This window comes from Anolis sagrei, chromosome Y (assembly GCF_037176765.1).
Source record: "Anolis sagrei isolate rAnoSag1 chromosome Y, rAnoSag1.mat, whole genome shotgun sequence".
NCBI lineage: Eukaryota > Metazoa > Chordata > Lepidosauria > Squamata > Dactyloidae > Anolis > Anolis sagrei.
Genome location: NC_090035.1, coordinates 16,557,992 through 16,700,491, shown reverse-complemented (window position 1 = coordinate 16,700,491; position 142,500 = coordinate 16,557,992). Strand labels below are relative to the sequence as shown.

Sequence of the window (142,500 nt, the reverse complement as noted above, 5' to 3'; positions counted from 1 at the left end):
TCATGGCCGCTAAGCCCAGCAATATTTAGGGTGGGCGTGAAAGGCATGCATACCAAGTATTTTCCAGATCCATCTTTGGTGTGATTCATGTGGATGTGGGTGGACCATAACTCCCATTATCCTTGGTCGATCCCAACCCCCATCTGTATTTTAAATTAGTCATGACAGATCTACGTGCCAAGTTTAGTCTAGATCTATCATCGCTCGGATTTAAAGGGCTCTCAGAATGTGGGTAGACTACAACTCCCATCATCCTTTACCTTTGCTACTAAGCCCACCAATATTTAGAGTGGGGATGAAAGACATGCGTACCAAGTATTTTCCAGATCCATCTTTGATGGAATTCACTTGGGTGTGGGTGGACTATAACTCTCATCATCCTTTGTCAATTCCCCGCAAACCCCACCTGTATTTTAAATTGGTCATGACAGGTCTGCATGCCAAGTTTAGTCTAGATCTATCAGTGGGATTCACAAGGCTTTCTGGGTGTGGGTAGACTAGAACTTCCATCATCTTCTATCAATCTCCCCAAACCCTGCCAGCATTTTAAGTTAGTTGTGATAACAACAACAACAACAACAACAACAATTGTGTTTCTTACCCATTTCTCCCCAATGTTGGAGGCGGGTCTCATGGATGGAGGCGGGTCATGATGGATATGTGTGCCAAGTTTGGTCCAGATCTATCTTCAGTGGGATTTACACTGCTCTCTGGATGTGGGTGTATACTAAAACTCCCTTACAGTCAGTCTTGCCTTTGGGGTGATTTAAAAGCCACCCTACTCTGGATCCCCTTTAAAAGTTGACCACCTTCCCATTCCCCAAACAGCCTCCAAGAGGGACAATGTGGTCAGCGAATAAAGCCAGTGCTCCTACCTCTGGTTGCCTGGAGGGAGAACTAATTATCCAGATGAATTCCCATCGATGAAAAATTCATTCCAGGGTTTTTATTTTACTGGTGTTCACTTCTGCATTTCGTCTCTCCATTGCATTGTCCTAATTACTTCTTAAAAGCTGGTAAATATTTCATTAGCTCTTATTATATTGCTTTATGTTCCATGCCCCGTGCATGGAGAAGCCTGCCATAATAAATAGAAAACCATGAGCATGAAGCCATGGAACGCCATTGATATTCATGCATTTGTGCTCGTTGTGGCATGCAGTTGGTCCCAAAGTCATCATGGCTGGCACATCCGCTCTGGAATTTAGCCCAAATTTTAAAGAAGGCAATCTGGGAATGGCTAGAGTTTATCTTGCAAAATTCTCATGATTTCATAACACTGGGCTATGGCGGTTAAAGTGGTGTCAAACTGCATTAATTTGATAGTGTAGATGTGCACTTGTTTCTCCTTCCTTGCCACAAAGGTGGACCAAGACAAACCCTGGCAAAGCTTCCTTTCTGACCAGCTCCTTAGCAAAACCAAGGAGTCAATTGCAATGCAGAAGCAGCGGTTGCTGACACAAGCTTTGAAGTTTGTTCCTCGCATGAAATGCAATGATGAATGAAACCGAAGAGCTGGAACATTATTGGGAGGTGGGAGCACAGATAGTGAGATAGAAGAACGTGACAGACATATGGCCAGGGGAAGGTACCAAGGAAACAAACCAAAGGGGAGTAAGAAACCAGGATCTGGGTGGAGAAAAATCGTGAACAATCCAGAAGTAGTCCAGAGATGTTTCAACTTGCATTTGTAAACTTCTGCCTTCTAATGGAACCATGTGTGCCGAACAGGAGAGATGATGCTCCTTCAAAGGACATGAGACAATGGACTATTGCTTGAAGAACAAAAACCTAGAACTCTTGAGATGATCCTTTTACCTACCATATTAAAAGTGACCCTTTGTCCCACCTTGTATGGAATAATTCTCTGAAAGTGTCCTCTTAGGGTGCATCTACACTGTTGAATTTAATACACTTTGACACCACTTTGATTGCCATGGCTCAGTGCTATGGACTCCTGGGAGTTATAATGTCACAAGTTCTTTAGCCTTCTCTGCCTCATAGGATCTGATAGACTAACTCCAATATGACAAACACAACAGTATAGATCAGGCATGGGAAAACTTTGGCCCTCGCTTAAGCGGCTGAGGGGGGAAAGGAAGGGGCCTGAGGCTGTTAGGAATTGTGGGAGTTGAAGTCCAAAACACCTCAAGGGCCAACGTTTGCCCATGCCAAGATAGATGCACCCTTAAACATCAGCTATTTTAACCCAACTGTGTTTGAATCGAAGCCAGACTTAGATAATATCTACACCCTGGAAAGTTTCTTTATGCAGAAACATTGCTGGGGGGGGGGGGGGGCAGAAAATGCTGTTTTTTGAGTCATTCAACAATATGAGAATTTTATCCCAAATCATAGCATTTTCTGTGCAGAAAATGAATAATCTTTCAGGATAGAACCATTATTTTCAGCACAGAAAAAGCAGTTTCTTGTGCAGAATTTGTTTTTTGGTGCAAAGCAATTACATGTCAATTTGTGCCAAATAGTGTCCAATGTGAAGATTCTTGTCATTTTGGGAATCCCCTCATTAAAGTTTCACAGCACTTGGAAAACACATTTTGGATATTTTAAACAGACACCATCTACACTGCCATACAATGCAATTTTGGAATTGAATCATTTGGTCAGTGTAGAACAGTAGTTCCCAACCTGTGGTCCGTTGACCACCAATGGTCCCCAAGAATGAAAATATGGTATGAAACCTCACCATTACCGCACCATTGCCTCAAAACTACATGATGAGAGCAACTGGTCTCACAAAACCATCTTATAGTGCCAAGGCAACGGGGATGTCGGGATGGGAGAGGCTAACTATAAGCAAAGTAAATAAATAAATAAATAACCATGAAAGATTACTACTATCACATCAGCTCTAGATTAAATAAATAAATAAATAAATAACCATGAAAGATTACTACTATCACATCATCTCTAGATTATTAAATATAGTTTTCTGTGGGTGAACAGATGGCAACTACTGGATGGCATATGTTCTGTATCATAAACTAGAGCTGGTGTGGTCTGTCCAATGCAATTTTCTGAATCAGCACTCCAAAAGACCAAACCAAATCTAAAGTTGACCAAAAACTGATTCGTAACTCTTTTGGTACTAATGCTGGAGAATGGTCCCTGGTCAAGTGGTCCCTTGTCAAAGAAAGATTGGAAACCACTGGTGTAGACTCATATAATAGGGTACAATGCAGTTAAGGCTATGCTACATGAGTCTAAGTAAAGGTAAAGGTTTTCCTTGACATTAAGTCTAGTCATGTCCAACTCGGGGGGGGGGGGGGGTGTTCATCTCAGTTTCTAAGCAAAAGAGCCAGCGTTGTCTGTAGACACCTCCAAGGTCATGTAGCCAGCATGACTGCCTGGAGTGCCGTTATCTTCCTGCAGAAGCAGTACCTATTGATCTACTCACATGTGCATGTTTTCAAACTTCTAGGTTGGCAAAAGCTGGGGCTAACAGCAGGAGCTCACCCTGTTCCTTGGATTTGGACCACCAACCTTTCTGTCAGCAAGTTCGGCAGCTCAGTGGTTTAACCCCCTGTGCCACCAGGGGGGCCTTAGATGAGTCGCCAATGGCTATATAATGCAGTTCCAAAGTGCACTATATGGTAATATATGGAGCTTTAGATTTCTGCCTCTCTTCTAATTCCAAGGTGTCAAGTTCTTTTAGACTTTGTACAAGTTCATAAACCTCTTCCAAATATTAATGGCCATTCTTCCGTTTCTAAATCATGCACTCCCCACTGAAAAGACTATTTCTATCCAATGCATGTCTATTTCGCTCATCCCCATCATTTAGATGTACAGTATTTTTAATTCCTTGCTGCCGCTGTATGAATGAGAGTGCGGCTTTGTGGACACAGATCTCCGTTGTCAATTTTTGAATGAGAAACAGTGAGTTTGTTTCAAAGGACATCATGGTTTTATTAGCAAATACGCAGCCTCCATCCAAAAGATTTCCATAGCAAAGGGTCGTCACACTGGGCTTGATGGAATATGAGCCTAACAAAACCCGAGCTGAATTTGGATTGTCAGCTGGGGAATTTCTCTAAATCTGATTTTCTAAAGCACCATGCAGGTTTAAGAAAGGAGGGGATTGGAGCAAAGCATCTTCAAAAAGCATATGCCATTCACATCGAAATGGGGGCCAGGCAGGATGCTATTTTGGGTTCGAGCTCTTATCCTGATGTGCTCCCAAAATGTCAAACATTCTCATCATCCAGCTGAACGAGCCAGCAATGCCCAGAAACACACTGCCTTAGGTGGCATCTACACTGCAGAATTAATGCAGTTTGACTCCATTTGAATTGGCAGTCAGCCAGGCTACGGAATCCTGGAAGTTGTAGTCTGGCCTTCGGGGCCAGAAAGGTGAAAAACCTTGCAAAATTACAACTCCTAGGATTGGATCATGAGAGTTTACAAGGTCTTTAATGTTCTCTGCCAAAGAGTGCTGGTGCCTCACCAAATTATAACTTCTATGATTCCAAAGCACTGAGTCATGGCAATGAAAGTGGTGTCAAACTGCATCAATTCTATGGTGTAGATAGCAGACATAAGAGTAATTGCAACTCCCCATAACTTCTCATTCTTGCATTTCGAGGTTACTCAGATCCTCTCTTGACAACCATTATCCGCTGCTTCATCTTGAATTGATGGCCTGTAGAAACCCATTTCTGTAATGTTACTATTATTCTTGTGGCTATTTATTTTATTTCGGGCACTTCTACCCCGCCCTTCTCAACCCCCGAGGGGGGACTCAGGGCGGCTTACACCAGCACAATTCGATGCCAACAATTCAACAAATAAATTACATAACAGTAATAACCACAGTAGTTAAAACAATCAATAAAAACAATAACAATTAAACAATTAAAACCAGTGGGTTAAACCACTGAGCTGCTGAACTTGCTAACTGAAAGGTCACAGGTTTGAATCCGGAGAGTGGCATGAGCTCCCACTGTTAGCCTTAGCTTCTGTCAAGCTAGCAGTTCAAAAACATGCAAATGTGAGTAGGTCAATAGGTACCACTCTGGAAGGAAGGTAACAATGCTCCATGCACTCATGCCAGCCACATGATCTTGGAGGTGTCTACGGACAACGCAAGCTCTTCGACTTGGAAATGAAGATGAGCACCAACACCCAGAGTCAGACACGACTGGACTTAATGTCATGGGGAAAACTTTACCTTTAGCTTTACCTAACAGCCAAAATAGTACAACCATGTCTGTAACTGTGCTTCTACACCACAGCATTTATACAATTTGACCCCACTTTAACTGTCATGGTGCAAACCTATGGGATCATGGGAGTTATAGTTTTGCAAGGTCTTTAGCTATCTCTGCCAAAGAGTGCTGGCACCTCACTACCAGAATTCCTTGAGCCATAGCAATTAAAGTACTGTCAAACTGCATTGAATCTATAATATAGATGTGCCCCAGGAGAATGTACAGGTGTGTGAGAAAACGATAGCATTCTACTCCCATTGCATGTTTTGAAAACATTTTTTAAATATGCAGCTTTAACCATCCATCATATGGCTCGAGTTTCTTCTTTCTTTCCTTTTTTTTAGAATGCAGATCACAGATAAATATGGGATGGGACAGATTTATGAGTAAACAGTCCAAGAAGAGGCATGGGCAGGGAAAGGTGGCTTTCCTTCAGCCTCCCTGCATGGTGGGAAGTAAACACCTTTCATTGCATCTGGCTGCATTGAGTCCAAGTGTTGGGATGGGCCAGACGTTGGCGAAGCGATGGCATCTGCCTCGGATGCTGCGAAGGGCCCTCCCAGCTCAGCAGCAACAAGATGGTGTGTGTTTTGTGTTAAATTAGTTCCGTCGAGCGCCGCAGCTGGGATGTGCCCTCAAACCACAGGTGTTCCTAAATCAATGACTCCATGACAATTATAAATTGCTTTTCATAAGCAGTAAACAAACAGAACCACAATAAACCCTGGCAAAGGGAGACTGGGAGAGATGGGGGGGATGGCTTCACTGAAGCAATACTTCAGCACCACACTGTTCTGCTGCCCAAGCTCTTTCGAAAGTGCTTACTTTCTCATTTCAGGCAACGCCTCTTTTGTTTCCATTTGCCGCTGCTCTCTTGACTTGCTGATTCGGAGATTGCAGGAGGAAACTTTCCTCTCCAGGAGCTTCCTTACCATATCAAAAGCTCAACATTGTGCTGCAGAAATATGAAGGAACTGGGGGAAAAGCTAAAGTCTTTCTGGTGTGAATTTCATAGCACGCCTCCAGCAGAAATTGGGCCAAAATCTTCCTTTTTGGTCTTTCTCTTAACCTTTTCCAGCAGCTCTTTGCTCTTAATCTCATTGATGCTTTCCATATCATTATCGTTATGTGCTTTCAAGTCATTTCCAGCCTATGGCGACCCTAAGGTGAATTTATCACAGGGTTTTCTTAGCAAGATTTGTTCAGAAGAGGGTTGGCTTGGCCATCTTCCGAGGCTGAGAGAATGTGACTTGCCCAAGGTCCAGTGGATTTCCATAGTCCAACAAAGAATCAAACCCTGGCCTCCAGAGTCCAATGCTGAAACCAATAAATCACCACGGCTTTTCTATGTCATAGGAGGGAACTGGACATCTTAATTTTAAAGTACTGTCCAAGTTACTGAGTCTTATCCACTAGAGTTGTTCACGGAATTCATTTCTTCCATTTCCTCCATTTCTTTCGGTACCTTTGGTACTTCAGGAGCCCATAACAGTGAGGGCCCTCCCAGTGCGAAAACCCATCCGACAAAAAAGCAAGCAGGAGCTGATCTTGCCTCCACTGCTTTTTGGCATCACAGTTTAATCTTTTTTTATTAATCCACCAGCAAATAAAAAGAAAACTCTAATTCCATGAAAACTACTCTCCTCTTCCAGGAGGTCATTGCTCTTCCTTATCTGGAAGTGGAAAGCCTCTTTCAAATGCCTTGGAAAGAGTGTGTGTATGGCTGCTAGCATGATACAGCCTGGGAGAGGAAGCGCAGGTGCCTACTTGCAGCTGAGTGCCTCTCCTCTAGAGTAGAAACAAATAAGAAGACTTCTTAAAGCATGCACCTGCCTGCAGCTGAGCGCCTCTCCTCTAGAGTAGAAACAGATAAGAAGACTTCTTAAAGCATGTACCTGCCTGCAGCTGAGTGCCTCTCCTCTAGAGTAGAAACAGATAAGAAGACTTCTTAAAGCATGCACCTGCCTGCAGCTGAGCGCCTCTCCTCTAGAGTAGAAACAGATAAGAAGACTTCTTAAAGCATGTACCTGCCTGCAGCTGAGTGCCTCTCCTCTAGAGTAGAAACAGATAAGAAGACTTCTTAAAGCATGCACCTGCCTGCAGCTGAGCGCCTCTCCTCTAGAGTAGAAACAGATAAGAAGACTTCTTAAAGCATGTACCTGCCTGCAGCTGAGTGCCTCTCCTCTAGAGTAGAAACAGATAAGAAGACTTCTTAAAGCATGCACCTGCCTGCAGCTGAGCGCCTCTCCTCTAGAGTAGAAACAGATAAGAAGACTTCTTAAAGCATGTACCTGCCTGCAGCTGAGTGCCTCTCCTCTAGAGTAGAAACAGATAAGAAGACTTCTTAAAGCATGCACCTGCCTGCAGCTGAGCGCCTCTCCTCTAGAGTAGAAACAGATAAGAAGACTTCTTAAAGCATGTACCTGCCTGCAGCTGAGTGCCTCTCCTCTAGAGTAGAAACAGATAAGAAGACTTCTTAAAGCATGCACCTGCCTGCAGCTGAGCGCCTCTCCTCTAGAGTAGAAACAGATAAGAAGACTTCTTAAAGCATGCACCTGCCTGCAGCTGAGTGCCTCTCCTCTAGAGTAGAAACAGATAAGAAGACTTCTTAAAGCATGCACCTGCCTGCAGCTGAGCGCCTCTCCTCTAGAGTAGAAACAGATAAGATGCTTCCTTAAAGCATGCACCTGCCTGCAGCTGAGCACCTCTCCTCTAGAGTAGAAACAGATTAAATGACTAAAACGACAGGAAAGAGAACCTGGGAAGCCCCCTTCCCATAATGGATCATTTTGCACCCCAGAATGAAAACAGATATCTGCCCTCCCGATTTCGAGAGGCTCCCAAAAGTGATTGGGGCCCCCACCAAAAGCTGAGACATGAAACGGACTGCTCAAACCTATTATCCACAAAATAGATACAGCACTTTGGATACTTCCTTATGAACTCAACTCACTATGGCCAGACAGTAGCAAGTGGTTAGTGATAGCAAACTTCAGTAATAAGCTATAGGCTGAAGGGATGGTCCATAGAGAAAAGCAACATACATATCCATAATGCATCAGATGGCTGAGTGAGAGCAGTTTATGGCACAAACTTGCTAAAGAGATAGCTGGTTGATGTACTACCTGCAAAACTGGTGATAAATGCACCAATTTGTAGACGCCTTTTGGTTAATAAACAAAACTACCAGGGCGGTAATTGGTCCGAAGGGATTTCGCTCCAAGAAGCAATTAAAAGGGCTGAGTGAAAAACTTACCATGTGGTCGAGGGATGCCTGGGAGGGAGCAAAACTGCTCTGCACAAATATCAAGCAAATGCAAACAACTGGGGGCAGGAAAAGCCATTCCAGAGGGGTTTGAGCCCAGGGGCTCTTGCAATTAGCAGAAGTAACACAGAAGTGAAGAGTTAAATTTCCTGCTCAATAACATGCATCCAGGAAAGGAAGTTAGGATGAGGCCAATTCTGGTTGGGACTTCAAAATGATGACTCTCAGGGCTTCAATAATGTGGGAAGCATTAATTTGCATGAACAGTCCTGTCTCCACATTCACTGGGGTTAGGGACAAAGGATCCCCATAAAAGTGAAATATTGCTATTTTGCATCTGAAAGAATGTCTCTATAGCAATGTGTAGATCTTCTAGCATGGAAGCCGATCACAGAATTGCATTAGACGATGGAGAGATTCCTAGAGAGTTGCTCTCTCTGGAAATCTCTCGGTCACTCTGCAAGACCAGAAGAAAACTCACTGGAGGAGCTAACGCTTCCAAAAGAGAAAATCTTAATTAAATATATGTATAACCAAATCCGAAAAACTCAAGACTCCAAATATGGAAAGATGTCTGTATTATTAAAATCATCTCAATGTTGTTTTCCTTCCAAAATGGAGCATGTTTCCAAGATGGCTTGTGAATACACTATAGGATGAATACAGTTTGGCATAACTTTAACTGCCACCACTCAGTGCTGTGGAATCAAGGGAGGTGGGGTTTGGTGAGGCTGCATGATTAAAATCAATCTTTGGCCACAAAGATTGAAGAGCTTTCAAAACTACAGCTCTCCGGATTCCATAGTATAGAGCAGGTATGAGAAAACCCAAGCCTGGAGGCCGGATGCGGCCCCTTGGGCTCTTTTCTCAGGCCCTCCTCTCTCACACCATCCTATTCTTCCTTCTTTCTTTCCTTTCTTCTTCCTTCCTTCCCTTTTGTCTTTCCTTCCTTCTCCCCTCCTTCCATTCTCTTTCACCCTTCATTCTTTCCATCCTTCTCTTCCTACCTTTCTTCCTTTCCCTTTTTCCTTCCTCCTTTCCTCCTGAGGGATGTTTAACTGGGAGAAGAGAGGGTCAACAGGGAACATGAGAACCATGTTTCAAGATTTCAAAGGGTGTCCCATTAAAGGTGATTTTCTGCTGCTCTAGAGACCAGGGCACAAGGGAGCAATGGGTTCAAGTGGCAGGGAAAGAGATTTGACTGAAAAGATTAGGAAGAACTTCCTGGAGAGTGGCATAGACTGCCTTGTTGTGGAGTCCCCTTCTCTTGAGGCTTTTCTACAGAGGCTGTATCAGGAATGCTTTGATTGTGCCTTCTTGCATGGCAGGAGGTTGGAGTGGATGGCCCTTGGGGGTCTCTTCCAGCTCTAGGCTTCTAGGATTATACATCAGGTGTAGGCAATAGGGGGGCTAATGGATACACTTTTTCTCTCTCATCCATCATCTCATCCTGAGCAAGGCCAACCCTTTTGGGATCCAAAAGTTTCCCATCTTTCCTTTGCTTTCTGCCTCCAAAAGAGAAGAGGAAGGGTAGGAAAGGGAGATCTCCTCAGCTGCATCTTAGCTTTCTCCCCACCACCATCTCAAAGAGACCCCCTTCCCTTCCCATACACCCCTTTTTGTGCAAAGGATGAGCCTCCATGGGGAGGGGTGTGTGCGTATTGGTATGTTGCAGAGAGAAAGAAAGAGAGCGAAAGTGAGAGGTGGATGTGACAGGCAGGAAAAGCTCTCTTCCTCTCTGGGCAGCCAGTCCTCCTGCCTGGGAGGGGACTTGGGGCGAATCCCCTCTATCCCAGCCCGCCCACCCCGCTCCAGTCTGCCCACCCCGCTCCAGTCTGCCATGCGGCCCCCAAGTTAGAAAGTTTGCCCATGCCTGGTATAGAGCCATGGTGGAACCTGGATTCATTATACAGTGATGCTCCCTTCAACAAAAACTCTGTGGAACACCATTAACCATCATGCAGGTAGAGTACGATGATCAAGTCAATTTGATTTACCCATATGTTGCCCCACTATTCAATAATCTGTTCAATAAGTCTACTCTTTTGGGGACAAATCAACAGGAATTCAGGTTGCAACAAATATCTCTAGAAGAGAAAAAGTGATCTGGAAACTGGGCAGCCTGGAGAAAGAAATTCAAACATGAAGAATGTTGGAAAGAGCTGAGTATCTCTAACCTAAAGAAGGTCAAATTAAAAGAAGCCACCACAAAGCCTGGAAACAATTCATTTTTTAAAGAAAGATCATTTGTTACACCTGCCTAATTTATCGAAATGGTCCACAATGACTATAGAATCCATTATTTTAATTGTTAAATATCAGTGATATTATTGGTGAGTCGTGATCAATGGGTTCTCATTACTTCCCCTTGTTCCTGGCCCGCTTTCGTGGCTTAAATTATTATTTTCTTAATTCAGTGATTTCACAAATTAAACAATGAATGAATCAGCTAATTAATTTTGGGTTTTTTTTTTAAAAAAGTCCTGGTGGTTTAACATTTAACAAATTGGATTTATTTAACCATTTTAAAAACGCACAGGGAAGCGCTAATGCTCCAGAGTCTCCCAGCTCACTGGGACATAATTACATCTGCAAATATCTGAAAGACAGTAATTTGAAAAGCAAACTTCTCTGTGGGAGACAGGAGAAGAAATCTATCACAACAGATGGTAAATTCCAGGCCAGATGGGCAATGAATCCACTCCAGGTTTTCCTTTAAACTTTGAAAAAGCAATCCAAAAGGCATCACAACTATTGAGGGACTAGCGCCCCTTCCACACAGCCATATAAAATTCACACTGAACTGGATTATATGGCAGTATGGACTCAGATAACCCTGTTCAAAGCAGATATTGTGGATCATCTGCCTTGATACCTGTCCAAACGTATCTCCCTCTATGAACCAGTTTGTAGATTTAGATCTTCCGGGTAGGTCCTACTCTTGGCCCCACGGCCTCACAGGTGCAGCTGATGGGGACAAGGCACAGGGTCTTCTCGGTGGTGGCCCCATGGCTGTGGAACTCCTTCCTGAGTGAGATCAGTTCAGCCCCCTTCCTCCTGACCTTCAGGAGACAGCTAAAGACCTGGCTGTGGAACCAAGTGTTCGGCCAATCAATATTTAAATATTTAAAGTGAAAGTTGAAAGTGTAATGACCCAAGACTATTTATGGACAACAGCTATATCTTTATGTGATATGTGATGCTATTTATTTATTTATTTATTTATTCATTTATTAACAGTATTTATATTTTGCCCTTCTCACTCCACAGTGGACTCAGGGGAGATTACAATGTACATATACATGGCAAACATTCAATGCCATAGATACACAACATATATAGACAGACACACAGAGGCTATTTAACATTCCAGTTTCATGAGGGTATTCTGGTCACCAGCTATATCTTTATGTGATATGTGATGCTATTTATTTATTTATTTATTTATTTATTTATTTATAGTATTTACATTCTGCCCTTCTCACCCCACAGTGGACTCAGGACAGATTACAATGTACATATACATGGCAAACATTCAATGCCATAGATACACAACATATATAGACAGACACACAGAGGCTATTTAACATTCCAGCTTATTCATGAGGGTATTCTGGCCCCCAGGGGAGCTGTCACTTCACCATCCAGTAGTGACAATGATAGAGGACTTCCTCATTCTTTTGCACACTTGCTGGAAATATTATGGCATCGTAAATTAGTTAAATTAGCCTCCTCGCATAAGCGGTGCCTAAAATTCCTATTTGAAAGATGCAACTGTCTTTCAGGCTGCAAAGGTCGACATCTAGCTACACAAATGGTCGGAAGCTCACTCCTACCCGGGTTGGTTGTTTAATAATGTTTAATGTTCTATGAGGGGAAGATCAATTTTGATGTTTTATACTACTTTTATCAATGGCATTGAATTATTTCCAACACTTTGGATGGCCCTGAGTCCCCTTCGGGGTTGAGAAAAGCAATACTCAAATACTGCAAATAATAATAATAATAATAATAATAATAATAATAATAATAATAAGCTGGATAAACGTAGGTTTCAAACTGCATTAATCTGGCATCATGTAGATGCATCCCTGGAATGGAAAGGCCAGGATGGTCCCATTGCTGATCATCTTTCTGTGTCATCAGATGTTTACAGACTGATAATTGTTGGGCTTTTAAAGGGTTTCCAAAATTGCTTTAAAGTTATCCATAGTACATTTCCTCCATCCAATGGGGCTGCTGACTATGAAGGTGGACCTGGGAAGTCTTACAGTAATGTGGCACAATCTTTCTGCATATAGAGCAGTTGTAGATTCACAATTCTAGATTACAAGATTGTAACTTTAAGACATAATACCAGCCAATCACCATAATCATCAGCCAACCCACCTTCTTCTTTCCATCTCTAATATCCCAGCTACTTCCGCTAAGCCAGGCCCTTTCTACACTGCCATATAATCCAGATTATCAAAGCAGATCATCCACAATAACTACTTTGAACTTGATTATATGAGTCTAAATTGCCATACAATCCAGTTCAAAGGAGACAATTTAGAATTTATAGGGCAGTGCAGAAGGGGCCTCAGAAAAAAGGAAGTAATTTCTTCTGAGGATGTCACACTACAAAGAGAGTTAGACTAAGGCTTTGAATCTGTGTCAGATTGGGAAATAGCAAGGAGATATGATGCCAGGAATAAATCAGCCAGATGTTCTCTTCCATTTATTTTTATTCCCGCCACACGGGGAGCCATTAAAGTTGCCATAAATAATGGTTAGTAGCAATTGTGTTGAAGATGGGAAGAGCTTTGTCAAATTCATGGGCGCTTTTAGGGTTCTCCCCATCCACTGCTCACCCCAACACCTTCCTTTCTGAATTGGAAAAGATGTGAAGTTCGCACAATTTCTATTGCTTTCTTGCACAAGGAATGCAGTTGTGGGTTATCAATGTTCAGAAGTAGGTAAGATGCCTTGACTCCTCGGAGCCAATCCTACCCAAAGCAGATCAGTCAGTTAAATAGTTGAATCTTCAAAGAGGCAACTGAGTTTCTCTCCTTTAGTATAATGACACATAAAGAAATCCTGTAGAACTTTTGAAACAACTGTGAATGTGGATAAACTGAATTTTTTTAAAAAAAAAAACACCACTATTTGCTTTTATCTGGAATAAAACCTCTCTATGAATCTTTATGATTTCCAGGGTGACTCTATAGTCCGATTTCATGAGTTGACCATAGATTCATATGAAGGAATTAGAGATTTCTAGATAAGTGTTCTTCTAGTGGAAGATGGCCACGGAGTTGCCTTGGAAGACCTAGGGATTCCTGGGAAAATGTTCTTCTGGTGAAAGCTGACCATAAAATTGCCTTGGAGGAGGAGATTCTTAGAAAAATCTTCTGACAGAAGAATCATCTGGTGGAGGACCTAGAACATTCTAGAGAAGTTCTCTCCTGATGGAAGTTGACCATAGCATTGCCCTGGAGAACCTAGAGATTCCTAGAAATATATTTTTCTGACAGAGATTGACCATAGAGTCATGCTGAAGGATGTGGAAATTCCTAGAGAGTGTTCTTCTGATGGAAGTTGACCATAGGATTGCCCTGGAGAACCTGGGGATTCCTAGAAAAGTGTTCCTAGATCATAGAAGCTCCCTGGAAGACTTAAGATTCCTGGCAAAGTCTAATTGAAGTTGTCCTGGAGGAACTAGAGCATCCTAGAAAAGTCTTCTTCTGACAGAGATTGACAATAACATCAAAATGGAGGACCTGAAAATTCCTAGAGAAATGTTCTTTGGGTGTAAGTTGACCATAAGTTGCCTTGGATGATCTAGAGATTTTTCAAGAGCCACACTGAATAACCAAATTCGCAAGAGTTAGACCTGCAAATGTAGAGCCAACAATACATGTTCAAACACCAGGACATATTAAGAAAACGATTGTCCTCGAATCCTCCCAGGAATAAACAAAGTCTGCCTGCAATCTATCCTGTATGCACTTCCTTGGGATGGAGATCACTTCTAAGTAGATATTTCGGGGGAGAGCTCTGCAGTCATTGCAATAACACCACAATCGTAAAGATGACTCCTGAAAAGTGATGAATGCGTACGTCTAGCTCCCACATTCATAACTGCTCGACCGGATGCCAGCCAATATTATTATTTTTATTGGCTGGCATGCTGTTTCGTAGTTACAAGATCGTAAACTGGATTTATCATCCTGTTCAGCATTTAGAAAATTGTAAACTGGATTTATAACCTTGCAATTTTGAGGGTTTACATGTACAGTTGTTAATAGCTGAAAATGAACCCTCCAAAATTCCTACCTTTTCAGCTAGGACATACCCCCCAAAGAATGGGTTTCTGAGATGCTACAGTTCCCGGGGCCATAAAATGATTCATAGTGGGATGAGAAGAGACATTCAGAGAAACCTCTCAAGGTTCTCCTGATCTACTTGCCTTAAGGTGCCCCATTGCTTGGGAAAGTATGACACTCAACATATTCCAACCTATAGCCTCCATCATTTCTTAGCTACCATAGTGATGTTCTGCTGCTATAGTTACATCTGAAAATGTAGGAACTTGAGCATATTCCTTGTTTCATTGCATCTCATTTTCAACTGGTTGCGGCAATTAAAACAGGAAATCAAAAGCCATAACAAAAAAACATAGCAAAAATTACTGCTATAATGCAATTGCATATACAGTCAAATTTGCCCTAAAAGCACCAGGTTCTGTCTGGTTCCCTCTTGGAAGTTAGGTCAGCCCTTGGATGAGAGACTGCTAATGAATACGAGTCCTGTAGATAATATTTCAGAGGAAGAAACCAGTAAAACTACCCAAACACCATTTTTTTCTTACAGATCTAGAACCCACCACTACAGCTTTGCCTCCCCACCTCTGTTTTGATATAACTTTTCAAAAGAAATGAACCCTCCAAACACCCATCCCTATCAATGAGGTCGAGAATCCATTCCCCATTGAAAGAGCTCTCTAGAGTTCTGCATTTTCCCGCATTAGGGATACAGAGTTCAATACCCATTAAAGCAGTGTTTCTCAACCTTCCGAATGCCACAACCCCTTAATACAGTTGTGGTGACCCCCAACCATAACATTATGGTTGTGGTGACCCCCAACCATAACATTATTTCCGTTACTACTTCATCACTGTTGTTTTGCTACTGTCATGAATCGTAATGTAAATACCTGATATGCAGGATGTATTTTCATTCACTGTGCCACATTTGGCACAAATACCCTATATGGCCCAATTTGAAAACTTGTGGGGTTGTGGGGAGAGGTTGATGTGGTCATTTGGGAGTTGTAGTTGCTTAGATTTATAGTTTACAGACAGCAAAACCTAGAGATTTACAGACAGCAAAGCCTAGAGAAGACAATTATGCTGGGGAAAGTGGAAGGCAAAAGGAAGAGGGGCCGACCAAGGGCAAGATGGATGGATGGCATCCTTGAAGTGACTGGACTGACCTTGAAGGAGCTGGGGGTGGTGACGGCCGACAGGGAGCTCTGGCGTGGGCTGGTCCATGAGGTCCCGAAGAGTCGGAGACGACTGAACGAATGAACAACAACAACAACACAATCAAAGAGCATTCTGAACTCCACCAATGATGAAATTGAACCAAACTTGGCATACAGAATGCCCATGACCAACAGAAAATACTGGAAGGGTTTGGTGGGCATTGGCCTTGAATTTAGGAGTTGTAGTTCACCTATATCCAGAGAGCGCTGCGGACTCAAACAATGATAGATCTGGACCAAACTTGTTACGAATACTCAATATGCCCAAATGTGAACACTGGTGGTATTTGGAGAAAATAGACCTTGACATTTGGGAGTTGTAGTTGTTGGGATTTATAGTTTAACTACAATCAAAGAGAATTCTGAACCCCACCAATCATAGAATTGGACCAAACTTCCCATACAGAATCCCCATGTCTTGAGAGCCTCCCTCCAGTCTCGTACACTCTCCCTCGCCTGCACATGCGCACCATGATGCCATGCGCCAAGCACGCCTGATCTCCCCTCCCCACTTGGAGTCTCAGAAAGAGCCCTCCCCTTGGCTGAGAGGCCAGCTAATCACAGCAGCGGAGGAACTTTGGTGGGAGGATACGCGTTTGTTTCCAAAATGGAAGAGGACAGATGGAGAGATCTTCAGCCTTCTGTGCCAAAGAAGTTCCTAAGGCCATCATAAATATATGTTTTCTGATGGTTTTTGATGACCCATATGAAACCTTGTGACTCCCCAGGTTAAGAAATGCTGCTTTAAAAGCTGAATTTAGGAATGAAAGAAGATTCACAAACACTCTCCAAGCTTTGTGAAAAACATTTCCTACAAATCTATCTATACACATAATAAAAGTGAAAATGTGTATGTGTGGATGTGGTAGAAGTGTCCACTTACACCGACCGCCTCCCACCTCCACAAACAACTACAACTCCCAGTGCTGAGGAGCCACCATAAGCACTCCCTCCTATGACATTACAGATTATAGTGGGCTTCACATCCCAGTGTTCCTTTCTCTCTCCATTGGTGTGGAATGTGCATGACCCCCACCCACTGCCGCTCCCTCAGCCCCTTCCTACCCTATCCTATGGCACAGCAAACAGAGGAATAGTTCACCTGCATCCAGAGAAACTATGGCCCCCACCGACAATTGACTGGGACTAAACTTAACACAGAGAAGCCGCATGACCAACTGAACATATGGCAGGGTTTCTGGGAATTGACCTTGTTTTTGGGAGTTGTAGTTCACCTGCATCCAGAGAAACAGTGACCTTCACTAACAATGGACTGGGACCATACTTGGCATGGAGAAGCCCCATGACCAACATACTGCAGGGGTTTGGGGGAATGGACCTTGCTTTTGGGAGTTGTAGTTCACTGTTATCCAGAAAGCACTGAACACAGCCAACATTGGAGCTGGACCAAACTTGGCACACAGATTCAACATGGCCAACTGTGCATACGAACAGGGTTTGGGGGTGATTGCCCTTGGCATATGGGAGTTGTAATTTGCTCACATCAAGAGAGCACTGAATGCAGCCAATGCCAGATCTAGACCACACTTGACACACAGACCCAACATGGCCAACTTTGAATACTGATGGGATTTGGGGTTATTGGCTCACAGTTTTTGGGAATTGTAGCATAATCACATCTTTATGCATTTTCTAATGAGAGCATTCATAAAATAGAGTTACAAATGACCAAACTGATATTACATAACACCCAAAAACAAACAATGCCTTTTTCAAATAGCCCAGGCATCACCAGGTCCCCAAGCTAGTATAGAATAGGAGTCCTCCAGGACCAGAAGCTAAGCACCTCTTGGTTTTCTCTTCATTTTGATCGCTTACACTGTTTTTCCAAGAAACAACAATTGGCCCATCTCCAGAGGTTTGTTTTGTACAAGGGTCTGAATGGGAGATTTAAATTGGTGCAGTCCAGGGATTATCAGGTCACATCCTGAACAGGTTAACATGGGAAGAAAGAAAGAAAGAAAGAAAGAAAGAAAGAAAGAAAGAAAGAAAGAAAAGAGGCAGAGGGAGAAAGAGACTCCAATTTGCCGACCTCACATAAATGGTAATTTAAACCCAATATTTATCACCAGCTTTGCCCTAAAATCTCCAAACGAGTGATTTATTGAACATTAGCGCTAGCTCAGATTCAATAAATTTCACTTTTTACATCATTAGCATTAAAAGAAAGGGGCCATTTGTGCGAGTCAGCCAGAAATCTTCACTGGAAAGGGACTTTAAAGTCCAAACTCAGCTCAAGTATACTCAGAATCATGCTATTTGTATCCTAACCATGAGCAGTTTCATCCTGGCAGTTAAATTTAATTTATAAACAACCCTAAGTACTGGTTGTATCAGTCAAAAATGGGACATCAATATTTGTTGATCTTGTTGTTGTGTGCTTTCAAGTCTAATCTGACTCTATGGCAAACATAAGGTGACCCAACCATGGGGTTTTCTTGGCAAAGTTTGTTTAGAAGAGGTCCATCACTGACTTTCTTTGAGGCTGAAAGAACATGACATAGCCTTACCATAGAATCATAGAGCCAGAAGAGATCACAGGAGCCATTTAGTTCAACTCCTTTAATTTATCATTTATTATTATTTACAGTATTTATATCCCTCCGTTCTCACCCCAAAGAGAATGCATGTATCTCCCGCTATGACCCACCTCAGAGTTTCCAATCATCGGGGTAGGCTCTGCTCTCGATCCCGCCACCCTCACAATTGGTGGGGACAAGAGGCAGGGCCTTCTCGGTGGCGGCCCCCCGTCTGTTGAATGCACTCCCCTGTGAAATAAGGGTGATTTCTTCTCTTCTCTCCTTCAGGAAGAAATTCAAGTCTTGGCTTTGGGACCAAGCATTCAGGCAGCTGGCTGACCAACATCTGTAATGACTCATGAGAATTGTTAATTAAGAGACTTTGGACTGGAACTCTGAACTATGATTTAGATTTACAGACTCAGGCTTAGTTGTGTTAATATTTTAAGGGCCAATATTTTTAATGTTTTTCCCTTTTTAATGTATTTTTATAGCTGATTTGTTCATGTTAATTGTTGTGCTCTGTTTCTTTGTCGGCATCTAATGACTGCCAATTGTAAGCCATCCTGAGTTGAAAAGGCGTTCAAAAGGACAGGATACAAATGCTCTAAATAAATAAATAAATAAATAAATAAATAAATGCAGAGATGCTATACAGAACATACATACAGCAAACATTTGATGCTGATTATGCAATTAACAGGGACAGACAAACACAAACAGAGATAAAGACAGTTTTCCCATTTTTATTTCCAGCATCTTTTGTAGGCTGTGCTTGACTCAGGCCACGAGGGAGGGTGGTGCTGTCACTCCATCTTCCATGCCAAGAAGCTTTTTTCCTCCTATCAATGTCCTTTTAATGGTGCATTTTTTATTACCTCCCCACTTAAAGCGGTACCTATTTTATCTACCCGCATTTCTGCTTTCCATCCACTAGGTGGGCAGCTGAGCTGGGACTAACGGCAGGTGCTCACTCCACCCGGGCTTCAAACTGCTGACCTTCCAATCAGCAGGATTTTTCTACAACACAGCCATGAAGCAGGAAAAGCACAATCAAAGAACGTCCAACAGACTTCCATCCAGCCTTTGCTTAAAGCCTTCAAGGAAGAAGCTTCCACTAGGCTTTGAGGCAGAGAGTTCCACTCTTGAACGGCGCTTCTTATGGTCAGGAAGTTTTCCCTAATGTTCAGGTGAAATCCCCTTGCCTGTCACTTGAACCCATGGCTCCATTGAGTCCGAGTCTCCAGGGCCGCAGAAAACAAGCCTACTCTCTCTTCCTTAGGATACCCTTTCAGAAATTTAAACATGGCCATCATGTCTCCTCTCAACCTTCTCTTCTGCAGGCTAATAATTTCAGCAAGGGGTCTAATAGCTAAATGAGGAGTCACACCCTAGTCTCCGGAATCATAGGACAGCACTCAGACCACTACACCACTATGACTGACACCAGTATAGCCAACCTTAATTCATATTAGAAATCAAGTGTGTTCCTAACTTTCATGCTGCAGGCAAAGTGGAAGACAGTATTTATTTATCATATCAGAAGTGAACCAAGGGTACAGTTGTAATGTATTTAAAACAAACAAACAAAACCCACAAAGTTTGAAAACTTGGCATTATATTAAATGTCCTTTGACCAGTATCTGGCCACTTGGAGTGCCTCTGGTGTTGCTGCAAGAAGGTCCTCCATTGTGCATGTGGCAGGGCTCAGGCTGCATTGTAATAGGTGGTCTGTGGCTTGCATTTCTCCACACTCGCATGTTGTGGACTCCACTTTGTGGCCCCATTTCTTAAGGTTGGTTCTTTTTCTCATGGCTCCAGAGCGCAATCTGTTCAGTGCCTTCCAAATTGCCCCGCCGTCTGTGTACTCAGAAGGGAGTCTCTCATTTGGTATCAGCCATGGATTGAGGTTCCAGGTTTTAGCCTGCCACTTTTGGGTTCTCGCTTGCTGATGTGTTCCTGCGAGTGTCTCTATAGATCTTAGAAAACTATTTCTTGATTTAAGGCATTGGTGTGCTGGCTGATATCCGAACAGGAGATGGGCCAGAGATGTCTTTACACTGGTCCTTTCACTATTGGCTGATACTTCCTGACAGATGTCAGGTGGTGCAATACCAGCTAAGCAGTGTAGTTTCTCCAATGGTGTAGGGCGCAGGCACCCTGCGATAATGCAGCATGTCTCATTAAGAGTCGCATTCACTGTTTTAGCATAGTAAGATATGTTCCACACTGGGCATGCATATTCAGTAGCAGAGTAGCAAAGTGCAAGGACAGATGTACTCACTGCATTATTTATTTATTTATTTATTTATTTATTTATTTATTTATTTGGAACATTTATATCTCATCCTTCTCAACCTCCTAAGAGGGACTCAGGATGGCTAACAACATGCACTATTCAGTGCCAGCATAGAACTACATAGCATAAAATACAGTTAAAACAAAAATCAAGACAATTATAAAATACATTAAAACAGTTCACCAGTTCAAATCATCATCCTAAAACAGCCCATTGCCATCCGTTAAAAACACGGTCTTCCCAGCAAGCCCATCTATTCTGCAAATACTTGATCCCACATCCAGGATTTGTGTTTCTTCTGGAAGGTCAAGAGGGAGGGGGCAGATCTGATCTTGTTAGGGAGGGAGTTCCACAGCCAAGGGGCCACCAAGCGAAAGCCCTGTCTCTCATCCCCATCGAGCACAATTGTGATGGCAGTGGGATCGAGAGCAGGACCTCTCTTGAAGTCCTTGATGGTTCCTAGAGGGAGATACATAAACAGTATCTGGTTGTGCCAATCAGTTTTCGTATGATATTGTTTCTAGCACCCACTTTTTTCTTGGTATTCAAGCAGTGCTTCTTGTAGGCCAGAGAATGGTCCAGGGTAACTCCCAGGTATTTGGGTGTGCTGCAATGCACCAGTGGAATTCCTTCCCAAATAATCCTCAGAGCTCAAGATGCTTGTCTGTTCTTAAGATGAAAAGCACATGGAAGACAGTAGATAAATAAGAAGTCTGCATTCCAGATGGAAAGATTCAACTAAGGTTTCAATGGCTGTTGTGAGTTTGCAAAACCTGAACAGGGTTGTTGAAAAAATCAACAAGTCTCAGAGAGATTTGGAGGTCTCTCATTCATGGGGTCACCATAAGCTGAAGCCAAATTGATAGCAGATTAAAAAGCATTTGCCAAACAAAAAAAATCAACATAATGGTTCTTGTCTTGATGTTTACTGAACTATGTCTTAAAGCACAAAAGTACGCACATAAAAGCAAGAAATAAAGACAGGCTCTGTAAATTCACACAATTGCCTTTCTTCGGCTTTCGTGTTTATGGCACTGTGTTTGAATGCTTTGCAAATCGGGGACGGTAATTTTGCACAATGTGGCACAAGGACACCAGCTGGAAGTGATGCACTAACAACAAGCTGGCATCCTATCCTTCATATAGATGCATATATGAACTCTGTGGTATAAATAGTATGAACTCCACAGCACACGTTATCTAATCTTCCCATGAATGTAGCCTGATCAAGAGATCTGATCAGCTCAGCCCCTGAGGATTTTTAATCTCCAGGAAGAACCCAATTTAAACAAATATTTTTTAAAAAATCCACTCATGGGTGAAAATGTGATTGGAATGATAGCAGGGCCTGGGTTGAATCTGAAGGCTAAGCAGATACCCTTTTATCTCAGTGATACTGAGAAGATCAAAGTCTGACTCCTTATCATACCAACGGCTCGAGCTCCGCTGCGCATCTGAAGCACAAATTGGCTGAGTCAACTTCACATCCCCTGTGTTCATACAACCGCGAGGGAAGTATAAAATGCTTCAACCGTCCAGAAAACAGCTGCGGGAGGGAAGAGAAGGGGAGGGGTGACTTCCATCTTTGTAAACGGCCTCATGTGGAGCAAAAATGACCTGAGTAAGTTTTGCAATGTTCATATAGTTTGGGAAAGCTCTGCGCCCCAAATGTCCACTTAGAAGTGATCTCTATCACAAGTAAGTGCATACAGGATAGATTGTAGGCAGACCCAATCAATTCCATTTTGATAACAGCTGATAGAAGATATCCCAATGGTCTCTATAGTGTCATCAGCTCTATCACTAACGTTTGGCTAGAAAAGCTGTAATATTATGGGTCCAGGGTCAACAACTAAAAATTATGGCTACATATAGTGCCAGTCCCAGAGAAAATCCTCTTAAACAACAAACAAGCTCTGGGTACATTCTGTATTGGTGACATAGATCTCAGGCCGAATCGACACTGCCAAATAATGCAGTCTGAACTGGATTATATGATCAGTGTAGACTCACATAATGCAGTTCAGTGCAGTTAAGCTGCATTATACAACACTGACCATATAACGCAATTTCAAACTGTATTATTTGGCAGCGTAGATCCAGCTTCTGATATGTCTGCATTAGAGATTGATGGAGCCCCCAGTGGCGCAATTGTGCCAGCAGGACTGCTGACCGAAATGTCAGTGGTTCAAATGCAGGAAGCAGGGTGAGCTCCTGTCTGCCAGCTCCTGCTTCTCATTCAGGGACATGAGGGAAGCCTCCCACAAGAAGGTAAAATCCCATGGACAACATCCTTGCAGATGGCCAATTCTCTCACACCAGAAGTGACTTGCAGTTTCTCAAATCACTCCTAACATGAAAAAAAATAGATATTGATCATGTATTGTCTGAACAATGCATGATGATGGTGGAAATTGATAGCATTTATCTATTTCAACCAGTGATGTGAGCGGGTTAGATTTGAAAGCATTTCTTGGTGACCAAAGTTATTGCTAAAGTTCAGACTAAAACCCAGAGTGGATTCACCATCATACCATGCTGGCTTTGAGCTACTGTTTGGATACTCTGAAATCAACTAAGAGGGAAAACAATGAAGTCCCTTTGATTGTCCTCCATCTTGAACATCGTTTTTTTTAAAAAAAAAAATGAATGAGTTTGAAGATCTTTTGGAAACTCTTTCTCTGCCTGCTGAAGTAGGGAAAACAAAAGTGAAACAGAGAAAAATGTTTTTCATCCTCCCATTCAAAAGCCTTCTGGAGTTCCTAGGCGGAAGGAAATGATTGTTTAAAAAGAAGGCGAAGGGTGAAATTTGCGGCATCATCCTTTCCACCAAATGTATCCCCTTTAGTGTCTCTGACTCTAATTCATTATCCAAGGTCTTCACGGGTACAACAGTGCCTGAGCAATGTCCTTTGATGGCTAGGGAGCTCTTTTATTCATTATTCACACTCCTTTTTCTATCACCTACTGTGGCACCAGCTGGGGACAAACAAATACTACAGACGTGGCACTAGCAAAGAAAAATGCAAGCATGTATAATCAATCTTTCAAGAATTCTTTCATGATTTCCATATGGCTAAACCCCACCCCAGTTCTCTGCATGTGTGTGTTTTAACTTCTTGTTTTATACATTATTCTATCAAGTTGCCACCCATTTGCAGCTTCACGTCCTTTCCCCCTTCGTATGCTGCAGTGTGGAAACGGTTTCACTGGGTGCTCTTTGTTTTCTGGGCACAATTCAAAAGGCTGGTTTGCACCTTTAAAACCTTACAAGGCTTAGTTAGATACTCTAGATAAAGACCCATCATTTCCCCACTTCAGTGGTTCCCAACCTGTGGTCTGTGGACTACCAGTGGTCTGCAAAAACTAAAATATGGTCCATGGCCCCACCGTTACTACACCATTGCAATGAGAGCGACTGGTCTTGCGAAACCCTCATACAGTGCCGAGGCTTCTTAAATATGTTTTTCTGTGGGTGAACAGATGGTGACTACTGAATGGCAAATGTACTGTATTAGAAACTAGAGCTGATGTGGTCTAGCCAGTGCATTTTCTGAATCAGCACCCCAAATCACCAAATCTAAAGCTGACCAAAACCTGATTCATAAACCTTTTGGTACTTTTGGAGAGTGATCCCTGGTCAAAGTGGTCCCTGGTCAGTAGTCCCTGGAAAAGTGGTCACTGGTCAAAAAAAGGTTGGAAACCACTGCTCTATATGAACAATCTTGAAGGTTACAATCTACAGGGGAGGGATTTCTCTTGGTCCCATCAGATTCATTGTCACATTTATTGAGGTGTCAGAGGAAAGATCCATGGGCTTGGAAAAGCCTCCCAGGGCCATTCAGTCCTACCCCATTCTGCAAGGCAGCAAGACTCAATCTAATACAGGCATCCTCAAACTGTAGCCCTCCAGCTGTTTGGGCCTTCAACTCCCAGAATTCCTGACAATTGAACAAGCTCATTAGGGCTTCTGGGAGTTGGAGGCCCAAACAGGGAGGGCCGCAGTTTGAGGATGCCTGATCTAATAGGCACCATGGTGGCGCAAAGGATTAAACTGTTGAACTGTTGAATCTGCTGACCTAAAGGTTGGCAGTTTGAAGCCATGGTTCAGGGTGAGCTTCCACTGTTAGCCCTAGCTCCTGCCAACCTAGCAGTTCGAAAACAAGCAAATGTGAGATCAACAGGTACCACTTTGGTGGGAAGGTAATAAAGGTGCCCATGCTGCCATGCGGGCAACATGACCAGGAGGTATCTACAGACAACAGGCTCCTCAGCTTGGAAATGGAACAAGAGCACCTCCCCATAGCCAGAGTTGAGCACCGCCTTCAGAAAGCCAGAGATGAAAGAGAAAGCCTTTACCTTTGTTCTGTGTATTTATATGTCATTATCATTCCACTGTATTAAAGGCATTGAATGTTTATGCTGAAATCTGTTCTGAGTAGCCTTGGGGAGATAGAGCAGAATATAAATAGTGTTATTGTTATTATTATAAACCCTCCCAGCTGATGGCCACCTAGCCTCCGTTTAAAAACCTCCAGAGTGGGAGACTCCAGCCAACCAAGCTCTAAAAATGTTATAAATTGATAGTTATTATTAGAAGGCAAGGTCAAAATTTTCGAAAACACTGCTATGTGTCACTAGACCAATAGAAGACAAGCCAAGGTGCTTCTGAATATAACATACTTTCAGATATTCAGACATAGCTCTCATGTTCCCTCTTAACCTTCTCTTCTCTCAGTTAAACCTAGCTAGCTCTTTAAGGTGATCCTCATAGAGATTCATGGTTTCTAGACTTTTTCCCATTTTGGTTGCTCTTCTATAGACGCATTCCAGTATCTAGGCTGTGGAACTCCTTTCCACAGGAGATCCAATGGGCTTTCTCTCTACTCACTTTCTATAAGAAGTTTAAGATCTTTTTATTTGACTTTTAAATTATATAGCTGTACAGTAGTACGGGGATGCAGTGATGCAGTAGTTTAACTGCTAAGCTACAGAACTTGCTGACCAGAAGGTCGGAGGTTAGAATCCATGGGATGTGATAAGCTCCCATTGTTAGCCCCAGATTCTGCCAACCTAGCAGTTCGAAAACATGCAAATGTGAGTAGATCAATAGGTACCGCATCAGTGGGAAGGTAACAGCACTCCAAGCAGTCATGCTGGCCACATGACCTTGGAGGCAGCTACAGACAAAACCAGCTATTTGGCTTTAAAATGTAAATGGGCTCTAACCTCCAGAGTCGGACTTGACTAGACATAATGTCAAGGCAAAACCTTTACCTTTACCTACAGTAGTATGCCAGCATGGTGCCATGGTTTGAGCATTGGATGACTACTTTGGAAACCAGAGTTCAGATCTCTGCTCAGACCTGAAGCTCCTGCTTGAAAGATCTCCATGTCCCAAGTTCACCTTCCCATCTACTCTGAATTCATCAGGGCACACAATGAGCGCAGACATACTGCTCTTTCTCCTTCGAAGGAAAGGTGGCATAACAAAGAGCGACAGGTTAAATGCCTTGATCTATGCAAAAGGCAATGGGGACAGACAACGCCATCTCGATGCGGCATCGGAGTGATGGTCATGGGGAGCGACGAAGGTGGAAGGATGCCTCTCTCTCTGCCTCCCCGATGTCTTTCCAAAGGGGACAAAGGGGTGACCCTTTCATTAATGATTAACCACGAGGAAGGCTATTTTGAAACAGATCAATAATCTCTGAAAAGTGACACTTTTTGCCTCTGGTAAACCCAGGCCCCATCAAAGTTAAAGTTAAGGTTGCATTTATTTTCCTTCACCAAGGAAATTAAAAGGCTCCTTGGGTAAAACCTTGAAAGGAGAGAAAGAGAGAGGGAGCAGGGAGGGGAAAAATTAAATTTCTATTAACTACAATTACAACAGCCTGAGAATGACCATTTCCTGTTGGAAACTGGTCAATTTTAAACTATACATTTTAAATTGATATTTTGTAAGTTTGAATTGTCTTAATGTGTGCTTTAATCTTATGCGTATGTGTTTTAAAGGGTTATATGTTTTAATCAACTGTATTTTAATTATATTGTAACCCACTTCAAGTATTGGGATTTTTTTTCATGTCAGGATTGACTTGAGAAACTGCAAGTCGCTTCTGGTGTGAGAGAATTGGCCATCTGCAAGGACATTGCCCAGTGGATGCCCAGATTTTTGATGTTTTACCATCCTTGTGGGAGGCTTCTCTCATGTCCCCATATGGGGAGCTGGAGCTGACAGAGGGAGCTCATCCACGCTCTCCCCAGATTCAAACCTCCAACCTGTCAGTCTACAATCCTGCTGGCACAAGGGTTTAACCTATTGCACCATAGAGAACATTGGGATGATCAGAAATGTATATCAGTAAAAGTTTTGTTTCATTTTATTGTATAACTAGCTTATGTCCCCCTCATTGCCTATGTTCTTTAAAAAAGTCTTTTTTTATTTAAAAAAATGCAGAAGGTTGTGGGTGAACTACAACTCACATCATGCCAGATTAACCCCCTGAAACTCCATCAGTAGTTAAAGTTTGTCATATTGGGCAAGTTTGCTCTAGATAAAACATTGGTGGGCTTCAGTATGATCTGTGGCTGCAGGATAAACTACAGCTCCAACCATAGTGGGTCAGTCCCCTCAAATCTCTCCCACAGGTTTAGTTGGTAATAGGGGTTCTGTGTGCCAAGTTTGGTCCAGATCCATCATCAGTGATGGTCACAGTGTCTCTGGATGTAAGTGAACTACAACTTCCAGAAATGAAGGTCAGTTTTCCCCAGACTCCTCCAGTATTTTCAGTTGGTCATGCTGGTTCTGTGTGCCAAGTTAGGTCCAGGGCCATCATTGCTGGGGTGATTTTTTTGTTCTAAGGTTGCTATAAGTTGGAAAGAACTTGAAGGCACACAGCAACAACAACAATGGATGGGCACTTTCCCTTTTGTCAACAAATCCATCCCGAGCATTATGCGGTGAGCGTAGATCCTACTTCACATGGGTGCTTCATCTTCTTCTCCTAATCTGTTCCCACTGGCACAGAGATAGCGCGTTCTCGGTTTGGTCTGACAGTGATGAATAAACAGCCCAATTCCTGCCGGAAAAGGAGGCAGTGCTGACAGGCAATTGCACGCCATTCCAAAACATAGCACAGGGTCTCCTTTCGAGGTGCTGCTTTTCATGGATGAGGCAGAACTGTAGCTGCCCTCAGATCTTGAAAGTCATGGCCAAGATCCAGCAACATTTTTTCATACTATATTTACCATTGCCTTGAGTTTAAGAGACGATGGGGTGCATCTACACTATAGAATTAGTGCAGTTTGACAGCACTTCACCTACCATGGCGCAATGCTATGGAATCCTGGGAGTTGTGGTTTTACAAGGTTTTTAGATTTCCCTGCCAAAGAGTGTTGGTCCTTCACCAAACTACAACTTCTAAGATGCTGTAGCATTGAGCTGTGGTAGTAAAATGGGATCACACTGCATTCGTTCTATACTGTAGTTATGCTTTATAGCAGTGGTTCTCAACCTGTGGGTCCCCAGGTGTTTTGGCCTACAACTCCCTTTTTCCACAGTTGAACAAGAGATCAAACCTTGGTCTCGTTGGTCTCCATGCTACACCATGCTACAGGCATTACTGAAGATTATCCCCATACTTTGGCTCTACTTTTCCCAATTCTCCATTCTTTTTTGAACTCTTCATCCAACAGAACTCAATCAGCAACTGTTTTGCGGCAGCGACAATGGCTAGGGGTCCCCATGTCAGCAGGGCACAGAATCCACAGCGGATGCACATTCAGACTTATCAAAGATGGTGAATGCTATTCCTCAAGTGTCTCCAGCACCTTAGATAGCTCCTTTCCAGCCACTCAATGCCATAGTCTCTTCAGATCTTAGCCCAGTGGTGTCCAAAACATTTCCATCGAAAGCTACATCAGCTTTATGTTTGCCTTTAAAGGGCCACTGAATCCATGGATGGAGGATACATATATACAGAGAAAGTGCCAAATATATTTAAATATATATTTACATAATCATTGGTGCTTTTTAGTTTGTGTCCCCAGATGTTATTCAATGACAACTCCCATCGCTTCTGATTATCTACCATGTGGACTGGGGAGACTGGAAATTGCAATACCCTGAGATTGGGGAAAGGTTGAAGAACATATCCTATCCACAAGCCTTGTGTAGGAATTCAAATCCCACTCTCCTAAGGAAACACATGCAAACTGCAGCCTCCCAGATGTTATTGTATCACAGCTCCCATCAGCTCTAGTCATGATGTCCAATGATGAGGAATATAGGAGTTCTAGATCAGCAGCTGGAGGGTCACATAAAATGACATAAAAGACTGGATTTGGCCCATGGGCCTTGGGTTTGACACGTGTCCTAGCTAAACACTCAAACTATGACACCATGCTGAAAAAAGTCACTCTCTGCTTGACCTCTACCTTCTCTCTCCCCAAACTTGGTTGGATTCCCGACATGCTCGTTCTTTGCAGACTCTCTCCTCTTTCTCTCTGAAAACGTTAGGCTCGAGAGGAAATAAGGAAGCATTAAGCCCCTGTTCAACATCACTAATTCCATCAAAGATTTCTCATTATTCATTGTTGGCAGTTTAATTTTCTCCTCTCTCCTTGCCTAGAACAAGCCAGGCCCTTAATTATTGACCTTCCCATCTTCCAAATATGGTGGATCCTTCCCACTTTCCCCCAGGAGCCTCGCCTGGCATGCAAATGACAGAGTCAGCCAGCAAAGGAGGAGCTCGGCTGGTAGAGGACTGAGAATCCAGGCTGAAAGGCTTCAAGTCAAAACTACAGAAAATCACTAAAACAAAATCACTACCAATATCCTAAAATGTAACCATGATGAATGTGCCACCATACAAATTCAGTTGGACCCCAGCTCCCAACTCTCCCTGCCACTGCTAGGGTTGCAGTTCACCAGCCCAGCTCAAAGTATGGATACACGATTTGTTGTTTATTCGTTCAGTCATTTCTGACTTTTCATGACCCATGCCAGGGCTCCCTGTCATCCACTCCCAGCTCTTTCAAGGTAAGGCCAGTCACTTCAAGAATACTATCCATCCATCTTGCCCTTGATCAACCCCTCTTCCTTTTTCCTTCCATTTTCCCCAGCATCACTATCTTCTCTAAGCTATCCTGTCTTCTGATTATGTGGCCAAAATATTTCATCTTTGCCTTTAATATCCTTCCCTCCAGTGGGCAGTCAGGCTTTATTTCCTGGAGTATGGACTGGTTGGATCTTCTTGCAGTCCAGGGCACTCTCAGAATTTTCCTCCAGCATCACAGTTCAAAAGTGTCTATCTTCCTTCGCTCAGCCTTCCTTATGGCCCATCCATAGGTTACTAAAGGGCATACCATTGCTTTGACTATGCCGATCTTCATTGCCAGTCTGATGTCTCTGCTCTTAACTATTTATCAAAATTAGTCATTGCTCTTCTCCCAAGAAGTAAATGTCTTCTGATTTCCTGGTTGCAGCCTGCCTCTATTTGCCAGTTATCAATCAGTCTGGAAAAATTCACCTTGGTTTGGCGGAGTTGTAGGTCACCTACATCCAGAGAGTACTGTGAACCCAAACTCTGATGGATCTGGACCAACCTTGCACACATACCAGTTTACCCTACAGCCAGAGAGCACAGTGAACCACACCAATTATGCATCTAGAGCAAATTTGCCCAACATAACACACTTTAAGTACTAATGGAGTTTTTCAGAGTTAACTTGGTATGATGTTGTAGTTCACCCACAACTTTATGCATTTTGTACTACTGACTTTTTTCTTTTTAAAAAATAATTTTATTGTGGTTTTATACAGCATAAATTTAAAAAGAAAAAAAGGAAGAAAAGGGAAGAAAAAAATAGAAAGGAAAGGAAAAAGAGAGGGGGAGAGACAAAATGAAAACATTAAAAAATATTGTGTTGATCTTCGCAATCTTCATCTTTGTGGTTGTATTCTGTTCCTTCTATTTTAGTTTTTCTATTTGCTCCTTTTCTGCCTGATGTCTTGGAGTGGTCATTTTTTCCCTATTATTATTATTATTATTATTGCTATCTACCAGCAGATATTCTTTAAATCTTCAAATTAATTTTAATCTCTTTCATGTAATCCATTACTAATGTCCAATCCGTTGTTTTCAAGTATCTGCCTTGCGTTTTTGCTACTAAAAAGGTCAGTTTATCCATACTCATAATACTGAGTATCTTGGCTATCCATAAGTCTGTAGAGGGTATTTCCTTTTGTCTCCACATTTTCGCTACTGACTTTTTTTCAAATAACCTGGGCAACGCCGGGTACCCAATCTAGTTTTAAATAAAACTATTTAAAATAATACTGCCCGATATATTGAGGTCCCCTCCCATTTACGTTTGCCAGTGAGTCATTTATTTTCCTTCCCTCATTTGTTTTGTTCCCACTGTTCTGCAGAATAAGATCTTAAGAGATAACATTTATCATATCAACATGTGGATTACTTTCCTTCCATAAAAACTGGCGATAACAGGAACGTGGCATGAATCCTCTTATCTACATTGAGCTTTGCTCTGCTCAGTTCTAGATTAAAAAGTGCCAGAGAGTAGAAAAAGAGAGATTGGGCTAAAACACATCTTCTTTTCACTGCAAGACAAGCCAACATGAAGATGCAAACGGTCCTGGCTCTGAACTCCCTCCTTTTGACTACGATTGGAGGCCATCCATTGGCCCGCAATGAGAGGCAAGCCAAGGGCCGCAAATTGCTCTTGATCTCCTTCGATGGCTTCCGATGGGATTATGACCAAGACGTTGAGACGCCCAACTTGGACAACTTAGCCAAGGAAGGGGTGAAAGCAAAATATGTCACTCCTCCTTTTGTGACCATGACGTCACCGTCCCATTTTACAACCATCACAGGTAAGACCTTTCCATGTGCCCCGGTGATCCCTGTGTGCTCAGTGACAGACAGCTGTTGAGACTGTACTTGCATCATGTAAATTAACAGTCATCTTTCTACACAGTGTAAAATAAGAATGGAAGATTCGGCTGTGTTTCTGATCAGCTCCATCTTCACAATAGCCTGTATTGTTCACTGAGCACTGTCATTTGTGTTTTGCTATAAATGTCATAAATGAAGTACAGTTGAACCTCAGTTAAATGAAACTCAAGCAAAAAAAAATCAAAGAAAAATATTTTAAATTTTTTTAAAGTTGTTTTTATAATACAGTAAAACTCTGGGCCCATCTAAACTGCCATCCAATGCAGTTTCACCATATTGAATTGCATGGTATGCCAGTGTAGACATATAATGCAGTTCAAATGCATTATGAAACTGCATTATATGGCAATTTAGATGGGACCAGATTTACATTAAGTTTTTTGTTTTTAATTACTATATTTCAATATCAATAGCAAGTTAATATAGAATTTATGGTACGAAGTAATATGAAGTATTATTTTAGTTAAGATTATATTTATTAGTAACTCTCAAGCAACCAGAAACTACATTTATCTGGCATCTACAATTCCTGATGGGTGCCAGTTAACTGAAGCCCCTTCCAGTCAACTGAATAAAATCCCACGTTTTCTGCTTTGAACTGGAATATATGGCAGTGTGAACTCAGATAACCCAGTACAAAGCAGATATTGTGGGATTATCTGCCTTGATATTCTGGATTATATGGCTGTGTGGAAGGGCCCTGAGAGTCATAGAATCATAGAGTTGGAAGAGACCTCATGGGCCATCCAGTCCAACCCCTTGCCAAGAAGGAGGAAAATCGCATTCAAAGCACCCCCAACAGATGGTCATCCAGCCTCTGTTTAAAAGCCTTCAAGGAATGAGCCCCCGCTACACTCTGGAGCAGGAAGCTGAACAGCTCTCACAGTTCGGAAGTTCTTTCTAATGTTCAGGTGGAATTTCCTTTTTTGAGTTTGAAGTCATTTTTCTGCATCCTAGTCTCCAGGGAAGCAGAAAACAAGCCTGCTCCCTCCTCCCTATGACTTCCCCTCACATATTTATACACAGCCATCATGCACCCTCTCAGCCTCTTCTGCAGGCTAAACATGGCCAGCTCTTTAAGTCGCTCCACATAGGGCTTGCATAGACTCTGTTACATTATGTGCCCAGGGCCACCAAACTGATGTTATGATTCTGAGAGCTTCCTCTTAAATAACTAACAAGCTCCTGGATACACTCTGTTTGTTGTTGTTGTTGTTGTTGTTATTAATAATAATATCCCGCCACCATCTCCCCAAGGGGACTCAGGGCAGCTTACATGAGGCCAAGCCCAACAGTACAACAGGGCAAATATACAACATAAAATACAAACGGCAAAATATAATGAAAATAAAAATAAATACAGAAAACAATACAAATGAACACATCAAACAATATAAGGTCACAGTAATTGAATCACACAAAAAAATCACAGCTGCAGTGTGTAGGGCCAGTTGCAAAGATTAAAAGTTTAAAAACATGGGTGAGCAGGACATGTAATGTATCTAGACAGAGGATCAGAGGAGGGGAAATGAGGTTTTATTGCACTAGAAGATAGGATAAAGTGCTTCCGGGGGCATTTTATGCAGGGTTTGGTCAAGGTCGGGGATTACTGTTTATGTTCAGTATTAGTCACAAAGGTTTCAGATAAATATTGTCATGCATGCATTAGATATTGCCAACGCACACTTAGGGCCCTTCCACACAGCCATATAACCCAGAATGTCAAGGCAGATAATCCACAATATCTTCTTTGAACTGGATTATCTGAGTCCACACTGACATGTAATCCAGTTCAATGTGGATTTTATACAACAAAGGAAGGGGCCTTTGTTGTTTGTTTAACTCTGTAGTTCTATAAATAGTGGTCTTGGAATAAACGTTGTCCTTTGGCCAAAATTGTTGACTATGTGTTTAACTTCCTGCTCAGTTTCAGGGCTCATTCCAGCTCTGTATTTTATTTGGAAAATATATTACAGCTGATAAATTAGAGAAAATATGTTAGGGCTAATACCCAACAGTGGTTGTTCTAATTTACCCTTTGCTAAACCATCACCCTCCCAATGTGCCTACAGATTGCAATGGAAAACACACGGTGTGTATTTCTGTAAATCCACTGAATCCAGTAGTACATTGAAGGTACTGGTGAACAGTTATGTGCCATTCAAGGAAGTGCAACCACACAACAGGATGCCTATTGATTGAGTCCAACTAACGTAGAAGGAAATTGAGCAATGTTTCAACCCATTGGTAAATCCAGCTGGTTCAATAGCTCAGCACAGTTGAGACTAACAATAGGGGCCACCAGATTGGGGCATACTTCGCTTTGGAGATTCTATACAAGTTTGGATTTAGCCCTGAACCCATTACCCCATTGTATTAGGCCCATTAGCCTTCCTGGGGAGAAAATATATTTAGTGCTAAAGGCCTTGCATCAGTCTTTATGTTTGTCAAGGATAGGATTATCCGCACTTAGACAGCTGTAACGCTGGTTCAACAGGGACATCTGGAATATGTATATATTGATAAAGCGATCTTGGGAGATACTGCAATCTGCAACCTTATCGCAAAGTGAAAGATAAATTTTATAGAGTCCATGATCAAATCTTATCTTTAGGTTCAGAGGCCACAGAAGTGGCAAAGATCCTTTCTTTGTGGTTTGCAAAAAAAAAATCAAAGTTATAGACAAGGGAGACCTCTTATGAAATGAAAAAATCCCATTCCTAATAATAATAATAATAATAATAATAATCCCAGGTGACAGCAGGATTGAAGAAAAATAACTGGAAAGGCTGACAGGATATGAGGATTTAAAGATCGAACTGTAAATACTGAACAGGGGCACAGACAACAAAATAAACACCACAAGGGTGTTAACTCTTCCCTACGCTAAAATAATAATAATAATAATAATAATAATAATAATAATAATATGATTTAAAGATTGAACTGCAAAATCTCTGGCACAAGCCAATCAAGGTGGTCCCAGTGGTGATCGGCACACTGGGTACAGTGCCTAAGGACCTTTGCCTGCACTTAAACACAAAATTATCATCTGCCAGCTGCAGAGGGCCACCTTACTGGGATCTGCATGCATTATTTGCCAATACATTACACAGTCCTAGACACTTGGGAAGTGTCCAAAGTGTGATCCAATGCAACAACCAGCAGAGTGTCTGCTGTGGACTCATCTTGTTGTGTTTCTAATAATGATAATGATAATGATAATGATAATGATAATAATAATAATAATAGACTCTGGCACAAGTCAGTCAAAGTGGTCCCAGTGGTGATCAGCACACTGGGTGCAGTGCCTAAAGACTTTGGCCTGCACTTAAACACAATCAGCACTGGCAAAATTACCATCTGTCAGCTGCAAAAGGCCACCCTACTGGCATCTGCACACATTATTCACTGATACATTACACAGTCCTAGACACTTGGGAAGTGTCCGACATGTGATCCAATACAACAGCCAGCATTATGATCTTGTTTGCTGTGTACTAATCTTGTTGTGTTTCATATAATACTAATTTATTGTGTGAGTTTGATAAGAGTTTGTCTGATATCACGGTTTACTGAGTCCTGGGATTTGTAGTATTTGGCAGAGTAGTCTAAAGGCTTTACAAAACTACCTCTTAAGGATTCCATAGCATTGGACTTCAGCAGTTAAAGTGGTGTCAGAGTGCATTAATTCTACGGTGCAGTTGCATCCTTTGCCACTATCACCGCCTATAGTGCATTCACACAATACATTTAGAAACTTTGGATTATAATACAAAGCTATTTCCTTAAGTTTCCCTTTGAGTTTTCAAACTGAAAAACAGTTCTTTTTTTTCATAAAAGGCTGACTAAGTTCAACACTCGTCTAAGGGGGGGGGGATCTGCAATGCAATTACATGTTTATATGCCCTCATTATTTACTAGGAATTAATTAAAGCAGACAGGCAGATATGCTTATATGCTTACAAGCCACCCAACAGGTTTTAATTAATATTCCCCCATTAAGAGGAACTTCCCATAAAGCAAATATATTACTCAGATAATGATTTAATTAGTATCTGAATGTGATTGGTTAAAAAGCATTATCTTTGCTACAAAATTAATTCTCAAATGCAATATACAGTGTGCTAGTAGAGTGGAAAGGTGAAGTCTTGGAGGGCATCTATACTGTACAAATAGTGAGGTTTGGCACCACTTTAACTGCATAGGATCATGGGAGTTGTAGTTTGACAGTTTGAAGTGGTTTATAACTTCAGAGAGTAGTGAAACTTGGGGGAAGGTGTTCCATACTGCCATATAATGCAGATTGAAACTCAAATAATGCAACTTAACTGCATTTAACTGCATTATATGAGTCTCTACTTATCACATAATGTAGTTTCCGTGTAGATCGAACTAGGGTTGCTACTGCCTTGAAAGCAGGATTGTCAAAAGGAAGTAGGGTTATTATTTCCAACTTCCATGTGATACAAAACATACTCTCCTCAAAACCCATGACAAATCTTGAAGCAGCCTCATGAGCCAGCACAGGAACCATGTGATATTCCTCCTCCACTATTTAATAGTGAAGTCAATACGGACTTTAGGAGGGTCTCCCCAGTAAGAGAGACCCCTAAGACCGCACCAAAGAGGGCCCGTAACCTTGGTGAGGACAGAGAAGACGAATTCCGGCGAAAAAAATAATAAGAATAATAATTGTCTCACCAAAGCGGAAGAAGATGGCGACCAAGGCTTTTTATTGAGCGATTCAGCTGAGTCAGATGCAATGCGGGGATAGCTCACCCACAAGCATGCCGTTACAAAGTTTGCAAGCATTTTTATAGACAAAACATGTACAGAGATTTCAAATCTCCTGCCCTCTCTTCCCCGCCCGGCTCGATGGTGATTGGCTGGTGGCTTGAACAGCTGGGAGGAGACTTGGTGGCCCGCCCCTAGCCTGGGCCAATCACAAGGCTTCCCCACTTCTGGGGAGCCTATCAGGATGCTTTCCCGGCTTCTGGGGATCGACGAATCAGGGAATAGAAGGCGGGACGATCAGGGACAATGGAGAGTAATAGGATTATGACATTCCTGAAACTATGTGTCCCTGCGTCCGGGGGGAATCGGCCAGCTGGGGCATTGAGTTATTGTCTTGCTGATGAAAAAGTTGATTGACTTAAGAAGACTTTTCCTGTCCCCGATCTGATAAGAGATGTTTGCTTTGTGTGCTGGGTAAAGGAAGACGGAACTGGGCAGAAGACCCCCCCCCCCCCCCCCCCGGTGGGCAGTCTGGCCTGCATTGGTTATAATAATCAAAACTTGGCCGTAGGAAGCGTCTATCAATCAGACCAACTCAGAAAATCAATAGAAACTTCCTTTGCTATTGTCCGTGGAATGTTTGTTTTGTAGGGGCAACAGCCCCCTCGGGCACTGGTTGTTTTCTTGGTCGTCTTTCTCTAAGGTTGGGCAAGGCGCCAAGGGCAAGGCAAAGGGCAAAAATAATTCATAGAAAGATACATACATTCAAATCATAAACATTTCATAGCAACAAACCCCATCTTTGTCCCACATCCCAAGTATATTTAATAAAAGAATTAATTTTATTTGGAGGCTTTGAGTCCAGTGTTTCTGAAGAAAGTTCATGGGGAAATGGTGTTTTCTGAAGTTCCAAACAGGCAACAGAAAGTCCTTGATCTTTGCAGAGGGTGGGTGGTGGAACTCCGGCCATGCTGAAATAGATTCACACTTTGGTCCTTGGAAAACTAGAATCTCTTCCCAAGGTCCGGGGCCCCTTGGCCAGGCTCCTCTCCGAAGTCCCATGGGGGAACCGCATCAAGTCCCCGGGTCCGGAGCTTGGCAGAGGCGAGCGGCAGCAAGGAGCAATGAAACAGCAGCCATGGAACCAGCATTTTGACAATCAGCTGTTCCTAATAAAATATATTCTCAAAACTCGAGAGGTTATTTCCCGGGTGTAGGGATCCAAAATAAGAAAAGCGAGATAGCAGATAGGTTTAGAATTTAGTACAGAAAAATAAGACATTAAAATGGAGCCGATCCGCCATTTTGTGATTTTGCGGATACCAAGATCTGAAAGGAGAGACTCCGTATCTGCGGTTTCAAATAACGCAGATCCAGCGTCCCCGGAACGCCAGGGAGGCATTCCGGGCAGGCTCACAGTTCCCCGAAGCCTGGAAAAGGTTACTTTCATGCAAATTGATAGTTCAGAGAGACACAAAGTATCAAGCGAGAAAGTTAAAAAGTTGAAATTTCAAGTATCTGTTCCTTGAGATGCCAGATCTGGCTATGGCATACCTTGGTTACTTCCACCCTGAGCTACTGCAACACTCTCTACGTGGGTCTGCCGTTGAAGATAGTTTGGTAGGTGTAATTATTTCAGAGACTGACAGCCAGTTTACTAACTGGAGCATCATACGGGGAGAGAGCCACTCCCATTTTATGGCAGCTCCACTGGCTGCCAGTCTGCTTCCAGGCTAAATACAAAGTGCTGGCTATTACCTATAAAGCCCTAAATGGTTCAGGTCCAGACCATTTGAAAAACCGCACCTCCACTTACAAACCAGTGCGAGCATTGCGGTCAGCGGAGGAGGCCCTGTTCTCAGTCCCACCCCCTCAGGCACAGTTGGTGGGAACGAGAGCGGAGGCCTTCTCTGTGGCTGCTCCCCACCTCTGGAACTCTTTCCCTAAAGAACTAACAATGGCCCCTTCTCACCTCTCCTTTAAAACCTTTTTAAAGACCTACCTGTGCAATCTAATTTGTGAAGAGGAGGAGGATTAGTATTCTTTATACACATTCTCACCTAGACATCTCAGCCTGCTGTTGTGATATAATTTATTAGACTTTGAATGTATTAATATGTTTTGTTTTAACTGGTATTTAGCTTATCCTTGGTGTAAGTTCTGTTGTTTATAAGTTATATTTAGTTTAGTTTATTTCATGTTTTGTTATGACTGCTGTTTATTTGCTCTTGGCATTGAATCTTTGCTATTTTCGTTATACTTTGGAAACTGCCCTGAGTCCCTCTGGGGAGAGAGGACAGGGTATAAATATATTTATTATTATTATTATTATTATTATTATGTAAAGTTCCTTCTTTTTAAAATCTAGGCCGTTGGATGGAAGACCACGGAGTCATCCATAATATGATGTTTAACACCGAGACGCTGAGGAAATACAGCTACAAAGAGACACAAAACAAGACAGAATGGTGGGACAATGGAGTTCTACCCCTGTGGATCACAGCTCAAAATCAGGTATTGAACCAGGACGGTGGGTGCATCTACACTGAAGAATGAATGCAGATTGACACCACTTTGACTACCATGGCACAGTGATTTGGAGTTCGGTGAAGCACCAGCACCCTTTGGCAGAGAAGGATCTTGTCAAAACCCAGGATTCCATAGAGTTGTGTCACAGCAGTTGAATAATAATAATAATAATAATAATAATAATAATAATAATACATTTTTTTATATTCCACTCTCTCTCCCCGAGGGGACTCAGAGTGCAATACAACATACACAGACAGGCAAGCATTCATTGCCTTCAATACAATGGAATAACAATGACATACAAATACACAGGACAAAGATAAGGGCTTCCCCTTTCATCTCCGGCTTTCTGGAGGAGGTGCTCAACTCTGACCATGGGGAGGTGCTCTTGTTCCATTTCCAAGCTGAGGAGCCTGTTGTCCGCAGACACCCCTGGTCATGGCTGCATGGGCACCTTTATTACCTTCCCACCAAAGCAGTACCTATTGATCTACTCACATTTGCATGTTTTCGAACTGCTAGGTTGGCCGGAACTAGGTTGGCAGGAGCTCGCCCCGACCCACTGCTTTGAACTGCCAACCTTTGGACCAGCAGATTCAACAGTTCAATGGTTTAACCCGTTGCGCCACCGCAGCCCCATTGAAGTTCTACCAAACTGCAATAATTCTGTAGTGTAGGTGCTAGGTTGGCAGGAGCTAGGGCTAACAGCAGGAGCTCCCCCTGACCCACTGCTTGGAACTGCCAACCTTTAGCCGACCCACTGCTTGGAACTGCCAACCTTTAGCCCAGCAAATTCAACAGTTCAATGGTTTAACCTGTTGCACCACTGCAGCCCTGTTGAAGTGCTACCAAACTGCAATAATTTTGTAGTGTAGATGCAGCCTGAATCTCTTTCACTCTGTTTGCTGCACAGCTTGCAAAGTTTGAATCTGCATTATATGATCAGTGTAGATCTATATAATGCAGTCTAACTGCGTTGAACAACATTGTATGGGCCTCCACTGGCCATATAATGTAGATTCAAATGGCATCAAAGGAATCCAATGTCACCAAGGGAATTCAAGTCTCGATCTCATCCAGAAAACCTTCTTCTTAGACCATCTCCTGTTCCTCTTGACAAGAGAAGCTCTATGCACATTGAGTCCAATCCTGGCTGGGGAATTCCTCCCGTTTTTAATTCCAAAGCAAACAATTTAATAAAACTCTATAAAAATATAATTATGTAGAAACAAGAGGGTATTTACTGTTCTTGCCTCCCCACTTTATTAACATAATCAACTTTACTAGCAGCCGTAAAATCCCGATATTACCAGCTTTACTGGGGACATTATTTTTGGTTGTTACATCTCTTTCCCTTTTATTGCAACATTCAGAACAATTCTCCGTATTCCTGAGAAGTACAGAGATAGCTGGGAGTTTTGTCTCTATGGGGACTTTTTTGTCTCCCCCAATGCCCCAAATCATATCCTTGTGCTTTCGCAGACTTAAATCCTTTGTAACCAGTGCTTGCCTTTCAGTCTAAGGACTGTTTGACAGAAGCACGGTTTAACCTCTAGCCGCGTGAACTTTTTAAAACTCCTTTCCCTTGTGTCTTTCACATAAGCTTCACTCTTTAACCCCTGTGTGATAACTTTGGATGCATTCCCTCTTGCTAAGAGAAATAAGGAAAGGAGGAGGAAGTGAAGAGGGAAGAGGAAGGAGGAGAAGAAGTGTTATTGTTAAGTTGTAAGGGCAGATTGTTAACTAAGGGTGCATCTACACTGTGGAATAAATGTAGTTTCATATTGCTTTAACTGCCAGGGCTCAATGTTATGGACTCCTAGGAGTTGTAGTTTTATTTATTTTTTTAATTATTTGCAGTATTTTTATTCTGTCCTTCTCACCCACATGAGGGCTCCCAGTGGTGCAGTGGGTTACACCCTTGTGCCGGCAGGACTGAAGATCAACAGGTTGCAGGTTCGAATCCTGGGAAAGCATGAATGAGCTCCCTCTGTCAGCTCCAGCTCCCCATGCGGGTCATGAGAGAAGCCTCCCACACAGATGGTAAAACATCAAAACACCCAGGCGTCCCCTGGGCAAAGTCCTTGCAGACGGCCAATTCTCTCACACCAGAAGCAACTTGCAGATTGTCAAGTCGCTCCTGACATGGAAAAAAAGCCCAAAGATTACAGAACACATATACAGCAAATATTCATTTCTGTTATACACTGACAAGATAGACAACTGTACATAGATAGAGGTATATAGGCTTTCCCATCTTTTGGCATCTTGGAGACTTATGCTGTATTCCGGCCACAGGAAGGCAATGTCACTCCATTTTCCTTGCTGAAGAGCTTTCTTTGTCAACTTCCCTCTTGATCAAATCACCACATTTTTCTGGCATTTTCTTGAGGGTGCTTTAAATACCTCTCTGATTTAAAGCAGTACCTATTTATCTACTCACATTTGCTTTTGAACTGCTAAGTAGGCAGAAGCTGGGCTAAAGGCCAGGAGCTCATCCTGAACTGTCAACCTTTGGATTGGCAAGATTTACTGCAGCTAGCGGTTAACCTGCTGTGTTAAGTCCAGCCCCAGTTTTACAAGAGTTTTAGCCTGACAAAGAGTACTGGGGCCTCACCAAACTACAAATCCTAGGATTCTATAACATAGATACACAGCAATTACCCTGATATCTGCTGGAAGCCTAAGGATGCATCTACACCAGTGTTTCTCAACCTGGATGTCAGGACCATTGGAGGAGTCATGAGAGGGGGTCAGAGGGGTCACCAAAGACCATCAGAAAACACAGTATTTTCTTCTGGTCATGGGGGTTCTGTGTGGGAAGTTTGGCCCAATTCTATCATGGCAAAGTTCAGAATGATTGTAGGTGAACTATAAATCCCAGCAACTACAACTCCCAAATGTCAAGGTCTATTTTCCCCAAACCCCACCAGTGTTCACATTTGGGCATATTGAGTATTCGTGCCAAGTTTTGTCCTGATCCATCATTGTTTGAGTTCACGGTGCTCTCTGGATGTAGGTGAACTACAACTCCAAAACACAAGGTCAACGCCCACCAAACCATTCCAGTATTTCCTGTTGGTCGTGGGAGTTTTGTGTGCCAAGTTTGGTTCAATTCCATTGTTGGTGGAGTTCAGAATGCTCTTTGTTTGTAGGTGAACTATAAATCCCAGAAACTACAACTCCCAAATGACAAAATCAACCCCCTCCCACCCCACCAGCATTCAAATGAGGGCGTATTGGGTATTTGTGCCAAATTTGGTCCAGTGAAGGAAAATGCATCCTGCATATCAGATATTTACATTACAATTCATAACAATACAAAATTACAGTTTTGAAGTAGTAACAAAAATAATTTTATGGTTGGGGGTCACCACAACATGAGGCACTGTATTAAGGGGTTCCGGCATGAGGAAGGTAGAGAAACACTGATCTACACAGTAGAGTTAACACAGTTTGACACCATTTTGACTGCCATGGCTCAATGCTATGGAATCCTGCGATATTTCAGTTGGTGAGATATATAGCCTAAGCCATCATTCTTCAACTGGGCTCCTTATTATATATGCAGAACCTCACAATGGTGCAAACGGACCTTGTCCTTCCTATAATCCTACCAACTTGGAGGGCTCTTTTCATTTTGTCCTCTTTGGAAAGTTGGATTTTATATCAACATTGACCTTTTCCCAATCCTGAAATGGCACATCAAATGTCAGTCAGAGCATTACGACTTCACAGCCTTGGGTTAATGGTCTGTCATTAAATATACTTATACTATTATTGCTAATCATCATAAGGTCTGCTGTGCTGTTGTGAAATTCACTTAAGTGGGCACACAATAAATTATTGTAGAAAGCAATGGTTCCCATTTTAATAGGGTGTTTCAATACAAAATCAAGGAATGGTCTACAGCAGGCATGGGCAAACTTTGGCCCTCCAGGTGTTTTCGGACTTCAACTCCCACAATTCCTAACAGTCTCAGGCCCCTTCCTTTTCCCCCTCAGCTGCTTAAGTGGCTGAGGGGGGAAAGGAAAGGGCCTGAGGCTGTTAGGAATTTTGGGAGTTGAAGTCCAAAACACCTGGAGGTCCAATGTTTGCCCATGCCTGGGTTATCTCTTGGAGTCAAACCAGGGGACCATGTTTTCACACATCAAAAAGTAATTTCACCATCTGGGGATCATATGGCTGGACACCTTGTTGTTGCCTCTGTCGAAGCGACGTTACCAGTAAGGCTATGCTAAAGAGTTCAGGGGCCTGCCCAAACTACACATCTCAGGATTCCATAGCATTGAGCCATGCCAGTGCAAGTGGGATTATAGTATCATAGATTTAGAAGAGACCTCCAAAGTCCGTCCAGTCCAACCCTCTGCTAGGTAGGAAAAGCACCATTAAAGCACCCCCATCCAGCCTCCGCTTAAAAGCCTCCAAAGGAGGAGCCTTCACTGGACTCCAAGGCAGAGAGTTCCATTGCTGAACAGCTCTTACTGTCTTTCGGGCTGCATAGGTCGTCAACAAACTAGACTATTAATGGTTGGGAGCTCACTCCGGCCCCTGGCTGGCTTTGAACTCATGACCTCTTGGTCAGTAGTAATTTACTGCAGCTGGCTACTAACTAGCTGTGCCACAGCAATCACTCATTTACCAGGTGCTAGCTGGCCGTTGGCGTCTTTTACCCAACTTTCTAACCATAACTTCTCTATTGCCAACCATAACTGTTCAGTTGCTGTTCTCTGCTCAGTCACATACCCACTCCCATATATGGTCAATCATACTTATTCTTCCCTAGTGCCCTCTCAGTTTCAAACTGCATTATCTGGTAGTGTAGATGGGAACTCGGTCTATTTAAATAACTGTTTAGAATGATTGTAAAATATTTACAAAATGCCACACTGAGTTCCTGGGACATGCAGCAGGGTGTAAGTATATTAATGGTTTTTTTTAACCCACTAAGTTTATTGCTTTTTAACTACTTTCTGTTCCGGTCAGGGGAAAAAAACAGCATCGTTCCACTATCCGGGAGGAGGAGGCAATTTCAGTGGCCAGACGCTGACCCGGAGCCTGGTTGAAGCCTTTGGTCACCCTGATGACAACGAGACCGAATGGCGAGAGAACATTGACATTGTCATGAACTGGTTCACCCAAGAGAACTTTGATTTTGTCACACTTTATTATGGGGAACCTGACAACGTTGGGCACAAATATGGTCCAGAGACAGAAGAAAGGAGGAAAATCATCCAGCAAATTGACCGAACCGTCGGCTACCTACTAGGCGCCATTGAAAAGCACAACTTGAAAGACACCCTCAATGTCATCATTACCTCTGATCATGGCATGACCACAGTCCAAAAGAATCCTCAAGTTGAAGAAATCATGTTGGCCAACTATATCAAATTTGCGGACTTGAAGTTTGACATTGTAGACTATGGGGGCTTTGGGATGATTCTCCCCAAACCGGGGAAAGAAGAGGAAATCTACCAGGCCTTGAAAAATGCCCACCCTCACCTGAAGGTCTACAAAAAGGAAGAGTTTCCTGACTATTTCCATTATGCGAAACACGAACGGGTCTTGCCCATCCTGCTTTATGGAGACCTTGGTTACAGTGTCAATGGGGTAAGTGCCACACCGAGATCAAGTCTCTGCACTCGCCTCTTGGTGAGGGTTCTTGAATTCTTAGGTTTTTCAGCAAATAATAATAATAACACTTTATTTGTATTCCACCCTATCTGCGCAAGGAGACCCAGGGCAGATTCCAGCATATACAGACATATACAGACACAAGGCAAACATTCAACGCCTCAAAATATTATTTTTTTCGTGTCAGGAGCGAGTTGAGAAACTGCAAGTCACTTCTGGTATGAGAGAATTGACAGTCTGCAAGGATGTTGCCCAGGGGTTGCTTCTCTCATATCCCTGCATGAGAATCTGGAGCTGACAGATGGGAGCTCACCCCACTCCCTGGGTTCAAACCACTGACCTTATGGTTAACAGACCTGCTGGCACAGGGGTCTGTTACCAGGGACTCCTACCTCAAAACAATGAAACACAGATACACAGATAAAAGTAAAGGCTTCCGCTTCATCTCCAGATCTGGGGGTTGTGCTCCTCTCCAAAGAACCTACGTTGTCCACAGACATCTCCTAGTTCATGTGACCAGCATGACTGTATGGCGCACTGTTTACCTTCCTGTCAAGGTGGTACCTATTGATCTACTCACATTGGCATGTTTGTGAAGTGCTAGGATGGCAGGAGCTGGGGCTAACAGTGGGAGCTCACCCAGTCCCATGGTTAGCAAGTTCAGCAGCTCAATGGTTTAACCTGCTGCACCTGCTGCGCCCCTGATGGGCTTGTGCACATTAAACATACAGAGGTAGATCAGAAGGCATTTGCTATTGCTTTCCCTTCAAGGCTCAAATTGTGACTTGCCAAAAGTCACCAGTGCTGAGCTGGGATTTGAGCAGCTGCAGTCTTACCACAAACCACTATGACACACTGCCACTTGAAAAATGTCTCTGTCTTTCTTTTTTAACATTCTGGAGAGAATCCCTAGTAAAGTCCAGAGCTTCACCAGACTACAAAGCTCAGTTTTCAGTTGGATGTAACCATGGTAGTTAAAGTGGAATTGTAGTGCTATAATTTTCTTGTGCGAACAAGCCCCAGGAAACTGATCAAAAACAAATCTAAGTTTATTGCAGGAAAGTAGCCACTTTATCCAATTGTGTTTTCTCATTGCAATCTTTCCGTCCCAATGTGCCCCCATGTGGCAAGCCGTCATACAGACTGGAGATATCCAATGTGAAAGCAGAAATCCGCAAAACACAAAATGCAGACTTCCTCTTAGGACAGCACAAGGATCCTATGGAAATACTCCCTCTGCAAAAAACAAAACAAAACATGTAGATGATTCATGTTGCATCCAATTGTATCAGAGTTAGTTTGTGAATAAGATTGTTAAAAATATACTAACCTGGATATTCAGTTTTGTTAATACTGTAGTGATATTGACTGTGAAACCTAGGCAAGCTTTGAGAGCAGGCTGTTTGGATGACTGCCTGCACTTAGGATGCATCTACAGAGTAGAATTAATGCAATTTGATACCACTTTAACTGCTATGGTTCAATTTATGCAATCTTGGAAGTTGTTGTGTGGTAAGACACCAGAATTCTTTTGCAGAGAATGCTGTAGTATAAAGGTAAAAGTTTCCCCTTGACATTAAGTCTAGCTGTGTCCGACTCTGTGGGGTGGTGCTCATTTCCGTTGTCCGTAGAGGCCTCCAAGGTCATGTGGTCTGCATGATTGCATGGAGCACCATTATCATCCCACCAAAGCAATACCTATTGATCTACTCACATTTGCATGTTTTCAAACTGCTAGGTTGGCAGAAGCTGGGGCTAACAGTGGGAGCTCACCCCACTTCCCGGATTTGAACCGCCGACCTTTGAACTGGACAGCAAGTTCAGTGGCTCAGCAGTTTAACCCGCTGCACCACTGGGGGCTCCACAGATATTGCTAAGGAGTTTTTAAAACAACAACTTCTGGGAATCCATAGCACTGAATCATGGCAGTGAAAGTGCATTAATCCTACACTGTAGATGCACCCTAAGAGATCTGTTATCTACAAAGTAGGATAAAGGGCCACTTTTAACAGGGTAGGTAAAACAGCTATCCCAAGAATACGAGGTCCAAATAAAGCTAAGGAACTTTTAAAATGACAACTCCCAGGTTTCCATACTATTGATCCACGGAAGTTGAAATGATGTCAAACTACATTAATTATAAACTCTAGATCAGGGGTCCTCAAACTTTTTAAACAGAGGGCCAGGTCACAGTCCCTCAAACTATTGGAGGGCCTGATTATAATTTGAAAAAAACATGAATGAATTCCTATGAACACCACACATATCCTATTTGTAGTGCAAAATACACTTAAAAACAATACAATCATAAAAATAAAATACAGTTTTAACAAATATAAGCTTATTAGTATTTTAATACGAAGTGTGGGCCTGCTTTTGGCTGATGAGATAGGGTTGTTGTTGTTGTTGTTGTGGTTGTTGTGTGCTTTCAAGTCTTTTCAGACTTAGTTTGACCCTGAGCAAGGGCCGGGTAAATGACCTTGGAGGGCCATATCTGCCCCCTGGGCCTTAGTTTGAGGACCCCTGCTCTAGATGCACCCTAGATAAATTTCTGTATCCTGAAATAGAAGGAATTGCTTGCTGGGCTTTTGTCTTTAGTTGCCAACATAACATGGCTGGCTCAGTGCTTCAATGCATGGAAAAACACTTGGATAGGAGGAAGAGATCACCAAGCAAACAGTGCCTTGTGTCTATCCAGCATCATACTAAATAATAAAAGTAGTATTGTTTCAAACTTACCTTTGTTTCTAAAAACTGCTTTCAGGAATTGTCATGTGCAGATTCTATGTACATCCGTCTTTTTCTTTTTCCTTTTTTGGTGGTTGCACCAAAACGAAGATCTGAGAAGGGCATTAAACAGAATGTGGGGTGGGATTTTTTTAAAGTGCAGATACTACTTGGGGAGTGCAGAGCTGGCTTTGCCGATTTCTGGTGGAGCAACAGTGACATATAGTGGACAGATCAAAACAGAAGGTTCTTGCATTTGGCAGACTGAACTGCAAAGGGAGATAAAGTTTTGTTGTCTAAGAGCTGTATTCTAAATCAGTTCTGCATCCTGCCTGTTTTCACCCAGGGCCCTTCCACACAGCCCTATATCCCAGAATATCAAGGCAGAAAATCCCACAATATCTGTTTTGAACTGGGTTGTCTGTGTCCACACTCAGATAATGTGGGATTTTTCTGCCTTGATATTCTGAGATATTGGGCTGTGTGGAAGGGCCCCCAGTCCCTTTGTTTCCATCCAAAAAAAGGTCAATTTCAAGTCAGGTGAAACTGCTAAAACAGTCTTTGTTGATTTGGACTTGTCCTAATATTACTAACTAGGGTCCCCTGTTAGGACTGCCCCAGGCCCCGAGTATTAAAGGCCAAGGCCTGAGATATAGGTATGTCACAGAAGGTGGCCCTTGGGTTACAAGGGTGATGTCATAGGTCCCATTCCACAGAATAAATTAGGAATCAACCACAGCTGCACAGAACATGCCATTCAAATAGAAAACCACAAGTGAAATTATATATGGGTATATAGATATATATCAGTGGTTCTCACCCTGGGGTCCCCAGATGTTTTTGGCCTTCAACTCCCAGAAATCCTAATAACTGCTAAACTGGCTGGGATTTCTGGGAGTTGTAGGCCAAAAACATCTGGGGACCCCAGGCTGAGAACCACTGATATATATCATTGCATACTTTCAATGCAGTGCTCTTGCTCAGAGATTCCTCCTTTTCATTCTGCTGACTGGGGAAGAGAACTGCAACACCTATTGATATCCATGGTCACATTTGGCAGTAGCCCATTCCATAATTTAATTATGTGTTAATGGACCCTACGGTGGTTCAGTGGGTTAAACCACTTGAGCTGCTAAGCTTGTTGACCGAAGGGTCACTAGTTCGAATTCAGGGAGTGGCATAAGCTTCCCCTGTCAGCCCCAGCTTCTGCCAACCCAGCAGTTCGAAAACATGCAAATGTGAGTAGATCAATAGGTACCGCTCCAGCAGGAAGATAACAGTGCTCCATGCAGTCATGCTAGCCACATGACCTTGGAGGTGTCTACAAACAACGCTGGCTCTTCGGCTTAGAAATGTAGATGAGCACCACACCCCAGTGTCGTACACGACTGGACTTAATGTCAAAGGACAACCTTGACCTTTACCTACTTAATTTTGCACTGAGCTTTATTTATTTATTTATGGCATTTCTACCCCACCTTTCTCACCCCAGAGGGGACTCAAAGTGGCTTTACGTACAGGTAACGATCCAATGCCTTAAAACACAATGTACACTTAAATAAATATTAAAATAGAATTTAAAAGTGCATTAAAAACAGTTGAAACATTTTAAAAAACAATACATTCAGAGTTAAACACGTAATCCACGAGCATTATCCGGGACGTTCCAATGGTTATTACACATTGTTCCAAGTCGATCTATTGCACAAGTTCTCTAAAGACTTGGTCACAAAGACATATTTTCACTCTCCTGCGGATGGTCAGGAGGGAGGGGGTTGATCTAACACCACTGGGGAGGGAGTTCCACAGCCAAGGGGCCACCACTGAGAAGGCCCTGTCTCTTGTCTCTGCCAATCGCACCTGTGAGGGAGGTGGGACTGAGAGCAGGGCCTCCCCAGATGATCTCAAACTCCACAGTGGAGTTTATAGAGGGAGATACGTTTGGACAGATAAAAAAGTAGGCTGTAGATGGAACCTAAGAAAGCCTCTCAGTGCAAGAAACCATGGATACGCCCATTCCTTTTCCTGTCTTCCCCTTTCTTCTTTTCTCTTTCAGAGGTTTATCATCTATGTTTACAAAGGAGACCACGGATTCGACAACCAACACATGGACATGAAGATCTTCTTCAGAGCTTTTGGTCCAGATTTCAAGAAAGGCTACATAGCAGAACCTTTTGATAGCATCCACATCTACTCCTTAATGTGTGAGCTTCTACGAGTTCAACCAGAACCCAGCAACAGCTCTCTGGCATTCACACAAAACATGCTCCAGGTTCCAAGGAACTACCTCATTCCCATCATTGTAAGCAGCGTAATGGGTGGCCTGCTTCTTCTGATCCCCATTGCAATCATAACACACAACTGCATTCAGAAGAAGAAGAGGTAAGACGTTTATCCTTCTTTGTTTGGTTCCTTGAGGGCACATGGGCATGAGCCCATTTCATTGGACGTTGGGATTGCACTATTCTGGCTTCTAGAGGCCAAGGACTTGTCTGAATGGGATATAAAGCCATCACTGAGTGAGAAGTCACTCCTGGATGTCTACATGACATCCAGGGACTTCTAGTCCATAATGCAGAGTAAACCAGGCAAAAGCCTAAGGAAAGTTGGGGGATACTCTGGAGTTTGGGTGAGAAAGATCTAGGAGTCCTCATAGACAAGTTAAACATGAGCCAACAATGTCATGCGGCAGCTTAAATAGCCAATGGGATTTTGGCCTGCATAAATAGAAGTGTTGTGTCTAGATCCAGGGAAGTCATGCTACCCCTTTATTCCGCCTTGGTCTGGACACTGCAACTGAAGGGCGATGTTGACAAGCTGGAATGTGTCCAAAGGAGTGAGCCTAAAAGGATCAAGGGTCTGGAGAACACACCATATGATGAGCAGCTTAAAGAGCTGGGCATGTTTACCCTGCAAAAGAGAAAGCTGAGAGTAGACATGATGAAGGCCTTATATAACTATGTGAGGGGAAGTCATAGGGAGGAGGGAGCAACTTGTTTTCTGCTGCCCTGGAGACTAGGACACGGAACAATGCCTTCAAACTATAGGAAAGGAGATTCTACTAGAACATTAGGAAGAACTTTCTAGCTGTGGGAGCTGTTCAGCAGTGGAACTCTCTGCCCCGGACTGTGGTGGAGCCTCCTTCTTTGGAGGCTTTTAAACAGAGGCTGGATGGCTATCTGTCGGGAGTGCTTGGAATGCCAAGAATTTTCCTGCTTCTTGAGGGGGTAGAACTGAATGGCCCACAAGGTCTCTTCCAACTCTATGATTCTATGCACTCCGGAGCAGATCCCCATGTTGAGCATAGTGTGAACATGATATATGATCAGTATCCATAAGGAACTGACCACCTAGTTGTGCTGGAAGACCTAAAGAGTCTAGATATGTGTCCTCTCAATTAAAAAAATAATAATGTTAATTTGCATTTTTCCACTTTCAGGGAAATCCTTTGCTTCCTAAACCTCTGCAAAAGTAGAGGGCCTGCTGCAGCTTGTAGCATTCTGGTGTCTCTTTTAAATAACTGTTTTGATTACTTTTAAGTAAACAGAAAAATACAGAATCACTTTTTAAAGCTCTAGCTAAAACCATCATAAATTACCTTCAGAGTCTTGGAATAATTGGGGATTTTTTTAAAAGTATATTTCCAAGTTCTGGGTCAGTGAACAGCATTTTGTTCATTTTGCAAATCCAAGTTTCTTCATTTTCTGTGAAAATATCTGCATCTTCACAAATCACAACCTCCCTCCAAAATGTCAATAAAACACCGGAATGCTCATTTCCTGGTCATAATTCAGTTGTGATTCATTCACACATTGATTATTCAAGAAAGAAATATCAATGCAAATGTTATGAAGCTGTTAGGCAAAATGTCCTAGTATAAGCAACATGTATCTGTACAAAACGTTCCCATGGATTCAATCACTCAACAGCTATGAGGGCCAGGATTTAACAAAATTATTTTTTTCTAGAAGATTTCATGCAATTTTCCTTGGCGTTGAATATGATGGAATGGCAAAACCATGTCTTAAATTTGTCACACTGCAAAATGCACAATCCATGCCATGGGAGCACAATAAAAGCCCCAACTTAAGTTCCCCTTTAACAACAACAACAACAACAATACAGTTTACTAATATTCTGCCCTGTTTCCCTGAGAGGACTTAAGAGTAGATTACAACATACACAGATAGGCAAATATTCAATGCCTTTGTATAACAAAGACATACAAATACACAGAACAAAGGTAAAGGCTTCCCCTTTCATCTCCGGCTTTCTGGAAGTGGTGCTCAACTCTGGCCATGGGGAGGTGCCCTTGTTCCATTTCCAAGCTGAGGAGCCTGTTGTCCGTAGACACCTCCTGGTCATCTTGCCGGCATGGCTGCATGGGTACCTTTATTACCTTCCCATCGAAGCGATACCTATGATCTCTTCACTTTTGCATGTTTTCAAACTGCTAGGTTGGCAGGAGCTAAGGCTGACAGTGGGAGCTCACCCCAACCTGCAGCTTTGAACTGCCAACCTTTAGATCAGCAGATTCAACAGTTCAACTGTTTAACCCATTGTGCCACTGTGACCCCTTTTCTCCCCTTTGTGGACCATTTGCCTCCAAGCACTCCGATTACTTGTTGTATTTATTTATGAATATTTGCATAAATATTTCAACTCCAGAATTGTTCACAAAACTAAAAACATTCAAGACTGAGAGCCATCTGAGGTCTGAGTATTCAATTGTAGGTTCTTCCAGCTTTCAGTCTCTATAGAAAAAAATGAAATCCTAATTAAAGATAGAGTAGCAGATGTTTTAATAAGCAAATCATCTATCTTTAGTTTTGGGGTAAAAAAAACCTAGAAACAAATCAAACAATCTGTTAGCAAGCCACATCGAAATGCACTAACAGTGATGAGATGCAGCCGTTCAGAACATGTTTTCAAAGTTTGCACATATGTTTGTTCAGTTTTGTAGCTTTTTCCTTGTTTGTTTCCATTGTTTTGTGGGCTGTGAAATAGGAAAGCAGGCAGGCCTTTCGTAAACAACCTGAGCAGAACGAGTTCTATAAAATCTCCTTTTAAAAAAAAAGTGATTTTCGTTGTTTGTGCTACTTTTGGCCTATATAAATGCAGTTAGCAAAGTGATCTGTTAGAGATATCAGATCACAAAAAGATGGGTCCCTAAGCTTGAGATGGGCTGTATCCATAACCATATAGGCTTGATGGAAGTACTTCAACTACATGGAGACATAGGGTATATCTACACCAGGCTTAAGGGGCTGAGAGGAAAAAGAAGGGGGGCTGAAGCTGTTAGGAATTGTGGGAGCTGGAGTCCAAAACTCCTGGAGGGCCAAATTTTGCCCATGCCTGATCTACACTATATAATGGATGCAGTTATACATCACTGTGGAGTGCTGCAGAATCATGGGAAACGTATATTGATGAAGCACCTACTCTATGACAAAGAATACTAAAAATGTTGCAAAAATACAACTCTCACGCTGGCCACGGAGCCAAGCTGCATTAAGTCTACAATCTAAATGCACCCATAACATTTTGATATGGAAGTCTTGCCACAAGCAAGATTTAAATGCCGTCACCTCCATCTCCCAAATGTAATGTTAAAGTTGAGTTTGAATACAAAATGTGTTGTCGAAGGCTTTCATGGCCAGAATCACTGGGTTGCTGTGAGTTTTACGGGCTGTATGGGCATATTCCAGAAGCATTCTCTCCTCACAGCCTCTGAGGATGCCTGCCATAGATGTGGGTGAAACGTCAGGAGGGAATGCTTCTGGAGTATGGTCATACAGCCTGGAAAACTCACAGCAGCCAATTGAATACAAAATGCTAATTCAATTGTGTTTGATGTTGGAATCCTTCTGTTCCATGCAGACGAAAGAATGAGCCGCCTGAAGAAGTGAAAAACACGGAGCTGCCATCTGTTAGTTTGTGATGCCACATCTCCATGTCCAAAGGAGACAACTTGAACTTGGAAGAAAGTCCTCAAAAGCTTTGGGAGGTTAAGAGTCCTCTGCAGTGGCTGAATGGGATGTCCCTTCAGGCTATTGAGAGAGAGATGGGAGTCCTTTTGTGAATTTTTGAAAGACCGTCCCTTGTACAGCTAACAATTCCAACCAAATCCCAGCTCCTGTGTCACTTTCTAGGAATGCTTGCTAAGGCGACCATCACAATAGATGGATGTGTGGACCACTTTCTAATTTGAGTGTTGGACATTGGGGGGGGGGGGGGTGTTCAAATAAACAGTAAATAGCAAACAATTTTGTCTGCATGTAATGATTGACTCAGTGTTTACAAGGTACAACACAAACTCAACAAAACGTTTTCTGACCCACCTCCCATGGTCTCCTGCTCTGAAGTTGGGAGAACATAAACAGGTTTGGGGTGCTGTGAGTTTTCCACATTCCAAAAGCATTCTCTCCTGACATTTCACCCATATCTATGGCAGGCATCCTCAGAGCTTGTGAGATCTGTTGGAAACTAGGCAAGTGGTGTTTATTAGCTGTGGAATAATGTCCAGAGTGGGAGAAAGATCTCTTGTCTGTGGGAGACAAGTGTGAATGTTGCAATTGGCCACCTTGATTATTTATTTATTTACATCATTTTTATCCCGCCCATAACAGCCTGAAGGCGACTCAGGGTGGCATACAAGTCAGCAACAATTAGATGCCATATGTAAAAATGCATACATTGATAAAAAGCCAAAAAAAAAAGCCATCACAATACATTTAAAAACCATAAAAGCAATAAATAATAAAAATTATAAAAACTATGTCTTCTTGTTCAAATCCTCAACCATTTCATCGTCTTAGCCATTCCTAGTTCATTTTCCGATTTGAGTTTTTCTGGTCATGCTAGGTTTTCACTCTTTTTCGGAAGGTAAGGAGGGAGGGGGCTGATTTAATATCCCTAGGCAGGGGAGTTTCATAGCTGAGGGGCCACCACAGAGAAGGCCTTGTCTCTCATCCCTGCCAGACGTGCTTGTGAAGCAGGGGGATCGAGAGCAGGGCCTCCTCAGAAGACCTCAAGTTCCTGGAAAATTCATAGAGAGAGATGTGTTCAAATAGATAAACTAGGCCGGAACTGTTTAGGGCTTTATAGGCTAAAGCCAGCACTTTGAATTGTGCCCGGTAGCAAATTGGCAGCCAGTGGAGCTGACACAACAGCGGAGTTGTATGCATTGAATGGCCTTTCACCTCCCAACAAAGGATTCCCCCAGGCAGGAAGCAGCCAGGCTTTGAAGCTGCAAGTCCAGAGTTGGATGAAGTACTTTGGCCACATCATGAGAAGAAAGGAGAGCTTAGAGAAGACAATTATGCTGGGGAAAATGGAAGGAAAAAGGAAGAGGGGCCGACCAAGGGCAAAATGGATGGATGGCATCCTTGAAGTGACTGGCTTGACCTTGACGGAGCTGGGGGTGGTGACGGCTGACAGGGAGCTCTGGCATGGGCTAGTCCATGAGGTCACGAAGAGTCTGAAACAACTGAACAACAAAGAGCTAGATCAAATTCATTAGGAAGGTTGAGAAACACTGATATAATGACTAGGTTCTTGTGGGTTTTTTCGGGCTATAGGGCCATGTTCTAGAGGCATTTCTCCTGACGTTTCGCCTGCATCTATGGCAAGCATCCTCAGAGGTAGTGAGGTCTGTTGGAATTAGGACAATGGGTTTATATATCTGTGGAATGGCTGGGGTGGGGCAAAGAGCTCTTCTCTGCTGGAGCTAGGTGTGAATGTTTCAACTGACCACCTTCATTAGCATTTGAAGGCCTGGCTGAGCCTGGGAAAATCTTTTGTTGAGAGGTGTTAAGATGTGCCTAGTTGTTTCCTCTCTGCTGTTTTGCTGTTGTAATTTTAGAGTTTTTTAAATACTGGTAGCCAGATTTTGTTCATTTTCATGGTCTCTTCCTTTCTGTTGAAATTGTCCACATGCTTGTGGATTTCAATGGCTTCTCTGTGTAGTCTGACATGGTGGTTGTTGGTGTGGTCCAGCATTTTTGTGTTCTCAAATAATATGCTGTGTCCAGGCTGGTTCATCAGGTGCTCTGCTATGGCTGACTTCTCTGGTTGAAGTAGGCTGCTGTGTCTTCCATGTTCCTTGATTGGTGTTTGGGCAATGCTGCTGCGTTTGGTGGTCCCTATGTAGACTTGTCCACAGCTGCATGGTATACGGTAGACTCCTGCAGAGGTGAGAGGATCCCTCTTGTCCTTTGTTGAACGTAGCATTTGTTGGATTTTCTTGGTGGGTTTGTAGATTGTTTGTATGTTGTGTTTCCTCATCAGCTTCCCTATGCGGTCAGTGGTTCCCTTGATGTATGGCAGGAACACTTTTCCTCTGGGTGGATCTTCATCTTGACTCTCGTGGCTTGTTCTCGGTTTTGCAGCTCTTCTGATGTCTGAGGTGGAGTATCCTAATTCCAGCAGACCTCACTACCCCTGAGGATGCTTGCCATAGATGCAGGCGAAACGTCAGGAGAAATGCCTCTAGAACATGCCCATATAGCCCGAAAAAACCCACAAGAACCTAGTGATTCCAGCCATGAAAGCCTTCAACAATACACTGATATAATGCATTTTGCAAGGGCATAATATGGCACTGTAGATCCACCCTTAGCCCCATCTGCCCTGCCATTATAATGCAGATTGAACTGCATTATATGGTCAGTAGAGACTCACCTAATGCCTGTTGAACTCCATGGATTTGGATTATCCATGGCTACGGATTTGAACGGTAGAGGGAGCAGGAGCTCAGCTTTCGCTTTGGTGCCAAAACTGCATCCCTTTCTCTATGGTGGAATGATACACCCACATGGTGAAGAGAAGCCCCCTTCCCATTGGCTTGGCTTTTTTGCCCGGGTCAAAGGAAAACCCCAGGGCGCTCTGCACATGCCCCGAAGCCCCTTGGACTGGGTGCCAAAAGGGGCAGGAGCCCTTGCGTTTGGCCACGCCGCTTGGTGGCAACGTAATCGTTGGGCTGGGCAATGCAAGGAGGCGGTGCGAGGCAGGAAGCACCTCGGATGGAGGAGCAGCCCATGGGGCCCGAGCCACACGAGGAAGAGGAAGAGGAAGCTGGGATCGGGAAGCTGGCGCTCCGTTTCCAGCGGGGCTTCCTCGCCGCCCAGCGCCTTCCCCACTTCCCTTGGGCAGTGAGTGCGCCACAGCCATGCGCTTTTACGCACAGAGGGGGAGTGGGATGGGGACACTGGGGAGGGCGTGGCTTGGGGGCTTGGGGGCGTGGCTTGGGAAAAGGCATGACTGGGGAGGGGGGGGGGTCTTAGGGTTTGTCCTCATCATCCCTTTCCAGCTACAGAAGCCAGTCAAGCCTCCCAATCCTGTCCTAGGCGCATTTCCCAAAAGAGTGCCAATCTTGTGTTGTCCAGTGTCCAAGGTTTTCATGGCCGGAATTGCTGTGAGTTTTCAGTGCCCTATGATCATGTTCCAAACAAAGAATGCCCCCAGGCAACAACAGCCAGGCTTTGCAGATGCCAGGCTACTCAATGCTAATCAGACTTGCTAATTGCAAGATTCACACTTGCTTCAAACAGACAAGAGTTCAATGTATTGTCGAAGGCTTTCACAGCCGGCATCACTGGGTCGTTGTAGGTTTTTCGGGCTATATGGCCATGCTCTAGAAGCATTCTCTCTTGACGTTTCGCCTGCATCTATGGCAGGCATCCTCAGAGGTTTTGAGGTCACAACATCAGGAGAGAATGCTGCGGGAACATGGCCATATAGCCCGAAAAACCTACAACGACCCAAACAAGAGTTCTTTCTCCCACGCTGGACATTATTCCACAGATAGATACACACACACTCACACACCCCACTTACCTCATTTCCAACAGACCTCTGAACTATGGATGCCAGCCACAGGTGCAGGTGAAACGTCAGGAGAGAATGCTGTGGGAACATGGCCATATTCCAAAAAACCTACAACGACCCCAACAAGAGTTCTTTCTCCCACCCTGGACATTATTCCACAGATACACACACGCACCCCACTTACCTCATTTCCAACAGACCTCTGATAAACCTCTAAAGATGTGGAGACCAAAATCCACTGATTGTGGTAATGTGAAAATAATTAGATTAACTCAATGAATATATTACAAATACACATACATAAAAAAAACCAGGACTGCCACATTCACATTAAGTAGAAACAACTGGTTCTTCTCTTGAAGTATAAAACTGGTCTCCACAGTTTTAGGGGAACCCATTTTTATTTTTGGTAAACCTCTAAAGATGCCAGCCACAGATGCAGGTGAAACATCAGGAGAGAATGCTGCAGGGACATGGCCATACAGCCCGAAATACTCACAACAATCCAGGACCAATCTTCCAAGGATGTATACTAGACCTCCTCTTTTCTAGCTATCCAAAATGTGACAGCTTCAATGTAGTGATATCGCAGGCATGGGCAAACTTTGGCCCTCCAGATGTTTTGGACTCCAACTCCCAGGAAAAGTTCTGGGTTGTGGTAATTGAAGTCCAAAACATCTGGAGGGCCAAAGTTTGTTCATACCTGGCATAACCACATATGTGTTCTTAGCGGTTGCAGGGAACTTACTGTACCTAACAAACACATGGAAATGTTTCCTGCTGCCAGTTTAGCATCTATGAGCCAGTTCAAAACAGTTGTGCATTTTTTGCATGCAAATTGGTTCCAGCTCCTCTGCCCTGGTTCAAGCCCAGGTTCATTGCGCCCATGGGTAGACGGCCTAATGATGGATTAAGGATAGTGTTTCCATATTAAGCCTTTACTCCAGAAAAAGGGATTATCTGGTGTATCTTGCAGACAGTGTTAGCTCTGGGAGAGGTGCCAGGAAAGGTCGTGGACGATTTGCCCTCAGAGATGACTGGGATATTAAAAAGTTCTGGGTTGCAGTATATCAGAATTGGTAAAATATAGAGGCTATCCCAGGCATGGGCCAACTTGGGCCCTTCAGGTGTTTTGGACTCCAACTTCCACCATTCCTAACAGCCTCAGGCCCCCCTTTTTTCCCCCTCAGCCACTTAAGTGGCTGAGGGGGGAAATGAAAGGGCCTGAGGCTGTTAGGAATGGTGGGAGTTGAAATCCAAAACACTTAAAGAGCCCAAGTTGGCCCATGCCTGGGCTTTCTCTTGAAGGCAAGCCATGGCCCTTTGTGACACAAGGGTGCCCAATTTCATGGAGTCTAATTAAAGTCCCATTCCAGTGGGGCTGAAAATCCACTCCAGGAATTGGATTCCCTTAAAGCAACTATCTGGGTGCTGAAATTGTTTGAAGAGTATTGTTCAGATCATTGTGTGTCTTGTCTTCTAGGATCTGGAAAAGACGCTGAAGACTTCAAAGGATTCCTCGTCGCTGCTGACTATATTGCAGGAGGCAAGTTATTTCTTGCATTATTTCATTCTCAGTCTGCAACAATCCACAAAAAATATTTGGAGGGGATTAAGATTTTTGACCGAAGTATCTCATTGCATAAGAAAGCCCAATTTGCCAGTGAAATTTGCACATTTTAGTCCTGTCGTGCACGCTGGTAGTGGCTGATGGGACCAATGAAATCTAGAGGACCACATGGTCCTCTCTCAGGCCTAGAGCTTAATTGGATTTGATGTTCTCCTTGGCGATCTCATTCTGCAATATTAATTTCTTGTCCCAACGTCTTTAATAATTTCAGACTGTTCTTCACCCTCTCTGCTTGAAGTACCCTCCGTCGGTCAAGTACAGAAGATGCTTCTTATCAGAGCTCATTAAAAAGGTAGGATTGTGCTTAGCTCTGCCCTTTGTAGTCCAACCATCTCCAGAATAGACTACTGCAATGTGTTCTTCTAGGGCTCTCCCTTGAAAACAATACAGGATCTACCCTTCATTCAGAATGCAGTTACTTGATCACAGAATAGCTCCACCCCATGAAATCCCAAGTTTTGTAGTTTTGAGAGGTACTTAGAAAAATTCAATTGTGCTCTTATGCGCTATTTCAAGGCAGTAGACTAGAATTCTTCAGCCGTGGATTCTTAGCAATTTGCTGGACAACAACCCCTCAGATTCCATTGCAATAATACTTTTATTTATTTATTTATTTACTTATTTGACCAGTCATATGACCATTTCAAAATACAACATGAATAAAAGACACTTATAAAAGACAAGGCAAAAAGGAGAGGACAGCAGCTGACCTTCTATTGACAGTCAGAATCTTATTTTCCTGGTTCTTCTTTCAAGAAATGTGCTCTTTTCTTGATAGCTTTCAGAATAAAAAGGCTTACTCTGATTATAGTGGATCTTTCCTGTCCTTGCAATTACAATTCCATTACAATTAAAGTGACATAAAATTGTTGTAATTGTACAGCATGGATTTATTTGTTTATTTATTTAACCTTTCAGAAGCAAATTGAGAATACAGTTATAATGTATTTACAAACCGCAAACAAAGTTAAAAACTTGACATTATACTAAATTTCCTTTGACCAGAAGCTGGCCACTTGGAGTGCCTCTGGTGTCGTTGTAAGGAGGTCCTCCCTTGTGCATGTGGCAGGGCTCAGGCTTCATTGTAGTCAGTGGTCTATGATTTGCTCTTCTCCACACTCGCATGTCATGGACTCCACTTTGTAGCCCCATTTCTTAAGATTGGCTCTGTATCTCATGGTGTCAGAGCAAAGTCTGTTCATTATCTTCCAAGTCGCCTAGTTTTCCGTGTTCCCAGGAAGGAGTCTTTCATCTGGTATCAGCCACTGATTGAGGTTCTGGGTTTCAGCCTGCCACTTTTGGACTCCCACTTGCTGAGGCGTTCCTGCGAGTATATATGTAGATATTAGGAAGCTATTTCTTGATTTAAGGCATTGGCTTGATCGCTGAAATCTGAACAGAGGATGGGCTGGTGATGTCAATGCCTTGGTCCTTTCATTACTGGCTGCTACTTCCCGATGGATGTCAGGTGGTGCAATACTGGCTAAACAGTATAATTTTTCCAGTGATGTTGGGCATAAACACCCTGTGATAATGAGACATGTCTCATAAGATCCAATACATGGTAAGATGTATTGTACACTGGGCATTCATGTTCTGCAGCAGAGTAGCAAAACACAAGGGCAGATGTCTTCACTGTGTCTGGCTGTGATCCCCAGGTTGTGTCAGTCAGCTTTTGTATGATATTATTTCTAGCACCCATTTTTTGCTTGATAGTCAAGCAGTGCTTTTTGTAAATCAGAGCATGGTCCAGAGTAACTCCCGCAATTATCATCATCATCATCATCATCATCATCATCATCATTTATATCTCCCCGAAGGGACTCAGGATGGATTCCAATCACAAAAAGGCAAACATTCAATGCCTGACCATAACAACTAATAGACACGTAATAACAAAAATTAAAGTCCACAGCATATAAAAACAAATTATAACTTAGCAAATTAGAATAAAAATGCTCCAGTGGGACTCCTTCCCAGGTAATCCTCAGAGCTCGAGATGCTTGTCTGTTCTTAAGATGAAAAGTACACATCTGTGTTTTAGATGGATTAGGAATCAGCTGATTTTCAATGTAATAGGCAGTAAGAGCACCTAAAGCTTCAGAGAACTTCGGTTCAACCATTTCAAAGCTCCCTGCTTGAGCAGTGATGGCACAATCGTCAGCATAGTCAGCATACAGTGTGGATACATAGGCCACAAATTAACTCTGCCTCTTTTCCTTAGCATGAAGCTACAGGGGCTGAACCACTGGATCAAATCTACGAATCCCTTGGTGATGTCTTAAATGCCGAAGAAACTGCCCAGTTCTATAAAAGCTACTTACTGGTAAGGCCTTCTATATAATTTTTAATCTAGTGGGGACACATCCTCTATGTGTCTTTTCATACCATTTTCTTCTGCCATCCACAAAATCATAATAAAGATGCAAGTATAGATGTTGGGAGACGTCTGTATCTTGCACTGTTACGTCTGCACTGCTACACTTCTTAATGCAGGCCCCCTACCCTCCTCCAAAGAAAAAAAACTACTCGAGTTTCATTCCCCCAAAATAACTATTTCCAAATTGAAGGATTCCATAAAGAATCACAGTTATTTTTCTTTTACTGGATACTCTGTGAAATGTCTGGATTTACTTGGGACATCCTAACATGTAACCTCCTTACAGCACATCCAGCTAAAGGAAAATATCAGCAATCATCCTGCCAATCTTTCATGGGGAAGTTGACAAAGGACTGTAGAGATTTCTCAAAGAATGTTTGAATCAAATCTGTGACTAATTAAACCCACAAACATTGCTTCTGAAAATGTGGAGACTGGATAGCCATCTGTTGGGGGTATTTTGGTGGTCATTCAGGATGGTTGCAGGTTGGACCTTAATCTGCCCATGTTTCTTGTAGCCCTCAGGAGAAGCCATTACACTGGGTGAGAGCGTGGCCATTATTTCTCAGGGAACCACCGGCCTCGTGACGTGGGATGCTGGCCTTTACCTGGCGGAGTGGGCACTGGAGAATCCTGCCGTTTTCACTAACAGGTGCATGCTGCATTCTGCCCAAAACTTGGAAATACAGGATCAATGGGCAAGCCAATCTCATGCATTTGTTCATGTTCTTTCTCTTTCCTTTTTATTATTTTTTATTTTAACTTATTTTTAGGAGTATTTTGGAGCTAGGAAGTGGGATAGGACTGACGGGGCTCGCCATTTGCAAAGCTTGCCACCCAAGCAAGTACACGTTTAGCGATCACCACCCCTGTGTTCTTCAGCAGCTTTTGGAAAATATCAATTTGAATGGTTTTGCCCCAGATGTTTGTGGCTGCAGTCCGGCAAAATGGGATACTCAAAAGGCAGAGCTGGCAGGATTCAAGGGACCCAAAGTCTCTGTAACAGAACTTGACTGGAGCCTGGTTACGAAAGAAGAGCTTGCGGGGCTGTCGTCCGATGTCGTCATTGCCGCTGGTAATAATAATAATAATAATAATAATAATAATAATAATAATAATAACAACAACAACAACAACACTTTATTTATATTCCGCCCTTCTCAACCCGAAGGAGACTCAGGGCGGATCACAGCACACATACACGGCAAACATTCAATGCCGCTTTTGTATAGACAATACACAGAAAGACAGAACTTAGTGTCCAGTTGAGTTTGTGTGTGTGTGTATGCGCGCGCGCCAAGGAAGGTGAGTCCAGCCACAGGGAGTGCTGTTGCTCCATTCTCTATGACGGAGCCTTCAGGACTTCCTCCTTCTTTTTTGGTCACTCAGCATTTTCTGATCTTTTTTTCTTTATGGCATCATAAAGCACATCCCTTGCTTTTAGCGGTACCTAATTTCTCTAATTACAGCTGAAGCTGCTTTCTAACTGCTTAGGTAAACAGTGAGCAGGGCTGACAGTCGACTGCTCATGCCAACCCGGGGCTTTGAACTTGCAAACTTCAGTTGACAGATCTTCTAGTTGCTGGTGATTTATCAGCGGTGCTAAACCTCCAGCCCCCTTTGGTGGTAAAATGCTTCTTACATTTCACAGTTGAAAACAGGAGCATCTCTGGCCAGACAATGTCAAATGCTTGATCAGAAATACTAAAATGTGTTAATGAAGTAGTAAGCACAAGTTGGGGAATGGTTGTGAGAGTCACATGCATTCACCCATGTCTGTAAACATGACCCCATAGCATAAAGTCAGCTTACAACATTGTAGCTTTTGGGGGGAAATGGCAATCATAATATTTTTGAAAAGGAAAAATAATGTTATATCCTTTTGGCAAATGTGAACATCTGGAGACCACCTTTTGAAAACAACTACTCATGAAAAAAACATGACCTTGTTAGAAGCCAACCCTTTGAACAAGAGATATTCACAAGCATTCATGTAATGGCACACAGGTAACTCAGCTGTCAAACTGATAAACCATGTCTTTGAACTGCCAGAGACAGAGGCATGCCACTGCACAAAAAATATATACTTGGCTAGCAGTTTTGAAAATATTTATTTGAAGTTGAAATTGCAGTGGCAGTTGCCCAAAACATATACTCTCCCTTGAAAATATGTATTTAATCATTTTATATGGTTTTTATAATATTAGGTTGAATGTTTTTAACTGTACTTTTATGAATGCATGGCATCAAATTCTGCTAATTCTGTAAGCCGCCTTGAGTCGCCATAAGGCTGAGAAACGCGGGCTACAAATGCCATAAATAAATAAATAAATAAATAAATAAACATCTTAGTTTAAAATATGCCCTCAGAGTTTTAAAAAAACCAAAATCTTCCTTGAAAAATTACATATCTTGTTTGCTTCTAAACATCCTGTATTAATTCAGCATACAGGCACGTCTCTTATCAATGTTCAGTTACAGATAGGATGTAGTCTCTGTTTTAAGAACAAAGGGTATCTTTCTTAATCAGTAGTCCATAGTCCAAAGTTTTTAAGTATACATCTTATGAAAGTCCAAACTGTATAATTATACTTACTCATTCTCAAAGCAAACATACAGTAAACTGTTCTTGCGTAAGTCCAAATGACATCTGCTTCCATTGCAGTCCAAAAACATACTTATTCCACTGAAGTCCAAAACATATCTGTTAACAAAATGTAATCTTGAGTCTGAACATGCTCAGTACAATCACATCTCTGTAGCCCCTCCCTCACCAAAGAGGTCAATCAAACTGGCAAATCAACATATACATACAGTACAGGGTAGCAAATATATACATTAACAAACAAATAGTGAAAGCTTGGAAGGTTGCTATTTCCAACAGTAGCTGTTGGATAGGTTAGCAACTTATGTCTCAAATTGTTTTGGGCTTTGCTTCTTATTGTTGCATGCTTTCATGTCGTTTCTAACTTAAAGCAACCCTAAAATGAGTCGTGGGTTTTCTGGGGCTGAAAGAGTATGACTCACCCAATGTTACCCAATGGGTTTCCATATCAAAAAGGAGAATTAAAGCATTCCCTCCCTCAAGTCCAGTGCTCAGACCACTGCACATGCTCTCTTCCCAAAAGTAAAGGGTTTTCCTTGGGATGTTGCAGCCTTTAAAGAATCACAACTGGAAGCATATATCTTACCTTTGCTTTGCACGTGCATTTTGTATGTCTGTTGCCAGTACAAGCAATAATAGCAGTTGAGGTCTACCTGTCAGGATCGCTGCATCAGCCTGGGACTGGCTGCTTTGGTTCTCTGCCATAAAGAAGGGAAGAGGGGGGAGGGAGGCTGGATACAGTTGGGAAAGGTAGTGTGGATAAGACATCTGTTTTGAGAGGAAATTGAAACTGCAGTTAACAGACTGTGGGCACAGTGTTTGGCCACTAGGGGGCGGATGGGAGTTGGGGCTGGTATGTAGAAGAGGTTTGAGCAGGGAAACTTTAGAACTGTCTTTTTAGAATTGTGAAAAGAAGGACTAAATCACTTATCTCCAGTGTTTTATTGTTGTGAACTTGATTTTAACTCCAAGATCTTCCAGAGTCTGACATTACGAAAGTTGCCCAGGGTTCCTTGTCTTTTTAATTCTGTTATTTCTCCAATTCTTCCCTCTTGAACATCCCAAATAGATGTGGTCTATGATCCAGAGCTCATGCACGCCCTTATCAGAGTTCTGCAGAAACTTCCCAGTGGTCCTGATGGCAAAAAGGCCCCAGAAGTCTACATCGCTTTTACAATCCGAAATCCAGATACTTACCATTGCTTCCAAACCGAACTCGGTAAGTGGCATTGCAAGTCAGTTCAATATTGTTTCATTGTTCTGTGGCCATCATCAAGAATTGAGCTTTAAAGCCATTGCCCACCCCCCATTACAAATCTGCCCCCTCCCATGGTATTTTCCTAAAGTCCTATGACTAAAGCATCTATTGTACCATTGAGAAGTTGGGATAAATAGCATTGTGGAAATATTCCCTGAATATAACAATTTTCTTTCCTCCCTCTCCTTGCAGATAAAGTTGGAATCAGATGGCAAGCTGTTCCTTGCTCACAGAAGAACATTTTCCCTTATGACCCTCATGCCAAGATAACTCTCTTGAGGTTATTTATTTGAAATTCATGTTTCACTCTGAATCATTTCAGCAAGATAAGCAGCTGCTGTAATTCATATCTGTTATCATTACAATATGTATTCCATCAGCATTGTGTACATCTGTTGAAACTAAAGGGAACAACTTTACAACATTGTTAACTCATGCTGCCTCCTCCATTGCAAAACAGCCTGAAAAGGAAGAATGATCCATGGCAGGGGTTTCCTTGGCATGACAACCTGCAGGAGGAGATCCCTGTGGTAGGAAGGACAACGGCTGGTGGTTGGACAGTTTAAAGAGCGAATCTGTTGCAGAGACACCCCTTGGGAGGGCACAGTCTAGGAGGAAATGCTGACATGGATATGCTGATGTGTCCCGGATTAACTTAAGTGTCCAATTCAGTGTGAAACAAAAGGGTGCAAGACCCAAAAGACAAAGGTGAATATGCCAAACAATCAAGGGCTTGGCTGCCTGTATAGAGAATTAATGAATTCATATTTGCTGAGCCTCCTCTTTCCACAGGAGTGGCACACTCTCAGCCTCCAGTTGAATGAACAGACATCCTGTGTTTATCCTGGTGACAAAGAGGATATCTATCTGCACATACACACACACACACAAAAGTTTTGATATTTATTTGGCTTGGGAAACAGCTGGAAGAGTCCTTGCTGTGATTTCCCTTCCCAAGGGATTGTACAAACTGAGGGCATGGGAAGGCAGCTGCCCTCTATATACATTTTGATACATTCACTTGATACAGTTTAAACATGTTATACTTTTAGGAATTGACACAGTACATAAAAGATACAAGTTACACAAAAATCATTGTTGATACATTTTATTAAAAGGTTGGATATGATAAGAGTGTTTAGGGTACATCTGCTAGGTCAATTTTGGAACATCTAGTCGTCTGGACACTTCACAATTTTGGAGCCGTGGAAAATGTTTTTAAAATAAAGGAAAAATCATATATATTGTGTAGAGTCGTTTAATGATCTATACATCTTTGTGTGTGAGGTGCCATAGCTTGACAACAATGGCACATAACCACCACAGTCTCAACAGGTGTTTCAATTTGAAGTAAAGTCAGTGTCAGTATGCTGCAGTGTGGAGTCAGACTGTATTGAAACAATGTTCAGTAATGTATTAGATGGAAGAGAGTGTTAGTCTGCATGCAACAGAGAAAAAACTGAAACAATGCTTTAGAGAACTTACTGTTTAAACTCTCAACCAATAAGAAATGTACTTGTATGCTAAATACATGAAGTTTGGAAGTAAATCAACTATGTTACTTTTAATGAAGATTACCTATTTTTGGTCTCGTGAGGGCATTATTTAAAAGCAATATATTTTATGGGAGAGTAGATATATTTTGGCAACTGAAATAATACTTTTAATGATCTACTATTGGTATGTCTTTGTGCCTAACAGTTCAGAAAGATAACTAGGTATATCAGTCTAACAACGGAGAAGCCTAATTTGCCTTACATGAATGCTAGTAGATATTTATCACTAGGAAGAAGATTCACTCAAATGAATCATAGAATCAAAGAGTTGGAAGAGACCTCATGGGCCATCCAGTCCAACCCCATTCTGCCAAGAAGCAGGAATATTGCATTCAAATCACCCCTGACAGATGGCTATCCAGCCTCTGTTTAAAAGCTTCCAAAGAAGGAGCCTCCACCACACTCCGGGGCAGAGAGTTCCACTACTGAATGGCTCTCACAGTCAGGAAGTTCTTCCTCATGTTCAGATGGAATCTCCTTTCTTGTAGTTTGAAGCCATTGTTCCGCGTCCTAGTCTCCAGGGAAGCAGAAAAAAAGCTTGCTCCCTTCTCCCTGTGGCTTCCTCTCACATATTTATACATGGCTATCACATTCAGCCTTCTCTTCTTCAGGCTAAACATGCCCAGCTCCTTAAGCCACTCCTCATAGGGCTTGTTCTCCAGACCCTTGATCATTTTAGTTGCCCAGAACTGGACACAATATTCCAGGTGTGGTCTAACCAAAGCGGAATAGAGGGGTAGCATTACTTCCCTGGACCTAGACACTATGCTCCTATTGATGCAGGCCAAAATCCCATTGGCTTTTTTTGCCGCCACGTCACATTGTTGGCTCATGTTTAACTTGTTGTCCATGAGGACTCCCAAGATCATTTTCACACGTACTGCTCTCGAGCCAGGCATTGAAGTCCCATAGCCTCCCATCAGGGCCATATCCAGAAAAAAAGAGTTAAATGTTCACTCTTTTCATAAAGATCATACTTTACAAAAGGGTTGTGGTGATTCCAAATAGTGTGAATGCCAATTAATCCCCAAAAGGATCATGCTTCCAAAAGGCTATGGAGATGTCTGGTTTCCCAAAAGGTTAGGGTCTCTAAAAGGTCATGCCATTCCAAAATGTATGACTGGAGGGAACTGGGTGGCTTTGCTGGTCTCTTCGGACTCTGTGTTTCTATGATTCTGGGTTGAACCAGGCACAACCCCATTTTAAGGGAAGCTGTATCGTTTAGTTTGGGGATCCATGGAAACAAGGGGCTGCCTCTTGCCCTTAGGAATCCATTCTGCAGTCCTAATGAAAGGAGTCCCAAGGTGGCATGCTGATTCGGACACAGGGAAGAATGAGTGTCTTGCCTTGCCTTGCCTTGCCTGGCATTATGAGATCAAAGTCCTGGCAGTTCCAGAGGACTCTTGCTGGGTGTTCTTGCCTGCCTTTTGTGCAAACAAGGCAAGATGGAGTACCAGGTTGTCCCTTCTCTTTTCCCTTTGGGGACAAAGGAGGCCTGTGTGAAGCCCAAAGGGGAATGAAAGCTACCTTGGCACAGAGGGGTAAAAGTGTCCTGTGCCATCAAGAGAAAACAGACTTTTCTGTCCTTTCTCCCCCAAGCCATTCTCCCTAGCAGAGAAGTCTCATAGTCTCCCATCAGGCCCATATCCAGGAAAAAAATCTGGGAGGAGTTGAAACTTTTTCCCCCTGAGATGACTTTTCAGGTCTGTGTCTCCTGATGTGTCATCTCAACAAGACCTAGAAATTACCATAATTGTGCAAAGGTTCTTCTTAAGTAATAGGTCCTGAATCAGTGTGTTGTTGAAGACTTTCATGGCTGGAATCACTGAGTTTCAGTAAGTTTTTCAGGCTATATGGCTATGTTCCAGAAGCATTCTCTCCTGACATTTCGCCCACATCTGTGGCAGGCATCCTCAGGCGTTGTGAGGTCTGTTGGAAACTAGGAAAATTGGGTTTATAGATCTGTGGAATATCCTAGCTGGGAGAAATAATTCTTGTCTGTTTGAAGTAGGTGTGAATGTTTCAACTGACCACTTTGATTAGCCAGACCTTTAAACTGCTAGGCCATTAAATGCTAATCAAGGTGGCCAAATGAAATGTTCACACCTAACTCCAACAGACAAGAGTTCTTTCTCCCACCCTGGACAGTCTACAAATATATAAACCCTATTTTCCTAGTTTCCAACAGACCTCACAACTTCTCAGGATGTCTGTCATAGATGTGGGCAAAACATCAGGAGAGAATGCTTCTAGAACAGAGCCATACAGCCTGAAAAACTTACAGCGACCTCCTGAATCATTGTTCCCTTTTTAAGTCAGGTTTTTTTTCTGGCCACAAAGGACAATAGTTTCCAAAATTGGCAAAGTTTCTTTCTGTTTTCTTCTGCTTTATTTTTATGTCCCTTATCATGATGATAGGTTACATCTAAACATTTTCCACTGTGATGTCCATTGAAGACGTATTTTGCATTTTCCCATTGCACAAATGATTTAGCAAGCAATGCTCCAACATGCTGATGTGCACCTTAACCCCGAACTTCTCCAAACACCACACCGTACTTACTGAGCGCACCTTGTACATGAAATGAGTAGGCTAACTAAGGAAATCTGCTGAACCATTTGGGATGAAATCTTAGTTGCCTCTTCTTAGTTAATATCCCTTAGGTGGTATAAAGTTTAGCAAGATTCAATTTGACAAGACGCCATAATAATGTATATCAGTTTTAAATGCTTATTTATGTTTATGTTTTAGTCATTGCTTATTATGTTCTGGAGTTCCTGGTGGCACACCGGATTAAAGTGCAGAGCTGCTGAACTTGCTGACTGCAAAGTTGGTGGTTCGAATTCAGGGAGTGGGGTGAGCTCCCGCTGTTAGCCCCAGCTTTAGCCAACCTAGCAGGTTGAAAACTTTGAAAAATGTGATTAGATCAATAGGTACTACTCCAGTGGGAAGGTAATGGCACTCCATACAGCCATGCCGGCCACATGACCTTGGAGGTGTCTACGGACAACACCAGCTCTTTGGCTTAGAAATAGAGATGAGTACCACCCCCAGAGTTGGACACAACTAGACTTAATGTCAAGGGGAAACATTTACCTTTACCTTTATTATGTTCTATATTTGTGGTCTGATTCTGCTCATTTTGTATTGTATTTTTAGCATGCTAGAAGCCACTTTGGGTCTCTCTGTGAGAGAAAAGCAGGATATAAATAACAATTTAGTATTATTAATATTATATTATTATCCACAGGAAACACTTAAGCGGCTGAAGGGGGAAATGAAAGGGCCCAAGGCTGGTTAGGAATTGTGGGAGTTGGAGTCCAAAACATCTGGAGGGCCCAACTTTGCCCATGCCTGTCTTAGGCTTTACCTCACAGTTGTGGACAGGCCAACTTGGTCACTTCCAGTATGTCAGCTATTGCTGCCATTGCAATGTAAATTGGTAGAAAGGAAGGTAATGATAGTGTGAATCATTGCAATTTGGTTGTAATTGTGCTTTCAGTTCTGGAGGGTCTCTAAAATTTGCTTCTCATAGAGCCCCCAATGGTGCAGTGGGTTAAACCACTGAGCTGCTGAACTTGTGGATTGAAAGGTTGGCAGTTCAAATCCGGGGAGCAGGGTGAACTCCCGCTGTTAGTCCCAACTTAGCAGTTCGAAAACATGCAAATGTGAGTAGATCAATAGGTATAATCTGCTGAAGCATTTGAGTGCCAGAAATGTATTCATTGCTTAGTTGTTTGTAGGATGCATCAATAAAAGTCTAGTGAACAGATCAGGAGTTCCCAGTGGCACCACGGGTTAAACCGCTGAGCTGCTGAAATTGCTGACCGAAAGGTTGGCAGTTCGAATCTGGGGAGCAGGGTGAACTCCCACTGTTAGTCCCAACTTCTGCCAACCTAGCAGTTCAAATGAATGCAAATGTGAGTAGATCAATAGGTACCGCTCTGGCGGGAAGGGAACGGCGCTCCATGTAGTCATGCCAGTCACATGACCTTGGATGTGTCTATGGACAACGCTAGCTCTTTGGCTTAGAAATGGAGATGAGTACCAACCCCAGAGTCGGACATGACTGGACTTAATGTCAGGGGACAATCTTTACCTTACCTTTACCTTTAGACTTGACAGGAGGATTTGGTTAACCAGTTATGAGTAAACCAGGATTATTCTTGACCTGAATATTTTGTTGTGGTTTGAACCCCTAAACTGCCCCCTTGGCTACAGGCTTGTCTTCCATGCAGCTTTTGCCCTTCACCTGAAATGACCCCTGGCCATGAACGAAGGGAGGAGCTAAAGGCACCAAGGGGGGGGGGGGGCAGAAAGCACTTTGCAATAGCTTTTGGGGGAGTCCATTGGCCACTCTCTGGCATCTCCCCCTCCCAGCCACCTTTTGCATTTGTCTTCAGGCGCCTGAACTGGAAGAGGTCCAAAGGGGCGGCAGCTGGCAACTTTCCTCTAACTCAGGCGGGAGGGCATTGGATCCTCTCTCTCCCTTTCCTGGTTTTTCTGACGCTCCTTGGGATACTTGCCCCTGAAGCCAAGAAAGACAAGAGATCCCGCCTCGACTGCTGAAAAGAGACTCCAATTTAGATATTAGAAAGAACTTCCTGACGGTAAGACCCTGTCATATGCTGCCTCGAGGTTTGGTGGAGGTTTGGAAGGAGAGTCTGGATGGTCATCTGTCGGGCGGGGGGGGGGGGGGGGGGGCTTGGATTGTGCCATCTTGCCTGGCAGAATTGGACTGGGTGGCCTTTGGGGTCTCTTCCAGCTCCCTGATTGGATAGCTGGATCTCCACTATACATGCAGTTTGAGAATGCAGATTGAACTGGAGTATCTGAGTCTACACCAAACTTGGGCCCTCCGGGGGTTTTGGACTTCAACTCCCACAATCCCTAACAGCCGGTAGGCTGTTAGGAATTGTGGGCGTTGAAGTCCAAAACCCCCGGAGGGCCCAAGTTTGCCAATGCCTGGTCTACACACTGTTATATAATCCAACTCAGTGCAGCTAATCAGTAGTCTAAAACTGTATTTATATAGCAGTGGAGATTCAGCCTATGACTCTAAGCTGTAGGATCAACAGGAGACCAAAAACATGCAGGTCAGTGTCAAGTTGTGGCCCTTTCCAGTTATTGGGGAACTATATATCCCCTTTCCAACCCCAAAGTGGGAGCCAGAGGACTAGCAGCAGTAGCAGAGTCAATTCTGTTCTCTGTGCTGGAAATGTCAGCCCAAGCAAATGTTTACTGTACTCATAATGCTGTTTCCTGCACAGGAAATGGCTAGTTATTAGTTAAGGTGCCTCTGTACACTGGAGAGAGAAAGCAGTTTGACACTTTAGCTGCCAACACTCAACTATAGGGCTGGAGTTTGTTTGAGGCAGTAGCACTTTTGGGCATAGAAGGCTAAAAATCCTTAGGAAGGGAGCATTATTAAGTCATGCCAGTTAAGTCCAGGGAGGTCATCCAGGGAAGTTATGCTACCCCTCTATTCTGCCTTGGTCAGACCACATCTGGGATCATACTGTGTCCAGTTTTGGGCACCGCAATTGAAGGGAGATGTTGACTCTAAGCAGAGGAGGGTGACTAAAAATGATCAAGGGTCTGGAGAACAAGCCCTATGAGGAGCGGCTTAACGAACTGTTTAGCCTGCAGAAGAGAAGGCTGAGAGGAGACATGATGAAAGCCATGTATCAAGATGTCAGAGGAAGTCATAGGGAGGAAGGAGCAACCTTGTTTTCTCCTGCCCTGGAGACTAGGATGCAATTGAACGATGGCTTCAAACAACAGGAAAGGGGTTTCCACTTGAACATAAGGAAGAACTTCCTAACTGTGAGAGCTGTTCAGCAGTGGAACTCTCTGCCCCAGAGTGTGGTGGAGGCTCTTTCTTTGGATGCTTCTAAACAGAGGCTGGATGGCCATCTGTCGGGGGTGCTTTGAATGCAATTTTCCTGCTTCTTGGCAGGGGGTTGGATGAGGTCTCTTCCAGCTCTGATTCTATGATTCTATGAACGTGGTGCCAAATAGTATTCATTCAACAGTGTATATCAGGCATGGGCAAACTTCGGACCTCCATGTGTTTTGGACTTCAACTCCCACCATTCCTAACAGTCTTGGGCCTCTTTCTGGTGTAGATGTAGCTTTAGTTTCTGCCCTCAAACACTTCTTTTCTACATTTCATGTATTTTTAATATGGTAACCTCAGTGAAGACTCCCATCCATCTCTCCCAGGCTTTTCAACACTCATTTTTATAATTATAATAATAATAATAATAATTTTCCAAGTTTGTCAGCTGATAAAAGAGTTGCAAGCAATCTTCAGATATGTGTTGTCAAAGGCTTTCATGGCTGGAATCACTGAGATACTGTGAGTTTTCCAGGCTGTATGTCCATGTTCCAGAAGCATTCCCTCCTGATATTTTGCCCTCATCTATGAGGGTTGTTTCTCCCACCCTGGAAATTATTACACAGATATATAAACCTCACTTGCCTAGTTTCCAACAGACCTCACAACCTTTAAGGATGGCTGCCATAGATGTGGGCAAAATGTCATGAGAGAATGCTTCTGGAATATGACCATACAAGCAGAAAACTCACAGCAACTCAGATCTTCAAACAGTTTGCTCAACAGTGGCATAAATCCTGGTTGTGCAAGTCCTATAAGGCATAAATGCTGAAACTGTAAATAAATCAGTAGTTCCTTGTCTAAATGTGTGGACATTCACACTCTTACCAGTGGACATTACCCTTCTTCTTCTGAATTCTCAAAAGAATAGCTCAGCACAATCCACGGCCCCTGGAACTGTATTTCAAGCTCAGTGTTGGCAAGCAGGGGTTATTCATGTTGCCTGCTTGCAGGGAAGAAGGTCCCTTTACCCCATGCATTATCATCCAGCCATTCAAAGTGAAACCTACTTCCAAGCACAGTGTGTTCTTAGATATCTCCTCCATGTTTCTCCCAGAGCAACATTTATTAGTTCTGATACAACAGATTTAATATTTCTTGGTGCTTAATCATTTAGTATACAGTGTTTGTGATTGAAAACGCAAGGAATCTCAACTAAATTGGAGTCTCCCGGGTTCCGTTTTGCTAGATCTCATTTCAGAGGACATTAAGTTCTCTTAGATCAGAGTTATCCAAACCGTGTGTCATGGCACATTAGTGTGTCGCCTGTAGTCCATGGGTGTGCTGTGTGAAAAATGCTCCCCCACCCTTACAAACAAAGGCTGATACTCTTCAAGTGTAGGTACTGTTATAATTTTTGTTTGCATGATTTGTTGATTGTGTTGCCGTAATTGCTACTAAAATGGATAGGTTTCTAATTCAGAAAAGAAAATCTGTTGACAACCATGTTAGTGATGAACCACATGGAGTGACTATGGAGGAGACTTCCCAAGAATCAAGTGTAGTACATTAGTGGAAAGGAAAACATTCCAAACCTAATTTATACAGTAAAGATTATATTAAACTTTAATGATGATGATGATGATGATGATGAATATATTACCCATTATTTAAAAAAGTCAATTTTAATTGTACAAAATGCATAAGATTGTGGGTGAACTACAACTCACATCATTCCAGGTTAATCTTGAAAAACTCCATCAGTACTTAAAGTTTGTTATATTGGGCACATTTGCTTTAGATGAAATACATATTTATCAGTGGGGTTTCAGTGTGCTTTCTAGCTGTAGGGTAAACTACAACTCCCAATATGGTGAGTGAGTCCCCTCAAGCCCCTCCAGTAGGTTAAGTTAGTCATAGGGGTTCTGTGTGCTAAGTTTGGCCCAGGCCCAACATCAGTGGAGGTCATGGTTCCTCTGGTTTTGGGTGAACTACAACTCCCAGAAATGAAGGTCAGTTCTCCCTAAACCTCTCCAGTAATCAAATTTCAGCATATCAGGTCTGTGTGCCAAGTTTGGTCCAGATTCATCGGTGTTTGTGTTCACAGTGCTCTCTGGATGTAGGCGAACTACAACTCCCACAAATCAAGCTTAATTTTCCTCAAAAAACCTCCAGTATGTCTTCTTAAACTGAGCATCTTAACCTTTGCTCAATGTTGGGATCCCAAAAAATGTGGCAAGAGCAAAAGGTTTCTCAATGCCAACCATTTGCCCAAATCTCCGCAGGCAGGGTTTACGGTAGTCTCTGCAGAAAATGCTTCATAAAAAGGAAAGTCAGCCTGTTTCATAAACCTTGCAGATTCAGTAAATGATGGATGATTATACCTATTTTATATTCCTATATTCCCTGAGGTCATGTAAACATTTCTTAGGCAGAAAAGGGATCACAAGTGGGAGAAGTTTAAGAAGCCCTGGTTCGGACTACCAGTCTTCCCACCACAGATGTCTTGACAGTCCAGCTGTGCTGAACCTGGTTCACCTGGTTGCCAGCCTTACCATCCTGCAAGAATTCTTGTTGTCATAGTGGCCAGTAGTCATTATGTGGCTAGTGTCAGTCAGTCATTTGTCACCTGGAGTGCCATTGGCCAGGGTACCAGAGTGACAGATGAAGAACCTCCTCCTCTTCTCACCCTGTCTCCAATTGCCTTGTTGCTTCAGTTAGCATCACTCCAGGAGATGGGCAACCAATACTAGCCACGTCGTGCCCACTGAATGCCACAATTATGAGAAAAGGCAGCAAACGATGTGTCCCTGGGAAACATGGGTAAACAGTTGGGGCCAGTTCCATCTCAGAAGAAACCCAATTACTTAAATGGTTGCAAAGTTGAGGTTTGCTCCTTTTTCTTGAGGGTAATTTGGAACAGCATGCACTTTGTGCTAACACAGTTCAAGGCTTTGCTAAATGACCTTGAAAGAGATTTGAATCCAGGGAGAGTGTAGATGAGCTCCCTCTGTCAGTTTCAGCTCCCCATGCAGGGACATGAGAGAAGCCTCCCACATGGATGGTAAAACATCAAAACATCCAGGTGTCCTCTGGGCAACATCCTTACAGACAGCCAATTCTCTCACACCAGAAGCAACTTGCAGTTTCTCAAGTTGCTCCTGACACACACACAAAATGACCTTGACCTGTGTTAATCCAAATCAGCCCTGTATGTCACTTGGGGCCCTTCCACATAGACATATAACACAAATCAAGGCAGGAAATCCTACAATATCTGCTTTGAACTGGAATATATGGCAGTGTTGACTGAGATAACCCAGTTCAAAACAGATATTGTGGGATTTCCTGCCTTGATATCCTGGGTTATGTGTGTGGAAGGACCCTTAGACTGGATCTACACTTCCCTATATCCCAATATCTAATCCCATATTATCTGCTCTGAACTGGATTATATGAGACTACATTACCAAATAATCTGGGATAACCAGACAATCTGGAACCAGATCCTGGGATATAGGACAGTGTAGATCCAGTCTTAGATGCCATGCATTCATCTCCTTTCAAGATAACAGGTTAGTGTATTTATTCTTTCAGGTGCACTGGAAGATATTGCCTCAGCACCAGTGCAAAATTCACATCCAATCTCTAGCCCAGTTTAGGTATTAAATGGTGAGGGAGAGGGATGCCATCCTTCCTTCATATTAGGCAGCAAAATGTCTTGGGCCAGCCCTGGTCTTGTAGTCCTCAAGGATTTCAAAGATTCTAATGTTCTCCTTTGGAAATAATGTTATTGCAGAGAAACAGAGCAGAGCGATACATTCTCAGGTTACCCCACAACCAAGTGCAATGAAGACCTTGTTGAAATGTTTCTGGAGCCTCCACTTTCCTCGCACATTCCTTCACCATTCCAGGAGATCTCTGGCCTCTCTAGTTATCCCAGACTTCGAAGATATAAGTCGGGGCAAACAGGAAGTGCCGGAGTATTTCAATTTTGCAAGTGATGTTCTGGACCAGTGGATGCAAGTGGAAAAGGTACAGTTCCCATTTCTTTGGTCGCAGGGCTGTGGCGGAGTGGAAAACAGGACACTGGTGTATTAGATAGGATGTTGTGATTCGCTTGGGACTTTGCAGCGTCTTTGGCTTGACTCAGTTATGAACCCCACAAACTCAGAGGCTGCATGAGGACTGGGAATGCCTCTCTCTCTCTTGTCATCTGACATCTGCAAGCAAAGTAATTTCATCCCATGATGTAAGCTTCCTATCTTTAACTATCCTTAGTTCCCCTTTGTGCCCCTTTATAACATTATGCCTCCTAGAAAGCAATAATTGCCATGAAAAACTTTGCACTGTAGAAAGTGCTGGGACACCTAACAGACAGGAATTTGGTTCCAAGGTCATCTGTGGATATTGAAATCCATACATGCTCAGGTCCCATTAGGTACCACAATTATAGTGATATATCAAATGGCAAATCTGTAGTTTGCTTTTTGGATTTGGAGAGGGGAATATTTTCAAGTTGTGGGTGGTTGAATCCGTTACTCAACATTTTATATGGTTTTAATCTGCTGTGCTATGTTACTATTAATGAAGACTACTTGTTTTTGGTCTCTTGAGAGCATGATTTAAAAACCAATACATTTTATAGGAGTAGATGTTTTGGGGCAGCTAAAATAGCACTTCTGGAGATCTGCTATATATTTTATGCATTGGTTTTCTCTCTGACTAACAGTTCAGAGACATAACCAGGTATATCAACAACTGAGAAGCCTAATTTGCCTTGCATGAATCTAAGTGGATATTTACCATCAAGGAGAAGATTCACTCCAATGTGTATTTAACTCTTCTCAGGAAGACCATACTTTAAAACGGTTATGGTGATTCCAAATAGTGTGAATGCCAATTCATCTCTAAAAGGTCACACTTTCAAAAAGGTTATGGAGATTCTGGTTTTTCCCAAAGGTTATAATCTCTAAAAGTCATGTCTTTCCAAAACAAGGAGGATCACAATAACATTGAACAACCCAATAAATGTAAAAACAGCAATTCAAAACTTAAAAACAATTCAATATTGTGTCATAGATATAAACTGAAACATAGTTAAGGTAACTAAAAATACTTGTGCAATTAAAATTGCATTTCAAACTATCCTCCCCGACTCCTTCCAAAACCTCTCTAGCAGTGTGCCTCCCATCCTTCCATAATGACCTGCTGGCACAGAAAGGTCTTGACCTGCTTGGCTTTGAGCTCTTCAAGGGAGGGCTGCCTCTTGGGTCCCTTCTACACTGCCATATCATCCACATTATCAAAGCAGATAATCTACATTATCTACTTTGAACTGGATTATATGAGTCTACACTGTCATATAATCCAGTTCAGAACAGATAATATGAATTATTTGGCAGTGTAGAAGGAGGCCTAATAATAACTTAGCAGACTGTTGGGGAAAAGGCATTTAACAGGGAGATGGTGCATTTTTCACAAATCAAATATGATGTGTTGTTACATTGCTTACCTTGTTTTAAATACCATATTAATGGTCGGGTTTGAGGCTTGTGGTGTGAGAAATCATTCCCAGCCTACCCTATAAAGTACCCACTTGGATGAGAACTATGCCTGCGTGAATTGTACTTGGATGCAGGAAGCAGGCAGGCTTTGAAGCTGCAAGGCCATCCAATGCTAATTAAGATGGCCAATTGCAACATCTACACTTGTCTGAAACAGACAAGAGTTCTGTCTCCCAACCTGAACATTTCATAGACATGTAAACCTCACTTGCCTAGTTTCCAACAGGCCTCAAAACCTCTGAGGATGTCTGCCATAGAGAGAATGCTTCTGGAACATGGCCAGACAGCCCAGAAAACTCACAGCAATCCAGCTATTGTTTTACTTCCAAATGAACTACTTGCATGAGAAGATATACTAGATACCTCCTATTGCAAAAACAAAGGCTCTGATTTGCACCAGCATAGAGTTGCAGACAACATTGTTTTAGCTCGATAGCTGTAACAATATAGGAGACTGCTACTAAGACACTTCTGTGCACCAAATATTTATCCAATGTACATGTAAATAGGTCACTGTGTCAACGTGTTTTCCTCTCTTCCTTCTTGTTTCCTAACTCCTTGGTTTATCTGTTAGGCTGGCAAGAGGCCTCCAAACCCAGCTTTCTGGTGGGTGAGTGACCAGAAGGAAGAGGCAAAGTGGAGTTTTGAGGAACTGGGACTCCTGACCCGAAAGGCAGCCAATGTCCTTACAGGACCGTGTGGCTTGCAAAGAGGTGACAAAATCATGGCAGTTCTGCCACGGATCCCAGAGTGGTGGTTACTGAATGTGGCCTGTATGCGAGCAGGTCAGTAAATATGCAGATACTGAAGGGGCAACAGTGAATAAAGTCACCACATTCTCGTGTTATCCATCTCATCCCTTGTATCTAGGTATCATGTCCCTGAATTAAAATTCATTTGCTGTTATATTTCCAAACAAAATAAATTATATTTGTGGAAACTCCCAGTAGAATTGCCAGTTGAAATTGGGAACTGGGCTGCTCTCCCTTGAATGGGAGAATGACAATCAATGAGGGCTAACCTTCTCTCTTCTCCACCATCATTAAAGGAGAAGAGTCTTCACTCTCAGCCCCCTTCTACACTGACATATAATCCAGATTATCAAAGCAGATAATCCACAATATCTGCTTTGAACTGGATTATATGTGTCTACACTGCCATATAATCCAGTTCAAAGCAGATCATTTGGATAATTTGGATTTTATATGGCAGTGTAGAAGGGGCCTCAGTAATGCGGCTTAACGAGCTGGGCATGTTTAGCCTGAAGAAGAGAAGGCTGAGAGGGGATATGATAGCCATGTATAACTATGTGAGAGGAAGCCACAGGGAGGAGGGAGCAAGCTTGTTTTCTGCTTCCCTGGAGACTAGGATGCGGAACAATGGCTTCAAACTACAAGAGAGGAGATTCCATCTGAACATGAGGAAGAACTTCCTGACTGTGAGAGCCATTCAGCAGTGGAACTCTCTGCCCCGGAGTGTGGTGGAGGCTCCTTCTTTGGAAGCTTTTAAACAGAGGCTGGATGGCCATCTGTCAGGGGTGATTTGAATGCAATATTCCTGCTTCTTGGCAGGGGGTTGGACTGGATGGCCCATGAGGTCTCTTCCAACTCTTTGATTCTATGATTCTATGATTCTATGAATGTGGTCCAAGCAAAGCACTGTCTCTTCTCTTTCTTTCTTGCCTTTCTGGTGAAGGGGAAACACACTCCACCAATGTCACAAATGTCAGGCAATTGTCAAACACATTTCTGTGATGTAATGTAAAATAAACCATGTGTAGTTCATGTTTGATCAGCCCACACACTGCCTTGCCAGAGAAAGAAAAATATGCAGGTGAACAGTAAAGAACAAGTAGTTTACTCTTCGTAGTTTGGAGCAACATATGTACAATGTGATCACTTGCATCAACTCACATAATGTCCTTTTATGAGAGATTTAAAATGATCTTTCTCTGTCCATGTGGATAAACACCTTCACCAACTCATGAAGTGAGAGTACACTCCAAACCCTGCCTCTCTCTGCTTCTCTCTGTCAGCAACTGCTTAGCTGAAGCATGAACAAAAATGGAACAGTATCCAAAAGTCCCAGGTTTAGCCTGCTCCCCAGGCATTGCCTGAACAATCAGCTTCATGCATCTTATTTTTACAGTTGACACACACACACACTAACTGATTTCTTACATGCTCCAACAATCTCTGTGTATAACTGTGCAGAACTATTTTGAGCAGAATTCATCTGTGTGCTTTAGTGTATCCACATTGCACAGTTATTGCTATTTGATACCACTTTAACTACCATGGTTCTATTCTGTGGTGTCCTAGGTTTAGTAGTTTCACAAGGCTCTCTGGGTACTTTACAGAAGATGCTGTTCTTCAAGGTATGTATTGGTGAGTTGCAATGTAACTCGCCAGGAGCATCTCTGTCCTGTCTAAATTAAGTTTCAATTTGTTTGCCCTTCTCCAATCCCAATACTTATTGGGTCTCCTAGGCCACAATCCATTATTTTACCCTTGCACTACATTAGAGAGAAATTACGGAATGAACTTTGCTAATGGTGCTCTCATCTCGTTCCCATCTTCTTTTCTAGGTGTTGTTTTCATTCCGGGAACATCCCAACTAACAGCAAAGGACATTTCCTATAGACTCCAGGCCTCCAAAGCCAAATGCATTGCGGTCGATGATACATTGGCCCCTGCTGTGGATTCCGTTGCGTCTGATTGCAAGTTTCTGAAAACCAAACTCATTGTCTCTGAACGTGGCAGGGATGGATGGCTGAACTTCAAGGACCTGTTCCAGTAGGTGTTCCAGGAGATATTCCATTGAATGAGCAAGAAATAATTGTGATGAATCCACCCACCACACTGTCTCTTTCATTCTGGCTTCAACTGTGTGCCATGCGCACTCTGTTCAGGGAATGTCACAACAGAAACATAGTGTTTTATACTGTTAAAAAAACTCTGTTTGTCTTTGTTCCTTTTTTAAAAAGAGAGAAAAATATTTCTGATGCTTAACACAAGTTGCTGGAAACATGGCATGGTTTCATGCATGTAATGTGCAAGCCTCATAAAGGTGCTGTGTCTTGCATGCTGATATCATAAGTCCTCCTTGTTTTTAAGAACAGCGCCTGACAAGCACGACTGTGTGAAGACAAAGAATCGGGACCCATCCCTCATCTATTTCACAAGCGGAAGCACAGGGTCACCCAAAATGGTGGAACAGTCCCACTGCTTTGGGATTGGATTTGCATCCAGTGGCAGGTAATGTGCGTTGAACACATTTCTTTGTTGTCTTATTTTGATCATGTCTTTAGGAACCTCCAGTGGCACAATGGGTTAAACCCTTCTGCTAGCAGGGCTGCTGACCCAAAGGTCAGTGGTTAGAATATGAGGAGTGGAGTGAGCTCTCGTCTGTAAGCTCCAGCTTCCCATGCAGGGACATGAGAGAAGCCTCCCACAGAATGGTAATACTTCCAGGCATCCCCTGGGTAACATCCTTGCAGACAGCCTATTCTCTCACACCAGAAGCGACTTGTAATTTCTTAAGTTGCTCCTGATACAAAAAAAATCATATATTTCCCCCAATGAATTCAAGGGTGGTGGACGTGGTTCCCTTCCACTTTATCCTCACACCAAGCTTTTGAGGTAGATCAGATTGAGGCCCCATCTACACTTCCATAAAATCCAGGTGATCTGCTTTAAACTATTATATATCACGCTGGATTTACACTGCCATATAATCCAGATGATAGAAGCATATATTCCACACCATCTGTGTTGAACTCGATTATATGAATCTACACTGCCATATAATCCAGTTCAAAGCATTTAATGTAGAATTTATATGGCAGTGTAAATCCAGCCTCAGTGTAAACTCATATAATCAAGTTGAAAGCAGATAATCTGGGATCAGGTTAAACCCTTGTGCCAGCTGAACCGTTGTCCTGAAGACCTGAAGTTCAGCGGTTCAAATTTGCGAGACGGAGTGAGCTCCCATTTGTCAGCCCCAGTTTCCCATGTAGGGACATTAGGGAAGTCTCCCACTGGATGTTAACAATCTGGGCATCCCCTAGGCAACGTCTCTGTAGACTGTTATGATAATTTGGTTATAGTTAATTCCTATTGTTTTAACTCTGTATGTATTTACGGTTTTATACTGTGTTATTGATTTGTGGCATCAAATTGCTGCCTTTGTTAGCCACTCTGAGTCCCCCCCCCCCACCGGGGGGGGGGGGGGGTTGAGAAGGGCGGGGTAAAAATGCTGTAAATAAATAAATAACTGCAACTTGCAGTATATTCTCAATTTGCTTCTGACACAATAAGATACTGAATTATATGACAGTGTAGATCCAGTCAGAGAAGGAGACCACCCAGTGAATTCTGTGATTCTCTCTGACTCCCTTTCCTATAAGAATGTTGGGATATAAAACAAATACTGTAGCTATTGGGATCTGACTTCCCCACATGGACTCTACACTCCTCCTTCAGCTTTCACTGAGATTTCTAAGGTCAATGTGCAAAGCTTTTGCTGAATCATCCTGTAATCTGCTTTCCAGAAGCTGGGTGCCGTTAGTCAACATTTTAGCTTCAAATCCATTATTCTCTCCTCAACAGGCACTGGATGAATCTGGGTACTTCCGATGTATTTTGGAATACATCAGACACCGGGTGGGTGAAGTCAGCCTGGAGCAGCCTTTTTTCTCCGTGGCTCAATGGATCGTGTGTGTTTGTACATCACCTGCCACGGTTTGAGCCTGCTGTCATAGCAAATGTAAGGAAAAATAATGCGCAGGTGAAATATGTATTTATTTACATGTTTGTATTTATTTGGGGCATATCTATTTCCACCATTCAACAAAAAAAACCTTTCATCTTACAAGTCCTTAACAATTTGAACATTTCCTGCTTTCCAGTTTACAATCTAAATAAAGCATAGCACATAAAGAAAAAGTAAATGGCAAAGGGAGAGGTGCAGGAGATGCAAGCTGCTCCTGTCTCCTTCTGAGCCCAGTTAGAACTTGGATGGGGGACTTCTCACCAGCCATTGGGCCAAGACATAATGAAGCTGTTCAATAATGATAACAACAACAACAACTGTTCAATAATGATAACAACAACAACAAGCCTGCTTTTCTCTGCAAAGGAAAGTGCAGTTCCCTTTTCAAGAACGGTTCTTTGCATGCAAATTACCCCAGGTTCAAATCCTTGGCATCTCTAGGCTGGGAAAGACTCAAGTCTGGAAATATTGTTCTAGGATCCCAGATGGTCTAATATTCTGCTTTAAGGCTGTCCATTACACTGGCCAACACACATTTTGGTGCCGCAAATGTTAGACCTGTTTCTGGGTATATTTGGCTGACTGATTCCAAACGTGACATCAGCTTTTCCCTATCAGCTCATGTTTTTGAGATACAGAACATATGCCATATTTTCATCTACTCATCCATAAAAAAGCATGGTAACCATATGATAAAGAGCTTATGTGGTTAACCCAATGCCTAAAAGCCAAGACAACATCCTGGCTCACAAACTGAGTTTAAGAAGCCAATGGATTGTCAAATCCACCATGAGTGGCAGACTGGACCAGGTGTCCAATTGCCCAATGGCAAGTGGGCCCCTTAAGCATTAGGCAATATCTTTGCCTAATGACCTTTTAGTAGCTTGAACATATAATAGAAGTTCCAAACTTATGTTACATTGATATTGTAACAAATCATTTTTCAAAGATACTTTATATTTAAGGATATAAGCAATAACTCTGAAAAATAATTCTGATTCAAGTCATGTGAGCCTGACACCTAATAATAATAATAATAATAATAATAATAATAATAATAATATTTATTTAGTTATTTATTTATTTATATCCTGCCCTTCTCCCCATGGAGACTCAGAATGGATCAGAGTGTAAACAAGTACTGGCAAACATTCAATGCCTTGTTACAATACAATGAGACACAGAAACACAAACAAAGGCAAAGGCTTCTCCTTTCATTTCTGGCTTTGGAGGCAGTGCTCATCTCTGACTCCGGGGGGGGGGGGGGGGGGGGGAGAGAGGTGCTGTTCATTTCCAAGCCAAGGAGCCTGCATTGTCACCTTCTGGTGTGTGACCAGCATGACTGCTTGGAGTGTCTTATGCCTTACCCGCTAAAGCATTACCTATTTATATACTCACATTTGCATGTTTTTGGACTGCTAGATTGGCAGGAGCTAGGGATAACAGCAGAAGCTCACCCTGTCCCACAGATTTGAACTGTCAACCTTCAGGTCAGCAGCACAAAGATTTAACCCATTGTGCCACTGTGGTCACCTACATTATATAGGCTCGGATCTTTACTATCTATATAAATAAAAATATAATGTTCGTTTGTGGGATTAACATAACTCAAAAACCACTGGACGAATTGACACAATACACCTATCAGGCCAATAAGTGACCATCACTCATAAAACACTTAAAAACATAGCAGAAGAGACTTTAAAAGCCAAAAAATAAAAAATACATTACAATGCATGTGCAAAACCACATATATACCGGGATTGTGGCGCAGCTGGCAGAGTGTCAGCTGCATTAAGATCACTCTGACCAAAGGTCATGAGTTCGAAACCAGCCTGGGTTGGAGTGGGTTTCCAACCAATTGTGTAGCCTGTTGTCGGCCTTTGCAATCCGAAAGACAGTTGCATCTGTCAAGTAGGAAAATTAGGTACCACCTTAAAGTGTGGGGAGGCTAAATTAACTAATTTATGAGGCCATAAAAAAAGACTCCAGCAAAGCACTTCAGCAAAAAAGCATGCGGGGAATGCGGAAGTACTTCATCAGTGTTGCAGATGGATGATGAAAGCGACAGCTCCCCTGGTGGCCAGAAAAAGTTAAATAGCCTCTGTGTATGTCTGTATATGTTGTATGTTAAAACTGGCATTGAATGTTTGCCATATATGTGTACACTGTAATCCACCCTGAGTTCCCTGCGGGGTGAGAAGGGCGGAATATAAATGCTGCAAATAAATAAATAAATAAATGCAAACACACATATATACACACACACAAAGAACATACATACATATATACAGACTGGGCCACAGCAACACGTGCAAGGGACGGCTAGTTTCTTATAAAAATTATATAATAGCCTTATAGTTGTGCATGGGCCCCCTTGAGTTTGTTTCAAAATAAAAAAAGCTATGAGAAAAGCCAAAGGGGAAGTATAATTACTGCAAAGACTCCAAAATACATTTTGCAATGAGGAAAATCATAGAGAAAAAACAAACAGCAATGCTGACCTTCAAATGATTCTGAATCACCCTGTTTTCTGTTACCATTGCCTGGGGAAATTGATATTTTGCATAACTGTGTATGATGGATGCTATATATCCATCATGTTCACAAATAATCTTGTATGTCATTCATCCCGTGAATATATATTCTATGCTTTATTGTTGGCAAATGCTGTGTTACAACTAAGGCAGCATTTTGCAGTTCAAGTAATGATTGTACCTCCCTTTCTCTATCTAGACACTCGCCAAATACCCAGTCACTACTTTCTGCACGGCTCCCACTGCATACCGGATGTTGGTTCAACATGATCTCAGCAGGTACTGTGGCTTCCTCAGATTCTTGAGCTTAAAGATTCAGCTCTACTAGCACAATTGCTAAATCTCCCAAAATTTTGATCACTGAGGGAAATGTGTACATCTTGCCTGTAGTGCACATACACACACGCTATAATCCTACACAAATCAGGCAGTTTCCATTTGGCGAGGCAGTAAATAACTCAGACCAGAACAGTTCACCTGAGGAAAGTGGTTATGGAGCAGGACCTGGTTATGCAAGAGATTATACAAGCACAATGCACACAAACAAATCCAAAGGTCATCCTCCTAGAACTGGGAAATCACTAATTGCAGTCATTTCTTATCTAGGTATAAATTCATGAGCCTGAAGCACTGCGTGACTGGAGGGGAACCCCTCATCCCTGAAGTGTTTGAGAAGTGGAGAAAACAAACAGGGCTGGATATCTATGAAGGATACGGACAAACGGAAACAGTAATGCTCCCATTTATTTATTATTTATTTATTAAGAGCATTTCTATTCTCGCCTCTGAAGAAGCACTCAGGATGGCTATCAGCAGGCACAATTTGGTGCCAAACAATATACAACATAAAATACATTTAACCTACATTAAAACTTTTTATTTGGCATAGCAGAGTCTCATCCCACTTGGAAATCAATTGTTTGGATCCAGTATTTAAAGACGAATGCTTAAGAATGGGATAGAATAGGAAATGCAAACAGGTGTAGATGCAAATCATCTTTGTACAATCAGCGAGTGAAAATTGGACAAAGGTGAGATGCAGGAATAGGAGTTGTTTCAGTGGGGCAGGGAATCCACTCCGGATATTTATTCCAGATTTCAAAGGAGGTGTCCACGTTGTAAACTCTATGCCCAAAATAGGTTCAGCACTTTTAAGACTTGGATTTATTCAGCATTTCAGATGGCTCCTTGTATTGGTTTCCTTCTGCCAAATTTTATGCTGCAGGTTTTGCAGTTCAGGTCCTGCTGATTATGGGAGGAAAGGAGCTGGTGATTTCCATGCCAAAAGGAAAGCAGCTCAAAGTATGAACTTTGTATGAACTTCAAAGGAGCTGTCTAGGATGTTGAAGCCTTGTCCCTAAATGAATCTTGGACAGTGTTTTCTTATCACTATTGCATGGCCTGAATGTGCCGTAATGAAAATAATGCCTAGTTTTACCAGTCCATACACTATCTTGCCAGAGAAAGAAAATATGCCATACAGATTATCAGTAAAGAACAAGATGTTTACTCTTTGCAATGCAGAGCAACATATATGCAGTCATGTGAACAGTTGCATTGACTCACACAATGTCCTTTGAGAGAGATCCAAATGGTCTTTCTGTGTCCATGTGGAAGATCTTCTTCCAGCAGCTCATTTAGAAGGACCGAATCTCTCTATGCAAGCTCCTGCACAGCTCAAGATTAAACATGTAACTGTTGCCAAAACTCCCAGGCTCAGCTAGCTCCCCAGGCATGGCCCAACCAATCAGCTTTGTGCTTTGCATTTTCAGTTAACACACTCACCAGTTGATTTCTTGGAGCCCCTGGTGGTGCAATGGGTTAAACCCTTGTGCCGGCAAGACTGAAGATCGACAGGTCACAGGTTTGAATCCAGGGAGAGCACATATGAGCTCCCTCTATCAGCTCCAGCTCCCCATGCGGGGACATGAGAGAAGACTCCCACAAGGATGGTAAACATGAAAACACCCAGGCGTCCTCTGAGCAACGTCCTTGCAGACAGCCAATTCTCTCACACCTGAAGCAACTTTCAGATTCTCAAGTTGCTCCTGACACACAAAAAAAATCTAATTTCTTACATGCCCTAACACTGCAGTTATTCTTTATCTTTGTGGAGTCATCACTGTCTCTGCCCAATAGGGCAAGGCACAAACAACACTTGCTATTATTTCTCACTCCTCTCTCTTTGCTCATTCCTTCGGTGTGAGGAGGGCAGGTCAAATGGATGGTAAAAGCAGAGAGAAGAACCTGTGTTGGGAACCTTCAGGAAATGGCCTGGGGCGCCCTAGTGAGATATGAATACCATCAGCTGTTAACAATGCCACCACTAGATGTTGGTCTTACTCCATGCCATCTTACCATTGTCCAAACCCCCTTTTTAGTGCTCTATTTTGTGAATGTTCTATATCAAAAAGTTCCATAATTCAACTCCCAGAAAAGCAAGACATCCTGCATGTATCCTAGATCTGATACAAATTTGCAACATGCCCTTCAATATATTTACTCTTTCCTAGTTCATGTCTGGCAACCACTTGAATTGCTGAGCTTTCTGGAAATTCAGCAATGAAAGAATCCAGACCCTTAAGGGTCATCCAACTGTATTGATGTTTCCTTCTCTTGCAGGTTGTCATATGTGCTAATGTAAAAGGAATGAAAATTAAAGTGGGATCAATGGGAAAAGGATCTCCACCATATGATGTCCAGGTACAAAGACAAATATAAAATGATCACATTAACACCAGTCCAAAAAGTCGGGCAAAAATATTATGATACTTCCTGGATGTTTTGTTAGTAACAAAATGCCTTTTCTATGGTGAGCAGAGTGTGTCCACTTGCCACTTCCCTGCTGTGTCCAAGTCAAGCAGACAAGAACAACAATAGCTCTCTGGTAGAGGACCTATTAAGCATGCAGAAGGTCAGAGTGAATTCTTAATATCTTCAGGTGCCGTTCGAAAGAAACCATGGTTAGTTGAGACCAGTCGTGTTAGACTTGGGGAGGAAAATCTTGAGCCATCCAAAAATGGCAAGAAGCATACCCAATGGAAAGTGTTGGGCAAGTTGTAGTCAGAAGGCCAATATTTTCCCACCTGTAATGCAGACATTGGTGATCCCACCTCTATGGATGATTGCTGTTCTCACCATTGACTGTCTTCTACAGAACATTCGTAAGAAGCATTGGATACTTAACTAACCCTTCCTGTATGGTCCCTTTTCTCCACATGAACCATCTTTAGACATTCCATTTCAGGTTGCCCAAAAACACAAGGAAAGAGAATACTAGTCCCATGACTCCGTCACCTTTACCATTGGCCTGTGTGCCGGAGGAACTCCTTCCTCCCTAGAGAGCTCCATGCAGTTCAAATCTTGGTTAGTCAGCATTTGAAAATCATATGGAAAGTCCCCCTACATGTGGCAGGCATGATGGAAATGATGTCGGATGAAGCGGTGCTGGTATACTCCCCCTCTTTACACAAAAAATAGACTGCCTAAAGTGAGCCATACTCAATATGGTTTCCATTTTTTTTAGTATGGTGAAAACCTCATGGGCCTTATTAAATGACATGTTGGGCCAAATTCGGTCCACAGACCTCACTATTGACATGTGTGCTATGAATGTGATTTTCCTGCTTCTTGCCAGGGGTTGGACTTGATGGCCCATAAGGTCTCTTCCAACTCTTTGATTCTATGTGTGGACTATGCAGTTTATGGATGATGGAAATTGTTATTCAACTTACCTGAGAGACCATGTTTGTACACCACTAGAGTAATGAGACCTTTGGAACAAACCAATCCGTTTCTCCCTCTACTTTAAGAGCTTGGCAATAGACACTGAGAGTCAAGTCATTCTCTGTATCCACAATCCCTTTATCCACAGAACCAGTATCTAGTTTAATGTATCCCTGTTCAACAAAATATCACTTCTGTAGACATTTTTGGATGCTCCAAACTAGTTGCAAATGTCCTTCATTTCAATGGGGTTCCCTACTATCCGAAGTTTCACATATCAACATGAAGTTCACATGTCAATGTAACCCTTGTGGATATCGGGGTTGTACATGATTTGCATGATATAGGTAAAACTCATCAGCTGCATTGTAGGTGAAATTTGCCATGTTTTAATTTTCTTTCTTCCTAAAGGTTGTGGATGACCAAGGTAATATTCAGCCTCCAGGAAAAGAAGGGGAAGTCGCCATTAAAATTAAACCGGAGCGCCCCTTTTGTATTTTCTCACAGTACTTGGTAAGCTTTATTTTAAAGTATCACAATTAGAGATCCATATACTCCTGATTTTCACTCTGTTGTTGTTTGAAGCTGATAATTTAATATGATGGCATTCACTATGTAGAAATGTTTTGTCTCAGAAATGTGCAGGCTCCAACCATTTATAGTTTGAGCTGCATGCTGAAAATGAGCCTGTTTCTGAGGTTTACTGCATTGTTTACTACAGACAGATTGCTGCGGTATGACACTCAAAGCCTGTGTTTCCCCAGCCCACCATCCTACCAATGCCAATGCTGATAAAATATTTGCAGCTAGACAGAGAATAAGAAGAAAAGGGAGTTGTGTAGCCATACAAAGACTGTCTAAAAAGGGAGCGTGTTTATCATAGGCTTTGTTAATTAAGGCATGCATGTGGTATGCTTGCAAAATTAAGATCACAGCACTCTGTAAACATTTTGTATATTTATTTTATAAATAGTCATGGTATACATACATATATATATATATATATATATATATATATAAACACGGCTGTTATGTTATGTTATCAGCTGCTTCGGTTTGCAGTATGACTGGGAACAACAGTTGGATTTTGCTCATCGTTTGGACTTCCGATGAATTGCTTCTAAAAATCTCCCAAATCAGATTCCTTCTGTGAAAGGAATTCTTTCATAGGAATTCAGAAGAGGGCCATTGTCAGAATTGCACTCGGTCAAGCTCCACACCCTAAAAGGGGCCCATTGCCAACTCCATGAGTCTCCTCCCTTTGCTCCTTTCGCTATCTTACACAGCACCAGGCTTCATTTGTTTTTGGCCTCTCCCTTGAATGGGAGGTCTAGGCAGACTGGTCAAAATAACAGCGTTTGTACATTGTACAGCGTCTACACTGCTCTGCTTCTGGATCCAGATTATCTGTTTTGAACTAGAGTATATGGCAGTGTAGACTCATATAATCCATTTCAAAGCACATAAGCCATACAACCCAACAAATTGGGTTGTATGGCAGTGTAGATCCAGCCTTAGGATTGTTGTTATTATGTGCCTTCAAGTCCTTTCAGACTGAGAGAGACCAAGTCTAAAGCAATGGTTCCCAACCTGTGGTCTGTGGACGACCAGTGGTCCCCAAGAACTAAAATATGGTCTGCAGACTCACCGTTACTACACCATTGCAATGAGAGTGACTGGTCTCGCAAAGGCCTCTTATAGTGCTGAGGCAACAGGGATATTGGGAAGGAAAATGCTGACTGCCCATGAAAGGCACAACAACAAGCCTCCTGACTGCTCCTTCTCCTCCTCCTCCCTCCCCCTGAGTGGAGCCGTTCCATGTGGAATCTAGAAGCGGGGGCACCTTGGTGTCTTTGTTTTTAGGTCTGTTCCTGGGGTTATTTGGGGTGCTGATTCAGAAAATTGCATTGGATAGACCACATCAACTCTAGATTATTAAATATGATTTTTTGTGGGTGAGCAGATGGCGACTAATGGATGGCATATGTTCTGTAACAGAAACTAGAGCTGACGTGGTCTATCCAATGCAATTTTCTGAATCAGCACCCCAAATAACCCCAGGAACAGACCTAAAAACGAAGACACCAAGATCTAAAGTTGACCAGAAACAGATTCATAATCCTTTTGGTACTAAGATTGGAGAGTAGTCCCTGGTCAAAGTGGTCCCTGATCAAAAAAAGGTTGGGAACCACTGCTCTAAAGTTTAGGGTGTGGGAATGGCCGGCCACATCTTGCCCACGGGCCTTGGTTTGGGGATCCCTGCTGTATACCAACAACAAATCACCTTCTTCTGAAGATGCAGGGGAAACATCAGGATAAAATGTTCCTAAAACACAGCCATACAGCCTAGAAACCACACAACATCCCAATAACCTTCATCCTGGGTCTTGAGGCTCAATGGCCCAAATAGATACCTCACTAGGCATCAAGTTGAACACTGTGGAAATCATATTTGGTTGTTTCCAGGATAACCCTGAGAAAACTGCAGCCACTGAGCGCGGGGATTTTTATACCACTGGAGACAGAGCGATTAAAGATGAAGAGGGCTATTTTTGGTTTGTCGGGCGGTCGGATGATGTCATTAACTCCGCCGGGTAGGTTCACTTGAGCTGGCTTGTTGACTTGCTGGTAGTTTGCTTGCAGGCCTCTTTGCTGTGTTTTCCCCCAAAATAATGATTGCATTCTCTTTTAGGTACCGCATTGGCCCCTTTGAGATAGAAAGCGCTTTGACCGAACACCCAGCAGTGGCTGAATCGGCTGTCGTCAGCAGCCCAGATCCCACTCGAGGGGAGGTAATCATGGCGATCCAATAATTCTGCAAATTCAGTGTAGACACAGCTTGGGGATCTCTTGCATGCAGCATGCCATTTTAATTTCGGTAGCTAATTTCATATCACTTGGGGGAAAGCATAACAAAAGGTCTGGGGATGTGCATAACATTTGCATATTCTAATTTATAAGTACAGCAAGTCCCTGAGTTACAAACATCCAACTTTAAAAAAACTCATAGATAAAAATAGAGACTAGACCACAGGAAGTGAGAAAATCTACCCCTTGGAAGGGAAATTCACTCCTGGAAGAGTTATGCTCATGGTGAAAATGTGTATCCACTGAGGCTTTATCACCAATCTCTGTTTCCGTAACAAGCCACATTTCCCAAAATCCAATTGTCAAGGGATAGAAAGTGAGGCAAAATCTTTTGGACAGGAACACAGACAGTAAAATAAACACCACAGGGATGCTAACCCTTCCCTGTGCCATCCAAAGCACGTTCTCTCCCTCTCCCTCTCCCTCTCCCTCCCCCCCCTCTCTCTATATATATGTATATATATGACTTGAATTGCATTTTAAAAAGTGCCTGTTCCAACTTACAGACAAATTCAGCTTAAAAACAAATCGACAAAACCTTTTTTATTCCCAACTTGGGGACTGCCTGTATAGATTAACATTTGCACAGGTTGGATATCCTCTATTCAAAATGTTTGAGATCAAATGTGCTTTTTTTTCAAACTTTATATTTTTGTCATACTTCAACTTATATTTGCTTATATTGTGTGTACATAACGAGGGGCCTCCACACTATGATATTTTGTTGCAGGTTTTCCTAGTCACCACTAACAATAACTATTACACCAATGCTATAAGAACCAAACTTTTTCAAAGCCTGTTTTGTCTTAATGAGTACGGTTTGCTTCTTGCAGGTGGTGAAAGCGTTTGTCATCTTGTCGCCAGCTTTTTTGTCCCATGATCCAGAAAAATTAACCAAGGAACTCCAAGATCATGTCAAAAAGGTTACTGCTCCCTACAAATATCCCAGGAAGGCAAGTAACCGTAATCTCCCTCAAGTTAAAGCAGCAAAATTGTAGCATCTGGGATAAAAATGGAAGTGCCTATTGAAATATGAGGAGACAGGTGTTTCACTACCCCCCATTTACACTGCCATTATAATGCAAATTGAACTAGGTTAAATGGCAGTGTAGACACATATAATTGAATTCAATCTGCATTATATGAGTCTACAGCAGGCATGGGCAAACTTGGGCCCTCTGGGTGTTTTGGACTTCAATTCCTACAATTCTTAACAGCCTACCAGCTGTTAGGAATTATGGGAGTTGAAGTTCAAAGCACCTGGAGGGCCCAATTTGCCCATGCCTGCTCCATAATAATAATTAATAATATTTTATTTCTTACCTGCTTAAGCGGCTGAGGGGGAAAAGGAAGGGGCTTGAGGCTTTAGGAATTATGGGAGTTGAAGTCCAAAACACCTGGAGGGCCCAACTTGCCCATGCCTGCTCCATAATTATTATTATTAACAATAATTTTTATTATTATTATTATTATTATTATTATTATTTCTTACCTGCTTAAGCGGCTGAGGGAGAAAAGGAAGGGGCCTGAGGCTGTCAGGAATTGTGGGAGTTGAAGTCCAAAACACCTGGCAGGCCCAAGCTTGCCCATACTTTGTCTACAGTGACCATATCATGCTGTTCAAACTGCATTATAAAGCATTGTAGATGGGGCACTGTTGTAGGAGACAGAACCACAGTCATAGAATTAGTTCAACTCCCTACTGGTACAGGAATGCACAGCTAAGGCATTCCTGGAAGGTGGGCATCCAAACTTCCTTTAAAGACCATGGTGGTGGGATCGAGAGCAGAGCCTCTCCAGCTGATCTTAAACTTCATGATGGTTCGTAACAGGAGATACGTTCAGACAGGTAATCTGGGTTGGAATCGTTTAGGGCTTTAAAGGTTAAGACCAGCACTTTGAATTGTACTTGGTAGCAGATCGGCAGCCAGTGGAGCTCAGATAGCAGAGGGGTTGTATGTTCTCTGTATGCTGCTCTGGTGAGCAACCTGGTTGCCAACTGTTGGACTAGTTGGAGCTTCTGGGCAGTCTTTAAAGGCAACCCCACATAGAGTGCATTGCAGTAGTTTATTCAGGATGTAACAAGAGTGTGGACCACCATGGCCAAATCAGACTTCCCAAGGTACGGGCGCAACTGGCGCACACATTTTAGTTGTGCAAAAGCTCCCCTGGCCACTGCCGAGATCTGGAGTTCCAGGCTCAGTGATGAGTCTAGGATCACTCCCAAGCTGCGCATCTATGTCTTCAGGGGGAGTGTAACCCCGTCCAGCACAGGCTGTAACGTTATACCCTGTTTGGCCTTGCGACTGACCAAGAGGACCTCTGTCTTGTCTGGATTCAGTTTCAATTTGTTCGCCCTCATCCAGACCATAAAAAACATTATTTATGTTTTGTTGGGTCTTAAAGAACTTGGAAGGTGTCAAAATGGGGGCTTAGAGCTGCACCCAAGTTGTGGGGTTGCCTTTTGCCCACTTCGGAGATTCACATTCAATTCTTCAGTGTGTTGTTGTAGGCTTTTGGGGTCATATTGCCATGTTCTAGAAGCATTATCTCCTGACGTTTTACCTGCATTCTCTCCTGACGTTTTACCATTCGGATGCTTGCCATAGATGCAGGCGAAATATCAGGAGATAATGCTTCTAGAACATGGCCATATAGCCCGAAAAATCTACAACAACCCAGTGATTCCAGCCATTAAAGCCTTCGACAATACAATTATTCAGTGAGTTATGAACTTCATTGGTGATCTTGGCTAAATCTTTCTCAGCCTGAACTATATCACAAAAATTGTTGTGAGAGAATGTCATATTCCGCTTATAGGAGTAAGGGCAGAATATGCACATGTGTGTGTATGTGTAGTAAAGATGTTATGCTAATGTGACTGAGGCCCTGTCTACACTGCTACTATAATGCAAATTAGGACTCATATAATCCAGTTTAACTGCATATAATGCAGTTCAATATGCAGTGCAGATGAAGCCTGAATTGGCCTTGTGCCTAAAATATTTTTTTGCTTTCCCAACGCAGGTTGAGTTTGTGCAAGAGCTGCCAAAAACTGCTGCTGGAAAAATTCAAAGGAGTGTATTAAGAAAACGAGAATGGGGTCAAGTTTAGTTTGAACAAACATTTGCCACGGAATGACTTTCTAACAATGGACATTTAATTTGAACGCACCACACAAAAGTTCAAATGGTCAAGCAAATAGAAACTAACCACAGCTGAATTCCTCTCTGGATTTTGGAAACGGGAGCCTCTGAAATACTCCACTGATCTATTTTTAACATTTCTAAGTACTTTGGGGGTGTGCGTACAGCTTGTCACAACTTGCATGTCTTTATTTCTTTCATGGTTTCCACCTCTTCTTAAACAACCATAGTGTCAGATGCAGAATCCTTTTTCTGTCTCCAAAATAAGCTCACATGAAGCAGAAAAAGCTTTATTAAAGACTAATGGATTACTAGCTACCACCTCACTGTTATTGTCAGAACTAGGGAGATTTGAACACCAAATAAATGAAGGGGGAGGTTGTTGTTGGCGTTTTGGGGGAAGTTGTTATGCCTTTTAGTGTTCTATCAAAACCTAGCCTCTCATAGTTCGCTCCTGCCCTCTTCACATGGTGTCTTGGAACTCCTTTGGAGACCTCTCCAATATAGATAGATGCAGGTGCATGGATACACTTGCAACAAAGGTTCGTGCCATTGCATGAAGATTCCTGATATGTGCCATTTTGCTACACAGAAATAAAGCTGAGCAGAGATGGGCAACTACGCTTCTCCAGGTACGTGTCCAGGCCATGACTCTCAAATACAGAAGGAATTTCCAAACTCCAGGAGGAATATGTACCAGGAATTTCCAAACTCCAGCTGTTTGTTGCCTCCAAATCCCAGAATTCATGACAATGGAACAAACTGGCTAGGACTTCTCGGAGTTAGAGGCCCAAACAGCTTGAGGGCTGGTGTTTGATGATGCTTCATGTATACATACAGTCCCAGATCTAGCCAAATGGTCCAGCAAGATGCCAAAGACTCAAAGGAATATGCAAGAGGGAAATCCAACTGTCCGTTCCAAGGTAATAAGGTAAAGGTAAAGGTTTCCCCTGGACATTAAGTCTAGTTGAGTTCGACTCTGGGGGGTGGTGCTCATCTCCATTTCTAAGCCAAAGTACATGTCTTCTAGGTCATGTGGACTGTGTGGAGCGCCATTACCTTCCCGCCGGAACGGTACCTATTGATCTACTTACATTTGCATGCTTTCAAACTGCTAGATTGGCACAAGCTGGGGGTAACGATGGGAGCTCACCCCACTCTGCAGATTTAAACCACCAACCTTCCAGTCAGCAATTTCCACAGCTCAGTGGTTTAACCTGCTGCGTCACCATGGCTCCTCCGTTCTAGGGCCAAGAGCCAATTACCATTAATATTCAAGATGCAAGGTCGAGTCCACAACTCCAAATTCAATGTCCAAAGATAGTCCAGGTTCTAGAGAGAACTCAAGATCAAGGGTCCATGGTCTTGGCTGACGTTGCCACCAGCAATAATGTATCAAACTCCTGTCGCTTCAATCCTACTTTCACAGGTGTTACCTGTTGCTGGCTCTCTTCTCAACTAGCCTTAGTGACTTGCACACTTTCCTTAACTCAGCAAATGCAGAAACATTTAACTCTTCCGCAGCCTGCTTAGCCGCAGTCTCTAGTATTCGGTCAGTAGGCTCAGTAGTCAGAGAATCATAGTCAGTGCTTCAATGGATGTTCCTTCATATCATGGCGGAGGGAGTTGCTGTTCATTACTATCAAGCCTTCTTCCAGCAATCCCTCATCCATGCTCTCCATGCTGCCCATGTCAGGATGGGTGGATTATAACTCCCAACAGCCATAGCAATAAAATCAATCATAATTGTCAATGGGTTAAACCCTTGTGCTGTTCAGCAGTTCGAACTGCAGGTCAGCAGTTCGAATCCAGGGAGAGCAGGTTGAGCTCCCTTTGTCAGCTCCAGCTCCCCATGCAGGGACATGAGAGGGACATCCTCCCACAAGGATGGGAAAACATCAAAACATCCAAGCGTCCCCTGAGCAACATCCTTGTGGACAGCCAATTCTCTCACACCAGAAGCGACTTGCAGTTTATCAAGTCACTCCTGACATGGAAAAAGAAGGTATATCAACATTTGTGAAAAAATCCAAAATTTGATCCCATTTTGAATAAGTGACAGTCAACCTGTGGCACATGCCTTTAAGTCACTTGTCACTTGTGGAGACCCCACAAACTGCAAGTAATGTTTAGGCAAGAACTACTCCGAAACCCCATCTACACTGCCATCTAAAATCCACATTATTTGCATTGAACTGGATTATATTGCAGTGTAGACTCATATGATCCAGTTCAAGACAGATAACCTGGGATCAGATCCTGGGATATAGGGCTGTGTAGATCCAGACTAAATGCTTCTGGCCGTTTCTTCCTTGAAAGAGCAGGCACCTGGTATTTGTTGATATTTGCCCATCCAAGTACTATGTTAAGTTGATCTTACTTAGCTTCTAAGACCAGACCAGTTACAACTGAGGTACTACTTCTATTCTTCTCTTTCTGGAAAATTGTGATTCAAGGGCCCCCTCTACACTGACTGTTTAATGTAGCTTCAAATGGTACTGATGAAAGTGGTGATATTGTGCAACTGACTCCTGAGATTCAATATGATAACACAAACAATGGAGCACTGATGTGCATCAAGGGCTTCCTTTCGCCCATGTCCATGGGAGTTTGTTGCCTGGCCACCAGCTTTGAATTGCATTAAAAGGTCAGTGAAGATGGGACCAAAAGGGGAAGTCATAGGGAGGAAGGAGCAGGCTTGTCTTCTGCTGCCCTGGAGACTAGGAAGCAATGGAACCATTGCTTCAAACGACAGGAAAGGATATTCCACCTGAACATTAGGAAGAACTTCCTACCTGTGAGAGCTGTTCAGCAGGGGAATCACTGCCTGGAAGTGTGGTGGAGGCTTTTAAACAGAGGCTGCTGGATAGCCATCTGTCGGGGGTGCTTTGAATACAATTTTCCTGCTTCTTGACAGAAAGGGGTTGAACTGGGTAGCCCGCGAGGTCTCTTACAACTCTATGATACTATGAATGTGTCCAGAGGAGAGTGACTCAAAGGATCAAGGGTTTGGAGAACAAGACCTATGAGGAGCGGCTTAAAAAGCTAGGCATGTTTAGCCTACAGAAGAGAAGACTGAGAGTGTCTAGATCCAGGGATGTCATGCTATTTATTTATTTATTTACTTCGCTTATATACCGCAATTCTCAGCCCAAGGGCGACTCATTCTACCCCTCTATTCTGCCTTGGTTAGACCACACCTGGAATACTATGTCCAATTCTGGGCACCACAATTGAAGAGAGATATTGACAAGCTGGAATGTGTCCAGAGGAGGGCGACTAAAACGATCAAGTGTCTGGAGAACAAGCCCAATGAGGAGCAGCTTAAAGAGCAGGGCATGTTTAGCCTACAGAAGAGAAGGCTGAGAGGAGACATGATGAGGGCCATGTCGGGGGTGCTTTGAATGCAATATTCCTGCTTCTTGATAGGGAGCTGGACTGGATGGCCCATGAGATCTCTTCCAACTCTATGATTCTATGATTGGACTGCTGACAGGCATTCAATGACCACCTGAGAGTGGTGGGTGAGTCCCTTCCCTCTCAAGTCCACCTTCATGGCCCTTTCCCTTGGGCTCCAAGAATCCCGTGGGCACTGATTCTGGGGGAGATGCAAGTACGTGCTTTGCCTCTTGCCAATGCTTTGAGAGAAGGACTTTGTTTCTGGCTCTAGCGACGTTGTCTCCCTCCCTTCCTCCCTCCCTCCCTCCCTCGCGAGGAAGTGGGCAGGGACTTCGAGTGGGGAGGGAAGAGAACGAAAAGAAGGGAAGGAGCAGAGGAAGGCTGCAGAGGACTTAAACTCCCTTCGTTGCTTCTCAACAACAGGACAGCTCCACGCGCCCACTCCAGAACCCACTCCAGAACCCGAGCAGGTAACCCGCGCTACTCAAAGCAGTTGGTGGCCTTCCAGATGTGTTGCTAGCCCCCTCCCGCGATTCCCAAGCAGGCGTCCAGCTGTTTCCTGAACTTCACATTCCAGGAAAGGAGAAGCCACCTGAGCATTAATTAAGAAGAACTTCCTGAGCATAGGAGCTTATTTATTTCTCGTGTCAGGGTAGCCAGTCAATTATACTGTATTAATTTTCTAACAGAACAAAGCAAACAAACAAACAGAGAAAATACAAAATGTGTGAGTTTGGTAGTTGATTAAATGTCCTTTGACCAGTATCTGGCCACTTGGAGTGCCTCTGGTGTTGCTGCAAGGAGGTCCTCCACTGTGCATGTGGCTGGGCTCAGGTTGCATTGCAGCAGGTGGTCAGTGGTTTGTTCCTCTCCACACTCGCATGTCAAGGATTCCACTTTGTAGCCCCATTTCTTAAGGTTGGCTCTGCATCTTGTGGTGCCAGAGAGCAGTCTGTTCAGCACCTTCCAAGTCTCCCAGTCCTCTGTGTGCCCAGGAGGGAGTCTCTCATTTGGTATCAGCCATTGGTTGAGGTTCTGGGTTTGAGCCTGCCACTTTTGGACTCTCGCTTGCTGAGGTGTTCCAGCGAGTGTCTCTGTAGATCTTAGAAAGCTATGTCTGGATTTAAGTCGTTGACGTGCTGGCTGATACCCAAACAGGGGATGAGCTGGAGATGTCTCTGCCTTGGTCCTTTCACTATTGGCTGCTACTTCCTGGCGGATGTCAGGTGGTGCGATACCCGCTAAGCAGTGTAATTTCTCCAGTGGTGTAGGGCACAGACACCCCGTGATAATGCAGCATGTCTCATTAAGAGCCACATCCACTGTTTTAGTGTGGTGAGATGTGTTCCACACTGGGCATGCATACTCAGCAGCAGAGTAGCACAGCGCAAGGGCAGATGTCTTCACTGTATCTGGTTGTGATCCCCAGGTTGTGCCAGTCAGCTTTCGTATGATATTGTTTCTAGCACCCACTTTTTGCTTGATGTTCAGGCAATGCTTCTTGTAGGTAAGAGCACAGTCCAGAGTGACTCCCAGGTATTTGGGTGTGCTGCAATGCTCCAGTGGGATTCCTTCCCAGGTGATCTTCAGAGCCCGGGATGCTTCTCTGTTCTTGAGATGAAAGGCACATGTCTGTGTTTTGGATGGGTTGGGGATCAGCTGGTTTTCCCTGTAATAGACAGTAAGAGCACTTAGAGCTTCGGAAAGCTTCTGTTCTACCATCTTAAAGCTCCCTGCTTGAGCAGTAATGGCATGATCATCAGCATAGATGAAACTCTCTGTCCCTTCTGGCAGTGGCTGGTCATTTGTGTAGATGTTGAACATGGATGGAGCAAGCACGCTCCCCTGAGGTAGGCCGTTCTTCTGTTTCCGCCATCTGCTTCTCTGGCATAGGAGCTGTTCAACAGTGAAACTCTCTGCCTGAAGTCCAGTGAAAGCTCCTTCTTTGGAGGCTTTGGAACAGAGGGTGGATGGTCATTTGTCAGGGGTGTTTTGATTGTCAGAATTGGTAGGATGGGGTTAGACTGGATGGCCCTTGGAGTCTCTTCCAGTGCTGTGATCTTGGAGAATCCTTGGTTATATTGCAGCTGAAATCCAGAATGGATAGAGGACTGGAGCTTGGGAATGGAATTCAGGCATCTGGGCTTCACTTCAAACTGAATTGGCTCCCTAAAAGGCATGGGCAAACTTGTGCCCTCCAGGTGTTTTGGACTTCAACTCCCACAATTCCTAACAACCTACCAGCTGTTAGGAATTGTGGGAGTTTAAGTCCAAAACACCTGGAGGGCACAAGTTTGCCCATGCATTCTCAATCCCCTGGAAAGCTTTGGGTGTTGTAGTTTGTCGGCATCTGTTGCCCATCTTCAGGCAGAATGATTCCTTCCAAGGTTTTTTCCCCCAAAATGTTAAATTTAAAAATAGACACAAATAAAAAGACATCAAGAATACTGAGAGACATATCTAACAACATGCCTAACAACAGAGACATACCTAACAACAAACATATCAAACTGCACAACGTACCATAAATCTCAGTGGCGCAATAGGTTAAACACTTGTGCTGGCAGGACAGCTGACTAAAAGGTCAGTGGTTCAAATCCAGGGAGTGGGGTGAGCTCCCATCTGTCAGCTCCAGCTTCTCATGCGGAAAAATGGGGGAAGCCTCCCAACAATGGTAAAACATCTGGTGTCCCCTGGGCAACGACCTTGCAGACGACCAATTCTCTTACACCAGAAGCAACTTGCAGTTTCTCAAATCGCTCCTGACACACATAAAAAGTACATCTCTATGTCATTGGACTAATTCTAAGAATGGATATATATATACATACTAGCCATCCCCTGCCACGTGTTGCTGTGGCCTAGTCTATGTATATGTGGTTTTTTGTGTATATGTATGAATATGTGTGTATATATTTGTGTATATGTGTATATGTGTGTGTTTGTGTGTGTGTGTGTGTATAGGGGTGTTTACACGTGCGTTGTAATGTTATTTTTGGTTTTTGGCTTTTTACATCCCTTCCACTGTGTTTTTCAGTGTTTTTATGAGTGATGGTCATTTTTTGGCCTGATAGGTGTATTGTGTCCACATTTGATGTCAACTCATCCAGTGGTTTTTGAATTCTGTTAATCCCAGAAACGAACATTACATTTTTATTTATATAGGAAAGACTTTATGTGTAGGTTTGGAAACAGAAACCGCTGATATATGGGTTCACATTAAAAGATGCAGAAGTAAACTATTTTTGTGGACATACGGCGGAAGAAAGAAATTATCAAGAAACCGAAAAAAAGGGGAAGCAAGAAATCCACGTTCAAAACCAGTGTATGCATATATGTTTGTAGTTTAGACTTCCTCGGTCTCTCAATGGAAATATTTGTGAGGCTTCCAGGGGTTAAGCGACAGAGGGGCGAAGCAATGGCACTGCGCTCCCATCTCCGGTTTCCTACAGGCCTCAGATTCCTAGCCCTGCCTTAAAGGGAGAGAAATGCCGTGTATTTTTCATCCAGATAGGAAAAAGGGACAGAGCTATGCTGGGAATGGAAGCAGTCCAGGAGGGAAAGATTTGCAGCCTTTCACTTTGCAATGCGAGCAATTTGCGGGGTGGGGTGGATTCTCATTTGGAAAAACAATTATTCCAGAGCCGGAATGGAGTGTTTTCCCCTGAGGAATTCAAGCTAGAACAAGCATGGGCAAACTTGGGCCCTCCAGGTGTTTTGGACTTCAACTCCCACAGGAATTGTGGGAGTTGAAGTCCAAAACACCTGGAGGGCCCAAGTTTGCCCATGACTGAGTTAGAAGGACACTCCAGTAGTTTACAAAAAGAGGGCAGGGCTCTCTCTCTCTTAAAAGTCCATGAATGGGACAGAGTAAATTGCATCATCAACACTTCAGAGCAAAACTTGGAGCATTTCTAGCTGGGGAAAATTCTAGCTGCTCAATGCTCATTGTTGTTGTTGTTGTTGTTCATTCGTTCAGTCGTCTCCGACTCTTCGTGACCTCATGGACCAGCCCACGCCAGAGCTCCCTGTCGGCCGTTACCACCCCCAGCTCCCTCAAGGTCAGTCCAGTCACTTCAAGGATGCCATCCATCCATCTTGCCCTTGGTCGGCCCCTCTTCCTTTTGCCTTCCACTTTCCCCAGCATAATTGTCTTCTCTAGGCTTTCCTGTCTCCTCATGATGTGGCCAAAGTACTTCAACTTTGTCTCTAGTATCTTTCCCTCCAGTGAGCAGTCGGGCTTTATTTCCTGGAGGATGGACTAGTTGGATCTTCTCGCAGTCCAAGGCACTCTCAGCACTTTCCTCCAACACCACAGCTCAAAAGCATCCATCTTCCTTCGCTCAGCCTTCCCTAAGGTCCAGCTCTCACATCCGTAGGTGACTACAGGGAATACCATGGCTTTGACTAGGCGGATCTTTGTTGCCAGTCTGATGTCTCTACTCTTCACTATTTTATCGAGACTGGACATTGCTCTCCTCCCAAGAAGTAAGCATCTTCTGATTTCCTGGCTACAGTCTGCATCTGCAGTAATCTTTGCACCTAGAAATACAAAGTCTGTCACGGCCTCCACGGTTTCTCCCTCTATTTTCCAGTTGTCAATCATTCTTGTTGCCATAATCTTGGTTTTTTTGACGTTTAGCTGCAACCCGGCTTTTGCGCTTTCTTCTTTCACCTTGATTAGAAGGCTCCTCAGCTCCTCCTCGCTTTCGGCCATCAGAGTGGTGTCATCTGCATATCTGAGGTTGTTGATGTTTCTTCCAGCAATTTTCACCCCAGCTTTGCATTCATCAAGCCCTGCACATCGCATGATGTGTTCTGCATACAAGTTGAAAAGGTTGGGTGAGAGTATGCAGCCTTGCCGTACGCCTTTCCCAATCTGGAACCAGTCTGTTGTTCCGTGGTCAGTTCTGACTGTTGCTACTTGGTCCTTGTACAGATTCCTCAGGAGAGAGACAAGGTGGCTTGGTATGCCCATCCCACCAAGAACTTGCCACAATTTATTATGATCCACACAGTCAAAGGCTTTAGAATAGTCAATGAAGCAGAAATAGATGTTTTTCTGAAACTCCCTGCCTTTCTCCATTATCCAGCGGATATTGGCAATCTGGTCTCTCGTTCCTCTGCCTTTTCTAAACCCAGCTTGAACATCTGGCAACTCTCGCTCCATGTATTGCTGGAGTCTTCCTTGCAGGATCTTGAGCATTACCTTACTGGCATGAGAAATAAGGGCCACTGTACGGAAGTTTGAGCAGTCTTTCGCATTTCCCTTTTTTGGTATGGGGATATAAGTTGATTTTTTCCAGTCTGATGGCCATTCTTGTGTTTTCCATATTTGCTGGCAAATGGCATGCATCATCTTGACAGCATCATCTTTTAAGATTTTAAACAGTTCAGCTGGGATCCCATCGTCTCCTGCTGCCTTGTTGTTAGCAATGCTTCTTAAGGCCCATTCAACCTCACTCCTCAGGATGTCTGGTTCTAATTCATTCACCACATCGTCAAAGCTATCCTCGATATTGTTATCCTTCCTATACAGATCTTCTGTATAGTCTCGCCACCTTCTCTTGATCTCTTCAGCTTCTGTTAGGTCCCTGCAATCTTTGTTTCTTATCATACCAATTTTTGCCTGAAATTTACCTCCAATGTTTCCAATGCTCATGCTGTGCCAAAACTAGGCAGTTTCAATTTCCCTTTCCACCCTTGGGGATGTTCTGCAGAGAACCAAGAACCAATTGCAGGGGAAAGCAAGAGAGACTTCTGCGTGGGAACAACCGCTTTCCTTAAACTCAGCTCCCTGCAGCTGTTGGACTACAAATCCCGTTCTCCCCATCTGCAAGACCCTGGGCCAAGTTGGAAGAGGACTATCATAAATAAGTTGGAGGAAAACTAGTATCTATCTTACTTAGGAAATCCCTCGTAGCTTGAGGATGATGTAGTGTCTTGGCAGTGGGTCCATAGGTGACTGTCGAGGATGATGGTCTTCCAGATCTAGTGTCTTAGCAGTGGGTCCATAGGTGACTGTCGAGGATGATGGTCTTCCAGATGTAGTGTCTTAGCAGTGGGTCCATAGGTGACTGTCGAGGATGATGGTCTTCCAGATGTAGTGTCTTGGCAGTGGGTCCATAGGTGACTGTTGAGGATGATGGTCTTCCAGATGTAGTGTCTTAGCAGTGGGTCCATAGGTGATTGTGGAGCGCTATTCTTGATCCACATCTTCTCCCGCAGTGAGGACATTGGTTTCCAGACAAGCATGACTACCTTCCCACAGAAGTAGTACCTATTGATCTTCTCACCTTTGCATGTTTTTGAACTGGTAGGTTGGCAGAAGCTGGAGCTAACAGCAGGAGCTCACCCCACTCCCCGGATTCAAACTGCCAACCTTTTGGTCAGCAAGTTCAGCAATTCAGTGGTTTAACCTGCTGCGCCACCAGGGGGTTAAATACAAAACCATAATTTTGACTCCCAAACCTGTCCTTGATTTATACATCATTCATTCAGCGAGTCTATTCGGAACTAGCAAATGCATTTGGGATACCGTTTATGTGCCAACATAGCTTGGTCCAAAGTGCCATCTTAAATGTCCCATTTTCAATAGGTTGTGACAAGCTTCCTTGCAACAAGCCATTGTATATGCGATGGCCAATGTTTACCTATGTATTTTCTTTGAAGAGATACAAGAAAAACAGCAAAAATAGGTGTTTGTGGGGAGAGGACTCTAACTTACTTACTTACTTACTTAGATACTTACGCGATCCCTCATATCTCGAGGAAGATGGTCCTCCAGATGTGGTATCTTGGTGGTGAGTCCGTAGGTGGCTGTGGAGCCCTATTCTTGATCCGCATGCTCTCCAGCAGTAAGGACATTGGTTTCCAGATGGAAGGTGGTCCCGGTCAGGGTTGGCTTGATGCGCCTTCCTCTTGGCACGTTTCTCCTTTTCACCCTCCATTCGTGCCTCTTCGAATTCCACAACACTGCTGGTCACAGCTGACCTCCAGTTAGAGTACTCAAGGGCCAGGGCTTCCCAGTTCTCGGTGTCTATGTCACAGTTTTTAAAGTTGGCTTTAAGTCCATCTTTTAATCTCTTTCCTGTCCGCCAACATTACATTTTCTGTCCTTCAGTTTGGAGTAGAGTAAATGCTTTGGGAGACAGGGATCAGGCATTCGGACAATGTGGCAGTCCAGCGGAGTTGAAGCAAAGACCACCAGCGTTGAAGCGATGCTCTTCTGCCATCTATCTATCTATCCACATAATAAAAGTGAAAAAACGTATGTGTATGTGGCTGGGGTATCCACTTACACAGACAAGTTCCACAAATGGCCACCACTCAGGAGACACCAAAGGACCTCCCTCAAATGACATTGCAGTTTATAGCGAGTGCCATGAACATGTCCAAGAGCCCTGCCAATGTCAACCACAAATGCCATACTGCCCACCACCCAAGTGAAGTATTTTATATGGGGACAATTTCATCCTAGATTTTATTTCTTTCCTCCACCACAGACATCCCAGTGTTTCTTACTCTCTCCATTGGTGTGGAATTTGCATGACCCTGCCAACTGCTTCTCCCATAACCCTTTCCTATTTTTTCTATGGAACACAGCAAACAAAGGAATTGATCAGCAACTGAACATATTACAGAGGTTTGGAGAGAATTCACCATGATTTATAGGAGTTGTAGGCACTAGGGTGTATCATTCTCCTGCAATCTAAGAGCATTCAGAACGCCACCAATGAAGAAGAAGACTATCATAAATAATCCGGATGAACTATCATTTATAAGTTGGAAGAACTATTATAAATGATTTGGAGAAAGAATATCATAAATAAATTGGAGGAAGGCTATCATAAATAATCTGGATGAACTGTCATTTATAAGTTGAAGGAACAATTAAAATAAGTTGTAGGAAGACTTATCAAAAATAGCTCCACTCACAGTGGACGGGTTGAACTACAGATCCTACCATCCCCATCTGCAAGGCCAGGTTGGAGAAAGACTATCATAAATAAATTGGAGGAAATGATCTGGATGATCTATTATACATTGGAGGACTATTATAAATAAGTTGGAGGGGAAAGATCATAAATAAGTTGAAGGAAGACTATCATAATGAATATGGATGAACTATGACTTATAACTTGGAGGAACTATTATAAATAAGTTGGAGGAAGACTATCATAAATAGCTCTGCTCACTGCAGATGGGTTGGACTACAGATCCTATCATCCCCTTCTGTGAGGCCAGATTGGAGGAAAACTGTCACAAAATAGCTCAGCTCCTTACGGATGGGTTGGACTACAAATCCCACCATACCCATCTCCAAGGCCAGGTTGGAGGAAAACAACTATATGTTGGAGGAGGGCTACCACAAATAGCTCAGCTCCCTGCAGCTGGGTTGGACTACAAAGCAATCTGCAAGGAAGACTGTCATAAATAGCATCATCCGTGAGAACCAGACAGTGAGAACCAGACAGAGAAATAAAATAAAATAAAATAAAAATAGAGATAAAATCCTAAAATCAAAAGGTGCTACACATCAGAATGATAAGGGTAAAAGTGCTCCGTTTACTCCATTGTGGTGACATAGGAACTCTTGGGGAACCAATTGTTTTCTATAAATAGAATTGAGTGGAATAGAACAATAGTGTAGCAAAAGTTTGTTCTGAAAACTGCTATCAGTGCCCTCTAACTAGTTATTCCCTGCCCTCTGCTCAGTAGGGCACAATCTCAGGGAAGGGGGAAATAACATTCAAACTTTAGCCATTGGACTTTACTTTGGGCGATATTCTCCCAGATAAATATATTACAACCTTTGCCCTGTAAATGCAAACGGTTCCTCTGTTGATTTGCCCTAGGAAAGGTTCCAGTTAGAAAACTACAAAGCCATAGAATGGGAGAGAAAAAAGAAACTTGGCTTTTACTTTTATTGTTGTTGTTATCATTATTACACTGGCCAACAAACATTTTGATGCCTCCAATGTTGTCCCTGTTTCTAGGCATATTTGATCTGCTGATTCCAAAAGCGACACCAGTTTTCTCCTTTTGGCTCTAGTTTTTGAGATACAGAATATATGCCGTCTACTAGTCACCCATAGAAAACCATAATAAGCATATCTAAGAAACGAGAGCTGATGTGGTCTATCCAAAGCAATTTTCTGCTTCGGTGCCTCAAATAACCCCAGAAACAGTCGTAAACACCAAGAATCTTTTATTGTTGAGCTGTGTTGTCTACTTATATGGGGTTTTTAAATGTGTATAATCTGATTTGGTACTCTAACGTATTTGGATGGGACATAACCAGTGAATACCAGGAGCTGTAGGCTGTGTTTCAGGAAAATATTCAGAGGTAGCAAGACCATGTCTGAGTATTCCTGGCCTAAGGAAATTCTATGAAATTAATGGGATTTTCATAAGTCAACAGAGGATTTGAAGGCACATGTTGATAATTTTTTTAAGATGAGCTGTCTTTTTCTGAAAGCTTCAAAGAGAGGTATTCCACCCCTTTTTGCTAGAAAAGGGTATACAAGGGGGTTTGGAGTGGCTGCGGGTCAAAGAAACAATCTGGAGAGCCACATAGGAGCCCAAGGATTGTTGCGGTCTTGCCTTTGTATGTGCCGCAGGGTTCTTTCAAGAGCAGATAAGAAGCTTTAAGGCGGGCGGGGGAGTCTTTTAGGCCAGGTGGAAGACAATAGGTAGTCTTTTGAATCTGTCTTTATTTTGGTAGATTGCCCTTAACAAATGATTTGCTCTGATGCCTGATGCTACCTCTGAAGAAATTAGGTCAAAGGTTCCCAAAGTTTGGTGTGTCTGAATTGATAACCAGTTCCTGGCTTTTAGATAGACAGTGAGGACACATGGGCACATCCAGTTGTTGGCAAAGGGCATCATTCCCGTCCTGTTTTAAATTCCTTCTTCAGTTTACTATAAACCAAAAATGAGCTGCGGTGGCTTAAACCCTTGGGCTGCTGAACTGCTAATCTGAAGGCTTGCAGTTCGATCTGCGAGATGGGGTGAGCTCCCGTCTGTCAGCTCCAGTTCCTGCCAACCTAGCAGTTTGAAAACATGCAAATGTGAGTAGATAAATAGGTACCACTTTAGTGTGAAAAGACAAAGAGATACTCCAAATCTTGATGCCACATAATCAGGAGATGACAGTGCAGGCACCTTCCCAGAGCCAGAGATGAACACTGCCTCCAGAATCCGGAAATGAAAGGAGAAGCCTCTGCTTATGGTTGTGTTTGCATGTCTCATTGTATATGATTGTAAAGACACTGAATGTTTGCTATGTATGTAAATGCTGCAGTCCATTCTGAGTCCCCTATGGGAGTAGGGCGAATATAAAGAAAATGTTTTGTTGTTGTTATTGTTATTATTATTATTATTATTATTATTATTATTATTGTATTGTCGAAGGCTTTCATGGCTGGAATCACTGGATTGTTATAGGTTTTTTAGGGCTATATGGCCATGGTCTAGAGGCATTTCTTTTCCCTGACATTTCACCTGCATCTGTGGCAAGCATCCTCAGAGGTAGTGAGGTATGCGGTATAGGGAAGCTAATGAGGAAACACAACATACAAACCACCTACAGACCCACCAAGAAAATCCAACAAATGCTACGTTCAGCAAAGGACAAGAGGGATCCTCTCACCTCTGCAGGAGTCTACCATGTACCATGCAGCTGTGGACAAGTCTACATAAGGACCACCAAACGCAGCATTGCCCAGACACGCATCAAGGAACATGAAAGGCACTGCAGACTAATTCAGTCAGAGAAATCAGCCATAGCAGAGCACCTGATGAACCAGTCTGGACACAGCATATTATTTGAGAACACAGAAATGCTGGACCACACCAACAACCACCATGTCAGACTACACAGAGAAGCCATTGAAATCCACAAGCATGTGGACAATTTCAACAGAAAGGAAGAAACCATGAAAATGAACAAAATCTGGCTACCAGTATTAAAAAACTCAAAAATTACAACAGCAAAACAACAGAGAGTAAACAATCAGGCACATCAAATCACCTCTCAAAGAAAGATTCCCCCAGGCACTTCCAAGCCATTAAATGCTTATCAAGGTGGTAGGTTGAAACATTCACACCTAGCTCCAGCAGACAAAAGTCCTTTGTCCCACTCTGGTCATTCAACAGATATACAAACCCATTTTCCTACTTCCAACAGACCTCACTACCTCTGAGGATGCTTGCCATAGATGCAGGCGAAACGTCAGGAGAAAAAAATGCCTCTAGACCATGGCCATATAGCCCGAAAAAAAACCTACAACAACCCATTATTATTATTATTTAAAATTAAAATAATCCCTCTATGTGTCTTCTTTGGAATCTCAGATCAGTTGTGTTTTCTAGGTTGTCTCTGCTTGGGGAAATTTTGGAACATCAGTTTGGACTGATGTTGGGCAATTTTAGGGCAGTACCCCCAATCATTACATTAGGGGGTGTTTGAAGATTTCTGGGTGGACTTAAGGGACTCTTGTTATGGTTCCCAAGTGCCCTATGCAACCCACGTCTCACACTTTGTCCACTCCTGTTCTAAAAAGACTCACAATTCCTGCTCATAGTCTACTGTGTCAGATACTTTTTGGTATCTTGAGATAAATAATAATAATGTTGTTGCAGAAATCCAAAGTATACCGACACACCCAGACTACCTTTGTGAGCTGATGCTGCAATGGCCCTGCTGAAATACTTCTGGAGATTGCGACCCCCTCGCCTGTCACTTCATCAAAGCAAGAGATGCCTCACCTCTCCAATCGTCTCACACTATGACGCCATAAATTTGGGGGAACAGGAGGTACCCGAGTACTTCAATTTTGCAAGTGACGTTATGGACAGATGGATGCAGATGGAAAAGGTAAGGGTGCTATTCCTTTTGGGAAAAAATAGTGAAAAAGCAGGTCATTCAGTGCAGGCAGCATACAGATCTCTCCTTCAACACAGAGGCTTCCTTTCCCGATGCTCCTGTGTTCCTCATCATTCATGTGCCCTTGCTTTCCCATTAGCTACCCTTCTCTTTGACTATTGGTGACAGAATTCCTGGTTAAGATGGTATGAGACTCTGTGCATTGCATCACTGGTTACCAATCTTATTTGTGCCAGGATGGAACAACGCCCCTGAACCCAGTCTTCTGGTGGGTAAATGAACAGAAAGAAGAGGTGAAGTGGACCTATGAAGAACTGGCCGTCTTGTCTCGAAAAGCAGCTAATGTGCTTACTGGTCCGTGCGGCTTGCAGAGAGGTGATCGACTCCTGATGATTCTCCCAAGAATTCCTGAGTGGTGGTTACTTGTTCTGGCGAGTATACGGACAGGTTCGTAAGTATTACAGGAGAGAATATTCTTTGTCACAAGTCAGGGCTTCCAGCGCCGTGGGGCAGTGAATAAATACTGAATTTGACCCTAGTTCCCTGGATAGATTCCATGTTTAATGGAATCTATCCAAAGTGCTGAAACCTGTTCTCTAAATAGTTTCAGCACTTTGGATAGATCCTGTAAAATCGTGGCCAGTTAACACTTCCCAACAAATGATTCCCTCCAGGCAGGAAGCAGCCAGGCTTTGAAGCTGTAAGGCCATTATATGCTTTTTTTTCATGCCAGAAGCAACTTGAGAAACTGCAAGTTGCTTCTGGTGTGAGAGAATCGGACGTCTGCAAGGACATTGCCCAGGGGACACCCAGATGTTTGAAGTTTTACCATCCTTCTCTCATGTCCCCGTATGGGGAGCTGGAGCTGACAGAGGAAGCTCAACCTGCTCTCCCTGGATTTGAACCAGCAGTCTTGCCCGCACAAGTGTTTAACCCATTGCGCCACTGGAGGCTCTATTAAATGCTAATCAAGGTGGCAAATTTCAACATCCACACTTGCCTCAAGCAGAGAAGAGTTCTTACTCCCACCCTGGATGTTATTCCACAGATATATAAACCTCACTTATAGAATCATAGAATCAAAGAGTTGAAAGAGACCTCATGGGCCATCCAGTCCAATCCCCTGCCAAGAAGCAGGAATATTGCATTCAAATCACCCCTGACAGATGGCCATCCAGCCTCTGTATAAAAGCTTCCAAAGACGGAGCCTCCACCACACTCCGGAGCAGAGAGTTCCACTGCTGAACGGCTCTCACAGTCAGGAAGTTCTTCCTCATGTTCAGATGGAATATCCTTTCTTGTAGTTTGAAGCCATTGTTCCGCATCCTAGTCTCCAGGGAAGCAGAAAACAAGCTTGCTCCCTCCTCCCTGTGACTTCCTCTCACATATTTATGCTTGCCTAGTTTCCAACAGACTTCACAATCTCTGAGGATGCCTGTCATAGACGTGGGCAAAATATCAGAAGAGAATGCTTCTGGAACTTGGCCATACAGCCCAGAAAATCCACAGCAACCCAGTGATTCTGGCCATGAAAGCCTTCAACAACACATCCTGTAAAATGTTTCCCTAAACCTGGAGAGGTTGCTGTAAAACCAATTTAGATTTACCTCTCTCAAGTTCCAGACCACTGGTTATCTCAAGGTTGCAGAGATACTCGGAGAGAACAGAACAACTTAGAGGAAATGGGCTGTGGTCAGAATTCTGTTGGTTACTAATGCATGTGTAAGTTATTTAACAGAGGCAGCTGATATTTGTGGAAGCAGAATAGCACATGCAGTGGCACCATGCATGCAAGTATTCGTGTGCATGTACAAGTATTCATGTGCAGGCACAGACAACATTGGTGCATGCACGTGTGCATTCAGTTGCACAGAGGTTGCACCCTCAGCTGATCATCCACCTAAGGTTTCACATTTGCAACATGAATATGAATATGCTCCTAGATCTGAATATGCTCCTAGATGTTTTACTATTCTTCCTGATCATAAGAGCTGTTCTGCAGTGGAATATGCTGCCTCTTCACAGGGTGGTGGACTCTCCTTCTTTGGATGTATTTAAGCAAAGGCTGGATGGCTATCTGTCAGGAGTGCTTTGATTGTGTTTTCCTGCATGGCAGCAGGAAGTTGGACTGGATGGTCCTTGGGGTCTCTTCCACCTCTTGGATTCCATTATTCTAATACTGAGAATTGGGTAATTCTCCCCAATAATTTATCAGAAATATACTTCCTGTCTGCCATTTTTAAAGTACTTAATGAATTTATTTTTTTAATCGTGTCAGAAGGGAATTGAGAATATGCTGCAAATTGCTTCTTCTTGTTTTTTGTTTGTTTGTTTGTTTGTTTGTCATGTCAGGAGAGACTTGAGAAACTGCAAGTCGCTTCAGGCGTGAGAGAATTGGCCGTCTGCAAGGATGTTGCCCAGGGGACGCCTGGATGATTTTTTTGTGTGAGAGAATTGGCCATCTGCAAAGATGGTACCCAGCGGACCCCTGGATGTGTTACCATCCTGTGGGAGGCCTCTCTCATGTCCCTGCCTGAGAAGCTGGAACTGACAGATGAGAGCTCATCCCATCTTTTAGGTTTTTGCGACATTGGATTTTCCCGGCTTGGTTTCCTGGCTTGGCATGTTAATTTACTGTTAAATGAATTTGTTGATGATTTGTAAAATATTTTTTTAAATGCTTTTGCTGTTTTAGTTGTAATTCTTATGGTATATATGTTGTTAGCATCATTTGATGCCTAAGTGAGGCCGCACCGAGTCCTCCTTGTGGGGAGAAGGGCGTGATAGAAATGTACGAAATAAAAATAAAACCTTCAGGTCTTTAGGTCAGCAGTTCAGCCGGCACAAGGGTCTAATACATTGTGCCAACCGCAGCTCCGAATGAATTGATCAAAACCATATAGGGTTTTATAGGTCACAGTCATTTTGCCCAGAAATTGACCAGTGAAGCCGTTTCAACCCAGGATTTGTGTGATCCCTGCATCCAGTCTCATAGCTGCAGCATTTTGAACCTGCCAGACTTTCTGAACACTTTCCAAAGGTTGTCCACATATGGAGTGCAATGCAATAATCTAAGTGGAATGTAATTAAGACAGATGTTACTGTGGCCAGATATGATATCTCAAAGGACTGGCAGAGCTGGCATACATATTTGAATAGTGCAAACACACTCCCGGCTAACACTGAAACCTGGGCCTCCATCAGGATGCCCAAGCTATGAGCCTGAGATTTCAGGAAAAGTGTAACCTTATCCAACACAAGCTGAATCTCTATTCCCTGATCTGCCTTTGACTGTCCAGAAGCACCTTTGTACTGTATGATTTGGTTTAAGTTTCAGTTAGTTTTTCCTCATCCCATTTATTCCAGACTAGCACCCCTGAGTCATAATCTAATATTTTCCCCTGCAACAGCTTAGATGGAAAACACTAAATGATCACTGAATGAGCATCACTAAGCATGGAGACTGGGTACTTCTTTCTCATTTCATTCACCTGCTTCTTTTCCAGGCATTATTTTCATTCCAGGGACATCCCAACTAACAGCAAAAGACATTTCCTATAGACTCCAGGCCTCCAAAGCCAAAGGCATTGCAGTCAGTGATACATTGGCCCCTGCAGTGGATTCAGTTGCTTCCGAATGCAAGTTGCTGAAAACCAAGCTTATTGTGTCTAAAGATGGCAGGGATGACTGGCTGAATTTCAAGGAACTTTTGCAGTAAGTATTGTAAAGTTAATGCATAACCAGATGTGGCCTTCAAGCATTTTGGACTATTGCCACCATAGGCTGACCTTACCATTGACCATGTTGGGTGAGGCCAATCAAAAGTCTGGATCACACTTTTGTGTGTTTGTGAATTAGAGCAATTAATGAAGATAGATATATTTGTAAAATGTTATATGAATAGCACATATGAAAGTTAACAAAATTAATCAAGGAAGACAAACACGAAGAAAAGAATACTCTGTTTTAATCTGAATTTATTTTCCCAAGAGAAAAGGGTCGGGGATTGTTGTAGAAGCCACAAGCCTTCTAGATATTCACAGATCTACTATTAGATCATCTCATCTAGTATTTTGTTTGTTATTTATATCAGATTGTTTGTTTGTTTACAGTATATTCCGCCCTTCTCACCTTGTAGGGGACTCAGGGCGGATTACAGTGCACATATACATGACAAACATTCAATGCCATTAGACATACAACATATATAGACAGACACAGAGGCAATTTAACATTCCAGCTTTCCAGTTTCATGAGGGTATGTTCGATTCTGGTCACAGGGGGAGTTGCTGCTTCACCGTCCACTTGTGACACCGAGTCCTTAATGGAGTACGTACTCATTCTTACGCATGCTGCTGGAAGGTTTTGTGGTGTCGTAAATTAGTTAAATTACCCTCTCCGCATAAAGCGGTATCTACATTTCCTACTTGACAGAGGCAACTGTCTTTCGAGCTGCATAGGTTGACAGCAAGCTAGATTATTAATGGCTGGGGGCTCACTCTGACCCGGGCTGGCTTCAAACTCATGACCTCTTGGTCAGTAGTGATTTAATGCAGCTGGCTACCAACTAGCTGCGCTACAGCCCAGTCCAGATGGAATTGTCCTCTATTTTCCTACATTATCCTTTCTCCCTGTTTTGAAGATGAAGATACCATTCACATTCCTGCAGTCCTCTGGCAGTTTAGATTGTTACTAGAAGAACAAGACTTTTTGTTGTGTTTCAGCTAAAGGCTGAAGATGAGGGGATTGTTCAGTCAGAGGTTGTGAGGAATTATGAGCTTTCCAGTGTGGGAAATGAGGGGATTTTGGATCATGATTCTTTCTGGGAGGATAGGTCTGTGTCTGGTCAAAAAGAAACAGCTTCAGAGCAGGGAGGAGATGGAGATTCTTTGGCATCAGAAGATAGGGAAGATCTTTCCCCTGGTCAGTCCTTGGCAACAGAAGATAAGGAGCTGGAAGGGAAAGATCTTTCCCCTGGGAAACACCTGAGGTCAGTAGGAGTATGAGACTCAATCTCCAGGAGGAAGGAGCCAGGTTACGGAGGTTACAGAGACTCCATGAGAAATCCTTGAAACAAAGGCATGACTTCATGGCTTGTGGACCTTAAATTAAAGTGTTGTTTACTGAAAGGGTTAGAGCAGGCAACACTGTGTTACCATGTACACCTTGGGTCTTGTTCTCATTCCACGTTCAAGTCTGTGTCTAAGATCTTTGGGAAGGTCTTGTGCTCATGTTCATGGATTCATGTTTTGGAAGAAGTTTCTGTGTTCCTGGTTATGGATTTGATTCCTGGTTTTTTCATGTTCCTTGTCACTTTTGAACAGAACTTTGATGTGTGGAGTATTGCCCTTTGAAAGCCTTTTTCCTATTGCTTTTTGAACATCGCTTTTTACATTGCCTTTTGCCTTTTTATATTTGCTTTCTTCAATAAACTGTTTAGTCAGTACTACTGGACTCTGTGTTGTGCTGGGAGCAAAGGTGAATTCAGGCCAGAGTGCAACACCTTTGTTGAACTGTATGGAAAGCAGATGTGGGCCCTTTCAATATATGTCCAAATGGTGGGTGTAACTAATGTACAGGAAATATGAGTTTCAAGCAAAAATCCAATGGATTTCTGCCAAGGGCTCCTGATGCAGACTTCCACTGCTGGAAAATGTGCCAGAATTGAAATTATGAAATAGGAAGCCATTGCGCAAATTAAATGTTGTTCGTCGGTGTTATGTTTTTTTAAGGGCTGCACCTGCTGATCACAATTGTGTTAGAACAAAGAGTGATGACACTTTAGCCATCTACTTTACCAGTGGGACCACAGGGACTCCCAAAATGGTGGCACATTCCCACTCCTGCTATGGCATTGGATTGACAACTATTGGCAGGTAATGTCTATTGATTATTTTCACATTCTGTGATACTACATTTGTGACTGATACTGATACAGTTGGGAACAGGGGATCCCATGAGATGAGAGGACATTTAGACTGGCTTGAACATTGACCAGGTGAATGAAACATTCAGGCTGAACACAGCAGAGTCCAAGGTTGGCAAGCCAGAAAAAGGGATGGGCAGTTGTGACCCTCCCAGAGTTGTTGGACTTCTGCTCTCGGCATCCTTCAGCTTGAGCTGTACTAGCTATGACTAATGGAGTTGCAATCCAAAAATATTGGTGTGGGGAGTTTACTGTTGTACACTGCAAGTTACAGCATAGCTTTGAGAAATTCCATATCCAAATAGTAATCTGAAGGGCTGATTGATTATTTAAAGATAATGGATATTTAATTAAAATAAACTCATTAAAATTAATGATATTTGTACAAATTGTAAATAATCAATCACAGTTCATTAGAGACTGGATGTGGGTTTACCTTCCATTTTGGCAAAAGCAAACAATTTGAACAGACCTCTGAGGATGCCTGCCATAGATATGGCGAAATGTCAGGAGAGAATGCTTCTGGAACATGGCCAGACAGCCCGGAAAACTCACAGCAGTCCAATTTCATTTAAAGTATCTCAGCACAGTAAAATATCTTTTACAATAATAAAACAGTTTATTACAGAACCAAAAATAAAGATCTAGAAAAGTGCATGGACAACTAAAATGAGTCTCTCTGAAGGGACGGCAGAAGCATCTCAATGAACATTTAATTACATGTGCGGAAGGAGGCAGGGCAGGGCTCCTGAAAATGTGATTCCTAAGAGATTATGAATCAAGGCAAGCTACTGAAAAACTCTGACAAGATGAAGGAAGATAGCTGTTCTCTCTTAACTTCCAGCTTTCAGACACAGATGAAACATGGCTAATGCCTTACAAGCAGAGGTCTAGGGAAGGACACATGGAGCACCAACTGAAAGTTGAACCATAGACAGTAAGAGAGAACCAGTACCTTGTGGATCCCCTGTCTTCCTCCGTAGCTTCTTCAGAATTAATCTAATATCCAGCCTTGCAATCCTATTGTACCACAACCAAATGAACCTCACAAACTACAACATGGTCACTAAGGCCTCCCCTACCAATCATAGCAAAGGGGAGGAACTATTCTGAAGAAAGAGGTGTTTTCTCAGGGATTCTGTTTCTATTTAATGTAGAGTATTCCACACCAAATGTAGCAATCTTGAACTTGGCTTGGTAGCAGTGGTTACTGGCAACTTCCATCTTAGTGGCATGGAGAAAGTATTTCAGGAGTTCAATCCAAACTTCAAAGGAGCTGTCCAAGTTGCTGAATATAAAGTTCAGATTTAAAGTTGAAACCGATTTCACCACGCACTGAGTAGGAAGCCATGGATGTAAATAAGTGCTTTGCTCAGACCTTCCAAGGAACATGCAGGGATTGCTGTGGAGTGGGCTGAAGTGCTGATTTTCGCTACCAGGTCTCTTTGTGAATCCTAAATTGGATTTGCATCAGTGCAGAGTCCTGCAACTTGTTTCCCAGGAGTCTGTTGCTGTGAGCCAGTTATTGACTAAGAGACATTATTTTCCCCTGAACAGGAGCTTCATGAATCTGAGCCGTTCATCTGTATTCTGGAACCTATCAGACCCAGGATGGGTAAAGTCGGCCTGGTGCTGTTTTTTTACTCCATGGATTAATGGTGCATGTGTCTTTATACATCATTTGCCAGTGTTTGACCCCACAGTTGTATTAAATGTAAGGACACCTGTTGAAATCCAAGATGCCTTTTCCAATTTAAACTGATTTGCTTATAACATAAGAATCATCCCCAGTTAATCCCATAGTGTCACCAGGTACAATTGGGAAATACTCTGACTTAGACCCTGGAAGGTTCATATGAGAGTTTTTTAAGCTTCAGAAACACTCCAAACAGCTTTACAGAAATATGAAAAGATATATTAAAAAGAGAAACTAAAAACTACTGAATGGAATTAAAAATAATGAAATCGTAGCACTAAATGGATTTGTAGCCCTAAATGAAATTGTTGCACTAAACTTGTGGAGAGCTATGTTCAGATCCTTTGGTAGCTCATTTGGGTGTCTGTGTCTCAGGGGAAGGAATGGACAGCTTGCTTCAAGAAATCTTGCCAAGAAAATCCCACATATGCAATGCCTTAAGCTCACCATAAACTAGAAATTACTTTGAGGCACAGAACAGCACACAATACTTCAAAAGCAATGGTCACTAAATGTTATGGGTTCCAGTTTAGCATATCTTTGAAGGGAGTTCTAGAACCTGGGAGCAGCTGCCAAGAAAGCTCTCTTGCTTGTTCCAACTAGCAATACTGTGAGGGAGACAGGACAGACAAAAGGCTTCCTCAGAAGACTTCAAAACATAGGCATAGGGAGATGGCCCTTCAGTGATGGTACTTTTGTTTCTTCTACTAGACTCTTGCAAATTATCCAGTCACCAACTTCTGCACACCTCCTACTGGATACCGGATGCTGGTACAGCATGATATCACAAGGTATTTTTCATCATGTGACTCGCAATACAGTTGGCTCTCCACATCCACAAAAGCGAGAAAAATGCAAATACAATTTAGGGCAAGGCTCCTAAGTGCTCCCCAGAGTTTCCAAGCAGGCATCTGGGGGAATCCTTGAGTGGTAGTGTGCACAAAAAAAAAAAAAGTATCCATTCCTCATGTTGCTTCCTCCCTCCCAAAGTCTGGGTCCATGTGAACATAGCAGCCCGACTTCAAGGAGATCGATTGCTTCTTCTGCCCACCTGGGGCCGCTGTGTGCACATTCACATTACCACCCTGTATTCTCTGGGTTACTTATCATCCCTGACCTGCTCCACCCAATGGGTACAACATGGCTAGTGTCCCTCACTCATCACTTGGAGTAACACTACCTGGAGGAACAAAGCAATCAGAGAAGGGAGGGGTGAAAAAGTGGCTGATTCCTCCTCTCCCCTCTCCGGACTCACTCTGGCACCTTATGGCCAACATCACTCCATCCGATGGGTGACGGACACTAGCCATGTTGTGCCCGATAGCCATGACAATGATAAGAACAGGAGGTGGTGGTAAAAGTGGCTATCTGGTGAAATCAAACCAGGTTTAGCACTGATGGGTGGTCCAGACTCCTTCCTGTGTCAGCAACGACCAGAGGGCTTGTGGTCAATACCACCCCAAGCCTGATCTGGAATTCGCCACTCCGGATCAGTCCAGGGATAAGGTGTTGATTCTTTTGCAGGACTCTTGTGAGTTTTGTTCTTGATATTAGCAATTTTTAATTATGTTTTTCTTTTTTATCTGTGACTTCCTTTTGTTATACATGTCTGTGCTGTGATCTTGTTAGTGTAGACCAGGCATGGGCAAACTTGGGCCCACCAGGTGTTTTGGACTTCAACTCCCACAATTCCTAACAGGCAGTAGCCTGTTAGGAATTGTGGGAGTTGGAGTCCAAAACACCTGGAGGGTCCAAGTTTGCCCATGCCTAGTCTATACTAACAAAGGCTGTTGTTGTGTTGCGACCATATGTAGAGCCACCCTAAGACACAAATAGACTCTGATCTGTTCCAAATCAATGTAGCAATGTAGAATAAATTAATTAAGAAGATATTAATCTACCGTCATAGATCTGGCTAAATTTAACCAGTGGTACTAGTCACTATAACCACAGATTGTTTTTAATTAGATTTCTAATTGCCCATAAACACGTTGCAATATTTCAGAAAGTTATCAGCTGGTTTGTTTTTTAAAATTCCATGTTAATTTGGCAGTCTAGGCGAAGTCTCCAATCTTCATGCTCCATTTGTTCTATCTATCTCATTGTTGTCTTACCTTGTGTCATTGTGTTATATAAGTACACATGCATACAGCATACAACATACACATACTCCTAGGAATGTCTGTTTCCATCACCAAGAAACATTTTATCTCCATCGAACTCCACTGGGTGACCATTTCATACTCCTGCAGCTTCAGAAGGTCAAGGCTAGAAATCCTGCCAAGAAAACCCTGTGATAGTGTTGCCTTCAGGCCACCAAAAGTCAGAAACAACTGAAGGCACACAACAAGGCAATCTATTCTATAACATTATGTTGCAAATTTCACTCATGGCTTTACTGGGGTTTGTAATCTTTTTGTGTAGGTACAAATTCATGAGTCTGAACCACTGTGTGACAGGAGGGGAAGCACTCAACCCAGAAGTGTATGAAAACTGGAAGAAACAAACTGGCCTGGATATCTATGAAGGATATGGACAAACTGAAACAGTATGTATCTTCATTTTGGCACCCCTTTGGCATAAGCAAACCCAGGCCCATGGGGTGGATGCGGCCCCTTGGGCTCTTTCTTCTGGTCCTCCTCTGTCTCCCTGTCCTCACCCTGGGGGTGTGGCAGCCGACCATGTTCCCAAGCTGAGAGGAGGGTTGAGGCAGAGATTCACGGCTGCTGAAAGCTCTCTGGAGTATAAAAATTAGGGTGGAAAAATGCATTTTTGCTTGAGAATATTGTTATTCTGATGTATTCGTTATTCTTTCTTTATATTGTTTTCAGTTTAATCTTCTAAATCACCTCCAAGCTCTTAGTGCCTGCAGGAGGTATTTAAATGCAATCTTTGAAATCAAACCATACTTCACATGCTTTCCATGTTTTTTGGTATTAAGGTGGAAATTTCCACTCTTCCACCCCATTAATGATATAATTCTTCCCCCTCTTTTTTTTTTTTTTACAAAGGAAGCAACAAGTAAATTTAGATATTTTCTTCCAACTGCAAGAGAGCTTTCAAAAACCACGTGCTTTTCAAAAGCTGCTTGCAGTCTGGGACATATTCTGTGCAAAATTCATGTGATTGTTTTGCACAGAAAACAGCAGAAATTGTTGCACTCTAGCCTTGAGACACCTTTTCCCCATCATCACACCAGAGTCCATTAGTTCTAACTACAGCAGTTTATTAAAAAAAGCATGTGCAAAAGGAAAAAAATAACATTTCCCAATAATCAGAAGAAAAGGTGTTATAAAATAACAGTAGACGATAAACAAAAGAACAATAGTCCAAAAGAGCAAAATACATGAAGTCAAAGAAGTCAAGATCACAAGCATAAATCCATAAGCATGAAAACAGGAACTTTTCCAAGGCAAAACTCTTTCAGGAACATAGGCAAACACAGGAGACTTGAATAATGAGCTTGAGAGCAGAAACAGGAACCTGACTCTATGGCAATGTTGTCTGCTCTGGAGACACCAAGTAAACAACACTTAATTTAAGCTCAGGTCCAACCAAGAAGCCATGAGATCGTTCTTCACACACCTAGGTTTCAAGGACTTCTCACAGAGTCTTTCTGAACACCTAATTATTCTATTCTTCACTCCCTCCATGTGGAGACTTAATCTGATATTGCGGGAAAACTCCCCATCAGCTGAAGGCCTATTCCCAAGAGAAACGGACTTTTCCCCCATTGCAAACATTGAAATCCCAAACATCTTCTGTCTCATCTTCAGCTGTCGGCACTTCTCTCTGATCTGAGGTCTGCAATTCAGTCTGTTCACACACAGACTCCTCTGTGGGAAACCCATCATCCCTTTCATCCTCTGAGAAATCCCTAGCATCTTGCTGCTGAGCCACAACAGAAATATTATTTTCAGTGCAGAAAAAGCTGCACCTTTTCCGGGAATAAATCCCAAATTGGGACTCAGTCCCAATTTTCAGCATGTCCTGCTTGGGAAATGGCATTTTCTGTCCAGAGAAAAAAATATTTCTGCATAGAAATACTTTCTGCTGAGAAATTGCTGTTTCCTATGTAGAAATTTCTGTTTTCTGTACAAAATAATAATGTGTGAAATTTGTAAAGAATACATCACAAACTACAAAGATTCTCATCACTCCAGCATTTTTCTCATCAGGGTTTCTCAACATTCAAAATGTTTTTCAACCATTTTCCAAATATGTTTAAATATTCATTCCTTCCTTTTGCACCAGATTATTTAACTAAATTACTCTTATTCTGTTTCAGGTAGCAGTATGTGCAAATATAAGAGGAAAGAAAATTAAACCAGGTTCCATGGGAGTGGCAGTTCCACCATATGATGTTCAGGTAAAAGAACAATTGCAGATTTGCAAAATCTGTATCCATCTCAAGATTGACAGGGAATAATATGGAAATATGCATTACCCTCCCAGAATGTTATTGTGACTGGGGAAATATCCATTGCTCTGAGATAGAGGGAAGCCATATTTCAGAAACCCTGGATACCAAATCCTATTAAAAATGTTGTTCCAACAGATTATAGATGATGAAGGCAATATCCAGCCTCCAGGGACAGAAGGAGATATTGCTATCAGAATCAAACCAAAGCGGCCATTTTGTCTTTTCCAACAGTATGTCGTAAGTAATCATTTTTTCAGTTTGGCCATTGAATGCTTGCAACATATCAGCCCCTTCACTTTGCAGTAGATCTGGTGATATTTTCTTTGCTGAAGTTTCTCGGATGTGGAACTATTCGTAAATTTTGCTCATTTAAATTTCTAATTATATTTTACTATAAAAGGGAGACATTCTATAGCAGACCACACAATAAATTTGAAAGCAGGGGCATGATGCAAATGGGCATCACTACACAGCTGCTGTAGCCCACATCTCTTCATTGAGGACTCTGCCAACTATCAACTATCTTCCATTTATGATAATCTAAAGTATGAGCCCAACGGTCTCCGATACAAAATATATTACGAATGCTGATATTAGTAGTCCTTGAGACCGTAAATAAACTGAAAATACTTGTAGTCCATGAGAACGTAAACAAATTATGTATAGTCCTTGAGACAGTCAGTGAACTAAAATCTTGTCCATATGGTCTCCAATGCAGAATATACTCCAAATGATGATATTAGTAGTCCTAAAGACCGTAAATGGATTGACAAAACTTGTAGTCCTTGAGAACGTAAACAAATCAATACTTGTAATCCTTGAGAACGTAAACAAATGACAAGGATCCCCGGGTTGAGTTCGCCTTGTTTCGGGGGACTTCCCCTTCTTCAGAATGTTTCTTCTATTTGCTAGCAGGTGGTTCACACCCTACATCCCTGTGTGGGTAATAACAATAACAAGATAGCAACATAATAGATATGCCAACAAAAGGCACCCAAACCAAAAACATTTAGGTGTTTTGGCCTACAACTTCCAGAAATCCCAGGCAGTTCACCAGCTGTTAGGACATCTGGGGACCCACCGGTTGAGAACCACTGCTGTAGGGTGAACTACAACTCCCACCTATAGTGAGTCAGTCCCCTCAAACCCCTCTAGTAGATTCAGTTGGTTATGGGGGTTCTGTGTGCAAAGTTTGGTCCAAGTCCATCATCAGTGAAGGTCACAGTTTTTCTGGTTGTGGGTGAACTGCAGCTCCCAGAAAAGGAAGGTAACCCCCCCACACACACACACACACAAAACCCCCTTCTGTAATCAAATTTGGAAGTATCAGGCATGCATGCCAAGTTTAGTACAGATCCATCAGTGTCTGGTTTAACTGTGTTCTCTGGATGTAGGTGAACTACAACTCTCCTAAATCAAGGTGAATTTCCCCCAGATGCCTCTAGTATTTTTTGCTGGTCATGGGGACTCCGTATGCTAAGTTTGGTCCAATTCCATCTTTGGTGGAATTCAGAGTGCTCTTAGATTGCAGGTACCTACAGCTCCTATAAATCCCAGTCCCTACAATTTCTATAAATCATGGTGAATTCTCCCCAAACCTCTCTAGTATGTTCAGTTGCTGATCAATTCCTCAGTTTGTTGTGTGCCATATGGGGAGAGTCAGAAACACTGAAATGTCTGTGGTGGAGGAAACACATAAAATCTAGAATGAAAATGTTCCCGTATGAAAGCTTTCACTTGTTTGGTGGACAGTGTAGTGTTTTTGGAGGGCATTGGCAGGGCTCTTGGACATGCTCATGGTGTTCACTACAAACTGCAATGTCATTGGAGGGAAGGCCATTGGTGTCTCCTGAAGAGTGGGAACTGTAGCTGTTTGTGGAGGCAGGAGCTTGTCTGTATAAGTGGACACCCCTGCCACATACACACATACATATTTTCACTTTTATTGTGTGTAAAATTTATAAACATCCAACATGCAAATTTGGTTCTATGGATGAAGATAATGTACTTAAAAGGATATTTTGTATGTTCCGCTGCTATAGATAAGTACTCGTTAAGTACATTTTCAAAAATTTATTTCATACCCGTATATACAGGGGGTCACAAAGTTTAAGAAGCCCTTTTTGTTTTGTGTCAAAAGCATTGAATAGAATGTTGTAAAGCAATGCTTTGGGTTGGAAAGATTAGCCATTTACATGAAACATTGCCCAGGGGACACCCAACTGTATTTACTCAGTCTCCAAGGAGGCTCTTTCCGTGTTCCCCTGATCAGATGCCATATGGCACACAGAGCATGAAGTTGAAATAAAGTCATCCCAAAGGCAAGGCATCCTGTCTGACTACTCCCAGCCATTCTCTGCCCATACATACCATACATACATACATACATACATACAACTGGTGGAGTATGAAAATGCTGCCTTACCTTACCCCTTTGTCTTGAGGTGTCAGTTGGATGTCATGGAAATCATATCTGATTGGTTTTAGGATAACCCTGAGAAAACTGCAGCCAGTGAGCGCGGGGATTTTTACTCCACTGGCGACAGAGGGCTTATTGATGAAGAAGGCTACATTTGGTTTGTTGGAAGGTCGGATGATGTTATTAATTCCTCTGGGTAAGTTCCCTTGAAATGAGTTTCATTTGGAAGCTTGGTTGGTTGGTGTGCATTTAGCCCCCAGTAGAGCAAGGAATGTCTGTGTCCTCCCTTAGATACCGTATTGGCCCCTTTGAAGTGGAAAGTGCCTTGATCGAACACCCAGCAGTTGTCGAATCTGCTGTTGTCAGCAGCCCAGACCCTGTCAGAACAGAGGTAATGAGAAACAGCTCGCTTCCCATTCTATCCCTTCCCCAAGTTGATTCTTTTTGACATTCTCAGAAAACAATGGGACCGGAGTATCTGCTTTACTCCTGTAATCTTGCCAGCCCAAGGGCCATCCCAAGATTGTTCATTTCTGAGAGAATACAGAATTATTTCTCTGAGTTGTTAATACTTAAAATTGGCATCCTACAGGTGGTGAAAGCTTTTATAGTCTTGTCTCCGAATTATACATCGCATGATCCAGAAAAGCTTACCAAGGAACTTCAAGATCATGTAAAAAAGGTCACTGCTCCCTACAAATATCCCAGAAAGGCAAGTATCCTCCTGCTATTTAATAGAAAGGTTCATAGAATTTTTGAACTGGAAGGGAGGAAAGGGGCTATTTTGTCCAACTCCTGTTATACAATAATACTCAATTAAAAGACTACAGAAAGATGTACATCCAACCTCTGCTCAAAGACTCCCAAAGACAGAAATTCTAAGGCTAAGGCCACATAGGTTAGCTAGTTCAACTCCATTCTGCCCTGCAGGAAAAGCACCATCAAAGCACTCCCGACAGATGGCCACCCAGCCTCTGTTTAAAAACCTCCAGAGAAGGAGCCTCTATCAGACTCCAATGCAAAGAGTTCCACTGTTGAATAGCTCTTTTTACAGTCAGGAAGTTCTTCCTAATGTTCAGATGGAATCACCTTTCCTGTAATTTGAACCCATTGCCCCATTGAGTCCTCCAGGACAGCAGAAAAACAAGCCTGATTCCACTTCCTTTCAAATATTTATACGTGGCTCCTCTCATGTTTCAACTCAACCTTCTCTTCTGAGGTTAAACAGACCCAGCTCTTTAAGATGTTCCTCAAAAGGATTCATGTTCTCCAGACCTTTGACCATTTTAGTTGTTCTCCTCTGGACATCTTCCTGCTTGTCCATATCACTCTTAAAATTGTGATGCCGAGAATTGGATACAGCATTATTCCAGTTGAAGTGTGACCAAAGCACAATAGAGGGTGCCATGACTTCCCTTGATCCAGAGTCAATTTATTCCACTGTTGAATGGCTCCTAAGATGAAAAAGTTCTTCTTAACATTCAGGTGAAATCTCTTTTCTTGTAATTTGAGTCCATCGATTCATGTTCTAGTCTTTGGAGAAGTAGAAAACATAATGTGCTCCATCTTCCACATGGCATCTGAATGTCCATCTTCCACGTGAGACATGTGTAAACAATGAGTCTTGGCCCACAGGGAAGTCAGTGTCAGAAATGCGGGGAGGCAGCATTGTGCCAAGAAGGACAAAAAGAAGGAAAGAAGGAGAGCAAGAACAAACGTATCTTGCATCCTGATGAGGACATGGTCAATCAAACTTCATCCCAAAGAACTGGGGGAATTTGATGTGGTGAAGGCTCTTTCTTTGGAGGCATTGAAACAGAGGCTGGGTGGGCATCTGTCGGGGGGTGCTTTGAATGTGATTTTACTGCTACTTTGTAGGGGGTTGGACTGGATGGCCCACAAGGTTTTAACTTGTAATATGGTAAATTTCAATTGAACGTTAGAAAAAACTTCTCTCCAAAAATAGTTTTTGGCAATGGAATCAACTGCCTAGAAGATGGTGGGATCTTCTTCTCTAGGACCTTCAAAAATGCTGGACAGCTGTCTGTTGGGGGTTGCTTTACCTGGAGATCCCATATGGAGCTGCAGGTTGGACTCAATCACCCATGTGTCTCATTCCAACACTAAGTTTCTGTTATTCTATCCTCTTAGAAAAATAAATATAGCTATTTAGATTCCAGAAGATTAACATGAAAACTCAACCTTTCACTCACTTTTCTATTGGGGTGATGAGACACACATCCCAGCAGCAAGGCTAACTGATGAGACTGCCCAATATTATGTCAAATCATTGGTTCCTCTAGACCAGTGTTTTCAACTGTGGCAGACATTGAATCTTCAAGGCTTCTGGTTGGATTTCTTCTTGATCTTCTCAGGCAATCAATAGTCTTCTTAGCTAGTATTCAATCCACATTCTAACCAAGTCTGATCTTGCTTAGCTTCCAAAAGCCAAACAAGACTAAATGTATTTCCATTGCTTTGTTTTAACTGCTTTTGGCTCTGAGTCCAAGAGGATATTCAGTATTTTAGAGTTGTCAGCTTTCACCCACAAATCCTTTTGGATCCAAAGTGGATCCAAGATAATGGCTCTAAAGTAAAGCTAGGTAGATCCAGATTCCTTCAAAAAAATTGGCTCAGATTTTTGCCATTTATTGTTAAGACAACAACATTGGTGTTGGGATGGGATTTGGGAAGTCCATACTGAAGTGAACCATTAAACGTATCAGGTGAACCTTGGATGGAATAGTGAGGAAGAAAACCATAATCCTGAACTTATTCATGGAAAACCAGGGTAGAAATGTAACTAACGAATAAATTGAAAATTGATTCTCTTTTTTTTTCCTGACACAGATTGAGTTTGTCCAAGAACTACCAAAGACACCTACTGGGAAAGTCCAAAGGAATGTATTAAGGAATCGAGAATGGGGGAGAATCTAGCTTCGGATAAGCATTTGCAAATGATGGTTCTCCTCATCCCTGCCCTTGTCTATTGAGGTGGATAATTCCCCACTAGTTTCTCAATTTCTGATATCTTTTTCAAAGAATTATGTTCTAAAAATGCTAAGCAGAAACATTGACACAGTCAAGAAAGAACTGTACTTTTGACCCACAGATACTCCTAGAATAGATCTGAAATTCTCCCAGGATTCATGATTTCTGCCTTAAGATTATGGACAATTGGTGGGTATTCTTTGCAAAATAAAACCAAAACATAGGAGGAAAGATAGGCGCACGCTGGGGAGAGGAGGCATTGGAGACGGGAGCGAAGGCAAGGAGACAAACTATTTGAACAAAACATATAGCATTGTTCGAATAGATAACATTAAATCAATACTTATGCAAAAATATACCTTTTACCTCTGAGAAAAGGGTTACCTTGAAGGCTACATAGAGGCTGAGGGGACAATTTTGTCCCATTTCTGCCCTGTTTGTAACATCTTAAACCCAGAAGATGCTCTCTTAAAGACAAGAAATGGTATTGTCAAAGGCTTTCATGACCGGAATCACTGGATTGTTGTAAGTTTTTTGGGCCATATGGCCACGTTCTGGAAGCATTCTCTCCTGATGTTTCAATTGCATCTATGGCAGGCATCTTTAGAGATTGTGAGGTATGAGACAAGAAATTCTCAGGACATGCCATGGAAAAGGCATCCTCTGGACCTAAAATAGTCTCGTTTTCACCAAAAATGTGTCAATAATGCTAAGGAGGATGTTGGAAGCATTTGAAGATACAAACCATATTGATATTTTCTTTCTTTCTGGGAGTCTGGCTCTCCAGTGCATCCTCTAACTACCGGGAGATGCCCACCTTTGCCCTATAATAAATAAGACAAGAAGCATCAATATCAATAAGTGTCAAAGGCTTGGATCATCTATTATGACCTATGTTATGTAACTTTATGGATACTTAACTGTGACATGATATTCTTCTGAAACTGTGAAAATGCTTAAGGGGATACCAGCAAGTGCCTTCATGAGCATCAAGCTGTACCAATATACATCAGCTCTCCTTAGCTAGGGCTTTGATGCACATCACTGCAATGTGCATCAGTCTCATTGTGCATCCATCCCAATGTTCATCCGTTACTTTTCGAGCTTCCCTATGCAGTAACTTGGTGGCAGTCCCTTGCTGAATATGGATCTTATAGAACTGCGGACATAAGTACACTTACGAAGTCCCACATAAGCTATGAAGGTGTTAAGTCCCGCATATACTTTTGGATTATTTTTTAAATGATGGCTCAAACAGCATCCAGTGCTCTAAAATATTGAAAATAAGCTCTGCTCCTGAATGTAGCCACCTTCTTGTCTCCCTTCTTGTCCTGTAACCAAAATAAAGTGTATTTCATAAGATGCCTACTCAAAGTTTAATGTGTATTGCAGGTCAAGTGTTGTTAGGTTTCTAGCTTTCATCTTGTTGCTCAAGGATAGGGAAACCTGTGGCCCTTCCATCAATCTCTCATTTTCTCAGCGTGGGTTGTATTCTGTTCAGTGCACAGGGAAAGCAAGATTACATGAGGATCATTGAGTGAAAGTGGCTGGCTCATCCCCAAGCTGACCTGGTTATTCCAGACCTCCAGTTCTCAAAAGCCTTTTGTCAAATCTCTGATTTCATTGTCTTTGGACTTATTGTATGATGCTGTTATTCCACACCATTTGCATTATCAGCAATCGTGGCCATTTACTGACATGATGACCATCGGCATTGCACCTCTACTTACCAGACCATTGCAATGCTATGACAGCCTGTAGTCCTGTTGCTGCACTTTGGGTTAGCAGTCTGACTCCCATCTCCCACAGTACTGTCACTTTGGATTTTTAAAAGCTTATTTTGTAAAAGCAACTTCACAATGCCAGTGAAGTTTGCGTTTTTACAAACACACACACACCTTCACCTGAAGTATTAGTGCAAAAGTGCAGTGAAGAAGAGTGGGAGGCGATTTCCCCATCCCATGACAAAGAAAACGGCGATGATATGCTGGTTCAAAATCAACTACAAAGAAAACGGTAGGCAGAAACACAGTTTTCTGATGGGGCCGGAGGTTTAGTACAGCTGGTAAATCATCATCAACTATAAGATCTATCAACCAAAAGGTTTCAAGTTTGAAGCCCCAGGTCAGCATGATTGGCCAACTGTCAGCCCTGCTCACTGTTTACCTAAGCAGTTCAAAAATAGCTTTACCTGTAATTAGAGAAATTAAGTACCGCTAAAAGCGGGGGAGGTGTTTTACAAAGCCATAAAAAAAAGAAAATCAGAAAATGCTGGAATCAGGAAGTCCTGAAGGCGTTTCCTCATAGAGGATGGAATGACAGCACCCCTGTACACTTGAGCCCAACTGTCCATGGCATCAGAACAACACCTTCTTCTGTTCTGTCTGTCTGCATCTATACAAATGGCATTGAATGTTTGCCGTGTATGTGTATTTGTGATCCGCCTTGAGTCCTCTTCAGGGTGAGAAGGGTGGAATATAAATAAAGTGTTGTTGTTACTATTATTATTATAAAAAGACAGTACAAGAGAAGCGTAATGGGATGAAATCATCAGATAACATGGGTTTGCCTTAAATATTACATGCAATTACACCTCTCTTCAGCTGGTGAGCCCATACCAGGCTCACCAGCTGAAGAGAGGGACTGAGGGCAGCCCGAAATACTTGCCCCCGAGTTGCTTTGCCAGGCACGAGGCTGGACACTGCCTGACCCGTTGGCAAAGAATGTGTCCCCAGTGCCTCCTCTCCCTGGTGTCTGTCTGTCTTTCCTATTGCCATGCCTCCTGTCTAAGGTGTGCACCTGTCTCCCTGCCTCCCCTTAAAAATCTCACATATAAAGGAGGTCACAAGTCAAATAACCTTAAGAAACCCTGCCCAAAGTCACTGTCTTTAAGGCAGACCTTGCACAACTGGGGATGGACTTAGCACAGCAGGTTAAACCACTGTGCTGCAGAAAAATCCTGCTGATCAGAAGGTCATCAGTTTGATCCTCGGTTGGGGTGAGCACCTGCCATTAGCCCCAGCTCACCTGCTCACCTAGCAGGTCGAAAGTAGAAATGCAAGTAGATAAAATAGTACCGCTTTTATCGGGGAGGCAATAAAGGTGCCCTTAAGGACATCAATCAGAGGAAAGCTCTTCGGTATGAAAAATGGAGTGACAGCAACCACTCCATCCCCTCTGTGGCCAGCGTCGAGTACAGCTGAAAATAAGATGGGAAAAACTGCCTTTACATCTGTTTGTGTTGTCTGTCCTTCCTAATGGTATAATCAGCATTGAATGTTTGCCGTATGTGTGTTCTGTAAGTCACTCTGAGTCCCCTTTGGGGTGAGAAGGGAGAGGTATAAATACTCTAAATGAAATAAATAAATGTGGAAGTTTGTAATCTCCATCCCAATGGAGAAACAGAAAGACATCTTTCTGTCCCAATGGAGTTGCAAAATTCCAAGAATTAAAAAAAAGACAAAGAAAAGAAAAATTACAGTATTTCTTCAACTGTAAGATGTCACCGATTGTAAGATACATCCTAATTTTAGTGCAACCACCCCCAACAAAAATCCATAAAAGACACCTGTGACTCTAACACGCACCCCATTTTTCGAGATGTTTCTCTAGGAAAAAAGTGAGTCTAAGAACTGAAAAAATACAGTAATGTGAAAGTGGAAAACATGAATGACTACTCAGGTAAACATATCACAAAGGAAAAGTCTGACTGCCAGTGGAAGTCTACTGCCAGTTGATTACACAAATGAGAATCAATTGGTAGGAAAATAGCCTCGATACATTCCCTGCAGAACACATCACTGGCACAGACGATGAGATTCAGAAGGGGGTAAGATCTCACCTGGAGAAGCTTGCATCTAGAGGTCATCAAAAAGAAGGAACAGTGAAAATGCTTGGGAAAGTTTTCTAAAATGTTCAGGATGCATAGTCAATGCATAGAACTCATGGGATCCAAGCAAAAGGTGCAGAGGCTCATGTCATCGCTCCCGTTGAGGCTCGCATAGCATGTCAGAGACGGGGTTTGTGACGGAATGAAAATCATACATAGCTCACTTCTTACCAATCCACACACTGTCTTGCTAGAGAAAAGATATGCCACACAGATTATCAATAAAGAATACGGTGTTTACTCTTCGTTATGCAGAACAACATATAGACAGTCACGTGAACAGTTGCATTGACTTAACACAATGTCCTTTGAGAGAGATTAAAATGTTCCTTGAGTGTTCATGTGAAGGATCTTCTTCCAGAAGCTCAGAAGCAGAAATATAACAACAACAACAACAACAACAACTTTATTTTTAGAGCCCGCCACCATCTCCCCAAGGGGACTCGGGGAGGCTTACATGGGAACAAGCCCAAAAATCACAGATTAAAACAACAGCTTTAAAATCAATCAAATAAAACATAACAGAGTACACCAATATCGTACAAACAATATCATGGCTGAAAACAGAATCGGAGCTGAGTCCAGGATGATGTGAATATATATACTAATATATACAAAAATATACTAATATGTCTTGGCAAGCTCCTGTACAGAAGACCTAAACATGTAACTGTTGCCAAAATTCCCAGGCTCAGCTAGCATCCTGGGAGTATCCCAACCAATCAGCTATGTGCTTTGCATTTTTTCAGTTAATACACTCGCCAACTGATTTTTATATGCTCTAACAGGGTTTTCTCCTTTGTGATAAGGTCCTGAGCTGAGATCAGGGGCTATGGATGGGTTTTCCCATCCATAGCAAGGATTGGGTTTGTAGTGGGCAGACAGATAATGAATTGCACATCAATTCATGCTATAGGAATGTTCACTAAAGGCCCTGCTTCAATGCAAGGCCTTTGCTATCTTCCTGTGATAAAGTCCTTTATCTTGGTTTTTCTTAGTCTCTTTTTCAAAAACAACTGCTTGTTCGATTCTCTTGTTTTCTCTTTTGCATGAGGATGTCCAGAAAGTTGCAAAGAAGTAGGAGAAGCTTCTTTCTATGGGAGTGAGGAGAGTCCAAGTTATAGCTCTGTCTTCTATGAACAGGCATGGGCAAACTTTGGCTCTCTCCAGATGTTTTGGACTTCAACTCTCGCAATTCCTAACAGCCTCAGGCCTTTTCCTTTTCCCCCTCAGCCGCTTAAGCGGAAAGGGCCTGAGGCTATTAGGAATTGCGGGAGCTGAAGTCCAAAACATCTGGAGAGAGCTGAAGTTTGTCCATGCTTGGGCTAGAGCAATTGGAGTTTAGATAGAAAGAATGTGCTACGTGTGATACCTCTTTTCTTCTCTATGACCTCCCCCTTGGCTCTCCTATCTAAGATATACCTTTTTGTGTATCCAGGTATGGTAATTAGACCATGTGATCCTGGGCAGTTCTTGAAATCAGTTGTAGAAAGCCTCCCCTCTTTTCAGTCTCTTTCGGACTCCTTCTTCTCCAGTACTTCATCTATACTTTGCTTCTCCATTAAGGAGCTGGTGAGTTAAAAATGAAACTCTTCCCTTTATCCTTAGCTAGTTAGGATGTAGGCTTGTCATGCATACTTAAATGTAAAAGGCATTAGTCAACTCTTCAACCTTGCAAATAGAAACAGCCTGCTTTGTTCAGTTCAGAGAAGCCCCATGAGATCGGGGCATGCTTCTCTGCTCTGCAAAAGGAAAGCTCATTCCTAACAGTTTTAGCTTTCGGGTTTCCTCCCAAAAGGGCTGATACTTAGAATCATAAGAGTTGGAAGAGACCTGGTGGGCCATCCAGTCCAACCCCATTCTGCCAAAAAGCAGGAAAATTGCATTCCAAGCACCTCTGACAGATGACCATCTAGCCTCTGTTTAAAAGCCTCCAAAGAAGGAGCCTCTACCACACTCCGGGGCAGAGAGTTCCACTGCTGAACAGCTCTCGCAGTCAGGAAGTTCTTCCTAATGTTCAGGTGGAATCTCCTTTTCTGTAGTTTGAAGTCATTGTTCTGCATCCTAGTCTCCAGGGCCACAGAAAACAAGGTTGCTCCCTCTTCCCTATGACTTCCCCTTACATCCTGATACATGGCCCTCATCATGTCTCCTCTCAGCCTTCTTTTCTGCAGGCTAAACTTGCACAGCTCTCCTCATAGGGCTTATTCTCCAGACCCTTGATCATTTTGTGTCACCCTCCTCTGGACACATTCCACCTTGTCAACGTCTCCCTGAAATTGCAGTGCCCAGAATTGAACACAGTGTGATTCCAGGTGTGGTCTGACCAAGGGAAAATAGGATTGTGTGACTTCCCTGGATCTACATGATGGCCAAAATCCCATTGGACTTTTTAGCTGCTGCATGACGCCATTGGCTCATGTTCACCTTCCTCTCCATGAGAACTCCAAGATCTTTTCCACATGTCCTGCTGTCGAGCCAGGCATCATCCCCCATTCTTTATCTTTGCATTTCATTTTTTCCGCCTAAGTGGAGTATCTTGCATTTGTCCCTGTTGAACTTTATTTTGTTAGTTTTGCCCCATCATCTCTCTAATCTGTTAAGATCATTTTGAATTCTGCTCCTGTCTTCTGGAGTATTGACTATTCCTCCCAATTTGGTCCCGTCTGCGAATGTGCTGATCATGCCTTCTAACCCTTCACTCAATCATTCACAAAGATGTTGACCAGAACCCATCACTTCTTTCTAGGATGAAGAGGAAGCATTGGTGAGCACTCTTTGGGTTCATTCGCTTACAGATCCATTTAACTGTAGTTCTGCCGAGTCCACATTTGACTAGTTTGTTTGCCTGAAGGTCATGGGAGATCTTGTCGAAGGAAGCCTTTCCTGAAATCCTGATATGTTCCATCCACACATTCCCGGCATCTACTCAGCTTGTAACTCTATTGAAAAAAGAGGTCAGATTAGTCTGGCATGACTTGTTTGTTATAAATCCATATTGACTATTAGTGATGATCACATTCCTTTCTAAGTGTTTGCAGACCACTTCCTTAATGATTGTTTCCAGAATCTTGCCTGATATCGATGTGAGGCTGACTGGATGGGAATTGTTTGGATCATCCTTTTTTTCCATTGGGAAACTCCCATTTTCAACAGGGCACATTCATGCTTTGGAAGACCTGCCAATCAAAGGCGACACTGAATGGGTTCTAGAGCACATGGCTCCTTGCAGTCTATAGATCTGTCACCATCCCAGCAACTCTGATGGTTTAACCAAAATAATACCAAAAATGAAGAGAGGGCAAAAATCCAGTTTTGGGAATATTGGGTCTTTTCTTAAACATGACAACAGTTCTCCCACACTAAGATGTTCCAACAGGGAAGATGTCACCAACAGAAGAATGCTCAATCTGGTCATCTTTTAGGGAAGATCTGAACAAATCATGTCAAGAGAGAACCATTCTCCCACACTAAATCTTTCCAAGTAGCCAGTTTGGAACTCTCTCCATTCACTCTTTTCAGATTGACACTTAGGAGAATGATAATTGCTCTTAGGCAGCTTTCACAACCTTTAGCCCAGAACCTGCTTTTTATACAACCACAGCCCTCAGAACAGAAGTCAACTGAATCTTTTATCTACCAAACCATGTCCTTCAACGGGGAATTACTCCTTCAAAAAATTGAGCCTATGGTGATTTTTCAGGCATGGAGCAGCTTAGAAATGCCAATTTTGTATCCAACTGTCAACAAAGCAGTGTTAGTGGGTACTTAGCGCCATACATTCTTTCTGCTATTACGAGTAAGACCATTAGAGGGTTCTCTAGAACTGCTGTACAGTCCTCTGTAAACCCATGGATATTCATGCTTCTAATCAGAACCATTTGTTGTTGTTTATTTGTTCAGTCGTCTCCGACTCTTCGTGACCTCATGGACCAGCCCACGCCAGAGCTCCCTGTCGGCCGTTACCACCCCCAGCTCCCTCAAGGTCAGTCCAGTCACTTCAAGGATGCCATCCATCCATCTTGCCCTTGGTCGGCCCCTCTTCCTTTTGCCTTCCACTTTCCCCAGCATCATTGTCTTCTCTAGGCTTTCCTGTCTCCTCATGATGTGGCCAAAGTACTTCAACTTTGTCTCTAGTATCTTTCCCTCCAGAACCATAAGATATTCTAAAGATTTTATCTTTTACCTTTCCCCTATCATGTGGATAGGCCTCTACAGTCACTTACAGACCCACCACCAAGATTCTACACTTCGTAGACAGTCATACTTGGGCCACGGGGGATCACCTATGCTGATGATGATGATATGATGTGACATCATAATTGATTACCAGTCTTCCTTCTGATCAGTCTTCCACATAACCACTTAATCAATATTCAGTTGATGTCTCCAGCCAGAGAAGCATCACAAGTATACAATATGTTTGAAAGCCATCTGAACATCACAAATGGCAGGCCTAATTTCTCTGACCCATCTTCTGCTATCAATGGCCCTAGCCTCATTCTCACCCCATTCCCCAAAAATAACTACTATTCCACTACTGAGTGATCAAGTGTTCCAGCAGTTTTAACTTAGCGAAGGTCATCCATCAACTTCTCCAAAGTGATGCTAGAGGAGCTCCTAGAAGATGGGAAGGTGGGGCATTGACACACATCGAACACAAGGCACTTGCCATCCCTCATTGAATCTCATTCAGCATCAAATGGCTCAAAACGCCGGCTTGCCATATCCTAGGCCAGGTTTTCTCCTTGTCTTCATAAGGCCATGGTTCCCAACCTTTGGTCCTCCAGGTGTTTTGGACTTCAGCTCCCACAGTTCCTAACAACTGGGAATATGACTGGTATTTCTGGGAGTTGAGGTCCAAAACACCTGGAGGACAAAAGGTTGGTGACCACTGACATAAGGAGAGAGAGTAACATGATATTCCAGTCTCTACAAAGAGAAAGTTAGATCCTCCTCCTATGTCCTGAACTTACATTGCTCTCTGTAACAATGCAGCATATTTAAGGAACCCAGACCTTTTATGCAGACAAACAGGTCCTAGTCATTTTTCAGTGGGGCTTGCCTAATACCTACGTTCCACTCACCAACAACAAATTAATTCTTCCAGTTGTGCTATTCTGCAGAATGTAACCAAAGTTCAGCTATGGCTGGAATTGGGGAAGGAACTGGAAGAAACTAGTTTTACTCAATAGACCTCACATGAACTTTGTCTCTCTTGGGTGATTAGAAAAAGACATTTTTACTTTCTGATGGTTCAATGCATGTAAACCATATTTCATACACAATGTTATTAAAATATTACAATTACCCTCAGGCTATATGTAGAAGGTGTTTAGACTTGGATACCATGCAAATATCCCAAAATCCAAAACACTTCTGGTCCAAAGCATCTCAGAGACATGATATTCAATCTGCAGTATTTTTGTGATTTGCTGTCCACCTAAAATGTAGAGTTTTCATGGACACATCAAGTTATTCGTATTTAGAGTTAAAGGACTAGGGACATGGAGTTTTTTTCATCTCTGAAACTACTAAATGTTTCCTTAACATCCTTAATGTTTGTCTTGTATACATTTCCCTCCTAAAATGTGGGCGAAAAGGAACAAACAACAAGTGCTGAAGGTCAATGTACTCTCACATTCTACTGAACATGTCAATTATTAGATGATGCTGTCATTTAGTAGCTTGCCCCAGTGTATACTTTGAACTGTACCAAACATTTTTTTTTTTTACCATTGAAGCACATACCAAAATCAGAAGATATACTCAGTAGGTTTAATTTTCTCCAAATGATCATTGTCATGTATTCCTGAAGCCACGGATCTAATGAAGACGCTGTTCCTGGAAGTCACTGGCCAAGCTTCCTAACTAACGCATTTTGCAGGTCAGTACCATGAACAGGTGAACATTGGTTTCTCATTCAATTGCAACAACTGAGAGTGCAGTCAGATCAAAATACAATTTTCTCTTAAGCCAGTGGTTCTCAAGCCTCTTAATGCCGTGATCCCTTAATACACTTCCTCATATTGTGGTGACCCCCAACTTTAACATTATTTTGTTGCTACTTCATAACTGTAATTTTGGTACTGTTAAGAATTGTAATGTAAATATCTGATATGCAGGATGAATTTTGGGTTGCTGTAGGTTTTTTGGGAGCTATATGGCCATGTTCTAGAAGCATTCTCTCCTGACATTTTGCCTGCATCTATGGCAAGCATCCTCAGAGGTTGTGAGGTCTTCGACAATAGGATGAATTTTCATTCACTGGACCAAATTTGGCTCAATACCCAATACACCCAAATTTGAATACTGATGAGGTTTTGGGTGAAATTGATTTTGTCATTTGGGAGTTGTAGTTGCTGAGATTTATAGTTCCCCTACAATCAAAGAGCATTCTGAACTCCACCAACGATGGAATTGAACCAATCTTGGCACACAGAACTTCCATGACCGACAGAAAATACTGGAAGGGTTTGGTGAGCATTGACCTTGAATTTTGAAGTTGTAGTTCACCTACATCCAGAGAGCACTGTGGACTCAAACAATGATGGATCTGGACCAAACTTGGCCCGGATTCTCAATATGCCCAAATGTGAACACTGGTGGAGTTTGGGGAAAATAGACCTTGACATTTGGGAGTTTTAGTTGCTGGGATTTATAGTTCACCTACAATCAAAGAGCATTCTGAACCCCACCAATGATAGAATTGGGCCAAACCTCCCACACAGAACCCCCATGACCAACAAAAAATACTGTGTTTTCTGATGGCCTTTGGCGACCCCTCTGGCACCTCCTCGCAACCCGCAGGTTGAGAAATGCAGTCTTAAGCCATCTGATGAGGCTCCCAGCATTTGCCAACTAGTGTAGTCAAGAACTCAAGGTGCGTGATGAAGCCCATTTCCTTGTTTCTGCTTCCTTGATGGATTATAGAGTTTCCACATTCTCTCAAATAATTCAAATTCTACATTCATATTCAGGGTGACAGACTGTAAGAGAACAGGCTGGACTAGATTTCAAAAGGAGATGACAGATTGATGTTTCATAAATAGATGTACAATAGGTGATGTGATGTCAACCTGGTGATGAGATTTAGAGTAAGTAGAGAGAACAAGGCAATAGATACAGAGAGAAAATAAATCCTTCTAAGTTTTGCCCCGATATATCTTCCCTTTATCATTCATAGTATCTAAAGGAGGGATACAACCTGGAAGTTGGAGAGAGAAAGCGACAGGGAGAAGGGTTGGTCTAAATCTTATGTCTGCCAATTGGCTTAGGCAAGTCTTTATCAGCCTGACTAGCCTAAAGCATATAAACCATGATAGCCCTGTGAGATAGGTCAGGCTGAGCTTCATTACTGAACGTGAACTAGAACCTGGATTTCCAAATCTCAGTCCAACATTTTTATCCCCTAAAGCACAGCCAACACCTTTTCTGGTTGGCATCTTGGATCCTTCGTATTTAATCTTCACCAGGAGGGAGAAATAATAGAAATCTTCAGGTATTTAAATTTCACCAGTGCTCTCCATTAGTAAAAAGATTTTTAAAATATGTTTTGCCTGGCATCCTGTGTTGTCTGCAAATGGGATCTTATGGTTGGGTTATTAGCTCCATGCATTTTTCTAATTAGTGTTTATGTGCTTCTATGGCATATTGTAGTAGTCTGACATGGTAGTAGATTTTTTTTTTATCATGTCAGAAGTGACTTGAGAAAGTCGCTTCTGGTGTGAGAGAATTGGCCGTCTGCAAGGACGTTGGCCAAGGGTCGCCAGGATGTGTTACCATACAGTGGGAGGCTTCTCTCATGTACCCGCCTGGGAAGCTGGGGCTAACAGACGGGAACTCACTCCGTCTAGTGCAGTGGTTCTCAACCTTCCTAATGCCATGACCCCTTAATACAGTTCCTCATGTTGTGGTGACCCCCAACCATAAAATTATTTTCGTTGCTACTTCATAACTGGAATTTTGCTACTGTTATGAATCATAATGTAAATATCTGATATGCAGGATGTATTTTCATTTACTGGACCAAATTTGCCACAAATACCTGATACACCCAAATACTGTTGGGGGGGGGGGGCGTTGATTTCGTCATTTGGGAGTTGTAGTTTCTGGGATTTATAGTTCACCTGCAATCTAAGAGCATTTTGAACCCCAGCAACGATGGAATTAGGCAAAACTTGGCACACAGAACTCCCATGACCAACAGAAAATACTGGAAGGGTTTGGTGGGCATTGACCTTGAGTTTTGGAGCTATAGTTCACCTACATCCAGAGAGCACTGTGGACTCAAGCAATGATGGATCTGGACCAAACTTGGCACGAAACATCAATATGCCCAAAAGTTAACATTTGTGGAGTTTGGGGAAAATAGACGGGATATTTGGGAGTTGTAGTTCTGACACCCCCTCGCGACCCCCCTAGGTGTCCCAACCCCCAGGTTGAGAAACACTGCTCTAGTGGATTCAAACCACCATCTTTCAGGTCAACAGTTCAGCCAGCACAAGGGTTTAAACCATGCACCACTGTGGCTCCTATGGTAGTGGATATAATGCCCTCTTATCATGGTGCAGACCACCTTCTTCTTCTGCAAGAGTCCCATGCATGACAAAAAAGTTGCATCAAGACAATAAATGCATCAAGAACTCTGAATGTCCCTACATCTCTGTATTAGTTGCAGTAGCAGTAAAAGCATTGATATTCCTGCAGTTTTAATCACTGACTTGTCTGCTATACTTTTCTTGCAGTTTACAATCCCAAAGGTCTGGATTTACTAATGTTGTTGCAAGACTTTATTTTTCTACCATGAAGACATTAGCAAAATCTCACATTTTCAAGTTCTGCTGGATACTTCGAGGGCCACATCAGCCGTTTCACGGACATCCCAGGTTTCTTAGCTCTCCCATTTTTGCACAATACGAAGCCGTAAGACAAGGAAAGCAGCCGATCCCTGAATATTTTAACTTTGCAAATGATGTACTGGATAAATGGTCACAACTTGAAAAGGTGAAATTATTTTCCTTATTTCTAAAAAACACATATGGTCTTCTCTTTCCTTCTGAAAGGCCATTATATACAAAATGGACAGAGAGAGAGAGAGAGAGAGAGAGCAGTGATAGCCAATGTAAACACATAGGTCCAGACAGTCACAATGTGATTTGGAATCAGCTTGGTAATTATGAAATTTCTAGGTAAATATTCTGGGGGGAAAAAACTTCAGATCCTTCCAAAGTTTTCCTCTAGGCTTGTCAAGCTTGATTGGTTGGCTGATTATTTAGAAATCCAGCAGTCCTTGGTGTTTGACATCATCTGCTACCTGATCATTTTGGTAGAAATTACTCTCCCCAAGATGCTAGAGCATGATTGCCAGTTAAAGTAGACACTCCTAAGTGAGATAGCTGACTGTTGAAGATAAATACAAGTTCCTTTTTCTGTAATAATAATAAGTAAAGGTAAAAGTTTCCTCTGACATTAATTCTAGTCGTGTCCAACCCTGGGGGGACACGACTTCTGCTCATTTCTAAGCAGAAGAGCCAGCATTGTCCATGGACACCTCCAAGGTCATGTGGCCAGCATGACTGCATGAAGCGTTGTTACCTATTGATCTACTCACATTTGCATGTTTTCAAACTGCTAGGTTGGCAGAAGCTGTGGCTAACAGTGGGAGCTCACCCCGCTCCCTGTATTCGAACCACTGACCTTTCAGTCAGCAAGTTCAGCAGCTCAGCAGTTTAACCTGGTGCACCATCGGGGGCTACAGTTAATAATAATATACTTTATTTATATTCCACTCTATCTCCCCGAGGTGACTCAGGGTAGATTACAGAACACCTATACGGCAAACATTCAGTGTCATTATACAATTAACAAGGACAGACAATTCAGAAACAGAGGTGAAGGCTTTTCCCATCTTTTTCCATTTCCGGCATCTGGAGGCTGTGCTCGACTTTGGCTACGGGGGACAGGGTGCTGTTGCTCCATCTTTCATGGCAAGAAGTTTTGTCCCCTGTAGACGTCTTGATCAAATCATCGGCATGTCCTTATGGGCTCCTTTTATTACCTCCCCGCTTTAAAGCGGTACCTATTTATCTACTCACATTTCTGTTTTGGATCTGCTAGGTGAGCAGAAGCTGGGGCTGATGGTGGGCGCTTACCCTGACCCAGGCTTGAACTGCCAACCTTTCGATTGGCAGTATTTTCTGCAGCTTGGTAGTTTAACTTGCTGTGCTAAGCCATGCATATCTCAGTGGCTGGGCAATGCCGAGCATGCAGAACTTTGCAGATTCAATCCATGCCACCTCCAGCTCACAGGTAAAAAAGTCCGAAATCCAGAAGATGTCCAAACAGGGAAGATGTCACCAACAGAAGAATGCTCAATATGGTCATCTTTTAGGGGAGATCTAAACAAATCATGCCAAGAGAGAACCACGATAGTTCCGTCTTACAGTTGCCGTAAGTTGGAAATTAGTTGGAGGGATAGAACAACAAATAGACATGAGTGTCAAACACAGAGATGACCTTTATCCTTAAAGGCATATTCCAGCTGCAGCTGCTTCCAAATAGGAACTGGTCCAACTTTTAACTCTGGCCCAAAACACAGGTGAACTGTGGAGATTCAGGGAAGCTTGAGGCATTGTGCACCTATTCTAAATTGTGGGATAAGGATGCATTAAGGCAAATG

General features: G+C 42.7%; 5 protein-coding genes across 5 annotated transcripts in view; all 5 read left to right on the top strand.

Annotated features, from left to right (window-relative positions):
• The first annotated feature begins 31,504 nt into the window (after positions 1-31,504).
• Positions 31,505-49,858, top strand: LOC137095294 (ectonucleotide pyrophosphatase/phosphodiesterase family member 7-like). The gene is made up of 4 exons (XM_067461756.1): positions 31,505-31,760; positions 38,948-39,093; positions 44,098-44,721; positions 49,529-49,858. Exons 1-4 carry the CDS (start codon positions 31,505-31,507, stop codon positions 49,856-49,858), a joined length of 1,356 nt encoding a protein of 451 aa, XP_067317857.1.
• Positions 49,859-56,275: 6,417 nt separating this feature from the next.
• On the top strand, positions 56,276-66,413 carry LOC137095450 (protein-lysine N-methyltransferase EEF2KMT-like). Its single transcript, XM_067462130.1, has 8 exons — positions 56,276-56,624; positions 58,784-58,846; positions 59,142-59,222; positions 61,155-61,256; positions 61,829-61,962; positions 62,084-62,385; positions 64,985-65,134; positions 65,366-66,413. Exons 1-8 carry the CDS (start codon positions 56,460-56,462, stop codon positions 65,464-65,466), a joined length of 1,098 nt encoding a protein of 365 aa, XP_067318231.1. The 5' UTR covers positions 56,276-56,459; the 3' UTR covers positions 65,467-66,413.
• Positions 66,414-71,080: 4,667 nt separating this feature from the next.
• Positions 71,081-95,500, top strand: LOC137095424 (acyl-coenzyme A synthetase ACSM5, mitochondrial-like). The gene is made up of 14 exons (XM_067462085.1): positions 71,081-71,340; positions 76,369-76,604; positions 78,711-78,921; positions 80,724-80,931; positions 81,253-81,393; positions 82,747-82,903; positions 85,646-85,725; positions 86,053-86,176; positions 88,069-88,149; positions 89,584-89,685; positions 91,639-91,766; positions 91,865-91,964; positions 92,874-92,993; positions 95,068-95,500. The coding sequence occupies exons 2-14, from the start codon at positions 76,419-76,421 to the stop codon at positions 95,152-95,154; spliced, it is 1,725 nt and encodes a 574-aa protein (XP_067318186.1). The 5' UTR covers positions 71,081-71,340; positions 76,369-76,418; the 3' UTR covers positions 95,155-95,500.
• A 3,440-nt stretch (positions 95,501-98,940) lies between these two features.
• Positions 98,941-129,292, top strand: LOC137095221 (acyl-coenzyme A synthetase ACSM5, mitochondrial-like). Its single transcript, XM_067461623.1, has 14 exons — positions 98,941-99,055; positions 110,232-110,466; positions 110,712-110,922; positions 113,982-114,189; positions 116,208-116,351; positions 117,959-118,115; positions 118,809-118,888; positions 120,522-120,645; positions 122,386-122,466; positions 122,656-122,757; positions 125,008-125,135; positions 125,231-125,330; positions 125,532-125,651; positions 127,790-129,292. Exons 2-14 carry the CDS (start codon positions 110,284-110,286, stop codon positions 127,874-127,876), a joined length of 1,725 nt encoding a protein of 574 aa, XP_067317724.1. The 5' UTR covers positions 98,941-99,055; positions 110,232-110,283; the 3' UTR covers positions 127,877-129,292.
• An 11,091-nt stretch (positions 129,293-140,383) lies between these two features.
• The window catches only part of LOC132781994 (acyl-coenzyme A synthetase ACSM4, mitochondrial-like), a 20,996-nt gene continuing 18,879 nt past the window's right edge, over positions 140,384-142,500 (top strand). Inside the window, exon 1 of the mRNA XM_067462501.1 lies at positions 140,384-140,825. Within this exon, the coding sequence (XP_067318602.1) occupies positions 140,625-140,825 (201 nt within the window). The 5' untranslated portion in view covers positions 140,384-140,624. The remainder of the gene's footprint in view (positions 140,826-142,500) is intronic.

Coding starts and splice junctions, on each gene's coding strand:
- LOC137095450 (XM_067462130.1), top strand. CDS start 56,460: ATGCAAGGAGGCGGTGCGAGGCAGGAAGCACCTCGGATGGAGGAGCAG. Junction 61,257..61,828: donor TCTATAAAAGCTACTTACTG/GTAAGGCCTTCT, acceptor TGTTTCTTGTAG/CCCTCAGGAGAAGCCATTAC. Junction 62,386..64,984: donor CGATGTCGTCATTGCCGCTG/GTAATAATAATA, acceptor CATCCCAAATAG/ATGTGGTCTATGATCCAGAG.
- LOC137095221 (XM_067461623.1), top strand. CDS start 110,284: ATGGCCCTGCTGAAATACTTCTGGAGATTGCGACCCCCTCGCCTGTCA. Junction 110,923..113,981: donor TCTGGCGAGTATACGGACAG/GTTCGTAAGTAT, acceptor CTTCTTTTCCAG/GCATTATTTTCATTCCAGGG. Junction 118,116..118,808: donor ACCCCACAGTTGTATTAAAT/GTAAGGACACCT, acceptor TTCTTCTACTAG/ACTCTTGCAAATTATCCAGT.
- LOC137095294 (XM_067461756.1), top strand. CDS start 31,505: ATGAAGATGCAAACGGTCCTGGCTCTGAACTCCCTCCTTTTGACTACG. Junction 31,761..38,947: donor CCATTTTACAACCATCACAG/GTAAGACCTTTC, acceptor TTTAAAATCTAG/GCCGTTGGATGGAAGACCAC. Junction 44,722..49,528: donor TTGGTTACAGTGTCAATGGG/GTAAGTGCCACA, acceptor TTTCTCTTTCAG/AGGTTTATCATCTATGTTTA.
- LOC137095424 (XM_067462085.1), top strand. CDS start 76,419: ATGAAGACCTTGTTGAAATGTTTCTGGAGCCTCCACTTTCCTCGCACA. Junction 81,394..82,746: donor GGATTTGCATCCAGTGGCAG/GTAATGTGCGTT, acceptor TCTCCTCAACAG/GCACTGGATGAATCTGGGTA. Junction 82,904..85,645: donor AGCCTGCTGTCATAGCAAAT/GTAAGGAAAAAT, acceptor TTCTCTATCTAG/ACACTCGCCAAATACCCAGT.